The sequence below is a fragment of the Prionailurus viverrinus genome, chromosome B2, assembly GCF_022837055.1.
Source record: "Prionailurus viverrinus isolate Anna chromosome B2, UM_Priviv_1.0, whole genome shotgun sequence".
NCBI classification, from domain to species: Eukaryota; Metazoa; Chordata; class Mammalia; order Carnivora; family Felidae; genus Prionailurus; species Prionailurus viverrinus.
This window is the reverse complement of record NC_062565.1, coordinates 113,963,248-114,107,426: the sequence shown is the minus strand read 5'-3', so window position 1 is coordinate 114,107,426 and position 144,179 is coordinate 113,963,248. Positions and strand designations below refer to the sequence as shown.

General features: G+C 38.5%; 1 protein-coding gene and 1 pseudogene across 4 annotated transcripts; one reads left to right on the top strand and one right to left on the bottom strand.

Annotated features, from left to right (window-relative positions):
• Nucleotides 1-85,282: 85,282 nt before the first annotated feature.
• TRMT11 (tRNA methyltransferase 11 homolog) lies at nucleotides 85,283-143,678 on the bottom strand. 4 transcript variants are annotated; one of them, XM_047860326.1, is made up of 13 exons: nucleotides 143,555-143,678; nucleotides 136,940-137,005; nucleotides 135,329-135,402; nucleotides 133,889-133,970; nucleotides 133,707-133,799; nucleotides 133,347-133,481; nucleotides 132,488-132,644; nucleotides 123,977-124,057; nucleotides 121,021-121,185; nucleotides 120,497-120,569; nucleotides 120,244-120,375; nucleotides 105,667-105,787; nucleotides 85,283-85,855 (listed from the first exon to the last, which is right to left on the bottom strand). In XM_047860326.1, exons 1-13 carry the CDS (start codon nucleotides 143,624-143,626, stop codon nucleotides 85,724-85,726), a joined length of 1,383 nt encoding a protein of 460 aa, XP_047716282.1. In that variant the 5' UTR covers nucleotides 143,627-143,678; the 3' UTR covers nucleotides 85,283-85,723. The 4 variants fall into 4 exon arrangements, with proteins under 4 accessions (XP_047716282.1, XP_047716284.1, XP_047716281.1 ...); XM_047860328.1 differs by having other exon boundaries at nucleotides 143,601-143,662; XM_047860325.1 differs by lacking the exon at nucleotides 143,555-143,678 and adding an exon at nucleotides 143,296-143,317.
• LOC125165566 (60S ribosomal protein L17-like) lies at nucleotides 110,301-111,888 on the top strand (annotated as a pseudogene).
• Nucleotides 143,679-144,179: the final 501 nt, after the last annotated feature.

The window sequence follows — 144,179 nt, the reverse complement described above, 5'->3', positions numbered from 1 at the left end:
AGCTGACATTTGTTATATTCTTATCTTAACTGAGCCCAAGTGATTAATTTCTGGAAAAAGCAGCCAAATTTATTTCAACAATGTGTAGTAGCAGTTGTTGACCTAAAAAGAGGTCTAATTTGTAATATGAGTAAACAGAACTTATCCACATATTAATATTTCATTATTATTATAATAAAAATAAATCAATTCCTAGGTTATCTAAAATCATGCACTATATTGTGATTTTAGTTTTTAAAATGTGCTGGAATCTCCTGTCATGACAATTTCAAACACTCTAGAATCTTAGGATAAAAGGAAACCTTAAAGATCTTCTGGTCAGATCATCCCATCAATGAGTCAATCCCTTCTACAACATCCCCACCAAGTGGTCATCCACTTTATGCTTGCCGAAGTCCAGAATATTCTCCCTGAGCAGGGAGTTTCATACTGAACTATTCTTTTTTAAAAACAGCCCGACGTGTCTTTCTGGGATTGCTACCTATTGAATCAACTTCAGACCCTTGGAGTCATCTGTTCTCTCTTCCACATGACAATTTGGTGATTCTGATGATAGCTACATTCCTTGTCCTCTTTCCACAACCCCCTTCTCTTCTGTAAGTTTACTCTTCCCAGTCTTCTCAACCTCTCCTCACATAATACAGCTTTACATTCCTACAACCCACCCTGAAGTTTCTCTCCTCTAGACAGCCTCTAGTTTCTCTACATCTCCCTCATTTGGTGGGTGCACAGGTCGAAACACAATGTACAGAAGTGAACTGAACACCGCAAGGAAGAATAAGACGAGCTGTCAACCTCCTTCTTCTACCACAATGCCCCAAATCATATTTGCTTTTATTAACCTCATGTCTCTTGAAGGAATTAGGAAAAATATAAGGGCAACATATAATATGTAAAAACAAAGATTTTTTTTTTTCCCTAGGGAGGTGAGGAAAATCAATCCTCATTCATGGGCTTCCATAGGTGGAAGTCAATTGTAAAGTTCATTTCAGGTGTCTAAATCAATCTTAATATCTCAAGAGTGTTCTACTCTATATGATAATTATCACAGGACCCTAGAGTTATAGGATGTCTGAACCCCCGTTTTTGATCTTGGAAAGGGTAGGCCTTGCCAGGGCTGAGCCAGCCCAAGGCCTACAGAGATGCAGGGCAGGATAAACATTTCTGTTGAACCACCAAAGTTAATGGGAGGCAGTAAGACTGAAAGAATAAGCCAGGCTGTGGTCTTTAAGGGATGCCCACAGCCCAAACACCATGGAGAACAAATATGAAGACTGGTTTTGAAGGGAGAGCATGAGGTTTGATAAATGGAATCATGAATTCAGAACTCTGTAGAGACTAAATGAAAATGAAAACAAATCAGATACAATTTGGAGAAGGCTGAAGACCAGAGCAATTGGGTACAAGGATATGGCAAAAAGGGCTGGAAATGAGAAAGAGGAGGGATTTCACAGAATTAAATACCTAAGAAGGCCAAAAACCTGTTTAGAATCTTCAACCCAGTCATTAACAAATCCTGGCAAAACATTTGAATATTGAAGTACATGTGAAAATATGAAATACATTAAAATATACATATAAATAAATGCATTCATAGTTAAAGATTAAAATAGAAAAGGAACATTATCTGGGAAAAGAGTTAGAATGTCTCATGTCTTTGAAAGTTACAGATAAAATATTCCTTAATAATATTTTTTAAATCGGACTCCAATTTCCTAATCTCTAGAGCCAGTGGAAAACTGAAATGCACACAGGGCCAGACAAATAATGTAAATGTGTAAAACAGCCAACTCTACTACAATGGAAGTGGTGGGGACCTTGGCAAATGAGACACATCATGCTCCATCTAAAGAAGTCAGCCCCTCCTGCTTGAAGAAACTGGCAAGGAAAAGCTCCAGCAATACTACAAAAACACTGGTCTGGGCTTCAGGATACCTTTAAGGGAACCTATATTGGCAGGAAATTCTCTTTTCTGCTAATGTCTCCATCAGAGGATGGATTCTGTCTGGCGTGGTGACCAAAGCGAAGATGTAGAGGGTAACTGTCATCTAATGAGACTACCTCCACTATGTCCCAAAGTACAACTGCTTTGAGAAATGTCACAAGAACAAGTCCGTGCACATGTTCCCAGCTTCAGAGATGTCAAGATTGGCAACACTGTCACAGTGGGTGCCACCCTTGATTGAGACTATGCACTTTAACATGCTCAAGGCCACCAAGGCCATCAGCACCAAACAGCAATTCCAGAGGTTCTGAGATTGGTTATCTGCTCACACCTCCAAACAAAATAAAGTTATTTTCTCAGTCAAAAAAAAAAAAAAAAAGAGTCAGCCCCTATTGATTTCTGCTTAATGTTGCCATGCAGGAAGGTGGCCCAATGCTATAGTGCCTTCAGAGTTTTCAAAAGAAATCAGAATGTGTGTGTGCATACTTATGTATGTGTTAGAAAGAAAGAGGAGAGGGGCGACTGGGTGGCTCAGTCGGTTAAGTGTCCGACTTCGGCTCAGGTCACGATCTCACTGTCCGTGGGTTCAAGCCCCGCGTTGGGCTCTGTGCTGACTGCTCAGAGCCTGGAGCCTGTTTCAGATTCTGTGTCTCCCTCTCTCTCTGACCCTCCCCCATTCATGCTCTGTCTCTCTCTGTCTCAAAAGTAAATAAATGTTAAAAATTAAAAAAAAAAAAAGAGGAGAGTGATCTTGATTTTTAAATGTTAACGATATTTAAGTACTTCACACTACACTGAAGATCCCAAGGCTTTTGGAGGTTAAGTTATTGTCCAATATTTTAGCTGACAACCATGTGACTCTAATTTTAAACTGGATCACTGCATTATACACCCCAGTGAACAATGCAGGTAGCTCTTGGGCCTCAATAATACTTACAAGGACAACGCAGAAAGAAGTGCTTAGGGAAGACTGTTGATAGAGCTCCTTATTATAGTTTTCTTGAGGAGACAGAAAACATCTGTTTTGTTCCCCACTGTTTCACCTGTACCAGCCCGATGCCTGACCCACAGTAGACCTTTGATAAAAAGCCACTGAACGAATTAATACATGAAAGTCAACACAGAAAAGAGAAAGCATTAGTAGTCAATTATCATTATATTATTTAGTTATTCAGAGAGATATTTATAATCATGTCATTTAAAACCCTGAAGTAAATTACACCTATCAAACATTCACACACACACACACACACACACACACACACACACACACACAAAGACTTAGAATCAGGGAGAAAAATAAATAAGTAACGAGATATTTCTGACTAAACATGGAATATTGAAATATATGTTTATCCCTACTTCCTCCTAAAATCCCTGTCTATGAGAGAAAAATAATTAAATTAAAGGGCCCAAGCCCTGAAGGACTAGGTAAATCAAGTAGGATATGACAGTAGAGAGAAGTGAACAACAAACATCAGACACTGGGAAGTAGAGGGGCAGGTGACCTAGCAAATAGGAAAAGGCAAAAACCTGGTGCCTACAGAGGGAAATTAGAAAGGAAACAACTCTAATAATGACACAGAATCCTGGAAAAGCTCCGTAATTGTCACATCAGAGGTCCCCAAATGGGGGCCAGGATATGATTCAAAAGATGATTGGTTGAAGATTAGTATAAGGTTCAGTTGGTCAACCCAATCCCTCTCCTACCCCATATTACTTGGTGACTTCTTCCCAATCAGGGCAGAAGACAGGAGGCTAATTTCTGAAGAGGTTTGCAGCCCTGAGGAGGAGAGTAAAACTCTGTAGTATTAGTTATCTCTTATGGCAATAGTGCTTTGTAACAAACAACCATAAACCACAATGGTATTCAACAATAACAACGTATTGCTTATAAATAAAGAGGTAGCTGGAGATGCTCATGTGTTGGGAGACTGGTTGGCTGTTCCAGGCTCACTTTGGGAAGGTAGACTACATGACTCCATTCTGAGCCATAAAACTCTTAACTTCCAGCAGGAGAGCTCAAAATGTTCTCATGCCACTGACAGACAGACATGAGAGAACAGGCCCTAACACACAAGTCCAAGGCTTGTTGCCCAAAGTAACAAACCAGCTCAGATTTAACTCTAGAAGGAAAAGATTCTACTGTGTAGTGAGAGGAACTACAGAGTCATACAGCAAAGGGCATATAGAGAGATGTGAAATACTGGCACTGTTATTGCAATCTCTCACACCTGTCCTAAAAAAGAGGGTGAGCCATGAGACTCCCACATTCCCAGCCCACATTCAGCTCTGAGATCACTGGCATCCAACCCTATACCTCCCACATGGTCTAAAATCTTCCCCAGAGAAAGTGAGGGACCTAAGAGAGAAGAAACTAAGATTCAGATATTTGGCAGACCCCCTCCCATGAGAAATCTGACTTACTCTCTTGTTAATCTTTTGTGAAGCACAACGCCAATACATTTTTAGTGTTTCACTTATGATTATGAATAAACAACCTAGGTTCACCAGACAGTTGAGGAAATCTAACACAAAAGGAAGAAACAAACAAACAAATAGCCAAGAAAGAAGAGATAGTGCAGGGAGCAGAGGAAAACTTCAAATTCTATTAAATCATCTGTTAAATGATAAACTGTTATAGCTAAAATATTCAATCAAAGGATTAGAAGATTACATTAAAGAAACTCAAAGGACAAAAGAGACGGAACATAAGGAGAGAAAGAAGAAAAAAATCTAATAGATCATTGGACCAGAACAAATTATTTCTTAATATATTATATTAATAGTATTATTATCATACATATTATTAATATATGATATTATTTCTTAATATCAGATAATCTAATTATTAGATTATCCACTCAGGCACACCATTTCATTTCTGCTCTATTAATACCCATGTTGTGAACAGAGGTAGAAATTACATCAGAAAATAAAGACACTCCATTATCAGGAAGTTCCTGTGTTTATTTATACGGTCAGCAGCATCTGGAAAATCAGTGATGTCAAGGTTGAAGGACAAGATTTCTTAGAGCCATCACTTCCCTTGTCTATTTGCTGGGAGTGTTCAAGTCTGTCACTGCTCACAGGACGCTCCTTATCTCATTTGGCGTCTGGCAATTTTTTTCAGCACACTGTGTTCCTTGACTAGTGCTGTTAACAAATCCAAACCACTGTGAGGCACAAGTCTCCAAAGTATATGCTCCCTTCCTCCCTACAAAGATGGTACCACGATGACAATAAAAGCTTCACCCCATTACTGGAATACTTGGCTCAACATGGTCCTGGAAGAGCTCCCCCTTTTAAATCAATTTATTAGGAGTTGCTAGCTTTGTTCAACTGCTTACTATGTGCCAGGCACTGTTCTAAGTGCTTGGCAGACATAAGCTCATTTTCATAAGCTGTTCAAAGCAGCTCTATATGGCAGATATCATTATTATTATTGTTATTAGTATCATTATTATTATCACTATTCCATGTTACAGATAAGAACCTCTCTCAGAAACAGAGAGGGTAAGTATAGCAGAGGGTTTTTAACCCAAGCAGTGTAGTTCTGGAGCCCACTAACCTCTTCTGCTTTGAGAAAATATTCATAGATTATATTCTTATATCCAAATGAGCTCTTACTGAAGAAATTTATTGAATAATCCAGCTCAGTATTCCCTCAAAATTTTCAAAGGAGCCACTATTTGGGGGCTGTGTTGTACAAACAGATCAGTAATTTCAGAGAAATGGACCAGAAATTAAATAAATACTACCCTGCAAAGTCTAGGGTGCTTAGCCCTGGCTTTCTAAGAGGGCATAAATTGCCCATAACATGATGGATCCTCTGTTCTCACGAGCACAAATTTTTTTAAACAATTTTTTTAATGTTTATTTATTTTTAAGAGAGACAGAGACAGAGTGTGGGCAGGGGAGGGGCAGAGAGAGAAGGAGACACAGAATCCGAAGCAGGCTCCAGGCTCTGAGCTGGCAGCACAGAGCCCAAAGCGGGGAAAGAACTCACAAACTGGGAGATCATGACCTGAGCCAAAGTTGGACACTTAACCAACTGAGCCACCCAGGCTCCCTGAACACAAAGTCTTAAATCTGTATGCCAGACACTATATTAAGTGTTTTCACACGTCATTCCATATAACCCTTACAACAATGCTGGGAGACAGCCATTAATTAATTCCACATGTTACAAGTGAGGAAACTGAGGCATGAAGAAGATAAATCATTTATCTAAAATCCCACGGCCAATAAGTGTTGAAGTTAGGTTCAAGGTTTAGTGTCAGTTCTTTCTAATACTAAAGCCCACATTGTTCTTCCTTAATACTAAAGTTAAATAAACCATAGTAGAGAGCCCTGGTAATTTAAACCATGAGTAGTTTGTAGTTCTGTGTTCTATTTTTTCCATCTATAAATATTTCACTCTAGAAAGATAACTCACTGAGAAGTTTTAAAAAATTTATTGTTAACCTCACTTGTAGTAATCTTTCTGAGCTAAATGATGGAAATCATATCTAAATTGCATGAATAAAGGGAGGCAGACTGTGGGCCAGCAAAATGAACACCTGATTCATTAAATAGATAAGCCCAATTCTGCCTACATGAGGAAAGCATGGGAGATAAAGACTTAGCAGCCTTTGTTCTTAAGAAATTGACAATCTAGGGGCACCTGGGTGGCTCAGTCAGTTAAGCATCTGACTCTTGAGTTTGGCTCAGGTCATGATCTCATGGTTTGTCAGTTCAAGAGTCCATTTACACTCAGCTGAGCTCTGCATGATAGCTCAGAGCCTGCTTGGGATTCTCTCTCTCTCTCTCTCTCTCTCTCTCTCTCTCTCTCTCTCTCTCTGTCGGTCTGTCTCTGCCCCTCCCCTGTGCACTCTCTCTCTCTCAAAATAAATAAAGTAAAAAAAAATTTTTAAGAAATTTACAATCTAATAGAAAATAGATGTAAAAAATACCAAACGTGTACAATGGAGGTTCAAAGTTGGGGGGAGATGACACTCTCTGAGGGCAGCAATAGAGGCTTTAAGGAATAGCTTCCACTTAATATTGGCCAAAAGAACATGAGAGGAGATAGGTGTGAAATGCATTGTGGGTGGAGAAAAGACCAGGAAAATGGCACCAAGAGAGCGAGCCCAGATCCCCTCGTCAAATGTGTCAGATATGTCTGAAACATGGAAATCAAACCAGACTTAGGAAAAAGAGTTTGATGACCCAAGTCTATGTCTAGTCAGGAAATAAAACTGTTACATGTATCTTTGGGCTGAGGGGGCTTCCCCTACCTCTTGTATGTGTTTGCCATTGTCCAATTCTAAAAAAGGGCTCAGAAAACAACTCCCTATGCAAAACTCCATCCTACTTGTTTTTATCTCAAATTCAGACACAGCAAGCTACAATACTATCCAAAATCAAACATCAGGTGCCAAATTTCATCTTTTGTAGACATCTTTATGTAGAATTAAAGCCCTTGAACATAAAGGACCCATACATAAGGAAAAGTCTGACAGATCTTTAATTATCCACTGGGAAATTGCTAAACAGCAATACTCAACCTCCTCAGAGGACACCCATATTTTAGGCTTATAACCTTCACACAAACATTTACTCTTGGATGAGTTTTTAATAACATTTTTTCTGTATCTAAATGTAATAAATGACCACCGTGGAAAATATATAAAGGAATAAAGAAAAATAACCATTTATGGAAAACCACTAATTAAAATTCTATTCTTTGGGGTGTCTGGGTGGCTCAGTTGGTTAAGTGTCCAACTTCGGCTCAGGTCATGATCTCACTGTTCATGGGTTCGAGCCCCGCTTCGGGGTCTGTGTTGACAGCTCAGAGCCTGGAGCCTGCTTTGGATTCTGTGTCTCCCTCTCTCTCTGCCCCTCCCCCACTCACACTCTGTCTCTTTCTCTCAAAAATAAACCTTAAAAAATTTTTTTTAAATAATAAAATTCTGTTTTTTTATCTACACATATATATTTTATATGCTTGAGATCATATTATTGGTATATTTTATATACTGTTTTAGTCAGTTTTATGGCATAAATTCATTCCCATAGTATTAATTCTCTTATTAATAAACATTTAACTTGTTCCATTATTTTTGCAATTATATATAATGTCCCAGTGAACATCTTTAGGCTCAAATTTGCTCATTGCTGATTATTCTTTTAGGGTAGAGTCCTGCAATTGAAATTATTGGTTCTCTCTATATAAGTACTCTTTATCAACTTAATAAATATTTCCAACTTGTTTTTCCAGAAAGATATTCTCCATTTACACTCAGCTAGAGGCTCATGGGAACATTCCAAAAGTTAACACAGTGCGTAGGCACATCAAATACTTACTCATAAATGGAACCAAGCTGACTCTCACTGGCACACTGGCACTTCATCTTCCATTATGTGCTTCCTTTTTCACCCTTTACCTGCCAATTACTGAGTTTCCTCATTCTACTTTGTTTCTTTTGTCAAGGGATAAAGGATCTTACAAAGTCAAACACACCAAAGTATCAGGACCTTTCCCAGAGCTATGGCCATATTTTAAAGAGAATGGCTGGAAAGATTTAACCCATAAGAGTCATATGCTGTTAGTGAAAATATAGGGCTCAATAGGGAAAATATCTGAGACAAAAGGCTTAAGATATCTCATATCATACCACGCAGGCAGCCATGAACTTCTGAGGAGAATTGGGCCTGTTCTTATTATAAAGCACAAACCTCTAGTTTGGGAGCTTTCATTTTGCAAATGGCCCACAGTCACATGCTTATCTTGTGACTAATTGCTATGCTGAAAGTCTCATCACAAAGGATTCTCTTGGGCCAGCCTTCAGAGGGATCACACAACCAAATGTAGGAAGTGACTAACATACATTTTGACCTAGGAATTTGGATCCAGAACTCTGTGGAAGTAAAGCAAAAGTCTACTTCTATCAACTTGGCCCTTTGGGAAAGTGTATTAAAATCCCACCCACCTAAGGAAATGTTTATAAAGAGATTTGGCAGTCTAAATAGTTGTCATTCTGCTTATTAATGAATAGTGATCTATGCAATTTAGAACAGGGAAAAAGATGTCTCCACAGTGAATAGCTGTTGAAATATGATAACAAGATCTCCTCTGAGCTTTGCCTTATATACAAAGTACCTTCTATAATTTTTCATTTGGTAATTTCTTAGTAGTTGAGATTTCTATTATGGAAAGGAAAAGGAAGTTTTCAAACTCTCCTTAAAGAGTCAAAAGAAAATAAGAAATAAAGTCAGAAAATCCATTAGAGCCAAAATCAATTTTTGAGTCATATATTTGAGAGTTTGTCATTTATTTAAAAAACAGGAAGAAAAGAAGTAAATTCTTCCATCTCCCTAGGGGTCAATGTTCATTTTCTAAATGAGATTGCTTCATCAGCATTTTACCCAAACCTGCTAGACACCAACATGACTACAGCTCCATGACTAACACTCCATTCAGATGATAAGCTTCATTTTGACTGTGCATCCCTGTTTACTCCACATTGTTTTGGAGGATTTTGTTGTGGGCAGGGCGAGCTTTCTTTAAAATAAAGGATACGCATTTTTTTCTCCTACCAGGAACATTTAGAACTCTTAGTAGATAAGGTAGCATCCCCTGAACTACTACAAACTACTAAGGACTGACAGCCACTTAGAGTGTTATCATTTTCTGAGAGGGCCTGCTGCTGGATCTGTGGGCACTATCTCCACAGTAGCAGGCACTTAGTTCTTCAATGTTATTTGAAGAGGTTTAAGAGGTGCTACAGTTGCTGCATCTCAGGGTTCTATTTTTAATTAGGATGAACTTAACTGGGGTCTTAATCTCTTCAAGAGAGACACTCTCAGGAAACATTTATGGTAAATCTACTGACAGCAGCAGAATATAAAGATAACTCAATAATCAAATTCTCTAAGAATAAAGCACTTTTCCAGAAAGTCAATGAACATCAATAGAAGAGTTGGAGAATTTCCAGGCTCTAAAGAGTTCGGTCTTTGGGGTGGATAAAATGCATATAAAAGTTACACTTTGCAGTACAGAGTGGGAAACTTGGGTTCAGAGAGGCTAAGTGATATGCTCATGGTCACAGAGTTAATAACAGGCAGTGTTTTGACAAGAATCTACATTTCTTGACTACATTTTCATTCATCTTTTCCCTATTCACTGCTTTCTGGTGACATAAATTTTGAAGGGTTTTCTTGTCATTATTTGTTTTGTTTTTCCAATCAGATGGTAGGGTTACAGGTAGCCAACCACATTCCTTTTTAAGTTAATGAATGGATCTGGGTCCTACTGAATATCAGGTGGATGAAATTAAAATCATTTTTAGAGGTTCAACCTCTGTAAGTTCTTTGGGAGCAGAGATATGTATGCATAAATCATCGCTGTATCTTGTGTGCCTCCTAGATTGTCTGGCACATAGTCAATATCCAATAGGTATGTATTTTATTCATTCAGTGGGTGGATGAATGAATGAACAAATGAATGAATTCTATTTTGGCTATGAAATCAATACAGTCTCCCATGCATATACTAACTTGAGCTTACATTCTTTAGAATCCAATAGAATTCAGATCCAGATGTCTTTATGATCAGCATTTACCTCTACATTCACAATGAAGCTAAAAACTATGAGGAGTAATTGCAAGCAATTCTCCCTCCAACCACCAAGGCAGAGTGGTACAGGAGACTTAGAATAATAAAATATGAGTTTTGATCTTTTTTTTTTCAGATATTTAATCAACTCCTTGGGGAGTTATTTTAAAACTCAAATGATTAAAGAAATAATGCTTTTAGCAACTCATACTATTGTTGAACTATTTACTAAAAACCACAATGGGCTGGAGCAAAAAACTGTTAACCCTATATTTTATGTACTCTGAAAAAGTACAAGCATTACTGCTGATGAAAAAGGTGAACAAGATCAAGACTCTATTCTACCACCTCAACCACTCATGTAAAGCCAGAAATTCAAAAATTCTTGATAAATAGAAATATAATTGTCCCCAAATCAAACTAGTCTCATATATTGGTTCCTTGATTTATAAATAGGAAGACTATGCAATTTATCATCCAAACAGAAACACCATGAGTGAAAGAGAGCCCTGTTAATAAGTTGAAACTGCCTGGGCCAATAGAGATAAATTGTGACTCTAGAGGAAGTCAAAATACTACAGCTTGCATCAGGTACATATGAGGCAAAACCACACCTCAAAGCCACTTTGTTTATACTTTAGTTATAGCACTTAGCACAGAGTACGTACCATGGTTGGTTGCTTAAATGCCCAGCTTCCCAACTGGAATGTGAGCTCCTAGAGGGCAGGGAGAGGGTTTCATCTCTGTCTCCACCTACCAGCCTGCAGCCTGACCAGTTCCTCAGGTCCTAGGTTCAACAAGGGTGTATTGAATTGATTCACTGGTCTAGAAACACACAACCTACCTCAATAATATGCTATCTGGGCTATAGCAGACACAGAAAAACAGAAGACATGAAGAGACACTGATGACTCTGTTTCTTGTCCACACCATAGTTTAGTGAAAAACCATAGTAAAAGCCAGTGGCTCAAAGAAACAGTGATATAGAGGAAAGTGGGAAGCTAGAGATCTTTTGAGGATTTGTGGTAGAAATGACAGATGAGAGAATGCTAAGAAATAGTCTAGATGGAGTTGCCAGCAGCCAGACAGAAACGCAGGATAATTAATAAAGTTCAAGTTTTTATACAACCAATTATGTACCCAGTGATTGTTATTATTACTACAACAAATGATTGTTGCAGATAGCAAGGCCAGACTATCTGTAACTTATTCCGTAGCCAAAATATCCTGGAGGAACTCTTAGCTGGCATCTAGCCAAGCTGTGTCAGTTGAGGGAAGCTCCGTATCTCCACTATGTCAGAACAGAACTGGCTGTTTGAGGTGAAACAGCATTCAAGTAGAAAACCCTTAGAATAAGAAGAAAGAAGAAAGAAGAAAGAAGGAAGAAGAGGACGATATGGAGGAAACAAAGAATGTATAGATCCAGGGACCCAAGTAGTTGATGTAACCACAGGAATTATTTCACATATCTACAGGGACAAACCACTCCTGCCATTCCTAATAAATACCAATAAAGGGTTGCTGAATGACATGAATTTATCCAAATCCAGTTCAGGGATCCACCAAATAGCCCACTTCTCCAATAAGTAGGTGGTGGCACTAGGTCCTTAACCAAGGAGAAATGGGAGGATAGGTTAACCCTGAGCAAAAAGCAGCTCCAATAACTCAGCAAGTCCCCTGGCAGAATACAACTTAGTTTTAGATTTCTATTGTTTATAGCGAGGCTGGTATGAATGCCATCTCTTATGCCTTCTCATCTTAGTATATAGGAGTTTAGAAAAAACATGAAATGGAGTGGAAAGAAACTAAGAACCATCGTTCATTAGAAACTTACCCCATGCCAAGCACCATCTTGTATTACCTCACTTAAGATTCAGAACCACACTAGAAATTAGAACTCATTGCCTCTAATTTATATACAGAGAACCAAGATGCAGAGAAATTACTTGCATAAAATTTCATATTCTTAGGAAGTTGCTGTATCAGGTGTCTGAACTTGGGTCATTTTGGCCTCAAACTTCCATTCAAAGTTTCCCCAGTGGTCACATGGGTGGGTGATAGGGGAAAGCCTGACTCACTCCAGTCTATCTTTGGATGATGTGCCCTTCAACCCAGATGGCAAACTCCCTGTGTGAGATGCAGAAATACCACGTGATTACTTTGGAAACCTGCAGTTTATTATTTCTTTCTTACTCTTAAACACATGGTGGCCATGGCAGTTGGGAACAAATGGGAGGTGATCTGGTCCTGGGAAAGTGAGCAACCATGTAATTAGAAAAGTTAATATTGTGCAGTTTCCATAAATAATGCACAGCTTACTTTTGTTATTGAGACATTTAATATTGAAAAGTGTAGGGGGTATCGGAGGTAGGAAGAAAAGAGATGATCTGCGGCCCCTGTTAAGGGGGGGGGGGGAGGAACTTATTCTAAGAAATTGTATCTTTATTTTTGAATGACCTTTACATCCTTAAAAGAAAAATTCCCTCAGGGTTTCCCTCAAAGCTTGAAGGACTTGATTACTTGCTGCATTGGTTATGTGAGTGGTAAAGTAAAACTTCCACCTAAAAACTGGCCTACACTGAGGGCAGTCTGTTATTATTATCCAAGACAGGGAGCCTCCTCATCAAGATTCCTCCCCAAGGGGTCTGAGCTATGGCAGAGGAGGATTAAATGTTAGATCATGCAGCCTCTGTGGTCCCTCCCAGGGTTCTTGGAAATGGCTGTGAACTATCCCTAAGCTAGACACATAAGTCTTCTCACCGTTTCTGCATTCCTCACCACCTGGGTCAAACTCATTTTCTCCTTACCTCCCTTTTCTGGCAACGCATTAGTCAATACTTCTGTTTTAGAAGTATTATCTTTTACCATTTTGTGGCTTTGCTATCTAATTTCAAGCATAAATCCACTAAGCATAGTTAACATCTAATTCCAGGGTCTGTCCAGGGGACCAGAGACATGCAATAAATGTTAAATCATGATGACAAAACAATAGACTCAAATAGCAATACGATCACAATGAACTACTTCATTTTTCCAATTGCATGAGCTCAAAACAGCTTTATACACACACACATACACACATGCAAAAACACACACACATGTGTTTCTATGGTTTCTGTTACCATAGGAAGGGTTTCCATTCCACCCCATTGTATGTTTATATAACACCTCATTGCTATGATCTCTAGGAACATTGCTTAAATTAAACAAACATGTCTTGGGAGAAGAAAGGGATTACAACAGGAAGCTGAAAGGGAGCCGAATTACAGAGGGTAAGAATGGGTGATGATTTTTAAAGGCAATTATTTTGTAAAAAGTTTTATTCTGAAATAATTCTTTAACAATACATATTTTATTTTGCATTCTGATTGTCTCCTTCCACATCCACCCAACTCACTCACCCAATATGGAAAGGAAACCATATTTCTCAGTCTTATGTTATTTCTTGGAAGGGAAACCAGATCAAATCATGCTATGTGTTCTTTGGCCCCAGTAGTGTTACAAAAGTGATACATGATTGAAGAACAACTTTGGAAGAGAAAAATTTTCATAAAATGCCCACCTCCCCCCAAATAATAATGCAACCCTAAGGCGAGTGTGGCTTGGATGAGGTGAATATAACTACTCATGCTGATTGCATCACTGCTGATTATGAGCCTCCGATCTTTAACAGCATAAGCTGATCACACTTGATCCAGACCCTGTGCCCTGCCTCTCTCTCTCAGCTGGAATTCTTTGGTTTCTCCTTCAACCTCTAAGATCAGTCCAGATTTTATGCTAAAAATTTCACTAGTTCTCTAGTCTCACTCATAGGAGCTTCCATCAAGTCACGCTTGGTACCAGCCAAGACCTGGTTTTATACTCTAATTCTTTATCTTCTGATTTTCTCCCCTGCAGTCCATGCATCTGCTTATTGCCCAGGCCCTTAGTGACCGGGTCCTCATCTGTCTTTCCTCTTCAAAATTTCTTCTTTATCTGCATCACCCCCACTTATGCACCTCCCCAACTCTCCATGATACACATAGCACACACAAGCACACGTGCGCACGCACACACACACACACACACACACACACACACACACACACTGATGGACTGCTGGTGAATCCAACTGTCTGCTGCCTGGACATATGTCTCTGCCATCATTTAATGTAATCATCAAATATTCACAAACAACACTATTCTTCCACATGAAGAGAAGGATGCGATTTCAGATGCCTACCCTTCCAACTTGACCCAATCCTGCTGCAGGGAATTGGGCCTCCAGACCAGATATGAGGTCATCTAGCTCTTTGTCCAATAACAGCACAAAGCTAATTTGACTGTACCCTCTATTCCCACCCCAAGAGTAATTGCTCTAGAAATGGCTCTGCTCACCCATAATTTCAATCTATGATAAAAATCATATTTTGTTTTGACATAGAAATATTTTGATATTCCATTTATCTCATTAAAGGTTCACCAACTATCAAGACATTTTCCCAAGTATAAACAGAATGACTACTTGGAGATTCTGGTGATAGAGATAAGACCTAGGTTATCATCACTTTCCACAGCATGGTCCTGAGGCTTACAGATCAGGAAGCTAGCTCTTTCAGAATACTGAAAGTTGCTTGTGTAATGGGCCTGCTTTGAACCAATTTCCCAGGCATCTGGCATCTAAGTCAAATTTTAACTTTAATCCACTGAAACACTTTAACTTTATAGCAGAGAAACTTGTTAATAGTAGGAGTAATGAAATAAATTAGCATCATGTGCCTTCTGACATGATTCACTGAGAAAAACACAGCATTGCTTCAGTGTTCCTTCTACCCAAAGTGTACAACTTCAATCCAATCATGAGGAAACATCAGACAAATGCAAATTGAAAGGCAGGTTACAAAATAGCTGGCCTGTGCTCTTTAAACATGTCAAAATGATGGGTCGCCTGGATGACTCAGTCAGTTGAGTATCTGACTTCGGCTCAGGTCATGATCTCATGGTTCGTGGGTTTGAGCCCCACATCAGGCTCACTGCTGTCAGCGCAGAGCCCACTTGGGATCCTCTGTCCACCTTGCTCTCCACCCCTCCCCAGTTCTCTCTCTCTCAAAAATAAACATTTAAAAAAAACCTTTAAGTCGAAATGAAAAAAGACAAAGACACAAACTGTTACAGACTAAAAGACTAAAGAGAAATAGCAACCAAATGCAACATGTGATCCTAGATGGGTCCCTGAATATACACCTCCAAAAATATTTTCATTGGGATGATTGGTGAAATATAAATAAAATCTCTGGATTAGATATTAGTGCTGAATCAGTGTTAATTTTCTGAAGGTAATTATTATAATGTGGTTATGTAAGAGAACTTACTTATCCTTAGAAAATGAACACTAAAGGACCATTATGTCCACAATTTATTTCTGAATGGTCCATAAAATAATGAGTATCTACTGAGAGAGAAAAATGACCCTCCCCCCCAAAGTGTGGTCAAATATTAATAAGTAGGGAAGTCTGGGTGAAGATATATATGTGGGAGTTCTTTGTACTTTTCCATAACTTCTTTAAGAGTATCAATTATCTCAAAAAAAATTACCAAAAATATATCCATAATCTTCTGTAGTGAAAGATGGTCTTTTTCTAGGTCTCAGAATGCCACCCATATCATTTCCCATTAACAAGGCACCTAAGAAGCCAATTCAATTCAATTCCACAAGAGCCAATTGTGTGGCCAAGATCCTCTCTGCTCCACTATTCACAAAACTCTATGTTACTCCTCTTTCTACATTTAACCTTCTTTCTTCTCATCTTCCCATCCTCCTCCTGAGTCTCCTGTGTTACACTCATGGTATCTAAGGCATCACGTTCAATGAACTGTAAGTCAATGTTGGAGAAACAGCAGTGCAGTGGTTAAAGCAGGTTGCTGGGATGTGATTCCTAGCTCTTCTGTTCAGTTAGTGAATCCTGGGGCAACTCTTTTTTTTCGTCTCTAAAATGAAGGTGCTAATAGTACTTACCTCATGATGTTATGATGATTAAATAAAATAAAAATGTGAGGTCGGGGCGCCTGGGTGGCGCAGTCGGTTAAGCGTCCGACTTCAGCCAGGTCACGATCTCGCCGTCCGTGAGTTCGAGCCCCGTGTCGGGCTCTGGGCTGATGGCTCAGAGCCTGGAGCCTGTTTCCGATTCTGTGTCTCCCTCTCTCTCTGCCCCTCCCACGTTCATGCTCTGTCTCTCTCTGTCCCAAAAATAAATAAACGTTGAAAAAAAATTAAAAAAAAAAATAAATAAAAATAAATAAATAAAAATGTGAGGTGCTTGCCACACAGTAAGCATTCAACAAATGTCAGCTATTATTCTTATTAGGTCAAATATATTGAGAACATTAAGGAAATAAGAAAATTGAAGTCTAATAAATAAATAAGTTGGCACTATCCATGCATACATGTGTTCACATCACTAGGACACCATGAACTAGAATTCAAAGGGAAATGTGGATTCGAGCAACTGTATAGCCATGACTGAATTAAGAAATGCCACAAATTCAAAATAATAGAAGACATGAGCATAAATAAGCAACTTAATTCCATTTTAGGACTGTGACAAATCTAAAACAAAGTGGGAATTACAGGCAACAGCTTAGGGAAAAATGAAACCAAAAAACCGGCACTTTGCCTCCCAGTGGGAGGCTTTAAAAAGATAGGGAAGAATATTTGGTTATGAGACAAAAACATGTGTAACTTTCTCATTTCCTGCTCACGAGATGCTCTGGCTGCCATTATTTAAAATGCTGTGTTGAAGACATATAATAAGAGACTAAGCAGATATGAATGTTCAACAGGACGATTCTTTATGGTTCCTTGGCACCCCATGCCAAACACTAATAAGGTTTACGAGAAGCCAGTGAGCACTGTAAATTGCTCTCCTTCTAATTTGAATCATGCTGCAGACCTCGTTTGTTTCCTGCATGCTGATCTGACAATGAGAGATAAATCTGATAAAGTTCTCTAACTTGGAAAGAGATTTGTTTTCTGTCCAGGGAATCTATCTCTATGAGGAAAAGGTTATTGGGCCTGGAGCCACAGGCAATAATATGTGTACCTGAACCGCCCCTTTGATATCCGGAGTGTTGTCACACAGGATGCTTTGCTTATTCAGCCTTTTTAAAGGGTCCTGAAGGAATGTTTTTGTGCAACCCTCTCAGCCGCAAACTCGCCTGCAGTGAGGTGATTTAGGACTGAAATGTCATTAAGTGAGCCATATTTTACCAGCAAGGGCTGGGTGGCCATTCCTTTAGATCCTCTGTCACCTCAAACTTCATTACTTACTTACATTTTTAATATTTAGTGGATAAATAGTTCCAAAACATATATTCCAGTTCATCCCTTGCCAGAGTATCCTGCAAACAGCTCCGAGAAAAGGAAACTGACTTCACCTTGATTTTCAAGTATTTGAGACTGTTTTGCATTCTGACCATGGTGACAGTCTTGGTTCAATAGTAGTGTGTTACATGACAATTACATGTAGGCAAAGTCAAAACTGACAACTTCCAGGAAGGAAATTTCCCATCTCGTAAAAAGAAAGAGACACCAGACGCTTCTTACACAGCACTATCTTCTCATCCGTTCCTAAAAGCCTGGAATCGCAAAAACTATATTTCAGAGTAACGATATAGCCAAAGTGGTGAGGTTCTTTAGTAAGTATCAGTGACACACTTGTCTTTTAATGCAAGAAACTCAAAATTTACTGTGAAAATCTACAGAAATGGCTAAGTTAAAACTACAATAAATTTTACGTAGGATAATAATTACAATGCCACAACAGAATCTGAATTTTAACACAAAGTAAACACTACAGTGATTACTGATATATACACCAATATAACTAATAATAATTAAAATAAGTCATAGCTACCATTTATTGAATATTTACTATACGCCAGCACTATACTATCCACTAAGCAGTGGACATGGATGGCTTCTTTGAATCCTCACTTCTACCCTAGGAGATAAGTAAAGTATGACCCCTCATTCTATATATAAAGAGACTAGAGCTTAGGTGGAGGGGAATATTCCTCCCAAAGTGACAGTGCTTTTAAGATGTAGAGCCCAGGTCTCACTCCGGAGCTCAAGCTAATTCACTTTGCCATAACCACTGCCCCACCCCCACCATCCTCTAATTCTGGCCTGTTTCTCCAGCAGCAAACTTTATCTAAGACTGACTGCTAGGGATGCCATAAAGCTAGTTATTGTCTTAGAAAACCCATCTGGGGGCGCCTGGGTGGCTCAGTCAGTTAAGCGTCTGACTTTGGCTCCGGTCGTGATCTCGCGTTTCATGAGTTCAAGCCCCGCATCGGGCTCTGTGCTGACAGCTCAGAGCCTGGAGCCTGCTTTGGATTCTGTGTCTGCCCCTCCCCTGCTTGTGCTCTCTCTCTGTCCCTCAAAAAATGAATAAATGCTAAAAAAAAAAAAAAATTAAAAAAAATAAAAAGAAAGAAAACCCATCTGGAGTTTTAGTGAGGAAAAAAACCACTAGGATACAAAAATAAAGATGTTAACTGGGCAAGGAATGGACACAGGGAAATTCCAACCTCCCAATGATAGCATGTAAGCCATTTGTTGGAAATTCAACAAATACGTATTAAGCACCTACTGTGTGTGTGGCACTGTTCTGGGCACTTCAATTTATGGGGTAACACACCTCTGGATTGTCTGTATTCATTCAATGCTTTTATCAGAAACCCAGGTATCAGGTTATGAACTAGGAATCCAAGACTCCCAATCCAGTGCAAACCTAGCAGGCAAAACTCAGGAGTGCTTTGTTCTTTACTACCATTGTGCTTTCTCTCCTTTCCCCTAAAAATGAAAATTAGCCAGCCATATCCAAAATAGCATATTAAACCTTTGAGGTGTATCCTGTTGGTTTCCTAACTACCCTTTAAAAGAAGCAACATGCCAAGAACCATCTTTAATCCACATAATTGGAATGTGTGAGAGCTCAAAGGAACCTTCAAGATTACCCATCTGAACCTATACGTGAGGAACCTGAGGCCCGTGTCTCACAGGAAACCACTGGCAGATCCATAGCTCTAATCATGTCATCTGGACTTTCTTCTTCCCCCAGTGCATCATGCTGACCTACCTCCTGTGTAATCAACCCATGCCCCTTTGCCTGCAGAAGAAAATGAAAAGTTTTATTGTTCCTAATTTTGGATAAGTTGCAATATTGTGGATTCATATAAATTTGCTCACAAATTATACTCAGTAAACCCCAGTGAGCAATTTAAAGGCATGATACCACCACCACCACCACCCCCTTGCTGGGAGGGCAAGGTGATGATGGAGCGGGAGGGAGGAGAATGGGAAAGCTCATAAATTATGAGAAGCAAAGGAGTGATTTCATCAAAGTGCCAAGCTCAGTCCATGGAATGTTTCAATTGTATAAAATTTATAGTTTTCTGAGGGGGATGATTTACGGGCCCTAATTTTCCACAATAAAAAGCTCAGTGGGGATTCTGTGAATGAAATATATTTTTAAAAATAAATAAAAAATGTAATTCGAAATGAGGGTCAATGGTGCCACGTCTGGAGAATAACTCCTTCTCGGATCAGCTCCAAAAATGAGTCATGGGAGACAGACCCCATAAAACATGTGTTATTTTAAAAGGCATAGGAAGTTGTACAATAAATAAGCAATACACAGAAAAGCATATTTGATCCAATTTGGTCAATTGGTAGAATTACATCTTTATCATTAGGTTTCAATGAGAAAAGAATAATTGGAAAGAAATCTAAGGATTCTAATGAAAGCTAAAGTATTTTAAAAATAGCAAAAGAAGAGAAAAGATAGAAAAAGAGAAATCTTACTACAAATAACGAAAGAAATGTGCCTTTCATTCAGGAAAGAACAAAATGAAAATATGCATTACTTCTCATAAAGTTGATCAATATGGAATTAGAGCCTAGATTTCTTGAGATAATTCTCCATCCCTTTCCTCAGTGAAGCCTTTCACAAGGAGAACATTACGCCTTTCCTCGGCCCACAGATATAGACAAATGCCAGTGCAGTGAATGAGGGATAGGCGTACTGAGTCTCAATCTGATTTCAACCCCACCTGCACGCTGGTCCATTCTTCATCACTGTGGCTCCATCTCAGCTTCCTGCTAGCAGCCAAATCACCCACTAAGCTCTATCCCTGCCCTTCCAGGCTGGGGTCCTGACAAACTACCCGGACCTCTCCAACTTCTATCTCTGAGGGACTGAAACCTAATACAGTCAGATTTTGCCACCCACTCTTGGCTAGATGGCCTTGCATCTAAGGTCAAGCAAGAGAAGTCTGAAGTGACCACACCACTTTGGACAGTGACTACCCATAGCAAGTTATCTCCCTCAACACACACCTGAGTTGCTACATCCCAGGCTCAATCCCCACCAGCAAGAACTTGCTGTGTAGCCAAGGTCATCTCACTGTTGATGGTGATGATTTAGTAGTTAGGACAAAAAGATCAGAATCAGGTTTCTGAATTCTATTTCAAGTACTATTATTGATTTTCTAAATGAATTTAATAAAGTATCAAATATTTGTGCATTTCCTGCTCCTCTTTTGTGATGGATACACTCTAAGGTGGTCCCCTCGTGATCCTGACTCTTGTTGTTCAAGCCCTTTTATAATTCTATCCCCTTGAAAGTAGGCAGGGTATGTGACTTGTTTTTAACTAATAGACTATAGCAAAGGTGATAAGATGTCACTGTCACGATTATGTTATATTATGTAGGATTCCACGTTACTAATAGACTCATTCTAGAGACCCTTTGCTGTTGACTTTAAGGAAGGAAGCTGCAATTTTGGAAGAAGGTCTATGACACAAAACTATGTAGCATGGAACTAGGGCAGCCTCTAGGAGCTGAGGGAAGCCTCCATTTGATAGCCCACAAGAAGCTGGAGCCCTCACTTTTACACTTGGAAGGAAATGACTTCTGCCAACAACCTGAGTGAGCATGAAAGCAGATCCATCACCACTCAAGCCTCCAGATGAGAACTGAGCCCCAGCTGACACCTCAATTGCAACTTTGCAGATGACCCAGTTAAGACCTGCCCAACTCCTGCCCCACAGAAATGATAAGATAATAAGGGTGTTGTTTTAAGCAGCAATAGTTACGACTTTAATTCAAATAAACACACAAAAAAAATGATCATAATGTGCATATCCATGTATGCTATAGAAGACTTTTTTACTTTTTAAATGTTTATTTTTAAGAGAGACAGAGACAGAGACAGAGTGCAAGTGGGGAAGAGGCAGACACACACACACACACACACACACACACACACACACACACTCCAAAACAGACTCCAGGCTCTGGGCTGTCAGCACAGAGCCCGACACAGGGCTCAAACTCACAAACCCTGAGATCATGACCTGAGCTGAAGTCGGACACTTAACCGACTGAGCCACCCAGGTGTCCCTAGAAGACTTATTTTTAATCTCTAAGATAAATCCATCAACATGAATGATTTTACATTATGTAGAGAAGGATTAACATAAAGTTAAACACTACTGCATGATAAGTGAGAGTTAGCTAGGGCAGTTCATGTTTATCTGCCAAGTAAATGAGGTACATATAAGTGCTCTAGGTGCACTGTGAGAAGAAAGGTCACAGTGTCCCAGGAAGTGTTTAAGATGGAAATAGAGCCAGTCTCACAGTTCCTGCAGGATGGATAGGGCTTGCTTTGGCAGAGATAAGGAAAACACACTGTGATACAAGCACACCTCCACTAGAGAACAGTTCACATGTTCTAATCTTTGTAAATGAAACTGCCATTCTCTGAGGGATCAATAATTTTATGAACTTACAGTTATATGACCTAGGCAAGTTATTTTATCTTTTAAACCTCAGTTCTCTCTATTGTAATACAGGAATAAAAAATGGTATCTTTCCTCAATAAGTTGTTTTAAAAGTCAAATGAGGGGCTCTTGGGTGGCTCAGTTGGTCGAGTGGCTGACTTTGTCTCAGATTATGATCTCACAGCTCTTGGATTCAAGCCCTGCATCAGGCTCTGTGCTGACAGCTTGGAGCCTGGAGCCTACTTTGGATTCTGTGTCTCTGGCTCTCTCTGCCCCTCCCCTATTCATTAATTCATTTTCTCTCTTTTTTCTCTTTCAGAAATAAACACTAAAAACAATTAAAAGTCAAATGAGAAAAAGAAGTAAAGCACTTGGCACATGTAAGCACCAGATAAATGTCTGCTCTTATTATCACCAATGCCACTGTTAGTACTTGCTAGAGGAAGAAAGTGTAGTTCCATAGAGAGTGCCCTGTTTGCCAGATCCCTTGGCCAGCTCAGAGGTAAGCTAAGAGTCTTAGCCTCTCTCCCAACACTGGGCCATTCCAAAGAAATGGTGCTTTCCATTCCTGCTTCCTGGCTTTCTTTCTTAGGCACTTTGATGACCATGGAGATTCCCTATTCTAAACCATGAGTGATCTGAGGACAAAGGCCTGTCTATTTCATTCATCTTCTTAACTCTCACCAGGTCAAAAACCAAGCTTGGCAGGTATTAAGTCCTCCTGAAGTAGTTTTGGCTTGTGTTTTTGCTTTTTTTTTTTTTTTTTTTTTTTTAACGAGGACCTCAGGAGGCTAGAGGAAAGAGAGAGGGAGTATGTGGAGATATTTCTCAAAATTCTAGCCTCCTGGGGTGCCTAAGTGGCTCAGTCAGTTAAGCACCCAACTCTTGATTTTGTCTTAAATCGTGATCTCCCAGTAGAGCCCCATGTTGGGCCCCTTGCTGGGTGTGGAGGCTGCTTAAGATTTCCTTTCTCCTTCTATTTCTGCCCTTCCCCCAGTGGTGCACTCCTTCTCTCAAAGGAATTTTCCTGGGCCAATTAATATAGGTGGTTCAACTTTTTTTTTTTTTTTAACATATCTGTTACCTACCATTTACACATTCTTTTCTTCTTTTCTTTCAGGATCCATCTTGAGAAATGGTCCTTGCTTGAAAGATTCTCCACAGTAACCAACTGTTGTGAACAATAATCACAGCAATAACCTGAGGAGATTCCATCAGGTTGTATTTTTGTAATCTGCCACTGTCTCCGTGGGGAGAGCATACAATATCTCTATCATACTAAAAAGTCAAATTCAGAATACATCTATTGCATATTTATAAATATAAGGCATATGTGAGTTAGCTGATGGAATTTATAGTCTTCCTGCTGTTCTGCACTGACACTGGAACATAAGTCCCCAGGAGTTTACTGGAATAGTCACATGTGGTCAAATATTACACATACATCTGGCATCTTAGTATATTTGAGAAGCAATGTGTCTATACACAGACAATTGGCATCTGGCTTGAATGTTGAAAAGTATGGAGGGAAGCAGAGATGCCAATATGAAATCAAAGGAAAAGAGGAGCATGGAGAATGGCTTTTCTCCCAACCAAAAGAGAAATGGAAACATTTCATCTCCATCAGATGATTGGCTGTCCAAGTCTGAAAATTTCGTGTGCCTTCAGGCTGCTTTTACTTAAAATTAATCCAGAATGTTGTTTCCTTTGAATAAATTTAAAAGACCTGAAAAACAGACTTGATTTGTTTTAAAAATTGAAGTCCCTAGGAGAAAGATATGGTAGAAAAGGCTTGAGTTCCATCTCTATAACTTACTAGCTGTGTGTCCTTGGGCAAACTGTGTAGCCTCTCTGTACATCAGTTTCCTCATCTATAACGTGGCAAAAGGCATACATGCTGCTTGACTGCAAATAGTTGTGATGTAAAATATGATACTGTAACATATATACTCTTAGAAAATATTTGTATCATTAGCTTCATTGAACCATTTTGCAAGTAAATGTAGTACAAATCGTAATTAATTTCCAAATCATTATTAATTGCAGTAAACATTGTTTTTGTCTGCCAAGAGCATATCTTCTGGGAACTGTCACCTCGGTTCCCCTCACCTTCTCCCCCAGCCCAGACTTCACCGGTAGTGTGGGAGCCACCATGTTAGCATAGTACTGGTTTAGCCTGGTCACAGATTATTGGGACACTGTTCCTGAGGGTTAGCCACATCTTCTCTAAGAATATGTGAAGTACGCCCCCCAATATGGCACCACCCCCATAGAGCAAATTCCATTAGCAAAAAAAAAATTTTTTTTTTGCTCAAGTTTATTCAAATTGGGGTTTTGTCAACTGCCAGAAAGAAAACTTTCTAAAACCAAATGGGAGACAATAATGAGTTAGGGTACAAAAAAATGGGAGAAGAATATTATCAAAAAGAAGGAAAAGTAATGGATAAGAAAGGAGACTGTCTGTGATACCCAATTATAGCTATGGAAATCACAGCATTGTGACTTACTAGTCATGTGGCATTGAGCAAATCACAATCTTAACCCTAATATCCATAAAATGGAATAGGTTTGAAATGCTCATACTACTTGGTACAAATGTGATCCTCTTATTTCACCAAAAATTAATTACAATTAACTCAAGAATCTTATACTGGCTTGGTCTTCCACTTTTCTTTCCCCTGTATCATCTGAGAACACCCAAGAGACTTAAATAAACCAAAGAGGATGGTCACCTAACTTGAATCCAACAAATGTAAAAAGTGCCGTAGGTTGGCTTGGCCCCTGAAAAGCGGGGACAACTGCCAGCAGCACTATTCCCTTAGCACTCCCCTCCACCCAGACTGCCCAGACTTGCCAGGCACATATTCAGGCAGCCTTTTCCAATCCCTAGTGCCCCACAGGCTCCATGCCCAGACTGGCACAGATGCCCAGCCCTTCCAGGCCCCACAACCACATCTCTCTTTCCAATCCCGAAGATCAGAAGTCTGATTGCTTTCCTTGTTCAATCTCTGGGATTAAAAAAAAAAAAAAAGTGCTATTCCACTTTTTCCTTCATTTTGGAGCTGCTGATACACTACCTTCCCTCACCCTACCTCTTTCCCAGAGTAGCTACCTGGTCTGTCTTCCCTCTTCCCTCCTTGAATGTCTCTACTCTAAGCCTTATGCCTAATTATCCTCCCTCCCCTCTTCCTGGAGAGCAGGAATTGGAAACTGCCCTCATAGCTCAGATCTTGAGACCTGTTTCCCTTTTAGAAAGCTCCTTGAAAATTGGAAGAATATTTTTATTTTTTATGTGTCAAACCACACCTACCACCATCACCATCTAACACCTAGTAAAGTGTCAGGCACATACTTAGTGTTTCAAAGTGTTGAATTTGAACCCGCAAAATCTTTACCAGAGAAGAAAGCCCATTTGGATCTGACGTTTCTCTAGCTACCTCCTAGGTCCTGCCACAGTGGGGTCACTCTTCATGGGCAGGGGTCAGGCCTCTTGTTGACCTTGAAGGGGTAAATTATGCTACATCTCCTTGCATTTTTGTTTCTGGCATCATGTGACAACAAAGAAGCATGAAACAGAAGGTGATTCACATGAAGAGCAATGTCTATTCATATCAGGATTTTCAAGTAGAAATAAAAAGGACAACTTCTACCTCCTTTTTGACAACATATTTTGCATTCAGGCTTGATGTTCCATGTACCTATTTCATCCGCTACTCTTACCCAAGAAACTTCACTATCTTATCTTTGGCCTTTGTGTCTTCACTGTGAGCAAAGACTTAAGATAAAATATTGCATCACATAGATATTATAGGATCCTTTGGACCTGATATAATTATTCCACATTATTTTATACCTGTAGATCACTATGCTTATGCTTCAGAAGTGAAAAATTCTGGAAACCTTAATGTACACATAAATATAAATAATGCTTCATTTTTCCTCTAAAACCTCTTCAAAATTAAAAGAATCTTCAAAATTAAAGAATCACTGTATACTGAAGATTTCACAAAGCGTCTTCTAGTACAGGGCACTTTCTCAATTGTTTTACTTTGGACAACAAAGAAATATTGACTGAAATTGTATCAGATGATGTATTCACCTGAAAGAACTGATTTAAAAAAAAATGAGATAGGAAACAAAGGAAGTTAATACAGATTTAGCATTATAAGCAGGCCTTTTGAAAATAAGTTTAGTGTAAGTGGTTATAATACAAAAATTACTAATAAAATAAAGTTCCAGTGTCAGCATCATATACAAAATCAAACAATGTTATAACTCAAGTAGTTAGGCAGAGGTAAAGATGCTATTGTTTAAGAAAATTTGATAGGTGATTACAAAGCTCTTCTAGTGATAAAAAGCCACTAAGGTTGAAGATCTATGTGACGCCTTTAAGTGCAATTGTTTCATGAAATGTAGGGGTGGAAAAAAAGTACTTCTAAATCAATATACCATTTTATATATTACTTTCTATAAATATATTGATTCTAAAATCAATATATTATTTTATTTCAAATATGTATAGACAACCAATGAATCACATTATGTTATAGGTACAAATTATCTATTTTATCTATCCCTAAAAGGGTTTATATATCCAAATGGGCCACAAAACTGTTTTTATTATCTTCTCATTGGAGAAATGGAAAATGGCCTCATGGGGGGGTTGCTTCACATTCAGACAAACACAATATATCAAAATGAAGAAAGATTTGATAATATCTACTGTAGTTTTACTGAGGCCTTATCTCTGCTCCTGTCCTTTTTACACTCAGTGTTGCAAAGACGTGGAGAGGATTTCACGATCCTCATTTTCTTTTCTCTTCTCAAAATATGTCCTCCCCCCAAGTCTCTTATTATACCCATATTATGTCTCAGATGCCAAAGAAGAATCTGATTTTTCTAACATTCCCAAATATATCTTCTAAGTTTGACTTATCATTATTATTTAATCTAAGTTTCCTCAACTGCAAAATATGAAAAATAAATGGAGACATCCTCATAGGGTTGGCATAGGATTAAATGAGATGCTTCATATAAAACCTGCCCAGTTGACTTCAATAAATTCTAACCACTATTCTTGTCAGGAAAGTACAGGGATCCAACCTGCCATCCATGAAATTAATCAGAATTATCTGGAAGATCTCAGCATTACGTCAGTACACAGAAAAGTCTATTATCTGTCTCAATTAGCTCTTATATCAATACATAAGCATGTAGACAAATTTTGAGTAATGCATAAAATTTATTTTCATCTTAACAGGGGACATGCAGAGCAGGACATCGAGACAGAGTTTTGCTGAACAGGTGATGTGATCGGATATAGAAAATGTGCAAGTATAAGCTGAGAAATATAGTGTTAACACTGCACTAAAGAGTATGGCTTTATAGAAATCTGGGGAGCTTTTCCCTCCTGAATTTAAAACACAACACATTTGAAGCAGTATACACAAAACCAATATATTCCTGGAGGGCAAGCAAGTGGTAGACGATAAATATAACAAGTTAAGGATGCCACCAAGTTTCTAGCAATGAGAGGTAACTCCCAAATGAGGGAAGTTGGAAAGCAACTCCTCAGTAGATTTAATCCTATGTGAACAGCTGCCTAACTTATTTATATACCAACTGTGTCTGGCACATAGCTGGTACATAATACATGTTTGAGCAGTTAATGAATGTTGGATGTCTACATTTTCTAAGTCAACTGGTAGTTTAAATCCCTGATTTCTTATCCATTCTTTAAAAAAAAAATCTACTTTTTGAAACATCTTAAACTACTGACACATCAAAGAGCAAAATGCTATAGGTTTCTGTTTATGTAGGCTCGTGAGACAAATAGGGAAACTGATCCTCAAGTGATGGCTAGAGTGAAGGACTGACAGATAGATATTCATATTCTTTAGCAGGCTTCTATTAACCACACCATTTTCCAACCTGTCATGCCCTAACCCTTCTCTTCCAACCTTGTATTGAAGATTTCTAGTAAGAACAAAGAAAGGAAGTCACTGTGAGCATGTCCAGGAGAAAAGACATAGAATTGCTACTGGGGAGAGAAATAGGTTGGGGCAGGATGTAAAAGGTTGTACAGTACCTGTGGCCTATATAGAGTGATACAAGGCACATTTTTAAGAAGCTCAGACCTTTATAGAACCCAAGGTAACCACCACTCATTTCTTTGCATCATGATCATGCATCTGAAGCATATACTTAATTTAAAGGTATATATATCTAAGAGAAATATACATGATCCACATTGAATAATTCAGAATTTAAGTAGCACCTGAGACAAGGAGACAAATTGCAATGAGGGTAGGGAAGTTTGGCATGGGTGGGATTAGCAGGAGGCTTTGTAGGGAGAGCTTGCCACAAGTATTCCTTATAAAGGAATACTTGTCCAAGGGCTGTGCTGCACCTGACTGAGGAAATAAAGCAGCAGCAAAGACATGGAGGGGAACAGAGATGGAGAGAAATTGGAAACCAAATAATTCAAAAAACAATTGCCTTAAATTATAGGTTAGAGGACAGGGAAGGCAGTGGGAAGAAAAGAGAGATTTATCTGGCTCCTCAATGAGAGGAAAGAAGGGCATCTCCTCTGGGTGGCCAGCTGAGTCTAGAGGCATGACCCATCGAGAAAAGCAATGAGGAAACTCCAGACAGACCACATGCCCTTCCATTTAGTGTTCTGGAAGAAATTTTGAATAATTCCTCAGGTCATTAAAATCCAGGGAAAATTTCAGGGAAATTATCCTACCCAGCACTTTGTAAAACCACTTACCATAAGAATAAACACAGAGTTTGGAGATGTTTCTTTAAGAGGGTAAGAGGCATTTTTAAGTGCTTTTCTCCACTTCCTCTTCTTACCGCCCACACCCCCCAGCCTTTGCCCCAAGAACACACACATACTAAAATGCAAAGGAAAGGAAGAGTCAGAAATAAGGAGCTTAAACAAATTTTAGTCTTCATAAACCAACTAAATCTCTAGAGGGAAAAGAAATGAAGATGAAATGAAGAAATCATTGTCCAAGTTCAGATTTTTATTTAATCTCAATTGATTAAAAAGTTTGAGAATACCCAGGATATTGGAAGGAAGGGAAGAAGGGAAGAAAGAATGAAGGAAAGAAGGAAGGAAGGAAGGAAGGAAGGAAGGAAGGAAAGCAGGATGGAAGGAAGGAAGGAAGGAAGGAAGGAAGGAAGGAAGGATAGAAGGAAGGAACAAATGAATGAAGATTCCTGAATCATGCTTCAGAAACCATTAAAAATCAAGTTTCACACTCAATATGCATGCAATAAAATAAAGATTATGTCCTATTTTTCAGACAAACACCATAATAAACTATTGCCCTAAGGTAACAAAAGCTAAAATGATATAACTTGCCTCTTTTATTCATCAGCTTGACACATTGAAAACATATTCTCTGGGGGTTTGCTTTCCCTGGAGTATTACTTAAAATAATTAGCTTTTATACTATATGGCCTTCGTGATATACAATGTATGTCCTGTGATGTAAGCATTATGTACTGCTGCTTTTTAGTAGGGATACCAATAGTGTTAACAAAGACAGAGGCTGAGGCAGGGAGTTTACCTTCCCAAGAAGGAAAGTCATTTTCCAACCCAGGTATTCTATTAGAACCCGAAGTTAATAATTTTTCCTCTACCAATGCCATCAGAACATTCCCTTATTTCATAGTCATCACCATCAAATCACACATTTTGGGGAAAACATAAACACATTCATTTCTATATCTAGTCATCTTTAGTTTTGATACATTACCATCAAAGTTTTATATTGAGAGGGGAAAACAGTCTACAAGTTGGAAAAGTCTGATGAAACTAGTAACATTCTCTGTAATTACAAATGATTCCAGCCATTGACTGTGGTTGTAAACCCCAAACTTATATCTGCAACAGTGACTCACTGCTTTGAATCCTGTTCTCCAAATTTTAGCCTTTCATAGTTCTGATATAACAAGCCTCTTCTTAAGGAAATTCTCCAAGAAAGTTGGATTAACTTAAATCAATTTTATATTAATGGCTAATGCAAAATAACAGGAGACAGATTCCAGATACAACACAAGAATTATTTATAGGATAAATATGATTGTGAAGTTATTGAGCAGTAAAAAGGTACTAAGCTCTTACCATATGCATAAGACCATTCTATGCGTGATGGGGTAATACAAAGACGAAGAAAACCCTTTCCAATTTACAGAGGTTTAAAGACAAAGCCACAAACAGAAACAATGCCCTAATGCCTATTATCACCATGCTACCTAAAGTATTTGGTTCTCATGAGAAAGAAATTAAAATCTAGTTTATCTAGGCTTTTTAAATCAGGGAGAGCAGGATCCAATGGTATAAGCAACTGGCTGGGACTGAGAGGATCAGAGTCCAACCTCAATCTGCTGCCAGCTGAGAGGTGGAGAGAAGCTGATTACAGATGTAGGTAACATCATAAAGGGATCCACAGGATGATATTCCATTGTGTAGATCCAGAAAATACAGTTTTCTGGAATTACACAGAATAGTTCAGGCCCCAGAGAAGACTGAAACGAATAAGACTTAAGATAGACTGAATGGCAAACTATAATGCCATTTACCAATTTGCATTTGTGAATCAGATTAGTTACCAATGAACCTAGAATTCTATAGGTCTACTGGCCTCTAAGAAAGATGACACCAAAAATCAAAATACTCTACTCTCCCATCAAGAGTTAACTTCTAAGAGAACCAGAATTCTTTTACTGGTTAGACAGAGCAGACCTCTCTCTCTCTCTGCTGGCTCATCATTTTGTGCAGAAAAACCTTGGCCTGATAATCAAAGTAACTCAATGTCTTCTGTCAGCTTGACTCCAGTTTTATCTCTTTTTTCTCACATGTTTGCCCATTACCCAACCACCCCCCACCAAAAAAAACAATCTCCAGTCACACAAAATCTGTGATTCTTTCCTCAACAAGCCATGCTTTCTCATGACTTCATGCCTTAATAAATGGCTGATTCCAGTTAGATAGTTCTCCCCTTATCTCCTCATACTGTAAGAGTTGGATTAAGTATTTTCTTCCATGTGAAAAATGTTCTGATTCCTTCCTCTTGCCCACTTAAACCTGCGCCCAGAAGTCTTAGTTGTTCCCATTACAATATGTTCATATCTCTGTTATAGCAGGTATCCCACTCAAATTATTTTTGATGTTCAGTTTCTCTCCCCTTCCTCAACCCCTAGTAGACCATGGACCCCATAAGGACAAGAATAGAGACCACAATTCTCAACTCTGAATGTACAGACCTAGCACTTGCTATCTTTAACAAATGTTTGCTGACGGAATAAAGTGAGTCTACATTGAAAGCCAAGTTGGTATCAGAAGGTTACAAGGCAAACAAAGGTAAAAATGCAAGGGAATCAAATATTCCTAATGAACAAAGTCATCCAGCAATTCTAGTATTGTGCAGTCAATTCCACTCTAGGACAATATTTCCCACAAGGACTAGGGTGGCCAGAGCTTCCTCTCCCTTAGACTATGTTTGCAACCTTGACAAGTTCCTGCAAATAATTCAACTCTTCATCAATATTCAGTAGACAATATAATGAAGAGATTAGTTTCCAGGTCTATACTCCTCAGCAAAGACTTGATGCTTAAATGGTCACATAGGAGGGCCAGTCTATTCCAACACATGTCGATTATTAATAGTATCCATTTCCAAATATTACTAGTATGTGACATTCTAAGCACATTGTCCCTAAATTCTAGAGGTGAATGCTAGCTTAGAGGCAGCCCTAACACCTGGGAAAAGTGTGATCTTGAAGAAATGGCTTAACCTTTTTGTGTTTGATGAGTTTACATAGAGTGGAAATAATGTTTTACAATCATCTTATTTTAAACATGAGAAAAATGGGGCCATAAAAGTAGTTACTAGTATCTATATCTGATTCTTAATCCAGGCTTCTTCACTATATCAAAAAGCAGAAATCACTGAGGATAAAATAAGGCAGAATGTATTGGCAGAGTAAATACACGTGAGAGTTCTTTGAAAAGCTTCTATATAATATACTTGTTATTAAGTAGAAAATAGACCACAGTTAATGTGACCTGCAGTGTTCACCCCAAGAATGTTCTTGAACATTCAACTCACACCTACTAATTAAAAACTACAAAAAGGGACCATTGTCTCATTTCCTTCTACATTCAAACCCAGGCCAGGCCTAGATGAGATCCTTGGCATTCTCCATGCCCACCAACCAGGGAATAACCTTTCGTCTGACATGCCTATTATTTCCCCAAGTTTGGGCAGAAAGGCTTTGATTTTCTTTGGTTTTCCAGAGGTTTTCTTTTTCACAGTGGCCAAATTACAAGTATCAAATCTAGGTGACCAAAACAGTAGTTTTAAAGCTCCTTGACTATGTGCCAACACCAACATGTAAGTTTGCCATATATAAAACAGTCCCAGATAACAATGCAATAATTTTAAACAAGAAACTTTCCCCCATAAAGGAACATTCCTTAGGGCGCCTGGGTGACTCAGTCGGTTTAGCGTCCAACTCTTGATTTCGGCTCAGGTCATGATCTCATGAGTTTCACACTAACAGCTCAGAGCCTGCTTGGGATTCTCTCTCCTTCTTCCTCTCTCGGCCCTTCTCCTGCTCTCTCTCTTTCTCAAAATAAACTATAAAAAAAATTAATAAAAAAAAATAAAGGAACATGCCTCTCCATCCTACCGGACTTATGTTCTTCTTTGACAAAATTTCTATGTCCACACAGGATTTAAGGACACCAGCATGTTCAAAATGACACTTGAGACTTTATTACTCTGAGAAGCACAAATAAAATTAAATGACTATGAATATAAGAATACTTACCCTAGGCATATTTCAGCAAAAAAAAAGTAGTCAGGGCCAAGTTCAATAACACAGCACTACTATTTTGTTTGCTGATGTCCCAGGTATAACAATCACTTTTTCCATTCCACTACTTGGCTTAGATAACCATGAATCAAGAGCTAACTACTCAAGAGCATAACACCAAAGTCAGCTCAAGAATTGAGTTTCAGAAGCATTGAGTCCTCCTGCTGTTCACACAATACTTTGGAAAAACTCTAAAGCTGAGTGAAGCAACCTGGATAGTCTACTGATTCAGAAAATTGTCAGTTATTCAGTGCTAGTGTTTAGAAATGTAATTTATTTTTATATATTGACTTTATGTCCTACAAACCTGCTAAATTAACTTATCAGTTTTAGGAGATATATATGTCATATAGGCTTCAAGCTATTAAAGTGCCTGATTGAGTGAATTCTCCCATTAACATGCATTAATTCTATAATTTAAGTCTCTAAGAGAGTTAATCTTATTTTGTTTCTAAGTTCTTTTTTTTTTTTAAGTTTATTTATTTTGAGAGAGAGCATGTGCATGAATGGGGTAGGGGCATAGAGAGACAGGGAGAGAGAGAATCCCAAGCAGGCTTCATGCTGTCAGTGCACAGCCCAACGCAGAGCTCCATCCCACAAATCATGAGATCATGACCTGAGCCGAAATCAGGAGTTGGACACTCAGCTGATGAGCCACCCAGGAGACCCTGTTTCTAAGTTCTCAAGTAAGTTCCAGCACCCAACTGATCAGCCAGTACTAGGGCAAAAATATGTCCTATTACCCATATTAGGGTACGAAATGAAACAATCATGGCCAGTGTACTGAAGCAGCAGCACCCGTAGTTTGTTTGGAACCCTAATACAGAAAGAAGCAATTATAAGTCCCTTCTAAAGGTCTGCAGACTTCACATCCTACATATTTATGTTGGAATTAGCTATCGTTATACTCAATTTATCTTAACACTCCAAATACATAGCATGCAGAGAGTATGCAGTGAGGTATGAAATCTTCTGGTGTAGAAATCAAGAAAAGTCAAGTGTATTCTTCTGCCTTTCATGTGTCTCAAGTTCAAACTAAGCAATGTGATGGAGTCAACATGTTAGGAGAAATTACTAATTTGCTGTGTTTTCACCACATACCTCAGATTTACAAGTGAAGAAATGTGAAGATAACTTATTAAACTCTCAAAATTATACTTGGACTTATAAGGAAATAATTTAATACCTTCCTAGGAAAGTACCTCCCTCTTTCTGCCTCTATTAAATAAGCAATGTGGAAAATATTTCTTAAGAAACAATTCACAGGGCGGGGTTAAAATATAAAATTCCTTTTCACATCAACTCTAACATGTAAGAGATTTGAGTGAAGGGTCCAGAGTACATTGACATAAACTTAGAAATTCTGCATGGTTTCTAGAACTGTGTCATTTGGCTCCAACAAGATTGGCAGAGCTCATATACTTTCTTTGTCACCATTTAAGAGTGTGTCATTTTTACTTATTTGTGAGAATTCCTGTATACAGTTGATCAGCTAGCAAATAAATCTTTGGAAGTAAGACCACTGGATTGGTCAATGATTTAGAAATTTCTAGAAATCACCAAGACAAATGCAAGAGTTCACAGTTGCCATGACTCCAAATATCATAACCAAAATAAAGACATAAACAGACATATGGACCAACCACTGAGAAGAGTAAAAACTCCAGAGTGTTTTCACCGTGCTCTCTGGATCCCCCTTCTAACACATTTAGAAAACCAGGTGTGGTACTTGAGTTAAAATTCAAACTAAAAGGGGAGGAGCCAAGATGGCAGAACAGCATGGAAGCTTTTTGTGTGTCTTGCACCCATGAAATACACCCAGACCAACACTAAACCATCCTACACACCTAGAAAGAAAACTGATTGGAGGATTAACACAACAATCTGCACAACCTGAACCACAGAATTCAGCAGGTATGCGACACAAAGAGCTGAACTTGGGGAGCAAGAAGCCATGAAAGGTCGGGAACCCCTTTTGTGGGCGAAGAGAGGACAGAGACTGGGGAGAGGGGAGAATACGGGAAAAACACCCCTCCCCAAAAGCAGCTGGAGAGAAAGTGGAAAATTGGAAACAGCCACCAGGACTAAACTAAAAAGGGAGAAAGGAGAAAGGAGAGGGTTTAAATTCCATTAAGACTGTAAACAAGGGGAGTGCAAAGGCTGCAACCCCGCAGCTCCATACCTGGCGGCACTCTGGTGGGAAGGGCGAATCCCCAGGAACAGAGTGGAGTCCGGGAGGTTCTCGGGCCACACGGGGAAAAGCAGTTCCACTGCTGGAAGGACATTTGGTAGAGACTGTTGAAGCCACCTGGTCCCAGCAGACCCCGGAAGGCAGCCACATTCGCTGGTGATGGAGCAATGTCGTTAAGGGTGAAGCCTGGTGCCAGATGTGTGTTGTGATTTTCCATAATCCCTGAGATGCTGCTGCTACACTGTCTCGCAAACATTTTCTGGGATGGACTGGCACCTGGCCGTAGTCTCAGGGCACTGGCAACAACAGAGTCCAGCAGGTGTACCTGGGTACAGCCAATATTTGGCCACTGCGCAGGCAGACCTGTGCAGAGGGGCGGAGCGGGTCAAAGCCGCAGTCCTTCGGAAGTAAGGGGCCAGGGAAAACAGCCGCATCTCAGACAAAACTTGGGAGAGAGGTCTGCCTCGGGCCTGGTCACAGAGAGTGAAGAAGTGGGGAGTGGATGAGCGCTGAAGTCGGAGGATGGGCGCACGATTGCTGATCCGGTAGAACAGATTGAGTGGCTGGGTGGAGCCATTTTTACCGCACCCGTGCATGCGCATACGCACCTACGATCCCCGCTACAATCCACCTCAGTAGGCTAGCAGCGCCATCTAGTGGAGAGAGAGCTGTTACACTGAGGCCCGCCCAACTGGGCCAACTTCGCTCTTCAGGAACACATGTCTCACCGCAGGCTTGGTTTACGGACTATAGAGAGCTACACAGACTGACTTCTAGGGGAAAACTAAATAATTTCAGTCCTACTTCAATCTGTTGGCAGGTTCATCTGTTCAATTTTTTCTTTTTCCTTTTGCTCTTTTACAATTCTTTTCTTTTTCTTGATACAGAAAGATAAAAAATTCATTTTCATTTTCAATTTTTATTAAAAATATCTTTCTTTAATTTTTATTACTATATTTTTTACTTTTCTGTAAATTTTTTCAAACACTACTTTATTGACATCCTTTTATTTTAGTCTACTTCAGTGTACTCACCTTTTCAAATTTTCAAAAAATTTCTTTTTTTCTTTTTTTCTCTTTTTCATTTATTTTCTTTTTCTTGAATGCAGAAAGAGAAAAACTTCATTTTTACTTTCAATTTCTATTAAAAATATTTTTATTTAATTTTTATTACTATTTTTTTGCTGCTATGTAATTTTTTTCAAATTCTATTCTACTTCCATCATTTTATTTTAGTCTACCACAGTGTATTCACTTTTTCAAATTTTCAAATGATTTTTTTCTTTTTTTCTTTTCTTTTTATATCTTTTTTTCCTCTTTTTCATTTTTTCTTTTTTCTTAAATACAGAAAATGAAAAAATGAAAAAAATCATTTATTTTTAATTTCTATTAAAAATATTTTTCTTTAATTTTTTCTACTATATTCTTTACTTTCGTGTCTATTTTTTCAAATTCTATTTTACCCCCATCATCTCATTTTAGTCTATTTCAGTGTATCCATTTTTTCAAATTCTCAAACGATTTATTTTTTTTCTATCCCCCCTTTTTTTCTCTAGTCTGTCAAACTACTTTCAACACCCAGACCAAAACACACCTATAATCTAGCATCATTTATTTGATGTGTGTGTGTGTGTGTGTGTGTGTGTGTGTGTGGGTGTGTTTAATTTTCAATTTTAATATTTTTTTAATTTCAATTTCTTTTAATTTCGATTTTTCTACCTCATTAATTCCTTTTCTCCCTTCAAAATGACAAAATGAAGGAATTCACGCCAAAAGAAAGAGCATAAAGAAATGACAGCCAGGGATTTAACCAACACAGATACAAGCAAGATGTCTGAACCAGACTTTAGAATCACGATAATAAGAATACTAGCTGGAGTCAAAAACAGATTAGAATCCCTTTCTGCAGAGATTAAAGAAGTAAAAAATAGCCAGAATGAAATTAAAAATGCTACAACTGAGCTGCAATCACAGATGGATGCAGTGGTGGCAAGGATGGACGAGGCAGAACAGAGAATAAGCGATATGAAACACAAACTTACAGAGAATAACGAAGCAGAAAAAAAGAGGGAGATTAAGGCAAAAGAGCACAATTTCAGAATTAGAGAAATCAGTGACTCATTAAAAAGGAACAACATCAGAATCATAGGGGTCCCAGAAGAGGAAGAGAGAGAAATAGGGGTAGAAGGGTTATGTGAGCAAATCATAGCAGAAAACTTCCCTACCTGGGGAAAGACACACACATCAAAATCCAGGAAGCACAGAGGACGCCCCATTAGATTTAACAAAAGCCGACCATCAACAAGGCATATCATAGTCAACTTCACAAAATACTCAGGCAAGGAGAGAATCATAGAAGCAGCAAGGGGAAAAAAGTCCCTAACACACAAGGGAAGACAGATCAGGTTTGCAGTAGACCTATCAACAGAAACTTGGGAGGTCAGAAGGGAGTGGTGGGATATATTCAGTGTGCTGAATCAGAAAAATATGCAGCCAAGAATTCTTTATCCAGCAAGGCTATCATTCAAAATAGAAGGAGAGATAAAAAGTTTCCCAGACAAACAAAAATTAAAGGAATTTGTGACCATTAAACCAGCCCTGCAAGAAATATTAAGGGGGACTTTCTGAGGGGAGAAAAGATAAATAAATAAATATATATATATATATATATATATATATATATATATATATATATGTAAATAAATAAATACCAAAAGCAACAAAAGATTAGAAAGGACCAGAGAATATCACCAGAAACTCCAACTCTACAAGCATCAAAATGTCAATAAATTCATATCTTTCAATACTCAATCTAAATGTCAATGGACTCAATGCTCCAATCAAAAGACATAGGGTAACAGAATGGATAAGAAAACAAGATCCATCTATACGCTGTTTACAAGAGACCCACTTTAGACCTAAAGACAACTTCAGATTGAAAGTAAGGGGATGGATAACCATCTATCATGCCAATGGTCAAAAAAAGAAAGCCAGAGTAGCCATACTTATATCAGACAATCTAGACTTTAAAATAAAGACTGTATCAAGGGATGCAGAAAGGCATTATATCATAATCAAGGGGTCTATAGACCAAGAAGACCTAACAATTGTAAACATTTATGCACCAAATGTGAGAACACCCAAATATATAAATTAATTAATCACAAAGATAAAGAAACTCATCGATAGTAATGCCTTAATAGTAGGAGACTTCAACACCCCACTCACAGCAATGGACAGATCATCTAATCAAAAAATCAACACGGAAACAATGGCTTTGAATGACACACTGGCCCAGATGGACTTAGCAGATATATTCAGAACATTTCATCCTAAAGCAGCAGAATATACATTCTTCTCCAGTACACATGGAATGTTCTCCAGAATAGACCATATACTGGGACACAAGTCAGCCCTAAGTAAGTACAAAAAGATCGAGATCATACCATGCATATTTTCAGACCACAACACTATGAAACTTGAAATCAACCACAAGAAAAAATTTGGAAAAGTAACAAATACTTGGAGACAGAATAACGTCCTACTAAGGAATTAATGGGCCAACCAAGCAGTTAAAGAGGAAATTAAAATGTATATAGAAGTCAATGAAAATGATAACACCACAACCCAAAACCTCTAGGATGCAGCAAAGGCAGTCATAAGAGGAAAGTATATAGCAATCCAGGCCTTCCTAAAGAAGGAAGAAAGATCTCAGATACATAACCTAAACTGACACCTTAAGGAGCTGGAAAAAGAGCAAATAAAACCCAAAACCAGCATAAGACAGGAAATAATAAAGATTAGAGCAGAAATTAATGCTATCGAAACCAAAAAAAAAAAAAAACAGTAGAACAGACCAATGAAACCAGAAGCTGGTTCTTTGAAAGAATTAACAAAATTGATAAACCACTAGCCAGTTTGATCAAGAAGAAAAAGAAAAGGACCCAAATAAATAAAATCAAGAATGAAAGAGGAGAGATCACAACCAACACAGCAGAAATAAAAACAATAATAAGAGAATATTATGAGCAATTATATGCCAATAAAATGGGCAATCTGGAAGAAATGGAAAAATTCCTAGAAACGTATACACTACCAAAACTGAAACAGGAAGATATAGAAAATTTGAACAGACCTATAACCAGTAAGGAAATCGAATTAGTAATCAAAAATCTGCCAAAAAACAAGAGTTCAGGGCCAGATGGCTTTCCAGGGGAATCCTAACAAACATTTAAGGAAGAGTTAACACCTATTCTCTTCAAGGTGTTCCAAAAAATAAAAACGGAAGGAAAACTTCCAAACTCTTTCTATGAAGCCAGCATTACCTTGATTCCAAAATGAGACATAGATCCCACTAAAAAGGAGAACTATAGACCAATTTCTCTGATGAACATGGATGCAAAAATCTTCAACAACATATTAACCAACAGGATCCAACAATACATTTAAAAAATTATTCACCACGACCAAGGGGGATTTATACCTGGGATGCAGGGCTGTTCAATATCCACAAAATAATTAATATGATTCATCACATCAATAAAAGAAAGGACAAGAACCATATGATCCTCTCAATAGATGCAGAGAAACATTTGACAAAATACAGCATCCTTTCTTGATAAAAACCCTCAAGAAAGTAGGGATATAAGGAGCATACCTCAAGAGCATAAAAGCCATATATGAACAACCCAATGCTAGTATCATCCTCAATGGGGAAAAACCAAGGGCTTTCCCCCTAAGGTCAGGAACAAGACAGGGATGTCCACTCTCGCCACGGTTATTCAATATAGTATTGGAAGTCTTAGCCTCTGCCATCAGACAACACAAAGAAATAAAAGGCATCCAAATCAGCCAGGAGGAGGTCAAACTTTCACTCATCGCAGATGACAGGATACTCTATATGGAAAACCCAAAAGATTCCACCAAAAAACTACTAGAATTGATTCATGAATTCAGCAAAGTTGCAGGGTATAAAATGAATGCACAGAAGTCGGTTGCATTCCTATACACCAACAATGAAGTGACAGAAAGAGAAATCAAGGAATCTATCCCATTTACAGTTGCACATAAAATACCTAGGAATAAATCTAATCAAAAAGGTAAAAAATCTATACACTGAAAACTATAGAAAGCTTATGAAAGAAATTGAAGAAGACACCAAAAAATGGAAGAAGATTGAATGCTCCTGGATAGGTAGAACAAATACTGTTAAAATGTCAATACTACCCAAAGCAATCTACATATTCAATGCAATCCCTATCACAATAACACCAGCATTCTTCACAGAGCTAGAACAAATAATCCTAAAATTTGTATGGAACCAGAAAAGACCCCGAATAGCCAAAGCAATCTTGAAAAAGGAAACCAAAGCAGGAGGCATCATAATCCCAGACTTCAAGCTATACTGCAAAGCTGTAATCATCAAGACAGTATGGTACTGGCACAAGAACAGACACATAAATCAACAGAACAGAATAGAGAACCCAGAAATGGACCCACAAATGTATGGCCAACTAATCCTTGACAAAGCAGAGAAGAATATCCAATGGAATAAAGACCATCTCTTCAGCAAGTGGTGCTGGGAAAACTGGACAGCGACATGCAGAAGAATGAACCTGGATCACTTTCTTACACCATACACAAAAATAAACTCAAAATGGATGAAAGACCTCAATGTAAGACAGGAAGCCATCAAAATCCTCAAGGAAGAAACAGGCAAAAATCTCTTTGATCGTACCCGCAGCATCTTCTTACTCAACACATCTCTGGAGGCAAGGGAAACAAAAGCAAAAATGAACTGCTGGGACCTCATCAAAATAAAAAGCTTCTGCACAGCAAAGGAAACAATCAGCAAAACTAAAAGGCAACCAACAGAATGGGAGAAGATTGCAAACGACATATCAGATAAAGGGTTAGTATCCAAAATCTATAAAGAACTTATCAAACTCAACACCAAAAAAAACCCCAAATAATCCAGTGAAGAAATGGGCAAAAGACATGAATAGACACTTCTTCAAGGAAGACATCCAGATGGCCAAATGACACATGAAAGAATGCTCAACATCACTCATCATCAGGAAAATACAAATCAAAACCAACATGAGATACCACCTCACACTTGTCAGAATGGCTAACAGTAACAACTCAGGCAACAACAGATGTTGACGAGGATGCGGAGAAAGAGGATCTCTTTTGCATTGTTGGTGGCAATGCAAGCTGGTACAGCCACTCTGGAAAACAGGATGGAGGTTCCTCAAAAAACTAAAAATAGAACTACCCTACGACCCAGCAATTGCACTACTAGGCATTTATCCGCGGGATACAGGTGTGCTGTTTCAAAGGGACACATGCACCCCCATGTTTATAGCAGCACTATCAACAATAGCCAAAGTATGGAAAGAGCCCAAATGTCCATCCCTGGATGAATGGATAAAGAAGAAGTGGTATGTATACACACACACACACACACACACACACACACACACACACACACACTGGAGTATTACTTGGCAATCAAAAAGAATGAAATCTTGCCATTTGCAACTACATGGATAGAACTGGAGGGTATTATGCTAAGTGCAATTAGTCAGTCAGACAAAGACAAATATCATATGACTTCACTCATATGAGGACTTTAAGAGACAAAACAGATGCACATAAGGAAAGGGAAACAAAAATAATATAAAAACAGGGAGGGAGACAATACAGAAGAGACTCATAAATATGGAGAACAAACTGAGGGTTACTGGAAGGGTTGTGGGGGGGGGATGGGCTAAATGGGTAAGGGGCATTAAGGAATCTACTCCTCAAATCATTGTTTCACTAAATTTAAAAAAAAAGTAATTTAACCACTACCACCAAAAAAAAATTCAAACTAAAACTAAATCTACACAGAGAATTAAACCACTATAAGCAAGTAATTAGGATTCATCATATCAAATAAAGTTTTCACCAGACTAAACCTGAATCACCTGAATAACCACTTTTACTGGCTATTTCCTATTTCTTGCACAGCTTCTTAAATTTTGAAATCCTATGGTTGCATGTGACTTAAATGTTTTTAAGACTCATGAATGTAGGTGATGACTTATTTTTAACTCCTCTATTCTGGGTAATTGAAACACATGGGAAATGTGTTAACTAAGAAGTCAGAATTTGAGCAAACTGAAAAGATCTCAAGAAATTGCATGAATTTCCATCTGATCATTTTAAGGCCAGAAAACACTGAAGGAAAGCAATCTGTGTGTCATCAAGATGCACGGCATTCTTTACACTGAGAGATAACGGTTTGAGTTTTACTATTTCAACACAAAAAAAGGTAACTAGTGTTCCTCAGGCTTTTGTGCAAACCACCAAGTTGCCACTCTAGGTCACCATGCTCTTCAGCATGAGAGAAGAAATCTGTTTCCAAGAAAAGCTTTAAGACAGGAGGCTGGATTCAGTTGCCATTTCCCATATTAACCAACCAACACCTATACCCCACATGTATGGATTAATTCTTTCCCAAAGTGGGTCTTTTAGTCACAGACATCCCACAGATGAATGTCAGGATGAACCAATCTTATATACTAAACAGTGATATAAGGATTTCTTGGTATATCAAATTTTAATATTACATAGAACATCAACATTTTGAAAGAGGTAAACTGTCTACATGAGACTAACATCCATACATAAACATTGATACCAATGGCACTGTAGATCAACTAACTACTTTCACAGAAGACTTTCTCTTTGTTCAACAGTAAATGTGCTTATCTGCATATTTATACTTTCCTTAAAATTTTTTGGGGAGTGACAGGTTTTCTTTTTTTTTTTTTTTAATGTTTATTTTTGAGAGAGGAAGCACACATGAGAGAGCAGGGTAGGGGCAGAGAGGTGGGGAGACAGAGGATCCAAAGTGAGCTCTCTGCTGTCACTGCACCAGGCTTGAACTCGAAGCATGAGCTAATGATCTGAGCTGAAGTCAGATGCTTAACTGATTGAGCTACCTAGGCACTCCAGGGGCTGGGGAGCCGGGCGGGGTGGGGGGGGCGGCAAGGGGGGAGGGGGGTGACAGGTTTTCAAATGGAATAGAGACCTAATCAGATCAGGATGAAAGTTTTGCTCAACTTTCACAGCATGGGCTCTCAGGTAAATTCCAGTTTGTTTAATGATTCATTCAAAAATGCAATCAGCCATCTATTGAGCACATGCTATGTGGTAGGCACTGGGGATATAGGTTCAAGAAAGAGTCCTCCCCAAAGAAGCTTCTCCCCACACAGGAGGGACAAGTGAGACAGGATTGTCACAAAAACTGTAGAAGCTAGAACAGAGAAAGTCATAAGGTACAGCCTAAAGTAGGGAGACATAGGGAAAAAGTTATTTAGGGCCCAGGGTGGGAGGGAGATAGGGGTCATGAAAACTGTTCAACAAGAGGAAAAATGCTTGAGCATCTTGAAGGATTGGCTGGAATTTGACAAGGAGACATGACCAAAAGGAGATGGAGGGGCATGTGGGTAGAGCAGACAGCATGTGCATATTCACAGAGGCAAAAACAGCACAGCATGTTCAACCAACAGTTGAGCTGTCACTAGATTTAAACATAGAACAGTTGTGTCTAATTTCCTGACAATAAATAAATGATACATTGAAGCCACATTGCTGCTTCTTTCCCAGCCTCTAATATGAAAAAAAGAAAAAAGATCCCATGAATTTTCTTTGAATTTCACAGGATCATCCAAAACACATTCTAGTGTAAAGTTACAAACACAATTACAGTAGAGAGTAGACGTAATTCATAAATGACTTACAGTTGAACTTAAGTGAAGAGGAACCCCCTCCCTGCAATTTATATCTTTTCCGTCACTCTTGGATTTCAGGTTAAGCATTTCACTTAGTGTTTTACTCAGCAGCAGCAGCAGGTGGTAGAAGCCATTCCTGGAGCACAGTGTGGAGGTTAAAACCTTTGAATCCTGCCTTTGTTTCTCAGTAGCTATGTGACTCTTGGTAAGTTACTTACCTTCTTGAGTCTGAATTTCTTTGTGTATAAGACAGGTGTCATACAAGCACATGTCTCAATCGGATAATCGGATAATTGAGATTATATGTAAAGAGCTTTGCAGAGAGTATGGCATGTAGTAGGAGCTCAATAAATAATTTAAAAGTCAGAACAAAAAAATACAACGTTGGTCTATAAGTGCAAGCAAAACTAGGAGTTTATGAAATTGTCCAAATAATCGATCATGCTAATTCTTGAGAAATAACTAGCTATTTTAGATATGAAATAATAATGTGGGTTTCAGATGCAGATAGTTTGAGGTTTGGTTTTTCTGGCAAAGTAAGCCATTTCTCATCCCATAAGTGTATAGAAGCAACCTAAACTTCTGTTCTCACTAAGCTCCCTAAACTTCTTGGGCTTGGGTTATTGGGTTTCAGTCTATAGTTACAAGTTGCTTATATTATTTACTATAAATAAACGAGCGAACTAAAAGCACCTATACACCACAGAAGGGGATACTGGATATCTGAGAAGCTGAAAAGCTCATAAAGAGCATGGTATACTTACTACTTAGAAGCCCACATAAGCAGTTTTCACGGATATCTTGATTGATTAGCATTGTGGATTGGCAGACTCAACAGCTGCTAGGAAAGCACAGTGTTTTTCAACCCTGGCTGCATATTAAAATCACCTGGGGATGCTTTTACACTCCCTTGTGTTTTCTGGTTAAATGGGTCTTAGTAGCAGCCTTGGCATCTGTATTTTAAAAATTCCTCACGTGATTCAAATGTGCATACAGGATTGAAAACCACTAGTGTGGCATAATGCCCACTTATAATTTGGAAAACGAGAGAGAGAGAAGAAAATACTGGTTATATGTAGGACACTTGAGATGGTCACATTCTGATTTTTGTTTCTGTTAATAATTTTGCAAGGGGAAAACTATCTCTCTGTCATTAAGTGTCTTTTGTTTAATTCAAAGTAACTATAATGTTGACCGAGTGCTTGCTATGTATAGTGCACATTGTGCTAATAACTGTCAGGAATATTTTTTAAAAGTCAGTGACAGTTGTTGGCAGAGGGAATAATCTGATTAGGGAGACAGTATTTACACACAAAACCATAATTAGTGATAACTACAATACAATAATATCAACAACAAAATGGGCAGGAAAAAATGGGCACAGTGGTCGAATCCTGGGGATTCACAGAGAAGCGAATGTTCCCAGAGAAACTGGGAACAACTGAGACAGGTCTTAAAGTGGTAAAATTTGTAAAAGCAGGAAAGGAAAAGGAATTTCAGCATTTCTTTTCGGGGATGTGTGCTGGGAAGAATCCAGTTTTCAACTCATCTTTCTAGCTGGGCCTATTTATCATCACCTAGTTTAAAAGCATGCCCAGCCTGTCCCTGACTTCCTAGGAGACTCTCCTTTCTTCATAATTTGGTGCTTGTATAGGATATGAACACACACCATGATAAAATGATAGCCGTAGCCTCTTTCTACAAAGGAAAGTCTCTGAGATCAACTTACAGGGAAAAACAAAACCAAAAACAATGAAGCAATCCTGTAAAAATGAGACATTTTTAAACTCCTAAATTTATTTCATTTTCAATCATTGCCCAAATGGGTTTCCTGATATTTTCTTTTCTTAGCTAATGTTCTTTCGTTTATCATTTGTCTTCATTCTACACTCTTGGTCCCTGGATTTGGTTGTGCCCTCTCTTTAACATGCTGTCAGTATGTACTTTAAAGTAGATTTTAATATTGGTTGAAGATTTTTCTTGTTTAATTTGTGGTCAGGAAATGATCTGCTCTTTGTTTCAGGTTGTTTAATGTTTTCCAATATAATATTCCTTCTTGTATCCCAGTGGGTTCATTTACAAAACATTTAATGTCATTTGTGTCTTTGAAGAACAGTGTATTCAGTTAGAACAAAAGTGAGTTCCTGCATAGAACTTGTGACAGTTTATAATTGGTAAACTACTAACTTGACTAGGTTTGTGAACTAATAAACAGTAGGAAACTTTTGGATGTTTACTCTTTTCCTTTTATTCATTAATTTATTCCTTCAGCAAATGTTTATGGAAACATGCTCTCTGTGTCAGGCACCAGGCTAGGCACAAATAAGTCTCAACTCCTGTCTCCAAGTAATTTATAACTCTTTGGGGAGTGTAGAGGAGACAGAAAAATAAAGAGAGCTAAAATACAATGTGAATAATGTCATGACAAAGGTAAGCACAGGGAGCTATGGCAAGCCCAGAGGGAGAGTAGTCCCAATCCCAAGTGGTGCCTCTACTATGGTAAAATCAAAGGGTTTAACTGCACAAATAAGAGAGAAAAGGTCTCTGAAGGCAGAAGAATAAGTTTATACAAAGGCCTAAAGCCAAGAGATTTCATGAAGATAGTGTATGGAAGAAGTAACTTAAGATAGGACCAAAGAGATGAACAAGAATTAAGTCTGGAAGATCTAGAATGTGGTCCCCAATAGTATGAACTTACCCATATACACAACATGGAATCACTGAAGCACTTTAAGTAAGAGATGCAGGATCTGGCTTAACATGGCTGTGATTTGGAAAACAGCGAGGACAGGGAGAACAGATGAAGTAGACTCAGTAATCTGAGTAAGAAACAGTGAGACTATAGCTCATAGTCATAGAGATTCGTATGTTAACAAAGGGATGAACTTGAGAGTCAGTTGGAGGTAGAACTGACAGACACATGGAATGCTTTGATGAGGATGGAGAAAAGGCAGTGAAGGATGGCATCCAGGTTTCCAGCTTTAGCAACTACGTGGATGTGATGCCACTAACCAAACATTCCTCTCCTACACTCATTTGTGGCTCAGGTCGTTTTTGCCCAGAACTAAGTTAAATAAATATGCTTAAGTAATAATGGGAAATTTAACTAATCCATTCACAATTCAAGAATAAAGTGGCAAAATTTCATTTGTGGTTATATTTGTATGATGTCTGAATTGAGCACTTAATTTAAATCTGTCACTTTTAAGTCAGCACAGAAATTAGAGACTAGAAAATGTACCCTTTTACGATGGGCACTAAGGAGGACCCTTGTTATGATGAGCACCGGGCGTTGTATGTAAGTGATGAATCACTGAATTCTACTCCTGAAACCAACATTGCACTGTATGTTAACTAACTAGAATTTAAATAAAATTTTGAAAGAAGAGGAAAATGTACCATTTTGAAGTGAGTAATCTAAGGATATTTTCCTACAATTATAGACCTCTGATATCACTTCTCATCCATTTGTTCAACCTCTGAGTCAACAGGCAGACAACAGGCAGACATCACCTTGAACACAGCCATGATGTAAACTGACTGAAGAATTCCACTGTATCAAGGATTGGCCTATTGTAACATACTGATGCCATAGGCCTTCATGAGTACATGATACACTGAGGCATATTGAAAGTCACAGGGAACAGCTTTTCTCATATTAAATATGTTATGCTACTTCACATATCAAACATTTTTCTAATGTTTGATATGTTTAGAAGGTAAAGGAATTTGAAATGGCAAGAGACCAAAGAAAAATGGTAAAGGTCCTAGCCTTCTTATGAAATAAGAATGGGTAACTATCCATTTCATGAATAACTAAGAAGTCTAGAGCATTTCCTGACCATATGTTAACTGGTGTTCTATATCAGGAATGTGTAAGCTAGTGAAAAACACATTTAACCAATGATGAAAGGCTGCTGAAAATTCAGAAGAGGCAGGTACAGAGTACTATGGAAGTAAACAGCAGAGGACTTCACTTAAGGGATCAAATCTAGTGCAAAGGGTCATAGAAATATCCCAGAGCAAAAGATGTTTATACTTAGACCTAGGTCAACTGGGGTCAGGGAAAAGGGAGAGTGCTCCAGGAAGAAGGAAGGGTTAGAAACTACTGTTGATAAACTCAGTAATGGTGCCTTGGATTGCCTAATCAAGAGTAATGATGAATGGGATATCAGTTTGTCAAGGCCTGAAAGCACATCAGAAAAGCAAAGCTCCGAAAGAAGCTGAGGCTTCCAAAAGGAATTCTTAGCAAAAATCATGGTTAAAAACAAGAAGTGGTTAGGGGCACCTGGGTGGCTCAGTCGGTTAAACATCCAACTCTTGATATCAGTTCAGGTCATGATCTCATGGTTAGTAAGATTGAGCCACTGTCAGGCTCTGAGCTGACAGTGCAGAGCGTACCTGGGATTCTCTCTCTCCCTCTCTCTTTGCCTCTCTCCCACTCGTCATGCATGTGTGCACACTCTCTCTCTCTTAAAATAAATAAACTTTAAAAATGAAACAAGAAGTCATTAAAGGAAAGTGATATCAAAGGATTAGGGTTAATCCTTGCACCTGCTTCTGCATTATCTGTTGAAAGCAGTGATCTTAACATTGAAAACTGGAAAATAATTTAAATAAGAGTATATGAAATTCTAAAATGTGAAAACTAAAATGAAATAAGCATCTCATGGTGCCTTTCTAGAACAATGAGAAACCTGTTATAAAGTAGATCAAAAATGACAACAGTTCAAGAATTTTGGAGAATAGACAACACGTTTAAAGACTTATTTTCCAAATGAATGACAAATTATAAAACGTGAACATGATAATGATTTAAAGCAAGATTCTACAGGGTGGCAACCAAGTCTTCAAATAAAAGAACACATAAGGAATGGTTAATTGATATTACATTATCACATGTATATTACATACACAATTGATATTAAATTACAATATATAATTGAAATTGCCATAAAATACACAACATATTGATTATATATTATAATACATTACACCACAATAACATTGTCTGTATTAACCAGGGTTCAGAGGAACGGAAGCAGTAGGATATATATATCCAGAATCACCTCTAAGTAGGGCTGTGGAGACGCAGCTGTCTATTTTCCGTGGTGTCAGCATCACATGCAGAACCTTCTGTAAAATAGGCTCAAGATTTTTCTTCCTTGTCCATTTGGTTGTAAGGAACTCCACTGGAGGTCATAGGACTGAATCAAGAGTGAGGAGGCAATGCAACAGGAGTCAACTGTGGAAGAGTCTGAACCACCTGCTAGAGCAACTTACAGATACCTTCTCGACCTGCCCAAATGTCTTCTTATATATCATCTCCACTTGATGATAGATCATGCTGTACGCACCCAACCTTGTGGCTAAGTGGGTCAAACAACATCCGATTCACGAGAGGAAGCTCAAGTCACACAGTCACTAGTAGACTGCCCATCTTTCATCCCTAGGGACACCATCCATGATCAAAAGCCACCACCAGAGATCTCCATAGTTACTTGGTGTCCCATGGCACTCCATCTCTACATGGTGCAGTAGTAAGCCAGAAGCTGTTTTCAGAAGAATAATTACTTGCAGAGGAAGGTATAGATTTGCAACCTAGAGATCTACTTGCCAGAAGCTCCATGCAGCATCCCTATTTGCTATGCACACAGTGTCACTGAATCTGCTGGAGCATAAGGGCAAGGTAGTAGAGCAGCAGGCACTACAGCTGGGATTGCTAGGCTCTTCTCTTCCTCTGGTTAACATTCAAAACTGGCTGCATTATGGGGTTAATTCTGCATGTAGCTAGAAGCAACATATTCAAATGTGATACACATGAAATTGAAAAAAGTTTTTAAGCCTTCACACCAATCACTGTACCTCTTTTTCCATGGGAGATGACGCAAGGTGCAGGAACTTGTCTTTCACCTTACTCCGGACCATTGAACTCCTTGAAACTGCACTGATGTGGTGGGACTGAATTTCTGTGCACTGAATTTCTGTGGGACTTATGTCCTGCTCTCTTGTTTACATATTTCTTAGTAAGGCATATGATTTGCTACCTCCTGCTTATCAGATCCAATCAAGATAATATTATGGAGAGGACCGGTGTGATGTTTTGGACAATGTCACAACAATCAATTTCTCTTCAAACTACATTAGAGAAGAGAACAGAATTGGTGTGAAGGTCTTGTTGTCTATGTGTGAATAACTGTTGGCTTTGCCAGACAAAAGCAAACTGCTTCTGACGGTCTTTGCATATTGGTCTGGAGTAAAAGGGATTATTCAGGTCAGTAGCTGGATTTCAAGTTCCAGGGCCTTTGTTGATTTGGTCCAGGAAAAATACCACATTTGCGAGAGCAGCTGCAATTGCAGTTACCACCTGTTTAATTCAGTCATTCTCCAAGATCCAGTCAATGTCTTCACAGAATGATCATGTCAGTTCAATGGGCACGTGATAGGTATCATTCTGCACCATTCGAGTCTTTGACAATGGCACTAACCTCTGCAATTTCTATCAGGGATGTGATATTGCTTTTGGTTTACCACATGTGTAGGGATGGGAAGCTCCAGGAGTTTCAGTTTTGTTCCTTCTCCCATAATGGCCCTTACTCCATGGGTCAGAAAGCCAATGTGCAGTTCCTGACTACTGGCTACTATAGATTCAGGAACTAGGAAAATAACCACAGCATAGTTCAATTGACCAAATGGGCTCACCGTAAACTAAACTTGGGCTCAGACTTCATCTGTCTCCTGGCCACTAAAAATTCCCATTTTAACTGGTGGGCTACAGTGAATAGTTTAGGTCACCAGAATTAACATAATTCAAACCCAGTGTCTAGTAATTCCAAAATGATCTAGGTATTTCCTTTTCCACAGTGCACATTCTATCAAATGGCTTCCAGTTCCTTTTAGAAAAGACTAGCAGGAAGATTTATGGTATTTACTTGAGGCAATAGTGGTTTTTTTCCTAAAGGGGATCCGGCCTTTCCTTCAGTCCACAGGCTCTCCCTCTGTGAATTGGCTTGGGTCAGGAGAATCGGTAAATGTACCTTACCCTCCATTGTGGCAATTCAAGTCATGTTTTTGGCCACCAGAACTAGAGTTTTTCTATGTTATATATCAAACAATGCTCTAGTAGACTTCCCATCTATTTCATCCCTAGGGACACCATCCATAATCAATAGCCACCACCAGAGATCTCTGCAGCCCAATGCACTCTGATGATTACTATGCCCCTGTTGCTCTCTACAGAAACTTAGAACCTCAGTAAAAAGCAAAAAAATAGCAGACACACACACACACACACACAATAATATCATGGCGGGGGGGGGGGGGGATGGAATTTACCTATCTTGTCTCGGGATTTTCACGGTAAAAATGATTCTCTCTGGAGAAATTATAGCATAAGCCTACCTCATTCAGGTTTGAGGTTCTGATTTATTCTACCTTTATGGTCCAGGGACTCCCCCCGTTGAGAAATTAACAAGCAACTACACCTTTCTAAGGTCCTAGTTTGCTCACCTGAAGATACACATAATAATATTCACCTCTCTCAAAAGGTTATTTGACAACACATAAAAGGACATTGCATAACACAGAGCACATATCAGCTGTCACTAGTATTTTAGGACAGAAGACTGTTACACACCACTTCTGCAGGCTAACGTGCACCTCAGCCACCACACACTGTCCAGAGAAGCAGGTCAAGAGCACACGAACTTCAAAACGTCCCAAGGTCAGTTTCTGCCACTTGACTTCTCTGAAGCAGCTGTTCTCCCTCAAGTTGACTGAAGTCATGTACCTTTGGCTCCTCCACTAGGGCTACGTGCACACCCTTGATGCTGGCTGAGCTTGTCTTCAAAGCAGCTTGACTCTCTAACCTTAAGTCAACTTAGCGATCCAGGGCCTATGACAAATGCACGGTATGGACAATGTTACGGCAGAGGAGCCGCTTGATTTATTGTGCCTGATGAAATCGAAACCTCCTCACATCATGGGAATTAGTGATGGAATTTTGAAAAGAATAACAAAATGAAATCAGGAACAGAAGAAAAAAATGCCCCGGTCCAACTCAAAAAAAAAAAAAACAACAAAAAACTTTCTAATAAAAAATGCAAACCAGATGCAGTTAGAGATGACTGATAATTAAGGATGATAAATGACTAATGTTTTCTATTGAATTATCCATTGCACACTATTGTTTCTACATGAGGGAACAATTTACATATGGCTGCTGGGCTATCTTTTTACCTAAATTTGATTTCACAGGCAATTCTCACAATCCCAAAGTGCTCTCTTCATCACTGAGTCCTGTACTTCCCTCAGGAAAGTGACTATCTTACCTTTTGGAGATCTCTTTTGTAAGAATAAGAAAGGATGGGATACATTATGGATAGACATTCTTTCCAATGAGCATAATACTTATGCAATAAAACCACAAAGTAGAACACAAACATTGTTTCCTCAGTGGGAACAACACATTAGCACGGAGCTACCCATATTCCCACACTAGTCTATCTTGGGACTAAGGGTGTGTGTTTTTAAAGCACATGTAAGGGGTGAGGGGCACAATCAGTGATTAAACTTTCTTAAATCCCAGAACAATCCCTCACTCTCGCCATCATTTATCATGACTGCAGCCTGTTTTCTGAGCTCCTAGAGAGTTTTAGTCTATACAACATTAACATACTATTAATGGGATACTGCTTTTTACTAGCAACCATTGTTTCATCTGTGCTAGTATCATCTTACCAACTACAGTGTGAACAAGGTAGGGACATGATCTGTTGCTGCCATTCTCTTAATACCATGTGAGCACGAAGAGTATCCTCAACAGATACTCAGTAATTACTTGACAAAGGATATTTACTCCTTTATTAGGATTACACTGATATTCTTTTTTTTTTTTTTAACTTTTATTTATTTTGAAAGAGAGAAAGAGCATGAGCAGAGGAGGGGCAGAGAGAGAGGAAGAGAGAGAGAGAGAATCCCAAGCAGGCTCCACACTGTCAGCACAGAGCCTGATGCAGGGCTCAAACTCACAAACCATGATATCATGACATGAGCCAAAATCAGTCACTTAACTGACTGAGCCACCCAAGGTGCCCCAGGATTACACTGGTATTCAACTGAAACAACTAGCTTCAGCCCAGACTTGGTTTATGTCAACATCAGGATTTTTTAGACATGAGGTGATTGCGTTAATCACAGAAGAAGGGTCTTAATGAAGGACAGGCTAATAGTCAAATGATCAACCTCCTTCCAATCCTAGAGAATCCTACTTAAAGCTTAACATTAGCTTTTCCCAGCCAAAGTTGCTATATATCAATTACTGTCATTTGCAGTTGTCAACTGTGTTGTTATATCTTTGGTCTAATGCAGGGAAGAAAATAATGTTTTTATAGGTTGAAGGAAAATGAGCCCCAATCCGGGAAAAAAGTAAATATCTTCTAAGAGGAAACTTGATTGCTCCCACCCACCTCTCCAGGACCAGTAACATTTTCTATCTAGTCAGTAAGAGGATCGGGGTTTAATATACCTTATTACCTGAGGATATTCTATGGGGAGGGATTTAGGGGATTTTTCATGTGGATTCTGATTCAGTTCACTTAATTATCATGGACAATAAAACGTTCTTTACATTTGCTGCCTTGTTTATAAAAGAGGAGGAACTCTGCTTTCCAGATAGATGTTTCTAGCAAATTTTGACAGAATCAGATGAAAGGAAAGTGATTTGTTGGGAGTCCCTTATCTCATTTTGGATGTCCACATGTCCCATTTGATTTCCTAATCACACTCTTCAAAGCCCAGATGTTGCACATCTGGAACAGAGCAGGGTGGACACTGTGTTGGTGATAGTGTTAAAGAAGACACCCTTCAGTTCCACGTCAGACAGCTAAATGCTCTGTTAGTTTTAAATTTTAAAAATTGGCCCCATATGCTCAATTTCTTTTGGCTCCTGATATAGAGCACTAAATAAAGGCAAATAATTAATCAGCCTATGGGGAAGAAAGTAAGCAAATATGTGATTTAGATACTGAAGTTACAATAGTTTGGATCACCAGAAAGTTGCTGTGTATCTTTTTTTTCAGAAGTGTTGGGTTAAATAGGACAATTAGGCCAAAGCCCTCCACAAACTCTGCAAAGGGATCTATACCCTTGAAGTGCCATGGCCACTGAAAACATTGCTCAGATTTATTTCAGATATTTGCAAAACCTTCTAGTGACAAATAATCTGAGTTTTGTTGAGATGATAAGGAATGAAGATGTGTTTCTCCTTTACTATTCTTGAAGCAGATTTAAATATTTGACTTGTTACGAGTGGAAATGATTAACTGACAAAATTAAATCCATTGTTACTCAGATAGTAATCAGCCAACTGGTAATTATAAAAACTACTAATGGTTGAACTAGGATTAGAAGAAATGCATATAGGACAATTAGTCACTTCTTACTTATATGGTATCTATTTTTAAAAAAGTAACAATTCTTCAATGTTAATGTGAAGGTTACAATTATTAGTACTTTCTTAGGTAACTTCTAGTTATTTGGGTTAAAAGGTAACAGCTAGTTATTTGGGTGTAAGGATGCTGTTTTGAAGTTTTGCCATTATTTGGGTTTAAAGACAAAGGGGTATAAAGATGCAGGCTCTTCTCTCTTAGCTGCAAGTTACAGAAGCACAACTCATCCTAGCTCAGACTAAGGGAATACATGGCTTACATGACTAGGAAAGTCAAGGCACGAACTGGCACCGTTTGTTCCAGGCGTTCAATCAAGGGCATCCAAATTCTGTTTTCTGTTGGCTTTAAAGTATCTTTTTTTTTTTTTTTGGCTTCATTTTCAAGCAGACACATCCACTGGTGTTACTATACTGGCACAGCTATTGACATTATAGGCATACATAGCCCTTAAAGCTAGGGAAATCTGAAGGAAGGGTTCTCCTGTGTCACGGCCATCTCTGTTTTGCCAGGCTTGGGCGCATGCCCAACTCTGGAAGAAAAGGAAAGGTCAAGCCAAAACTGTATGAATCAAAATTGGGAGACAGATGGCTCTCATGAGCAAATGTGGTTCTGCTACCAGAGGAAATAGTACATATCCACTACGTATGTCCTCTTGTCCTCAGTTTCTCCCCACCCTATCAACTTTGGCAGCACACTAAGCAGGCAGAAAAAGGGGGTGGATGAGATGTCATCTCCCAGGAGACTGTGGCAGAAGCAGTTAATGCTTGCCAGCCATCCACATGTTCATATACATGCCTCAGCCTCTCCTCTTGGGCCCTGTGATTAGATTTGGCCAACAGACTGAGCCACAGTGACATGTGTCACTTCTAGACCAAGACAATTAAGGGCCATGTGCTTTCTCCATTTTCCTCCTCCTTTGCAACAGTGACCTTGGCGACTCTGTGGTTCAAGTGGGATGACTGGCTACTAGATGGAAGAGGACTCTCCAGCCCAAACTGGATTCCATGCAAGCAAGAAACCAACTCTATTACATTAAGTCACTGAGACTTGGGGAGTTACCTGTTGGAACTGCTAGAGGTAATTACCCTACAAATACATTACTATTTCTCAGCGTCTCTGTGGAGATAAGTAGTGGTTAAATAAAGTCTTATGGATCTCACATAGTCATTTACTCTCTGACTTCTTTAACATGGAAATTTGAAAGTTTCTTTTAAATAGAGACTGAGAAGCAGCGTTTCAAGGTTGTCCTGCCTTGTGTCTCCATGATTAATTTGTTGACAGTAAGTGCTTTCTTTATACAGAGAACATAATTGGCATTTCAGACTTCCTTTAAGAAGCTTGATTCCCTAAATAGGATATTCTGTTTGCATTAAAATGATTTTTTGAAAAAGTTTTTGAATTTTTTGAATTTTTCTAAAGTGTACTATTCGGGGCATCTGGGTGGCTCAGTCAGTTAAGCGTCCGACTTCAGCTCAGGTCATGATCTCGCGGTCCGTGGGTTTGAGCCCCACATCGGGCTCTGTGCTGACAGGTCAGAGCCTGGAGCCTGTTTCAGATTCTGTGTCTCGCTCTTTCTCTGACCCTCCCCTGTTCATGCTTTCTCTCTGTCTCAAAAATAAATAAATGTTAAAAAAAATTTTTTTAAAGTGTACTATTCCTTTATCAGCCATTACTTTTTTTTCTAGTTAAGAATTTTTTTTTAATTTTTAAAGAATATTTATTTATTTTTGAGAGATAGAGTGAGACAGAGCATGAGCAGGGGAGGGGCAGAGAGAGAAGGAGACACAGAATCTGAAGCAGGCTCCGGGCTCCAAGCTGTCAGCACAGAGCCGGACGCGGGGCTCGAACCCACGAACCGTGAGATCATAACCTGAGCCAAAGTCGGACACTTAACAGACTGAGCCACCCAGCGCCCCTCTAGTTAAGAAATTTTTGATGATGGAACATTCCCATGAAGATCAATTATTTTTATATACTTAAATAAATGAAGAAATGGATTGAATGAATACCAATCTATGGATTTTTTCTGGCAGGCAGTCTTGAAAATAATTCTTTAAATATTTGTTCTTTGCTTTTGCTTCTTTCTCTAAAGTCTGGCTCAGGTGAGATCCGGTTAATTAAAGATTATACCTAATAAAGTTCCTACTTATCTATGTTTCATTGTAATATGAAATTGAGAAGTTGTCATTTTGGATGAATCTTCTCTCTGATTGAGGAAAGAATATGTAAAAAATTAATTCTTAAAAAAAAATCAATGAAAGACATTTTACACTGTAAAAAAAAAAAAAAAAAACAAAAACAAAAACAGACATTGTCCCAGGGGCCTGACAGCAAAAAAATTAAGTGATAACTCCTGGACCCTAGTGTCTTTTTTCTCCACTTCTGCAAATTTCTTTTAGCTATAGGTAGTATTCAAAATACTTTAGCTTATATATTCCCATCCCCATCCCCAACCCAGAAGTCTACTTTGATGAGGAAAATCTAGATACCACTTATCCATTCAATAAATAGTATATTCCTATAATATAGAATGAAACTCATACCCTGTGTTTAAGGAGCATGTGGTCCAATGGAGCATATGCTAATGGACATTTATGATGTAATAAGGACTAAGTGCAATGTAAGCCGTAAGCACAGGAGCACCCACAGCAAGAGCCTAGAGAAGGAGGAGAAGACGGCTCAGTTTCACGAAATGAGTACCAGGCAAGTTACATTTCCAAAGTGGTTTATGTTGTGACTTTATGATTCATATACCCATTTGAAATGGATAACAAGAGTGGGTGACTAATAATGTCTTATTAGAGGATTGCATTTATTAACTAAAGAGATAAACTAATTTGCCCTGACATTTAAAAATAAAAAAGTGAAATTATCAGGGGGCACCTAGGTGGCTCAGTCAGTTGGGCATCTGACTTCGGCTCAGGCCATGATCTCACAGTTTGTGAGTTTGAGCCCCGCATTGGGCTCTTCACTTACAACACAGCGCCTACTTGGGATTCTCTCTTTCCCTCTTTCTCTGCCCCTCCCCTACGTGCACTCTTGCTCTCAAAATAAATAAACTTTTTTTAAAAAGAGAAATTAACAGTATGCATTTGGTGTGTTAGTGATTCAGATTGCATTTTAAGAAAGAATAGCTTCAATCTCTCATTGGAGTCTTCATCAGGAGAATGGAACAGAGTGCTCTGGGAGAGCACTGTTCGCCTGTGCTCGGAGTAGGCAAAGCTCTCTCTGAGTTACTAATCAACTGGGGTCACAATGTCTCTGCTATGATACAAAACTGCTTTTTCAACTATATTCAGACCCAGTCATCAATGGCTACTGGGAAAATCCTTCCAAAATGACTTGGGGACAGAAGTTACTCCTAAAAATCCTATCAAAGGAATACTAATACTCTTCATGTAGGATCTCCCATGATCTGAGCACCAAATGCTCTATCAGTACATTCAACATTTATAAAGATTGAGAAGGACAAATAATTTGTCCTCCAATTCTGTGTAAATCCTAAAGCACATATAAAATGTATAAAATTGTGATTACTTATATTTATTCAAAAGACACTATTTAATTTATGACTTCTTGGCACCAACTGTAAATTTAAAATTAAATGTTTCAGGGGCGCCTGGGTGACTCAGTCAGTTAAGTGTCCGACTTGAGCTCAGGTCACGATCTCATGGCTCGTGGGTTCTAGACCCACATCCAGCTCTGTGCTGACAGCTCAGAGCCTGGAGCCTGCTTTGGATTCTGTGTCTCCCTCTCTCTCTGCCCCTCCTCCTCTCGTGCTCTGTGTCTCTCTCTCTCAAAAATAAATAAACATTAAAAAAATCTTCTCAATTAAATGTTTCATATTTTGACTTGCTATTCGATTTCTTGATTTCTTATTTTGGCCATTGTGCAGTAGTGTGTTGTTTAATATTTACATATTAAATATTTAATATTTTTAAAAAGTATTAAATGTTTAATAATATTATTAATATACTAATAAAATAATAAATTTTTCAACTCAGCAAGCATTTTTTGAACATGTACTAAGTTCAAGACATTCTATTAGGCACTGTGGAATATACAGGCAAGAACACAAGTATGTGACTATCAGAAATAAGAGTGTTTTCTTTTCAGAATAAGTGCTGAATATAACTACTGGGCTTCCCTGTCCTATGTTATAGCTTCTACATCTGTATGAGGATCAGACTCAGAGGGATGCTTTGCATTCTGAAGAACAGCATTAGTTCTTCTTCAGAGCTCCCCAGAAACAGAAAATCCCCACCAATGCTTCAGGCAAAGCAGATCCCACTCAAACTGGAAGGGACAAAGAAATAAATATTTTTCTTAGCTGAGATCCCAGCAGACACTATTAGATATAACACAGTGGTTCCTAAACCTTCACTGAACTAGGTACAGGAGATTCATGGAAAAAAGACACTAAATAGTGCTCACGTCACATAGCTGGCTAGCACTGAGCTGGGGCTGCAAGTCAGACTCGAATTTTGGTACATGTCCCAGCAGCAACAGCAGCATCACCTGAGAACTTGTCGGCAGTGCAAATCTCAGCCCCATCAAGACCTACTAAGTCAGAAAGTCTGGCCCAGGGCCCCACAATCTGAGCTGATACATGCTGAGGTTTGAGGAGCACTGATATGCCATGACATGGAGAACTTTAGCTAAGACGGGATTTTCCCAGCTGCAGCCATTATGTACTGAACCTGCCCCGATGCTATGGCTTAATACTGAAAGCCAATTATAGTGTGACTTCTAAGCCTATATATTTTCCCCTGACTCTTAGAAAAGCTCACTTTAGTTTCTGAGAAAAAAAAAAAAAATTCTCCTTCACTGATCAGTATGCCAGCTTTTATTCTTAGAACCAGGCCTGCATTGAATTATTTGCAAAGATCTCAAAGATCTTTAATATCCTACCAACACATGGGAAAAGAAACCACTGACAATGTGTCAATGCTTTTTTTTTTTTTTTTTTTTTTTTTTGCTTTGCTTTTCTGTGATTGAGTAACTGAAAACAATTCATAGCTTTTGCAATCCTGAGCTCTGTAGACTCACAGGACATCTACTAAAAATGTCATAAACTCAAAGCAATTTGGTACAGGAAAATAAAAATTCAAGCTATCACACGAATACCAATGGCCCATTCGGTTTATGATTAAAACATGACGTGTACTTTCATTATTTTTACAGCTAATTAGAAAGATTTATCAGCAACCAAAAGAAGCCAGAGGAAACAGCACTGCACACTGTGATTAATGATAACCAGTCCCTACTTAGAGTGGAAAACTACTACACTCCAAACACTCATGTCTGGCAATGAGAATGACTGTAGCGGCTGAAAGCAAAGAACTGATCAGAGCTGAGGACATATTAAGGCCATAAATGATACTCATTTACCCATTTCTTCCATATATCCTTCACCAGTTCAAGTCCTGTCAACCCCACAAAGCTTTCTTCGCTGGCATTTTATTTCCTTCTCTTACAACCCAAATTACTGTGGCCTGTGCGGTACCGGTAGGGCTGAATTATCAAAGTGGTGGAAGCCGGGCCAGCTTGGCCTTTCCACTTAGATGGGTGGCATTGGGCAAGATCTTAGTCTAAGCCTCGGCTTCCCTATCTGAAAAATGTGGTGAATAATACTACTAAGATCACAGAACTGTTTTAAGGATTAAATGTGACAAAAATTATAAAATGCTCAGCATGTTGTTTAAGTGAATGCTGAATGAGTGGTGGTGTTATCTTGCATTATTGTTCAAATTTGGTTTATGTGTGATGACATCACCAACTGAAAGGGTGGGCCTACACCAGCCGACTCCATCTTGTTCTGTGTCCTTCACCTTGACCACACCCCCTCCCCTCGACTCCATCTTGTTCTGTGTCCTTCACCTTGACCACACCCCCTCCCCTCGACTCCATCTTGTTCTGTGTCCTTCACCTTGACCACACCTCCTCCCCTGGACTCCATCTTGTTCTGTGTCCTTCACCTTGACCACACCTCCTCCCCTTGAGTAAACCCTCCCTCACCTGCCGGACCCTTCCCCAGGACCCCTCCCCAGCCAATCGGCTGAGGCCACAGCCATTACCTCACCAACTGCCCCCAGGCCCCAATAAAACCTTTGTCCTTTTGAAACTCGTGCTCTTTCCCTGGTATCTCACTGCTGCGTCGGTGCAGGTAGGGGATTGAGCTCGAGCTAGCTCGAATAAAGGCTCTTTGCTTTTGCATCGGACTCAGCTCCCTGGTGGTTTTTGGGGATCACGAATTCTGGGCATAACACAACCAGAATATAAATTCCTGGAAGACAAGTACTAAGTCTATCACCTCTAGCAAAGAAGGTGGGAAGGAGAAAAGGGAAGAAGAGAAAACCATTCAAACGCTCCCACCAATTGGCCAGTTCCTAGAATTCTACCTTTAGAGCTTCATTCCTTTATTTTAGGTTTCTGACCTCATGAATCCATCTGATTTTGCAAATGTCTCTCCTTTAGGACAAATGCAAGATCTGAAAGTCATTTTTTATTCAAATTTTGGACAAAGAGAACATGTGAGAGTTCCAGGTATATAAAAGGGGACAAAAAAATTAAAAGAGAGTAGGTGTCTGTGCCAAAAGGACAAGCCTCACATGCTTCCAACGTTCTCTAGACCCCAACCACTAGCAGCAAACTGGAAACCAACTTTCTCTAATTCTGAGATGGGAATCCTAGACAGAAAGCAAAGAAGTGAAAGTCCCTTCATTCTCTGATGGGAAGCACATCTCCGTCACTGTCTCCAGAGATCAGTCTCTCTTTCCTGATTAAGTTTCTTTCCAGAGAATTCAGAAAAGGAAAGGGAGTCCATGGCCACTTAATATGTCATCTGTGTGTTTGGTTTTATTTTGATTCATATGGTTCTGCTTTGTAGGACCCTCTAATTGTCCCAAATCCCCCCAAAGAGACCAATTGGGAAGTAGCTATATCTTAACTCCTCTATTTGATTCTTTAAAAATGAAGGTAATTCAGGGTGCCTGGGTGGCTCGGTCAGGTAAGTGTCTGGCTTTGGCCCAGGTCACAATTTCAAGGTTCGTGAGTTCTAGCCCCACGGTGGGCTCCGTTCTGACAGCTCAGAGCCTGGAGCCTGTTTTCAGATTCTCTGTCCCTTCTCTCTCTGCCCCTACCCTGCTCATGCACTCTCTTTCAAAAATAAATAATTTTTTTTTAATTTAAAAAAAACTTAAGATAGTTCTAATAGGCATTTTGACAGACCTTTTTGCTTCAATGAAACCAGAAAGAAACCTCCTTCATCTACAGAAACCAAAGGTATCACTATTATCAATCTCTCCCCTCATGTACACAATGATAGCCTTGATAAAACAAAAGAAAAACTGTTCTTTAGAAGTCTCCAATAACCAGAGAAGATGATGCATCTGAATGCCAGCAGGTCCTGGATGACAGGTTCTGAAACAAAGACACCCTGCTGGCAACAGCAGATGGATAGTTCCCATGATGAAACTGTTAAAAAAGGGGAGTCTGGGTAACACACAGCTTTGCAGCTTGATAGCTGTCTCCGATTGCAGGTCTTGGACAAAGGTCCAAAGCAACTAACCCATCAAGAATACCTAGGAAAAATTCAATATTGGAGTTTTGTTGTATTATTTCAGAAGTTTGTTTCATTTAGGAAAATAAATAGAAACCAGAGAAACCCAAGTGATTATAGCTTTGGGGATATTTTCAGAATTCTCTCAGAAATAGTAAAGCTAAAACAAGGCACAGTCACACTTGGCATTTTAATGGCTACTAACGGCTTTATCTCTATGGCGTCACAGACATGTCTGCTCAAAAGAAATTCCCTCTCTCTGATCACAAACTACCAAGCCATTGGTCTACTGCTGCTTTAGCACACTGCCTAATGTCACAATCTAGTCCCGCTGTGTGTTCACCTTACAGGTGGTTAGGGCAAAGCAAGGGAAGGAGAAATGTAACTCATGTGCATTTTCTGTGACTTGGCATTGTTTGGGGTAATAGAAACCCTTCACTTTTTCAGTCACCATGGAACCAGAATGACTGGATTTCTCCAGCTTCCAGGTATACACCTTGAAACCTTAAATTGCAATGACTCCAGTTTCTCCCTCCCCAAATCAGCAGACTCTTGTCTTTTCCAAAAATCCCCAGATATCCCCCAAGTGGTCCTGGAGCTCCCTTAGGTTAGGAACTCTGATGGCTCTCGAGCCTTGACAACTCTACAACTGCTGTTGCAGAGACTGGTTCCTACAGAAGCCAGTACCAGACTGCTGCCGCGGCCATCAAAGCTGCAGTGCACTTGAACTGGGTAGACCTAGAGTACTGTCTCTCACAAAGTGAGAAGAAATCATTCTTCTGGGATTCACTTCATAAAAATGGGGGGGGGGGGGGGGAGGGAAGGGAGAATGAAAAACATCTTCTGGCCAAAATTCTAGCAGACCTTTTTGTGGAACCTGACAAGGTGATTTAAAAACTTATAGGGAGGGGTGTCTGGGTGCCCCAGTTGGTTAAGCGTCCAACTTTTGAGTTTGGCTCAGGTCACGATCTCTCAGAGCAGGGAGCTCCATGCTGGGTGTGGAGTCTGTTTAAGATTCTCCCTCTCCCTCTTCCTGCCCCACTCCAAAAAAAAAAAAAAATATATATATATATATATACGTATGTATATATATATATATATATATATATGTATATATATACATATATATATATATACATACGTATATATATATATGTATATATATAGGGAAATGCAAAGAGTTAAGAATAGCCAAGATGCGAGGCGCCTGGGTGGCTCAGTCAGTTAAGCGGCCAACTTCGGCTCAGGTCATGATCTCGCAGTCCGTGAGTTCTAGCCCCGCGTCCGGCTCTGTGCTGACAGCTCGGAGCCTGGAGCCTGCTTCAGATTCTGTGTCTCCCTCTCTCTGACCCTCCCCTGTTCATGCTGTGTCTCTCTCTGTCTCAAAAATAAATAAACGTTAAAAAAAATTAAAAAAAAAAGAATAGCCAAGATGCTTTTGAACAAAATGAAAAAGAAAAATAGGACGACTTTATTTTCTAGACATAAAATATCAAATCACGAAGTGCCTGGGTGGCTCAGTCGGCTGAGCGTCTGACTTCAGCTCAGATCATGATCTCACGATCTGTGAGTTCAAGCCCCTGTGTCAGGCTCTGTGCTGACAACTCGGAGCCTGGAGCCTACTTTGGATTCTTTGTCCCCCTCTCTCTCTGCCCCTCCCTAGCTCACGCTCTCTCTCTCTCTCTCTCTCTCTCTCTCTCTCTCTCAAAAATAAATTTAAAAAAAATTAATTAATTAATTGATTAATTAAAAATCAAATCACATTCTAAAAGTTAGTGATTAAGACAGTGTGGTATTGGCACAAACATATACGATTATATGAACAGAATAGAATAGAAAAGAAAGCCCTAAAACAGACCCATACATAAATTGTTACTTGATTTGTGGCAACAGTGGCACTGCAGAGCAGTGGGGAGTCGATGATGTTTTTGATAAACAGTGCTAGGAAAACTGGATGTCCTCATGGAATAAACATTAAATTTGACCTCCCTAACTCACACCATACATTAAAATCACTTCTAAGTGGATCAGAGATCTAAATGTCAAAGGCAAGATAACAGAGTTTCTAGAAAATAATATAGGAGAGTAATTTCATGACCTGAGGCAGGAAAACATGACATTCTTTTAACCGGACACATAAAGTTCTCACCATAAGGAAAAAAAAATTGTTTAATTTACAACAAAAATGAAAACTTCTATTTATCAGACAGTAATATTAAACAAGTCAAGAGCCACCAATTGAAGAAAGACTCAAATTCAGAATATTTTTAAGGACTCCTATGAAGCAATAAAAAATAAAACAAAACAAAAAAGATGGACAACCCAATAGAAAAATAAAGCAGAGACTTAAAAAGACACGTCACAAAGGAAGACAAATGATCCGAAAACATGGGAAGGAGTGGTCACCTATCAGAATCAGGAAAATAAAAATTATAAACAGTATGTGATGGATACACAAGTCTGGATACACTAAAAGCCACTGAATTATACATTCTAAAGGAGTGACTTACCTCGTATGTGAATTATATATCAATACAACTGTTACTAAAAATTTTTTAACGCAACAAAATCAGTACACACCTACCAAAATGACTAAATATTAAAGATTCTGTATTGGTGAGAATATGGAGCGATTAAAATTCTTAATCATGCCTGGCGGGGAACATAAATTAGTACCACCACTTTGGAAAGTAATCTGGCATAATCTATTACAGTTAAAAATATTCATGCCTATAATCTAGCAGGTCAACTCCAAGGTATAAACCTAACCAAATGCATGTAAATGATCACCAGGAGACTTGTAAAAGAATGTTCACAGAGGCAGTATTCACAAACGCCAAAAACTGTAAATATTGCAAATGTCCATCCTCAGTAGGCTTGATAAACACTGTAAACTATGGTATTATGCATACTTCCAAGCACATGAACAAACTTTAGCTACATGCAACAATATAGATGAATCTTACCAAAACAAAGGAAGCTACTAAACTATCATGTTTAAAGATGCACTCTTAGGCAGTAACACTATAAGGTAAGAATGAAGTGGTTCCTGGAAGTCAGGATGTTGATTACACATGGCAGGCACCGTGGCAACAGTGTTGAGAAGGTGGTACATGGAGAGCTTCCTACTTGTGCAGGTTTCTCTTTCTTGTTTCAAGTGGCGGTTACATGTTTACTTTGTGACACTTTATTGAGCAATATATTTATGTTTTATGCATTTTGCTATCTATATTTTACAAAACAATATTTTCTTTAATTGAAAAAGTGAAGTTGTGAAGGGAGTTGCCCAGGCACCCCAGCATTCCCACCATTAGGCAGTGCACTCTCGTTTTTGCCGTGCTGGTGTAGCCGACGTCCTGGCTGTCCAGGAAGAAGGCACCTGGAGCAAGCCTTACCCTGCTGCACCTTGCCCTCTGCCTGCCCTCGGGGCATGCCTGGCAATTCATCTAGGGCTTCCAGCATCTCTAGGCCAGAGAACTGAGTGTCCAGACAGCAGGATTATACTCCATCCACAAAGGCTCAAGCCTGGACCTATGATTCCCTCATAGGGTGAGGCTGGGGAGGGTGAGTTCTGGCCCCAGAGCACCCCTTCCTCACTCCAGCCTGGGACAGAGGCCAGCCTTGATCCTGGCCTGCCAAGTGCACTTCTTCCAGAGGTCCTGCTGTCGCAATCTGGCTCCCTGGAGCCATCAAACAAGGAAGGGGTTCAAATCTGAGCCCACTTCCCTCAGAGGTTCCCATTCCCATGTAAATGTCAACAGCTGTACAGGCACAGGGATCTATCTCCCCAACTCTGCCCAGCAGCCGGTAAGCTCCAGCCATCCACAATCCGAGCACCTATCTTGGCGTCTATCCCTTTATACCCGTGAGAAGCTCATGAAATAGGGACTATTATCCTCATTGTAAATAAAAGGAACAATTTCAGAGAAACAATGCAATTTGCTCATACTGTGTGGCTGAAGCAGAAGAGGAATTTCTATTATTATCTGTTGAATACGTACAGTGTGCCAGGCACCATTCTAAGCACTTTATTGATTTTATAATGCTCACAATAACTCTATGAGACAGGTACTTTGATTATTTCTATTTCACAGTTAAGAACACTGAGACACAGAGAGGACCAAGTAATTTTCTCAAGGTGTGAATGGAGGCGTCACATTAAAACAAATTTGCCCCAGCCTCAGTTTAGCCGGCAGGTGCCCAGAATTCAAGGGTGAGCTAACCAGTGTTCACTTTTGGAATCTTCAAATGTATCAGGAGAAGGGTGCTACCAGTGAATGAAGAAACACTAACAGGAAATGCTTTACACCACCTGATGGCTGGGCTCCATGTGGGCACCTCAGGCCAGTGGGACTCAGCTCTGCTCCCACCCTGCCTCCACGTTGGAACAGCCATGTAGCTTCCCCAGGTCCTTCACACTAGTCTAGCTAACAGATTCCCATTATAATAGGTCATCTTGAGCTATTTATTAAACAATTAAAAAAAGAAGCTCCTGATTCAATTACTCAGTTTTTTAGAGCTCTTTTCATGGGCACATTGTTCATGTTTTTATGCATGGGATGTTGTGGGTGGTTTCTGTCTTTGCAAAGCACCCTCCCTAACCTTTTGCTTTCTCCTTCGGTATCTTCTTCCTCCTCTAATCTAAGCGATGACTCTGCACACCTCTGCTGGTGAGAATCTCAGCATGAATCTAGATGCTCCTGGACTCAAAGCTGGGGCCCCATGGCTGCCTGGGGGGATCAGCCTCCACTTCTAAAGTAAAAAGCAAGTTCTGTTCTAGTATCAAGTAATTACAGTGAATTATCCTTTTTAGCTACCCCTGCTCTGCACCAAAAGTACTAAACAAACATAAAACTAGGCTGTTAAACAAATAATTAAGAGACAGAACCTAAACCACCAGACCTCCTAACTTACATGATTTTTTTGGCCTGCAGAAACCATGTTTCTGACCTTGTGTTTGCTCTCAAAATAGATTTGCACTTCATGGTTTATTGAGTATTATTATCTTGTCAGAAACTGTCACAGCTTATTAAATACACAGTTTTAAAGGATTGCTTCTAATCATTAACTGCAACTTTTATTGTATATGGAGGCAAGTTAATTCTTTCTTATGAGACTGCCTTTCCACCTGCAGAAAGCAAGTCAATTGGGAAACGAGATCTAACAGGTTCTGCCTCAGTTTCCCCCACACAAGATCAATCCAGAAGCCCACGGCTTTGAGCTACTAGAGCAGCAGTGTACTGAAGGTATTCTCATTTCCATTTTGAGAAGAGGAAGAACTAATCCTCCTGGAACTGTTCACATGTTCTGAAAAGGGGTCCAGAGAGCTCTGGTTTAATCCAGGTATCAGCTGGCACACAAGCGGATTTTCAGGTACACCAGAGCCAAGGATCCCAGATTGTTGCATGGGCCCTTTCTCTCTCCACCGCTTGCCCACTTTTGCTCAGGGGCTAACACCAGCACTCAGACCTCACCCCGCCTTCTCCTTCCCCTCATGCTCACAGACCACAACTTCTTCCAAAGTGTCCTCCCCAGAGGCTGCCAACATTTCTCTCTTTATAATCCATTGGCTAAAGGAGACCAGCAGTAGCATCTTCAGGAAGATTATAGCAAATAATACAGTAAACAACAGTCAGGTCATGGGATGAACTCCCTCCTCCCGGGGTTCCCCCTCAGCCCACCTCCATATGCTCTGACCTGACATTCCAGCCCACTCCTACTCCTACATCTCTAACCTCTGTCCTATTCTCATGCAACATTCAAGTCCCAGACCCAGAAGGCTCCAATCCTCCCAACTTTCTGCCCTGGGCTGTAAAAGCTTTTGCTCAGCAATTAGCTACTTTTTCCTTGACTCAGAGTGATTTCTGATGTCATTAAGAATGGCAACTTCTGTGTAGAGACCTTTGCCCCTCAGGGCATGGCCCATGGACCAGCAGCATCCAGCTCCACCTGGAAACATGACAGAAATACAGAATCTCAGGCCTCATCCCAGACCCATCTGCATTTTCACAAGATCCCCAGGAGACTCCTCGGCATGTTAAAATTTGAAAAGCTCTGGTCTAGAAAACAGAAAAGTCTGTTACAAGTTCAATTTATTCTTTTTTTTAAATCCCCAACTACAGAACGTTTTTACAAAATTAAACAGAATTGTTACAGAAATCTTTTCTTAATTTAAGTTCCATTGAGTTGGGTTAATAAAAAATAAAAGCTAATAAGACTTTTCCTGCATTCTCAGGGAAATATAGTATTTCTGCATAGTATAACAAGGTTGAGTCTAGATATCTAATCTTTGACATATATTCCGATATTAATTTACACACAAAGTCCACAGAGTCTCTAATATATTTTTAACTAAAAATAACCTTTTCCATTTTTCATGTTATAAAAGCAAAACATATTTTAATAGAAAAATTAAAAAAAAAACATATAGCTAGAATGAAAATAAAACAAATCAATAAAATAATGGGGCACCTGGATGGCTCAGCCAGTTGAGCATCCAACTCTTGATTTTAGCTCAGGTCATGATCCCAGGGTCGTGGGATTGAGCCCTGCACTAGGCTCCACACTGAGTGTGGAGACTGCTTGGGATTCTCTCTCTCTCTCTCTCTCTCTCTCTCTCTCTCTCTCTTTCTCTCTCTCTGTCTCTCCTTCTGCCTTCCTCTCTCTCTCTCCCAAAAATAAATAAATAAATAAATAAATAAATAAATAAATAAATAATCAATAAATAAAAAATACAACCACGCAGAGATGACCACTATAAGACATTAGAATACTTGCATGTGTAAGTAATATTACTATAAATAACATAAAATGTAATCACATGGTACATACCCTTTGTTTCTCTATCGTGAATACATGCGCATTAAATATCAAGCTATAATATTTTTTTAATGGCTGAAAGGTACTGTTTACTTATTTAAGACATTAAATCAACCAGTGTTGTGTCAGAATCCATTTCTACTTTTTTTTCCAATGTCACTTTAAAAATAGAGCTATATTGTTAATTATGTCCTGGGCTTGATTTAATCAATTTTTTATAAGGCAGTATTATTTACTATTTGATCAGTCTCTATCGCCTTCAATCCTTTGTGTTCACTGATAAAATTAAGAGATTCATTTGTGGGAAAGATATGTGAATTTTTATACAGTTCTCTAATTAGATAAAACTAATCTGATAGATTGCTAAGTTATACATATGTTCTTTCTTGTCCTGGGGCTAATTTTCAACTTTCTTAGGCTGTACTAAGAGTACCTGAAGTCCTAAGTCCTAAGTTTAAAAACTAATAATACACTGAGGTTAAGGTCGAAGTTGCCACGGAAGTGGCAAAAGACTACCTGTATTCTGATAATGACTGATCACAGATACACACATATATAAGAAGTAAAACAAGGCAAGGAAGAAAAATTATAAATAACATTTGAAAACCTTAAAATGTTTCATACCTGGCTACAGACACAATCCAGCCAATAAAACAGAGTGGAAGGTTGTGGTGATTCATAAGTGCCTTCTCTCCTCATTAAGAACAAAATTAGTTTTCCACAACATGAACCATATTTGGATTCCTTTGCTCAGCTGGGAGCTTGGGTTTGAATCAACAGAAAGGAACTCTGGCTACCTTGGGCAAATAAAAATAGACTCTATTATAAGAAGATGGAAGAGCGACAGAAGAAAAAGCTAAAAGCCAGGCCTTAGGCAGGACAGCAATCCAGAAGCTCTGGGATCTAGGTAGCAATGGTCCTTGCAGCTAGTATGATAGAGTAAATGAGTTCCAGCCTCACAGTCTGAGAGCATCCCATTGCTGTGGTCACATACCGACCCCTGGTCATTGGAGGAGAGAGCACCTTGAATGACAGTCCCACTAACCTGCAAACCTCTGACAAGGAAGTTATGAAGTGAGGAGGAAGTAGGTGTCTGGGCAGGTAAAACCAACAGCTGCCCACAACAGCCACTGCCTTCCAACACTGGTACAAAGAAGGACACTAACACACTTGAGTGTCAGACTGAACTGGTAACAGGCATCCGTGGCTGAAAAAACTGACTGACCTTTAGTTCATTCTGAGAACTATGAAGCAGAAGAATAAAAAAGTCTGTGATTTACTGATGCACCATAAATGGATTCAAAGAAAGCAGACCATTTTAGTTTATATAAACAAATGATTAACCTTGATAACAAAAGTTTAGAACCACGTTAATGACTTTGGTCATCTTTCTTCGCTGCCAGCCAACAATAGTTGTAACATGTGTGATATTAATGGAAGTGTGTTTTGAGTTTGAAGCTGTGCTTATCAAATTTTAATGACCATATTAATCACTTGGAGACCTTGTAAAGATGCAGATTCTGATTCTGCAGGCCTGGTGCGGGGCCTGAGACTAGGCATTTCTAACAGGTGCTGGGGTAATTCTGATGAACAGCAAACTAGCAAAAGCTTGGGGCTCCCTGCCCCCTTGTGGATCACCCGTGGCCAAGATCTCCTCTCTTCTCACTCAATCCCTCATTCGGCCATCCCGCTTCTCCCTAGCAACAAGTAACTCTAGTTTCTCTACTCAAATACTCTAGTTTCTCTCTAGTAACAAGAGGCCACTCTTTAGGCAAATTTAGAAAGATTTAGTGAGAAAGAAGATTAAAACTGCCCACTAAAATGAGCCTTGTAGATTTCATTTATACACGTGCAGTGGACTGAATGTTTGTGTCCCCCTAGAATTCCTATGTTGAAATCCTAACCCCCAGTGTTTATTAGGAGGTGGAGCCTTTGGGAGGTAATTAGGTTATGAGGGTGGAGACTCACTTATGGGACTATCGCCCTTGTAAAAAGAGTCCCAGAGAGTTCCTTTGCCCCTTCTGCCATGTGAGACAACCATCTACGAATCAGGACCAGGCTCTCACCAGACACCAAGTCAGCCAGCATCTTGATCTTGAACTTCTCAGCCTCCAGAACTATAAATAATAATAATAATAATAATAATAATAATAATAATAATAATGTCTGCTGTTTATAAGCTACCCAGTGTATGGTATTCTATTATAGGAGCCTAAACAGACTAAAACACCAAGTTATCCCATTTCCCTGAGCACAGAAACTACACAAATAATGCATCAGTCTTCTGATCTGAATGAAAGTAGACAAGTGGTCTGTGTTGCATTCTCAAAATGCTGCTATACTCAGAAATCTAATACACTAACTTAGCCTCAGCCCTTAAAGTGGGTCATTGTCTGTCATCAGAGTTGGGGGATCTATTTCCAGTCAAAAAAAAAAAGGAAAACTTTGAAACGAATCTATTGTATGCCTTTTGGACAGAGCCCAGGCCTTCTCCTCGCCCCCAGCAGTGACTGGCCACATCCTGTAAGCAGGGCCAACCCAAAACCTCTGGATGCCCTGAGGTGCTGCTATCTGCACCTTGTCACAGATGCCCTGAGTGATGGAGCAAGAAATGAATAGCCAACCTGTTCTCCTATCTCCCTTGGCCTTTCTTGCCTAAAAGGAGAGGTGGGGTCACCGCATACACCCCCTCTGGCATTTCACTTCCCTTGGTGGACGGCTTGAGCTGGAGAGCCAGCGATAAGATAAAAGTAAAACAGAAACAGCAGATGTCGGGTCCTGGGGCAGAGCCTTATTTTTAGAGCCTGTAGGTAATAGCGTAGCTAACCTTTAGGGGGAAATAATTCCTCAAATTTTTAAATTTGAGTTCTTGACCCAAGAAATTGAATAAAAATCCTGCAATCAGGTCTAGGTTGGGTCTACAGCATTCAGAAAGGAAGAAGAAAACAAAACCTGTTCAGAAGAGTAAGAGTTACAGTGCATTTGAAATAAATCCATAGGGTTTACATAATCTTTCTCTGGTTTTTGATGGTCATTTTACGATCATTTTTACTAGAATGCTCATGAGTGGAGGACTCATGAAAAGGCTACTGTCAGCACAAACCATTCCCACATACATTTCCATTGGCCATGATTTCTTTTTCCTTCCTTTCCTCCAGATAAATTTTCTGAACACTTTTAAGAGCTGTCTTTGGACATGACAATGTACAATTCCATGTCAATGGAGGCCTTTGTAGTTTTGTGAGAGGAGGATTTAATGCCACACAACCAGACACTATGATTAGGCACTGAGAACACCAAGAGGAAAGGGCCAGAGGTCTTATTCTGGAGACACCTACAAGAGGCAAGAGCTACTGGCTACTGACAGTAGAGTAATGGTCAGAAATGCAGATCTCATCAGTCAGATGTGGATTCAAATACTACCTCTAACATTACTCACCACTAAACTGCTCAACTTGCTTATCTCTATGAATTTCCATTTCCTTATCTGTAAAGTGACTATAATTCCTAGGGCACAGAATGGTTATATAGATTAGGTAATATGTAAAAAGCATTTATCACAATGTCAGCCTATTAAATATTTAGTATATACTGTAATTATCATCATCAATAGTATAGTTCATCGAATCCCCTTATTCCCAGCCTCTGACTTCTATTCCCTAACTGCTTTTCCTACTATTTACAAGAGCTGTCATGGCCACATAATGCCTGGTCCAAAATATATTGAGAGGATATAGATAAGCACCTTGAACAATATGATATACTCTAGGCTTACACCACCTCGGCGATCTTTCAGGATCCAGTCTTAGAAGTGAACAGGAACTTAGAAATCTAGTGACTAGGGGCACCTGGGTGACTCAGTCAGTTAAGCATCTGACTTTGGTTCAGGTAATGATCTCACGGTTCATGAGTTCGGCCCCATTTTGACTCTGTGTTGACAGCTCAGAGCTTGGAGCCTGCTTCAGATTCTGTGTCTCCCTCTCTGCTCCTCTCCTGCTCATGCTCTGTCTCTCTCTCTCTCCCAAAAACAAACATCAAAAACAAAAAATGAAATAAATCTAGTAACTAACCCAATTGGGAGTAGAGCTATTAACTGTCCCATCTTTGGACATCGACAGGGAGACAGACTAGTACGAATAGAGAGCAGAGGTGCAGGTGCAAAGAACTGACACATCCAGGAAAGTATACAAGACACAAGGCAGGCTCCTAGAGTCACAAATTCCAGCCAGCTCAGTCCTCTGCATTAGGTCTATCTTTTTGAAATATCACTGGGGTGATGGAACTGCCCAGCTAAGCCACTCAATTCTTGCCCACCCTGTAGCAAAGATGCTCTTGTAGAAACACTTTTGAAGACAACCAAGGCAATAATAAGGAGGTAATCTCTTAGGCCACTAGGTCTTGACCTAGGTTCCCTGAGTTCCACTGTTGTCAAAAACCTAAAACCATCTCACATACAGATGGTGGGTTTGACTGACTGAAGGAAATGGTGTAAATGACATATTTGCTGTGTTTTTCCTGGAGACTAACTGCTACCTGGACAGAAGGATTTTAACTATTTTAATAATTACCAAACCTATTACAAAGCTCCTGGTGTCTGTGCATTTTAAGCAACTTGTTTAACCATGCTTGTTTTGTTCATCAGTCACTGTGATTCCTCTTAGAAACCGACAAAAAAGCCACCCATCCCTTCCTGTCAGTGGAGTACTACAAATTTCTCCTCTGATAGAGAAACTAATAGAATCAGTGTCTCTACCCAGACATCCCAATATAATTCACTAAAACACACTCTTAAAAGTACCTGATTTTTCCCTGATACACGGAAGATAAGTAACTTCAAACACAACCTAAGACATAAGACTTCAATTCCCAGCATCCAAAAGTCAAGATGACCATAGACACCATTATTAGATAGTTACCTGTGGAGTAACCTTTATTTCTTGCCCCAGAAGAATGAAGAAGAGTGAAAAGAGAGAGAGGAGGCAGGAAAAGCTTGCCAATTTGGATACTCCACCTGGTTTCTTGGGGCTTTGCTTAAGCTACTTTATAAAGGAAAAACAATGCTCACAAGTTTATCATTTACTGAGTCTCTGCAAATTAATAATTGTCTCTTTAAAAAGGAAGGGCCTACAAATGGCATAAGCTTAGGATTCCTTTGCTAAATTGCACCAGAGTTCACTGACTAGAGGACATTGGTCTCTTCCACATTACTACAGGGCTCTCTATCTGGCACCACACAAGACTCAGTGGGCCAACCCAAAATTCCTGTCTGCACTAGACACAGCCTTTCCGGGGCTAGGTGTGGGCACACCCAAGTGAAAGCCTGCTTTATCTCTACTTCTTGCTTCCTATCTTCTCTGGATAAACAAGGGCTCCAGCCCCAGGCTATCAGGCCAGTTCCCCTTCACACTTGCACATTTAACTGCACATGAAGTCTGCATTCCTTCCCAAAGTACAACTTCCTCTGAGGTAAATGGCAAACTCTGCCTCCAGGACGATGTGGACATTAATCTTGAAGTAACAATCCTACAGCAGTCTTGTATGTTCTCCCAACTCACACATTTTTCAAAGTAGCCTTGACCATATCTTTCCTTGATTGGAAACCACTCTAAGAACCAGAAAGGAATCAAGCAGCCCAAAAAATAAGCCTCAGATGACCCCAAAGGTGGCAGATCAGCAGCTACAAAAAGAGCCACATTCTTTGCTTAGTTATGCATCTAGGAGAGGCCATCCCTTCAGGGAGGTGATGGGAGAACTCAACAGAGGATTTGAAAACTGACAAGAAATAAATCCACCTTTTATCCTCCCCTATTGGGCCCAGTACCCTGTTCACATACATCTCTTCATTGGAAGCTTTGAAATCAAATGAAAGAGTTTCTCAGGCAACATCCTGCATGATTCAAGTCCTTCCCCTGACAAACATGCCTGATGGGTTTAGCTTTAGGTTTTGGGCTTTCCCTCCCCTTTGGGCACAATTTTTCCAAATGCATTATACACATCATCGCAATGGATTCTCATTCTAAGGGAGATAGCTAAGGAAACATTACTATTATTATTTTTACGTTAACAGTGAGAAATAGACACAAATGAATTAAGAGCTGTCCTGATAGGGCTGGGATAGTCCCTCTGACTCCTGGTCCTTTGTTCTTGTCATTACTCCACATGGGTGTTGCAATTATGGCTTCACATTTGGACCATCCTATGTTATCTGACATTGAGCTAAGTCATCTGTGGCAATGGTTGTCTTTGGGGCAGGGAGCTGGGCAGCTGAGGGACCCACTGAGAGGGAAAGCGGGGAGAGACGGAAACTTTTCACTGGATATACCCTTTTGAACTGCTTTGAATCTTAAACCATGTAAATTTATTGCCTATTCACAAAATTTAAATTAAAATTTTTAAAAAGGGCTGCAGAAATTTATAGAGGAAGCATGAAAAAGATGGCTGTAGAACTTTATAGGCAGAAACACGAACATTTAAAGAAAATGGCTAAGACATGAAAAGAAATAACATGCACTAAAGGAGAAAATTTTTCAATTCCTTTAAGATTGATTACATCCCCTCACCCTGCCTCCCCACCATTCCCAACCTTGTTAGTATGTCACCCAGAGAACAGTATATTGAAAGTGTACAGTCTTGTGGGTTTTTTTTTTTAAGGTATCAGAGATGGGGACTCAGAATAAGTATGATTGTTTTTCATAATTTAACAAAAATTCCTTTAGCCAAAGACTATGTGTAGCTTTTCAGCCTAAGAAACACACCTGTATCATCTTTGTATCCAAGGTAGTGGGTATACATCAGGTATGCAGTAAACGTTGAAGGAGAGGAAAGCAAAGGGAGAGGGTCAGAGAGGAAAGAATGACAAACAAGGGCTACAGGCATCCCATCCTTCTTTCCCTCTCGTCCTCATTATTGGTGAATTCTTTTTAAGGTCATCAGAAGATGGTGACTTAAAAAAAATGCTGGATGCTCTTAAAACTTCAAGGGCATGTTGAAAGGGAAGTGCAGGGGTTCTGAGCCACTTCCCTTCAGGGAACACTCTGTGTCTCAGAAGACAGAACAATGGACCTCACTGAGAAATTCTGAAATAAGCAACAGTGTTCAAATCATGAATCATTTTTTTTTTAATTTATGACATTTTTTAATTCTTTGAGGTTTATCAGTAAAATATTCTTTATGTATATTGCTAGGGATTTCAAAATCATGACACTTCAACAGCTCATTTGTCTTGTAGTAGAGAAGCAGCTCCTGGAGACGGCGCTTGTGTTTGTCCTTGGAAATAAGGACAAACATGAGTTGGCAGCCCACCATCCTTATTTTCGTCAGCTTGCTCTTCTGCAGGCCTATACCGTCAGCACTATGTGAGGAATGAAATCAATAAAAATCGTCTCCTTCATTGCAGGAGGCCAACTGGAGACTGTTTCTTGGCTCTGGAGCAAGTATCTGTCAGTCAGGGTCAGGAAGGTTTCTGCTGCATTTATCCAGGAAATCTCTTACACAGTGTAACTGGGAACCTAAGGCGGCTTTGAGATGAGGAAACTAAGGCTCCGGGGTAGTAATACTCAGGCAGCATAAAGCATATGGCTCATCCAACTCAGTCAATAACTGAGACCCAGAACCAAGAGAAAAAACAGACCCTAGAACAGTGGCAAAGCTTTAAATCCCAGGACCCTATTCTCAAGGAAGTCAAGCACCTCAGCCACAGGGCACCATTTTGGAAGAAGCTAAAACTTCCTGAACGGTCCTCGATGTCATCATCATAAGAGATCAAACATCATGGGGAGGGAGATCCTCCTATGATCAAGTCCAGACTCTGTAGCAAGGCACAGAAGTCTTATATGATCTGGCCCTCATTTTCTCTCCAGCTTCATTTCTTCTCTTCATCCAACACATTTAGCTGCAGGCATATGAGTTACTTGAATTGTATCTAAATTGTGCTTTTTCAGATGCTAACCCCTCTGCCCCGAACCCCTCCCTCCCTCACCACTGGACTTCATCTGGCAACTTCTACTCCTTCCTCAGGAGTCTACTTAGATGTCATCCTCTCTCAGAAGTCTTCCTTGACCCAATCCTCTCCCAACTATATGTTTTAAATGTAGCTTTTATAATTATTCAGGTATGGAAAGACCAACATAACAGCAGACAATTGCCACTAAAAAGACAGTTTGCTCCTTGAAGTTCACAAAAGTAGAGGGCATGCCTTGCGATGCACGACCACAAAGGGTTAGCTGGGAGACAGAGTGGGGCAAAGAGAAAATGTGGGCAAGAGCCTTTACTGGAGTTCCCATGGGAAAGGAGGGGCAAGGCCGGGGAAGTAGGTTTGGGATTGACTAGTTTGAATCATTACAGTGGGCTCTGGGGTGTAGGGTCTGTCCCTAGTTGCCTGGTACCTGTGCCTGGAGTTATTAGGACAGAGGAACAGTGGCCCAGAGTAGAATAGAAAGGAGGTGGTAGCTTTTGGACTGCTTAATTTGCATAGGAAAGGCACTCTTGCAGGCGTCCCTTTCTACCTCTAGGAATTGGCTGGTCCTAGGGGAGCAGCCTCTCCCGGGTCATCAAGGTCCCCCAAATCAAAATATCAGAAACACACGGCTAATACATACTACCACTGTTAGAAGTGGTTAAGTTCCTCTTATACTCATCCTAGGCTTACCCTCTGAAAAGACCGACCACTATTTTAACTAACTACTTACTACCTCTTTGATAATCACCACCCCTGGCCCCTGGACTATAAGGTCACTGAGGACAGAGGCAGTGTCCTTGTCATTGTTGAGAAAGGCAATGAAGTACACAGAGATCAGTTTTACAGTATTCAAGGTCTGGCCCTTGGCTCTGACACAGTAGGTGAGATCACCTACTGCAGGGATGAGTCTCCTGGGCCACTTACCGCTGGTGGAAATGTCAGGTCGTCCCCCCAGAAGCCTTATTCATGACACATTACTTGCCCTTCATCTTTCATTAGGAACCCACTTAGTGTCATGAAAGGTCTTCTCTTTGGGTTCAAAAAAGCCAGACTGAAGGCAAAATAAGTTCTGTTGTTTTCAGGTTCTTAATCTGTTTCTCCAAAACTACGTGAAAACAAGTTACCGAAGATAAAATAAAAAAATAAATTTTTATTCATTTTAATTTATTTTGCTCCAAAAGATAAGACTGCTTGTAGAATTAAATGCTAAGGGACTTTATGACATTTCCTGGCAGAATTTCTGCGTGAGGCTTTCAACCAGTTTATTCCAAATTAGTAGGAGCTTCAGAAAAGGCTTTTGGTGGGTCCACAGCTGGAAAGAGGTTTTGTCATGAACTCTGCCAAATGTATAAGGATATATAAAAAGGGGCAGGGGGAAATTAGGATTTTTGGCTCAACATTTTTTAATAAATGAAAAAACAAACAAAACTCCCGATTTAATTAAGATTTTCCCCATATTCTGGCCTACCCTGTAATTTTTATGTCACTGCCCAAAAGCTATTATGTAGTTACTTAAATAAGAGAAAGGAAGGGGAAGTATTTTTAATTTTAAGGGATAAGGAGAAGAGAGAAAAAACTCTGAGTTTTTCTTTTTCCACATCCTGAGTCCAAACAGTAGTTAGCCTGGGTATTTCTTTAGCAGGTTTTCATAGAGGCAACTAACAACAGCTTGTCAGCTTCTTTAAGGCCTAAATTTACCACATAATACGCTAACTTCTACAACAAATGGAGTACATCTACCCATCCAATTCGGGCAGAAGCACATCACCCAAAGCCAGTACTGTTCTCTAGAGCTTCAAGTAACGCAACAGAGTAACTTCATCTCATTAGTATTTTGAGTAGAAATTTTTTTGTAATAAACTTGGAATTGCCTGATTAAGTCTCATGAACATTGGATTGTGCCAATTCTTTTTGCTAAACACATATATCATGCAGAGGGAAGAAATACGACAGAATGAACTTCAGAGCTGTGCGGTGTATCTTAAGTGGTTATTTGTCCCATATAGGAGTCTTCTGCTCCTCACATATGCCATCACTGTCCAACTTTCGTTGTTCATATTTCACAGCCTGCTGTGCACTTCTCCAGGTCTGTTCAATCAGCTCCTCATATTCAGTATGTCTAAACCTAAAAGTATCCTATTTATGCCATTTTCTATTCCAGTGTGTATCATGCCATCCACTGAGTCCCCCCACTGGAACTCTGGACATCATCTGTTATTCCTCATCCCTGTACTCCAATCAATCACCAGGACCTGCTCATTTCACCTTCTAAATATTCTCCAATCAACCCTTCTACTGGTACTCAGTGATCTTTACATCTCTAACCTGGATGACTGCATCAACCTCCTGACTAGCACTGCAACTTCTAAGATTCTCTCTCTCCATTCCAAACCACTACCACTGAAGTGACAGTCAGACCAAGCCTGATAATACCACCTTCTCACTGAAAATCCTGAGGTAATTCCCCGTCTTTCCTCAGTGTGGCGCAGGGGCAGGGAGAATACTGAAATCCTCCTGCCACACTTTCCAGCCTTACTTTGTTAGTTCACACTTCACACTTCAGTGGCTCTGAATTATATGTAGCTCCCCCACATACCACACTCTTCCTATGCCTTGGCATCAGCCAATCACCAGCAGGCAAGCCTTACAACATATATAGCAGGAAAAGTAGAGTAACACATGCAATTTGTACAGGGAACAGCAGTTACCACTAAAATAAAATAGAAATTTTGTTTTCTTTTTTAAACATTTTCTGATATCTAGAAGAAAATGTAAAGAAAATTAAAGGTAATAAGAGTTGGAATTTTTATTTTCTTGCTTTAACCATAAAGAGGAATCCTTTTGGACTAGATTGTCACAGCTCCCTCTTTGGTACTGGTTGTGAAAAACTTTCCCTGCCTGAAACTCAAGTTAGTAATTACCAGAGACAACTGGTTAAGACTTTGGTGTCTGACATAGGACAAAACACTGTACTATTCAGAGCTAACTTTGGAGCAATGTACTGAGCCTTTCTGAGAAGGCTTGGTCAAGGACTGCCAGAGAAAACATGGAACAGATGTAGAGAAAATTTCCAAAGCTCAAAAATTCCAGATGTCTCTGGATGGCAGGGAGCATGGTAAGTCTATCAAATACCTTGACTATCAGCCCATGGTTGAGTGGCTTTTGCAATAAAAGGTATACCACCATTGTCATACCAGATGGTCCAAAAAGCCAAACACTTGATACAGATTACTTTGAAGGGCTAAAGTGGTATGGCTGGAGTCAACTGATTGGACTGGAACAGCAACACCGTAACCTGAGAAAGTGTCAACAGCAGTGACGCACAACCAATAGCTTTCTCAGAGTGGGGCAAAGATCCGAAGTAATCAATCTGCCAGGAACATGCTGGACAATACCCCATGCAATGTGGTCTCCTAAACCGCAAGGCAACCAGGTCACTTTTGGCCAGGAGTCACAAGTCTGGCACCAAATGGTAGCTCTGCATCAGAAATACAGTCCTTCATTTTATGTCCCATCTATAATGGTGGATGTGTTTGAGACAATGACAGATCCAGACAACAGTGATAGCCATTTGGTTGGTGCCAGCTCAACCAATAGTTTTATTCTAGTTGGGTCTCATCAGAAAATGACCCATATAGTTCTGTCAGCAGCCACAATCTGTTTCCACTATTTGTAGCTCCTAAGAAAGGTATCTTTAATCTACCAATCTCTAGTTTTCCAACTGACAGACCAAACCAAAGGTCATTAGCAGTAGCCTAAGAGTCAATAAAAATATAACAAGGCTCAGCAAGGAGGGTAGTAACCGGAACTATGAGAACAGCTTTGTGTTCTGCCCACTGACCTGGCCAACCACCTCCATTTCCATTTCTGCACATCTAGCACTGAGATTAAGCGGCCTTGGCAGCCCACTGAAGACCACTGGGCTACAGCTGAGCCAATCCAATAGTGAAAGGGGTAGCAGGTGTTGGAAGGAATCTCCTAAATGCAACCTAAATTATGAATCAAAGATGACACTGGGCCAGCACCTTTGTCTCAGGCAGTGGTAGGAGAGAGAAAGTTTTCCCCAAATGTATAGCTGCCACTTTTTCACATAAATCCAAGATGCCACTGGGGCTAAGCCAGTTGCACTTCTGAAAATACCAATTATCTGATGAGCTAGGCTTGTTGGGCCCTTCTCACCTTGGTGAGAGTCTCTTTCATCTGCTCCACAATGGAAACAGGAGGTTGATGGCTAAGGTGTTTAGTTTAGACAAAAGTACAGTAGTTTGCTAATAGTTTTTACAGAAGGGGGAGGGGCACAGGAAGTGGAGATACTATCTCTGTTTTTCAATCGTGCTCCCACATCCCCAGAGACAGTCAGTACCTCCTTAGATATATAGAGATGCAAGATACCTATGGAGAATTATCTCCCCATAAGTAGAAGATGTAGAAAAATGAAACGCAAAAAAAAAAAAAAAAAAGAGAGAGAGAGAGAGAGAGAGAGAGAGAGAGAGAGAGAGAGAGAGAAAGTTCTGATGTTTGTGCTGGCAAAACTCAGACTTGTGTGAGATCCTCCAGTCTGTGATTTATAAATAAATACATATTTAAGGAGCTTTCAGATTTCTAAAGCTCACCAATACTGGTTTTGACCATCTTGATCCACTTCACAAACTTATAACACATTAAATATTTGTACAGTCCATCAAAACCCAACTCAAGTACCATTTACAGTCTTCAATTCTTCACAAAATTTTCTTCACAACATTTTTTTTTTAATTTGAACAACTTCGTACGTAAGCTCAGTTAATCTTCACTGCTCAATATTAGACAAAATAGAGTTCTTCCAGGAAGGCTTGATTAAAGGAGAGATTTCAAAGTAATAGAGATCAAAGCAGATTCCTTTTTTAGGCAATTCAGTTTGACATCACTGCAATATTATCTTAGTAGGAACATTCAAATTCTAGGAGAAAAATATACTGAATACGTCCTAATATCGCAAGAAATAAGGCTAGCAGTTACGGAAAGTGAAGCTGGCTTATCTTAACATTCATCTGTTAAGCTCCATTTTGTTTCATGACCCAGGCTTCTTAAGAAACTGCCATGACAATTTAGCCTCCATTCCCCTAAGAGCCTGTCTTCAATGGCTCAGAAGAAAGGGATAAGAGCCAAATTCCAGGTTGGTCTCAGTTATGTCTAAATGTCAATTTGCTTATCCCACACAGTGAAACATATGAACATCCTGAGGCAGACCTCTGTTAAGGGAATAGGGTCAGGTTCCCTGGTAAGCTTTTTCACCCCAAAGGACAGACAGGAATGTGCTGTCTCTATGATTCTATGGCTAGATAGAATCACAGATATGTTTATCATTCCATTACAATTCTTTACACTCTAGACCTTATGTTCTCAAACCACTCTGTTTTAGAGAAGATCTCAATGTTTTAGTAAAGTACAAACATCATCAGTCTAGTGTTATTGTGTCCATGTGTATGTTCTGGATTAAGGCACTTTTTTTTGTTTGGATTACAAACCACATTACTTGATAAATATCTGAGAAAAATGGGAGTGGGTGAGTTGGAAATGAAAGTAAGACTTCACTTATTTTATGAATACAATCCTTCTAAGAAAAAAGATTCTTACAAGTGTTTAGTTTTCTAAATAACTTTATAATGGAGCAAAACCATGCTTTTGTAAAAGGAGCCAAGGTCCTTATTCTGGTATAATTTATTCCCTTTTGGTCAAACAGGAAAATCAACAATGAGGTCACCAATTTTCTCAGCAACACTCACCTCCATTTCTACCCCTATAGTCCATTAATGAATTTATTTATTTATGCCTTGCTTCATCAACAAAGAATTTTTTCTTTTCCTAGAAGAACCATTAACATCAGCTTAGTTCCATTGTGCTTTTTTAGGGAGACTAAAATGGTGTAGAAAGATCATTTCCCCCAAAAAGTGCCACATCCAATTTTCAACACATAAACATCATGTTTAATTCCATATTTCTTTGGATTAGCAATACCTGATAACACTTCCCGCATAGGATGTCAGTTCTTCTAACTCAGAGCAACTGAGGTCTTTGATTCAAGAGCCAGATTTGCTTCTATTGGCATCTAGATAATACAACCTCAATATCTAATTTCCTGATGTTAAAAAAAAAAAAACCCTGCCCTGCTTCTTTAATTGAATTATAATAAGAGTATCTCAAAAGTTGTTTGTAAGTCTCAAACTTTTAAAGCAAATTTTTCATCCAGTAATACAAACATATTCACTATGATGCATCTGGTAATGTTAAGTCATACTCGACTTTCCCTACCATACTTGAAATAAGGTTCTTTTTAGTTATAATCACTGTTTTTAAATATGAAGGGAATCTCAAATTTTAAGACAGTTTTCTCCATAAGAAAACAGTGGTAACACTGACTTACCTCCCAGAATTTCATAGAGTCTGAAATATTTTATTGCTCAATCTTTGTATTTAAAGAATTAGTCATATGGACATTAGAGGCAAGCTGGCCAAAACCAGGGTCACAATGGGCAGGAAGTGGCTAAGAAATTTGTAGCAAAATTTTTTTTTTTTTTTTAATATGCTGGCCACTCTGGGTAGACAAAGACCATCTGCTCCACTATTTCCTCCCAGCTATCACAGGAAAAAAAAAAAAAAAATCCCCACCAGAATGGAGAGGGAAGAGGTTACTTCTGATGAAACACCACCAAGGTACCCATCTGGATTTTATGGATATTTAATATATACCAGAAAAAAGTTACAGATTGTGCCATATTATAAACATTAAATAGACCAGCCGAGAGACCACCTAGGGTTCATACACAGATCACACTGCAAATTCATACTACAGGACTATCCAAAATGCAGGCACTTTTCTAGGTGACATTTATGCCGGTAAGTGCATAAGGAACACACATAAAGCAAAGCACTCCTGGAGACAATCTGATAGAACTTATGCAGAAAGGAACAAGATCCTGACGCCAGAAAATGAAGTCTCTTTTTTTGGCAGAATAAGAGGAGTTGGGACCTCTGCTCTAAAATCAAAATTGGTTGAAATTTCTACTTCTGGGCACCAACTTTAAAATAACTATACACATTTAACACTCTGAGCCGACTGACATTTCAAGAATAGGACACTGAACATGATGATAAATATGATGAAGAATTAAAGATTAGAAGACCTCCGTTAGTAGTAATAAGAAATAATTTGAAGTTTCTTTTTTTTTTTTAATGTTGGATAATTTTTAAGGACAAAGTGACTAAAATTCATGTTGTAATTTGCCAGAACTATTTGGGCTAATTTTTGTGATAAGCAAAAAAACGGGGCAAGGCTACAATCTCATGTTCCAAATTTAGTCAGCTACCAAGTTGCAAACTCACCCTCCATATAACCTCAAAAAATTTTAAATAAGATGGTTTATAACAGAAATACTGAAAATAAATTATCCTTGAATACTTTTAGATTTTCCCCAGTGTACCACAAATCACATCCAGAAACCCAAACAAAACAATCGCTGAAATGTTTGAGATCTGCTGCTGAGATTCAGGGTAGCGGGACAAGAAAAGGAGAGAGAACTACAAGAAAAGGAGAGAGAACTAAGTGGATGCCCCCACCACCCCCCACCCCTCTGCTTGGGCAGCACTGGTCTTTTGGAGGTCCTAAGCCATGCAAATTCAAATGGGGAGTCCATAAAAGCCTGCACTAATACTAAAGTAATAATAATAATAATAATAACAATAACAGCATAAATAAAAATAGGCTATGGTTAGAGGAGAGGATCAGTTTACTGCCACCCTGCTGAGGTACATTTGACCACCAAAAGCAGGAAAGCTATTAGCATCCTGAATTAATGGGTAGAGTGGTTTTCAAACAAGATATTTTCATGATGGACACACTGTAGACTCAGCAAAGTTTCTCCTTCAAGAAAAATATAGCTTCTATTTCAAAGAGCTCTGATTAGGCCTAATACCATTAGGGAACCATCAAGGATTTGTGTTGTTGTTACTGCTTTTAACTATTGGTTACTTTCTAAACCAAAAATTGTGGGTAGTTAACTTGACCAACAGTCAAGTTCTAGGAATGCAGGAGCAAGTCCAAGGTACAGATGAGCTTCAGATGTGGACAGGCCTCAAGGAGTTGGGGAGCTTTTCAGGTTGCCAGGTCTTAGCCTTTCCTCTCATCACCATTATGCTATCATTACATACTAGTCTGGAACTTATAAATAAAAATTCATTTCCTTCATCACATCCCCCTTCCCCAAAAGCACCAAATACACCACCATTTTAGGGATCCTCAGTAAACTTTATTAGTGGCACTGTAAATCAATTACAATCAGAAACCAAATTAAACAAACCTACTAAACGAATAAATTCTCAACCATGGTTAACTGCTTGTAACATATCTGGCAAGTATCTGTTTAAAAAGTCAACAGTATCAGTTCCCCTTGCAAATTAATTACCAAAAATATAACTGTTTTCAATTTCCATAATACTTGAAAGTACAAATATAAATTAAATATGGTTCCAAAGACTACATACAACAAAACAGTCTATAAAACAAAGCTAATTGTAAAAGAATTGTTCAATTTACTTTGTAGCATTTATTTCGTTATATAAAAGTATTTAAAACAGTATATGTTTTCTATATCATACATGGAAGTTCACATCCAGATGTCTTTTCTGTTAAATCCTTACTCTTTTTCCATTGTCAGAATCTTCATTTTCACTCTTGGCTACATTTCTCTTCCTTGGCAATTCTTTTTGTTACGCCACTGAAATATTTCTCACGGAAGGAATTATGACCTTGGTATGGGAGAAAGTGATCACTTAACAGATGTGAATACTGGTCCCGGTTCTGGTTGGAAAATATAAAAAACAAAGATGTCTGAGTTATTTCTTTAGTTAGCTTGAAACCAAAGCAGCCATTTACTTTAAGCAAAATCCCGCTCTCTGGTGCATGTTTGTTTTTCTTTATTATCTGAATTAGAAATACACCACCATTCTATATCTGTATCCTGCTTGGGTATCCAACAGTGTTCTCAACTGCTTCACTTCGTGTGATCTGTACAACAATCCTCTGCACAAAGAGAGCAAATACTTTCACTGGGAAAACAGAGATCCAGGGAGGGCACAGAGAACAGCCCCAGGCAACACAAGTTCAGACAACCACATACATCTTCAGATCCACAGTTCAGCCGAAATTGAAATCACCCATGACAGTAAGAATCCTCACACATGGAAGCTTCCACTCCAGAGATATTTAACAGCAGTGATTTATGTAATGTCCTACAGATAGAGAAATCTATTTGGAGGCAAAACCATATTCAGTTCATGAAGTAAACTACTTCTGGCAACTTTACCACAGTAGATTAAGATAAAAGTTAAACAACGATTTCCACACTCAGACTTCAGAGGCAGGTAAGGACTAGCGCTCAGACTGATGTTTGGACACTGGAAATAGAAATCTGGGTCGGAAGGTTATATTTCAGCTTAGAAAATTGAGGGCTAATTAATCTTCCCCATTTCACTAGTCATCTCAAACTGTGAAAAAAAATCTAATTAGAAATAAAATCTCTCTTCCTATGTACTGTAAAATCAGATTCCATTGCATGTAAATTGATGTGATTTTGACAACAGATATAAAGACATAATTAGAAAATATGAAGCCTAATTTTTTATCCTGGTTTCAGTATCAGAATGATATCTACAAATATATCTGGAATATAACAATCTTCACATATTTTTATATTTTTCCTTATTCCTGTATGAAATGAGTATCTTCATCCTTTTCTTCATACCTAATATTTAATAAAGCCTAGGTGTAGCCAAAATAAAATTATGTTGGCTGATTTGTTTATTCAGAAACTATTTTGTCACAGAATTTCTTTTTAAATCACACAAAATCCAAACCATTAAACATGTCCAGATTTCCTGATTCATTAAAAAAAAGGAAAGAAAAAAGGCCTTCATTGTGGTCCCCTTCTGCGATTCTGTGCTGCAGCCTGCAGGGTTCCATTTCACGTATCCATTGGATTCTGTATGCACTCTGTTCCTAGGAATTTTGTTGGTTCATTTCTCTTGCTCTCTTTGCTGTGAGGGCTTCATTCTCTTGTGAGTGTCTTTATTATCTTTTTCATGGTCTCAGAAAGAAGGTGGGACAACCTGTATTGTCAGCCCATCGCCTTGGACTGGAACCCCTTTCCCACACTCCTGCTGTGCACACTAGCTCCCCATTTGCTGAGTACTTCAGCAAGCTCTGAAGGGGATTATTGTACAGAAAATACTACCCTATAAGATTGTAAAAAGTTACAACTTGTGCTTCTCGGCACAAGCAGAAAAACTACCATGCCTGAGGCACTTTAACTGTGTAACCCAATAAGAAGAGGTATAGGGCTACTTATGTGCAGGCACTGTTCCAAGTACTTTATATACACTGACTTATTCAATCCTTACAATAACTGTGTAAGAACAGTAGTGTAATTGTCTCCATTTTACAGATAAGGAAACTGAGGCACAGAAAGGTTAACTAACCTGCCCAAGGTCACACGACTCGAGTAAAAATAAACGAGATTCAAATTTTGAGCCCTTAACCTTTATGCCTTCTTGCTTATCAAAAAAACATAAACCATAAGAATAAAGGTGGAGTACCAAATTTAGAAAATAGTAGCTACTTAAATTTTATGACACTAAGTACATTACATACTTCTGCAAGTGCATGAAAACATGCCAGTGGTTACTAACTCCAGGCTATGTAATTTGCAAAAGATGAAAGATAAAGTTTATCAGATCAACCTGTAGGTACATAATTAACGAACACCTAATGAAACGTGGCATTTACTAGATATTTATTATGGGCCCCAAACTACACAAATGTTTTATATGAACTACCTAATATAAACTCATCTTCTCTAAGAGATAAGTACACTATTAACATCCCTTACAGCTGAGGAATTATAGAGTACAGGCCCAAGATAACAGAGCTGGTAAGTGGCAGAGTTAGGATTTAAACACAGGTCCATTTGACCCCTGATACCATACTCTTAACTATAACATAATGAGGTTTTCTCCAAGAGTTAACTTTTTCCTCAACTCGAGAAGGAGTATCTCTGGCAATAAATAGGCGATAAACTAAGGCTTTGATAGCTAAGCGGCCTACCCACAAAGCAACAGAACTAGATCAGAAGTACTATTAACTTCGTTCTGGCCACTAAGAGGATTATTTCAATGACACAAAATCTTTGTAGCAGGAGGACAAATAAGGAGCCACGAGGATGCCTGAGGGATACCATACCCCCAGGGGCACGGTGGACTTCAGAGGAGGACTCTGGTCTGGTCCACATCTCAGGACTGTACGCGGGGCAGCAGCAATACAGAACAACGTTCCAGCATTTAACCTTGGCTTGTGCATTTCAACTTTCATCAAAAGTCTGACTGAAGGGTCATCTGAAAGGAAGGGACATGCCATTCAACTACCCTCCAACTTCTGTCCTTCTATCAAGAAAGATCGCTAGAAAACCTGTCCACTTCCTGAGCCACACTAGCTCACTCCTGGCAGAAATGTTGCTTGGCTATTTAAAACTCTGTCCAGATGTCGACATCTCCTGCTGCTTTACTCCTCCCCACAGCTCCCTGCATCACTCTCTACCTAGACATGGAAATCAGAAGCCTGGGTCAAATGGCTCTCCCTTTTCCTGTCACATTCAGTCAGTCCGAAAATCTTTGATTCTCCACCCTAAATGTCTCAAATCCACTTCTCTTCACGACAACTCCAGTACTGGCATCTAAACTTCCTCATCTCTCCTTTTTTTCCCCTCAATGGCCAGTTGCCCTCTCTCCAGTGGCTCCCTCTCCAGTCTATTTTCCATACTGAGACTAAACTCAACTTGTTAAAATGCAAATCTAATGTGCCAGCATTCCTGGTTAAAATCCACATGGGTTCGAACATTCCCCAATTCTGAGGCTTTCCCCTTAATGTCTGGGAGTTGGACTCAACTGCACATCAGTTTGCTGAACGTCCTCTCAGTTTCCTCTCCCACACAGGAGGAATCACAACACCAGCTGGCAGTGAGGTCCTTCCCAGCTCTGCCTTCTGTCTTCTCTTATCCCTGTGACGCCTCCAGGCCATGCACGACCACCTCTATGTTGAAATGCACGGCAGACTACTTTGGGGAATGTTCTGGAGCATGCAGTGGTGAGGAGGACAAGATAGATTCCAGCATGCGGGCTCAGTAGGCAGCTGAGGACAGGCTGGAGACTGACGCAGGCTCAACTGGTAATGGGCCTAGACAACCATGCTGCCAAGGACGCAGTGCACCTGAGGAAGCAGGGCGTACAGAACACAAAAGCTGAAACACAGTGGGAAATAGGCTTCCTCACAGACCAACGAGACAGCTTAACAAAACAGCTGGCCTTTGACCTAAAGGATATAAAAAAGACAAACTGGTGATAAAGAGCAGAGAATATGATGATCAGAGTAAGGGACTGGAAATGAACAGCAGGAGCCTGGAAGATCCCATAGCAGTAATTACAACCTATACTAATTAATGGCTATCAAGAAAACATATACTACCTATGACATACTTATCTGGGTAGTTTAGATCACAAGATTTCCTCAGAATAGAGTAAAAGTAAAATAAGCTCCTAACAGACCTTGTGTTCAGTGGTACAGAGACCCAGTGGCAGAGAAATATGTGCGACTGGAAAAGTTAGGAACGTCTATAACCTTAGAAATGCAACCTCTGGGGGCGCCTGGGTGGCGCAGTCGGTTAAGCGTCCGACTTCAGCCAGGTCACGATCTCGCGGTCCGTGAGTTCGAGCCCCGCGTCGGGCTCTGGGCTGATGGCTCAGGGCCTGGAGCCCGTTTCCGATTCTGTGTCTCCCTCTCTCTCTGCCCCTCCCCCGTTCATGCTCTGTCTCTCTCTGTCCCAAAAATAAATAAAAACGTTGAAAAAAGAAATGCAACCTCTGGAGGGGGGAAAAATCCCTATTCATCTTTATCTCTCAGGGAGTAGGGAATAATTGGTATAAGGAATGCGTATGGGTCCTGTGCTGGAATGCCTCCTTCTACAAGGCTGATTGTGAAATAAAACATTTGTAACAAAAACTCCTGGAGAACCCAAAAATTCCAAATCCCTTGTGCAGTCAGAGATCTGGGAAGAGCCGTTCCAGTAGCGAGCAGCCTAAGTCCCGCTTCAGGGTAAGCGAGACACTCCAGGGACTTGGGCTACCGTTTTCACCTAAGCGGAAAAGTCATGGTTCATAAATGTTCCATATGAAACATTTAGTATATCTGTAGTCTACCACATATTATATCAGACATGTAAGTATCATATACCTATGAATAATACACACTTAAAATATACCCTTTCCATAAAAAATATACTATTTGCAACTGCTCAGAATTTAAGTTACCTTGACGCTGAAGAAAATGGCAAACTCGGTAGGTTTTTTTTCTTTTTTCTCTTTCATCCTATCTTTAGTTTATCAGGGCTCACACTTGAGATGATGATATTCAACTCTACATATTTTTCATCACCTTTTCATGCTCTTCTCCATTCACATTCCCTGCCCATCTCAACCAAGAATATCTGCAGATTTTTTTTCAACTCCGTATCTCGAAGGTCCAAAGTGTTTACTTAAAAGGAGAAGAGTATCCTCAAGCAACACAACCATTGATGTCCCTCATAACTCAAGCTTGCGACAGTGTCCGACTTCTGGTTTCTCTAACACTTTCAAACCTGCCTATCGCTATCAGTCATCATATCACCTAAGTAGCATAAAGTCTGAGTCCTGCCAATTTTTAGTAAGCAAGAAATGCTTCATGGAAAATTAAAACACACAAAGAATTAGGAAATGCCCAGAGAGAAAACTATGGCAGTGAATGATTACAGATTACCTTTCCCAAATTTAACTAGTAGTTAGTAGTAACCTACTAGTAGGTTAGTAGTTACAGGAGATATGAATAAATTATTAAGATTATTGATTACACTATGTTTTAGACACTCACCATTTTTAAAATTTCATTATTGAAGCACAGTGTATACACAGTATCAGGTGTTTCAGGTTTCAGGTGCATGAGTTTCAGGTGTACAACACACTGATTCAGCAATTCCATATATTACTCAATGCTCATCACAATAAGTGTAGTCACCATCAGTCACCACAAAACATTAACAATATTATTGAGTATACTCCCCACACTGTACACATCCTCACTGCCATCTCTTACTTATATCTAGAAGTTTGTACTTCTTAATCCCCTTCACCTATTTTGCTCATCCCCCCACCCACTTCCCCTCTGGTAACCACCACTTTGTATATTTGTTTTTTGGATTCAACGTATAAATGAAATCATATAGCGTTTGTCTCTGACCTATTTCACTTAGCATGATACCCTCTAGGTCCATCCATGTTGTTCACAAATGGCAAGATCTCATCCTTTCTTATGGCTATCCATTGTACATATATATCTTCTTTATTCGTTCATCTATTGATGGACTCTTAGATTGCTTGGTTATTGTAAATAATGCTACAATAAACACAGGGGTTGCATATACTTTTCAAATTTGTTTTTGTTTTCTTCAGGTAAATACCCAGTGGTGGGATTATTGGATCATACGGTATTCCTATTTTTAATTTTGTGAGGAACCTCCATATTGTTTTCCACAGTGGTTGCACCAATTTACATCCCTACCAACAGAGCACGAGGGGTCCCGTTTCTCCACATCCTCGCCAACACTTGTTATTTCTTGTCTTTTTGATACTAGCCATTCTGACTCGTGTGAGGTGATATCTCATTGTGGTTTTGATTTGCATTTCCCTGAAAATTAGTGATGTTGAACATCTTTTCATGTGTCTGGTGGCCATCTGTATGTCTTCTCTGGAAAATGTGTATTCAGGTCCTCTGCCCATTTTTAATCAGATTGCTTGCGTTTTGTTTTTTTCATTTTGTTTTGTTTTGTTTTTTTGTTTTTTGGTGTTGAGCTATAGAAGTTCTTTATATACTTTGTATATTAACCCCTTATTGAACATACCATTTTTTATAACAGAGTTTCTACAGGAAAATGTGTACTAGTCTCAGATGGCTACATAATGGAAATATACTGCTTTCAGACCTATCACTTAACCCTGTAAGACAAACAGCATAAATATGACAATACACAAATTCTGATTCAAGAAAGAACTTATATTTACAACTATGTGTTTTACAAAAGTGAATTATTTTTTGCATCTTTTCCTAGAAGATTGTTATCTAAATTTTGCAGATAAGGAAATGGAGGCTGAAAGAGTTTAAATAATCTGCCACCGATAAACCAGTAAGGAGCATTTGTAGAACTGTAGCCTAGACCACACTTCAAAGCCCATGCTTTTTCCATTACACTTCTTTTCTTAGTGGAAATTATATCAAAACAATGGCTAAAGAGTTAACTTCCCACATGGTAGATCAGTGGGTCATTCAAAATGGAATTTGACATTTAGAAGACATTCCTCACAGAACAGCAACATTATGGTAGCACATATTTCTGATCTAAACTTTTAGACAGAACCCCTTTAACCACTGTCCCACCCAGCCAATTTCCTGTCCTATCAGTACTGCTAATTCTAAACATAAACCACTTGAAGAATTTTAACACACTTGCCAAAGAAACCAAAGGAAGACTTACAATCGGTAGTATACTTTTATGTGTACACTGCCCTCTGCTGGCTGAAGTAGGTAAATACTTCTCTAGAGTACTTCCTAATGCGGGTAATGGCAGCTTAAAGCCCAGCTGACAGTCAGTCCCTCACTATTTGTGAGTTCTGCTTGCTGTAAACACCTACAGTCACAGAGCACCAACATGATCGGGATGGCCATTTTACTTCAGGAAACATCAGCATTTATCCACACCGTTTCGTTTTTTAAAGAATGATGTGGAAATATAGAAATACATATCCTCTTTGGTGATTCTAAAATGTATCACTGTCATCTATGCCCGACCTAGAACTGCAAATTATTCTCTAATAAAAGAAAAAGTACATAAACTAGACATTGTTCAAGTTAATCCTTATTCAAGTTAATTATTTTTTACAACTCTACATCAAAAGGAGTAAAATAACAAAAAAGACATTGAAAGTACTTCAGCCACTTACAATTTATTTTAATCTAAATGGGAACAAATTCTCAAGAAAACAAAATTGTATGTTTTGCAGTAACTTTTGAAATGGACACTTTAAATGGAACTAATGACACCCTGAATTATACTGAGAATACACACATGTAAGAGTATTTCTCAAACGGAGCCTCACAAACTGCTCAGACTTTAAAGGAACTAAAGTTTCTTCACTGAGAAGTCCACATAGGTAACACTACCCTTCTAGTTACTGCTTTCTCCCCGAAACTTGCCATTCTTTATTATCATCTCCTCCGCAAACACCAGGAAGGTGTAAGGATTTTCCACAATATGGTGATTCGGCTGCTTGTTTGGTTTGTTTCTCGTGAGAAATGAAGCCTAGGTACCAGGGGACTGAAATGTTTTTGTAACACTGATTTTTGAAGAGTGATGTCAGGGTAATGACAAAACCCCATGTACTTTCAAAGAGAAAACTTTTAGTTAGCCATAACTGTTCTTTCTCTTCCTTCAAATGGATGATTTAAATATTGCTGAATTGGATTGTTTTTATTCTAGAAGGGCCCCAAATAATCCCTGAACAATTACTATTCATTAAGTATTTGTTGAGTTGAGCAAAACAGGCAAGATCTGTGAATTCACAGGGCTTATATGCTAGTAGAAGACAGACATTAAAGACTGTCTACCCAAACATATACTTACAAACCGTGATTAAACACTGGGAAGAGTTACCATAATATGAGACACCCAGCTAGATGGGGTGAAGAGTATGGACAATAAAAGCTTCCCTAAGGAAGGAGCATTTATCTGAGACCTAAGAGTCTCAGGTGAGAGGGGATAAGAGAGGAAACACAATGTGAGAAGACTCTGAAACTAAAAAGAGATAAATACATTCTGGGAACTGAAAACAGGCCAGTGTGGCTAACGCCTGGTACACAAAAGTGAAGGTGACACACAATGAAATGGCTGAGACAAGCCAGAAATAGATCAGGCTGGCCTTAAGGTTATGTGAAAGATTCTGAATTTTATTTTAAATTCCACAGAAAGTCATTGATGACTTTTAAGCATGGGAGCTCCACTATCTATTTACATCCTGGAGTCAGACACACTACCAATGCGTCATGAGATCACAGGTAAGAGCTTACCTATTTACATTCTTAAAGATCCTCTGGCTACTGCATAGGAAATATAACAGCAGGAGAAATCACAGAAGCAGGGAAACCAGTTGGGAGACTATTTTCAATAGCCCAATATTTTGTTTTCAAAAGCACTGTCTTCATGTGAAAGGGGGAAAAAAATTCAAGAAAACTATCATCCACTCATCTCAAGCCAGATTTCTGGATGCTACCTTAACTCCTGTTGCCCTCAGCCCAATTATACAATCAGTAATCAAATTCTGTCATGTCTACCTCCCTCCAAACTCTTAATTCTATTAACTCCTCTACAATCTCCGCTTCTACCCTTCTTAGTTTACAGCTTCATCATCTTTGCACCACCATGTCAGAAGCCTCTACATTGCTACCACAGGTATCTTTCCACAACTCAAACTTACCTGCATATTAAAGCCCAGGTGACTTTCATAAAACACGAACTTCTGCCACTCTCCTAACATCCCTCATGGGCTTGCCATCACCAAAAAGGATCAACTCGAAGTTCTTTAGTATGTAAAGACCTTCAACACTAAGCATTCTTTGGTTTTCAACTTCCGCTCCAACCATTCCTCCCCCAAATACTTAGTATTTCAGTCGTGCTAAAATACTTCAGGGCTCCCTGAATGGTCCACAACCCCTCTCATGCCTCTGTACCTTTGCTTGAGAGAGAGAGAGAATGAGCAGGGGAGGGCAGAGAGAGAGGGAAACAGGATCTGAAGCGGGTTCCACACTGTCAGCACAGAGCCCGACGTGGGGCTTGAACTTGCAAACCTTGAGATCATGACCTGAGCCAAAGTCGGAGCCTCCCAGGCACCCCAACTGGCTTCCTCTCTTGACAAGCACCATTTCCTCAGGTAGATGCTCTCCGGTGTTCACATAGCACCTCGCACAGGTCACTACAGAACCGAACATATGAGATTGGGATGGGTTGGGTGCCCACTTCTCTCACTGTGCAAGTACTCTAAGGATAAGGACTATGACTTAGTCTCTTTAGCCTCATCACCTTACACAAATGGTCCCATAAACACAGGCCGAGTGATGAAAGCCAGGGCTTTCCCCTTAGGGAACACGTAATCAAGTCCAGAAAAGAAAACATACAAAAATATGAGAAGTACATGAACATAAAAATCATTAAAAGGCACAGTTTTCTTACTAATTTCTGACAGCACCTTTTCCAAAATTTCACCTGTCCTCAAGACCTTAGATTACTATGTTTATTCACTCCCAGCAAAAACTTAAAACCTCCTTTACAGAGAAACAATGAGTCATCAGGTATGAGTTTCTTCAACTTCCTTGCCCCACCATCCTCTACTATAAACAATCCCCTAAGTTTACCTCTCACACCATCCCCATCCACATTCTGAGTAAAGCCAAAGTTCTCTCTCACTGTGTCCTTTTACTGCCAAAAGAGTTACTTTTATAGAAACCCCCAAACTTTGATGAAAATATCTGAGAGGTAATCATCAATGTATAAAATTACTATTTAAAAATAAGGGATTTCCCCTAGAAAAGTGTGAGTTTGGAGCTGAAATTGCAGAAGTTCTACAGCCATTCAGAAGAAATCCAAATGGCTTCTATTATAATTACAGGTTAGGTTCAAGTTGTCCTTTTACTTACTGACAGTTCCTGATAATGAGATAATGATTTCTTCTACCTCACTAGTATTAACCTTAAGCCATTTATATTCTCAGAGTGACAGTAGTTTATACAAAACAGCAGTTTCATTGCAAACAACAGAGTACAAATGGCTTATGAAACTTATTCTATGATAAGTGAAAACCAACAATGCTGTCATCATAGTGAAAGCCACCAAACTAACAATGCTCATCTGATTTTGTCAAGAAAGACTCACTCCTGTATTCCTGAAACAGATTAAAGCTATGATACACATTCTTACATAAGGTGAGAGGAAGAAGGCAAAGAGATGGAAGAGAAAAACATTGGGTAGATTTCCTTTCTTTTAATCAGTAGAGTGAAATGAAAGGTAAATGACAGTGTTGAATCTAACAGGCCTCAGTTCAGCTTCGGGGTAATTACCCATGTCCGGCTTTTGTTTAAAAATCCTGCTCCCCTTATCAAAGCTTCCCACTGCTCTACATCTGGTACTGGACAGTAGCTATAGAAACCACTTGTGCTAAAGTTATACAACTATAAACAGCACTAGGCCATTTCCAAACCAAGGACAAGCAGGTCAAAAGTCTGGCATCCAATACTATTAAGAGAAACCTCTAACATTATTCTTAATGGGAGCAAGGTAAGGTTGGAAATCTTCATCCCTAAATTAGGTATTCATATATAATCTGTACTTGTAAAAAATTTCATTACTTTGCAAGATATTAAGTTACCTAAAGTCTATTAAAATACTTTAATGCATATTAAAATATTCACTGAGTTCTGAAAATGAGTAACATTTAATGATTCAACTTTGATATCCGGCACTCAACACATAACTTCTTTCTAACTGTAAAAAGACCATCATGGATATTTAAGCTATTAGGATGATACAGCCCTATAAGTACTTTTTTTATTTAAAAAAACTGTTTAATGTTTGTTTATTTCTGAGACAAAGAGAGAGAGACAGAGTATGAGCAGGGGAGGGGCAGAGAGAGAGGGAGACACAGAATCCAAAGCAGGCTCCAGGCTCTGAGCTGTCAGCACAGAGCCTGACATGGGGCTCAAACTCGTGAACTGCAAGATCATGACCTGAGCCAAAGTTGGACACCTAACCAACTGAGCCACCTAGGAGTCTCTAAGTAGTTTCTACATGCCTACCACTAAAAATACATTAACTTTATAAAATTCAAAACTTAACTTCGAATGTTAAAATAATACAGGGCCAACACACCAGGTAAAAATGTTATGACAACTTACTAGTTACTATATCTAAAATACTTAATAAAAACTAAGTAAGTCAGTAGCAAAGGATGAAAAATAGAGCAAAATATGCATTGGCATACACACACATACTCTTCCACTTTAAACTGGAGACTATTCTTCTCCTAGTTGATTTTTTTAAATTGTCACAACCCATTATGAGAAAAATTAACAAAAATACACATGCATTTATGTAAAGATCAAAAAAAAAGCAAAATTACTTGGCTTATGGATCATTTCAATACTAGTGATAGTATGATGGAAAGCAAGAAAGTGATTACCATATTAGTCAGATTAGTGGTTATACCTGCAAGCGAGGTGTTTAGGATCAGAAATAGAGGTGCTGACTGCTGTTTAACCCTAACCTTGGTGGTGGTTACACAGATGTTCACTTTATAATTATTCATTAAACTGCACACTAAGGTTTTAGGCAAAAAAATATGTTGAAAATCTCACAGTTGTATTCCTCATGGGTCATGGGGAGGGAAGAAGATGTATGTTCATGTTTGAATTTGAAAACCACTAGGAAGGGGCGCCTGGGTGGCTCAGTCAGTTAAGCGTCCGACTTCGGCTCAGGTCACGATCTCGCGGTCGGTGAGTTCAAGCCCCGCATCAGGCTCTGGGCTGATGGCTCAGAGCCTGGAGCCTGTTTCTGATTCTGTGTCTCCCTCTCTCTCTGCCCCTTCCCCGTTCATGCTCTGTCTCTCTCTGTCTCAAAAATAAAAAAAAATTAAAAAAAAATAAAACCACTAGGAAGATAATTCTAAGTTACGCATATAATAGAGGATAAAATACACACACACACACACACACACACACACACACACACACGCAAAATACCAACTAGAATTGCCATTCACCAATTTTAAAGGAAGCCAGAGGATCATGCAGATTCCACACATAAATTTCCCATTTCCCTAAACCATTCATACCTTAGGACTCCCAGATTGTATTTTGCAACTGATCGCTAAGATTCTATAATATAATATCAGTATGTTAAAAACTGTTTTACTGTCATAGCTTGAAAATATGATCATTACAGTCAGAGCATAATGGCAGATGCTCTCTCTACCTTTACAGAACTGCTTTTTCCTGCAAATAAAAGAGACATATCCTAGAATCCAGATATCTTAAATGATTACCTTCCTGGAGCAGGTAGGGGATAAACTTTTGCTTTTTCTTGGTTTACCAGAAACAATTTAAAACCATTATGAGAGTATTAACAAAATATCCAGTTTGTTTGGCAAAATCACTTAGTTGCAGAAGTAGAGAAGAAAAAAATCAAATGATGACCTTTAACATTTAAATTCAAGGAAAAGTACCATTAGCAACTAACGTAAGTCATTCAGAACAAGATAACATGAGACACGTAGATGACCATCGTCCTTAAAACTTAATTCAACATGACATGCAGCATCACCAGGCTTTTATCTACTTTTACAAGCCTTTTTCAAACATCAAGTCTAAACATAATTTATAGATAACCCAAATAGTTTCCTTCTGACTTACTACAAAAAATAATTTTTAAAAAGACTCTTCTTTCTTGGTCTTTCTCCGCCCCCCCTTACATATGCATTTGATGGCAATGAACACTGTATCTTATTAATACAGACTTAAAGTTCATGTCTAACTGCCAGATTCTTACCAGATTCTAATTACCAGTGTCACCTGGTCTTATTTTTCCCACTGATAAATGAAGTAGTGTCTCCTTTCTACCAAGCATTATATGATTGAAATACTTCACACCTAATCTCTAATTTTTCGTAGCTCTAATCAAAAGGAAAATATCCACTTTCCTGGCATGAGATAGGCAAAAAAACAAACAAACAAACAAACAAAAAAACTAAAATATTTCAGAAAGACAGGCCAGCCCGGAGAAGCCATCTTTAATTCAAAGAGCTGCCAAAACAACTAACAGCACTAATCCTGAGAACAGATAAAGCATAACAAAATATGCACAAGCATTATGTCAGCAAAACACCAGTTTATGATTAGCAACACTATTAATCATTCTAATATGTAGACTACTTATGACAAAGACTAATTTCTTCTACTTCAAGCCATCCCTAAGTCATTTTCTCAAAGAAGTGGCCTTGGTGTCTCTTCCCTTCCTTCCTCATTTAAAACATGTTATATTAATGGTTCTCTCTCCATAGCTTCAAAATTTCTTGGTACTTAAGTCCCTCAGTTTTGGCCACCCTCCATTCTGATTAATGAAGCATTCATCAGCTTCCTGTTAGTGGACTCTTCATTCAATCCAAAATTTAAAAAATGAACATTAACCCTCAGCACCTGTCACTATGACCTCCCAACATTCCCTATTTTAAATCATCTGAATTACACTGGCTAACTGTAAAATTACAGCTGATATACATAACTTTAGTCTAAATTAGTGTCCATATATCTATACTTCAGTACTTCCCAAATCACTATAAGGTATCAATCATGTCAGGTAAAGAAGTCACAAAACATACAGGGCACCTGATGGCCCATTTAGTGCAGTGGCAACTTAAGATACTCTTTTCTTTTTTACACTTAAACATACTATAGAATAGACTTTAAAACCTGCATGTTTAAAAAAAGATTTCAAGGAAGTCTCAAAATGGGCTACTTGGGTACTCTTTCATCTGTCCAAGTATACTGGTAGAAAAGGCGGACAGTGTGCTGTTACAGGTGACTTTCACTGAAGATATAACTATGACACTGCTATTACACTGGTCCGCTCTGGACACGTCTGAAAATCAGCATTCTTTTCCTAATGAGTTTTGTACGAGAAAAATGTTTTATAGAAGTAGCCACTGTGACCACAACTATATATTGCAGCATTGACTACATGCTGTATCAACAGGAAAAATGAGTTCTAGTAAAACAAATCACATTCTACCATGGCCCCATGAACAGTGAGGAAAAATGATCTTTAAAAGAAACTAGAAATGTGCCACTCAATAGTATTTGCCTTTTAACCTTAGCATATTCCAAAGGTAGAAACATGTTTTGGTAAAGAGGCAACATGATGCATAACAAAGGACAAAGAATTTCAAGTACAAAGAGGAGTTTTGGTCTCAACTGGGCCACTTCCCAGTCTCTAAAATTAGCAAAATAATGTGCTTAAATGGATCTGAAAGTTTGGTAAACAATAAGCAGCATAAAAGTGTTGTATATACGTATGTGTTTATAGATACATGTAAGTATGTATATGTATATATATGTATATATACATACATAAGTGTATATATACACATATATATAAACACACATATATACACACACCCTTTCAGAATATACCAACTGGGAATAATGGCTTCTCTTATCAGACATCTTCATTAATATGGGCAGCGAAAATTTTCTTCTTTGTTACTAATGCCCAATAAGCAAGTCTAAAAACTATAGTCAATAATGAAAAGACACAAAGTTTTATAAAATACCCACATTCCTTAGACAGTTTTTGCATTTATAACTTGTTTACATTCTAAAAGGGGAGGGGGAGAACACTTTATAACAAAATGTATTAAGTAGGCCAAAAGTTAAACTGAGGTTAAACCTAACAAGTGACAAACCAAAAACACAGAGAGACAGTACACAAGAGTGTAAAAATCTACAATTAAGTCTTTCATTGCCAAAATCAACAACGCTGAACAAGACTGAGAATAATTTGTTAGATGCATATGAGAACAGTTTGACAATTTTATATCATCACTTGCATTATAAAGGACTAGGATCTTGCTGCAATTATACACAGTCCTCTTCGTACAAACAGAACGTAGAAATGAAGTGATTAATTAAAAACCAAATGATTAATTTAACATGACAAAGTATTTTCAGTTATAGTACACTGCATACGAGTTAAAACTCACTGATCAAATTTGATCTTATAAAGTGAAGACTGCTTCAAGGCACCTGAGTGGCTCAGCTAGTTAGGCATCTGACTCTTGATTTCGGCTCAGTCACAAGTTCGAGCCCTGTGTCAGGGTCTGTGCTGACAGTGTGAGCATGCTTGGGATTCTCTTTCTCCACTCCCACACTCACATGTACACATGCTCTCTCTCAAAATAAGTAAACATTTTAAAAAATAAATAAAATGAAGACTTTCAAAAAATTACTTGAGCATTAGGCTTTTCCCTTATTTTTTTAAATAAATTTGGAAAGGACAAGAGTACAATAATAAAAACAACCAAACAAAAATTAACACTGCCTTTATAGGTTTAAAAATATCTAAGGTGAGTGCCTTTATTTATCATTTTTATGTAGAAGATTGTCAGAAACATCCTTAGATCATTCTTTATTTCTTCTTCCAAGCATCAAATAAACTGCTTAGAGAAATATTATAAATCTGATAAAAAAATACTGGAAAAAAGATGTTCTTAAATAAATTAAACTTACAGGAAAGCAAATGTGACATTGTTGACAACAGGTCTCAATTTTGCCATTAAGATAGAAATGACTGGTGGGGCACCTGGGTGGTTCAGTCGGTTAAATGGTTTCAGCTCAGGTCATGATCTCACAGTTTGTGGGTTCAAGCCCTGCATCGGGCTCTGCACTATCACCTTAGGATTCTCTCTCTCTGCCCCTCCTCTGCTTGCTCTCTCTTTCTTTCTGTCTCAAAAATAAGTAAATAAATTTAAATAAAAGAAAAAAAAGAAAAAGAACATTTAAAAAAAAGATAGGAATGCAAGCTGGTGCAGCCACTCTGGAAAACAGTATGGAGCTTCCTCAAAAAACTAAAAATAGAACTACCTACGACCCAGCAATTGCACTACTAGGCATTTATCCACGGGATACAGGTGTGCTGTTTCGAAGGGACACATGCAACCCCATGTTTATAGCAGCACTATCGACAATAGCCAAATTATGGAAAGAGCCCACATGTCCATCGATGGATGAATGGATAAAGAAGGTGTGGTATATATATACAATGGAGTATTACTCGGCAATCACAAAGAATGAAATCTTGCCATTTGCAACTACGGGGATGGAACTGGAGGGTATTATGCTAAGTGAAATTAGTCAGAGAAAGACAAAAATCACATGACTTCACTCATATGAGGACTTTAAGAGACGAAACAGATGAACATAAGGGAAGGGAAACAAAATAATATAAAAACAGGGAGGGGGACAAAACAGAAGAGATTCATAAATATGGAGAACAAACAGGGTTACGGGAGGGATTGTGGAAGAGGGGATGGGCTAAATGAGTAGGGGGCACTAAGGAATCTACCCCTGAAATCATTGTTGCACTAATTTGCATTGCTAACTAATTCGAATGTAAATTTAAAAAAACAAAACAAGTCAAAAGAAAAAGAAAAAAAAAAGACAGAAATGACTGGGTTATTATGTGACCCCATTAATGATTAAAGAATCCTTTCTCTATATTTTCCTCTGAACAATGTTTCAGGCCATCATAACCATTATATGGTCCAAGTACTAATTATGAAGGCCAAAAAGAATGCTGATGTCATTCATTTTACTTTCTAACATCAAGACTTACAACTATAAAATCCACAGATAATATTTCTATTTTTTACATGTATTACTCATGTGCCTGGCACATAAATGTTAGTTACTATTACTATAATTAGTAACTCAAATAATTACATTAAGTGCTGTGATTTCTAAGAGCTGCAGTGTTACGAATTTATCAAATGCCTTACTTCCCTCAAAATACTAAAAGACAAACATATACATGAGAACTGACTGAGACAGCATGAAAAAAGCAGACTCTAACATGCAACAGGCATTTTATTCACTGTGATAGATACTAGTAACTGTTATGGATGGAATTGTGTCCCCCCAAACTCATATACTAAAGCCCTTACTCCCAGAATAACTGTAGTTGGAGACTGGGCCTTAAAGGAGATGATTAAAGTTAAAGGACATGGGAAGGGTAGGGTCCTAACCCAACAGGGCCGATGTCCCTGTAAGTAGAGACAGACACCAAGAATATACATACACAGTGGATACAGCAAGAAGGAGGCTGTCTGCAGCCCAGCAAGACAGGCATCATCAGAAACCAAACCCGCTGGCACCTTGACCTCAGACTTCCAGCCTCCAGAACCGAGAAAATAAACTTCAGTTATTTAAGCCACTCAGTCTGTGGTATTCTGCTATATCAGCCCAAGCAGACTAACACATAGTTCACTGAAAAAGTTGGTAAAAGCAGGAAAAAAATAAAAATGCTCTGTAAAAATACTGAATATCTTAACTTGAAAAACTGTATATTCATTTATCAATCTTTTGATATAGAATCAAAGATTTCCTACAAAGATTTCTAGTTTTGGCTTCTGTAAAATGATGCAAGAACTTAAAGACTCTTACAAAGCAATCTGGGTACAGAAACCTAGATTAGGATAGCTTTTTTCTAACCTTTTATACTCATCTCACCCATTCCCAGTCCAAGAGTTTTATTTAGCAACTCACTTTATCCCATCTTTCTAAAGTATTCCACTTAGCTTTTATAGAAACGACAACTTTATTCTCACACTCACACTTCACTGGAATTTACTAGCATTTAATTACATCACATAATTACCATAACAAATATAACCAGCATAAACAACTCACAAAACAAACACAACTGGCTCATGGAATATAGACAACTCAGCTGGTAGGTACAGAAGCATAGAGATATAGTAGAGATCAAGCAACTCACCAGCTGGAAGTATGCAACATGTTACAGGCATAGGTGCTGGTGTTTTAGGACAAAAATGGCCAGTATTAGACAATCAACAGAGTTTGCCACGGAGGTTGGTTAAGAGGATTTCTATTGTACATCCAAATACATTTTACCCATCAAAAACTGTCACTTCGGAATGTTGCCACTGTGCCAAACAATATGGAAACCCCTCTTTTAGAATTTCTGAATCTGCCTAATGTTTTAAATATTCAATAGATCATCAATCTTGGAACAGGATTTGATTTCCAAAAAACAACAATTAGGTGATGGGTCTGCTATAAAATGTGAGCACCAAAGTCCAGTAATAAAATGCAAAGAAAAGCAAAGTGTCACTAGATAGCAAAATAACTGTTTAATATTATTTCTTTAAATGTAAATCTAAAAATTTCAAGAATATGCTGAATAAGTACAACATAAATATAACAAGTACAAGATGCCACCCCAAGAATATCTATCATTTCAATATAAAATTCTGTTGTTTTAAAAATGACAACCACTTAGGGGCGCCTGGGTGGCTCAGTCGGTTAAGCGTCCGACTTCAGCTCAGGTCACGATCTCACGGTATGTGAGTTCGAGCCCCGCGTCAGGCTCTGTGCTGACAGCTCGGAGCCTGGAGCCTGTTTCAGATTCTGTGTCTCCCTCTCTCTCTGACCCTCCCCCATTCATGCTCTGTCTCTCTCTGTCTCAAAAATAAATAAACATTAAAAAAAAAAAAAAGACAACCACTTATATTATATCGCATTTACCTATACATATATATGTATGTAAACACACACATATAACCCCGTTCCTGAGTGAACACAAATCAACTATTTATATACATAAATAACTTCACTTTCTGAAATGCCCTGATACTGAAGCCTGATTAATGAAGAAACTTTATGTCACACTGAATCTTATTTAGTAATTAAAATAAATCACTAAAGTTTGTGCATAAAGAAGTAACATAATGGATGCAGTGTTTTAGAAAGTCATTTAACAGTTAAGAACTAGAGGTGTGAAAAATGGAAAAGATAATTTAGGAAACCACCAGAACAAACGAGGTATATGATAGTAAGAGTCTAAATTAGAGATAGATAGCAAATGGAAATTAAAAGGACAAAGGACAAAAACAAGAAGTCTATAATAATATATTCAAAAAGCACTTTACAAATATTAGTTTTCATTACTGCGAAAGAATCCATAAGCTGTAAATCAGATGAAAAAAATCAAATGCAGAGTAGAGGTGAGTATGACAAAATCTTCAGGCAGTAACACTGTTCTTTCTTGCTTATTGTACAGATCAAAAACAAAGATGGGACACACTCAAGGTTAGTGAATTTGGGAAAGCTGTGGTTGTCAATCCAGATAAGTATAGCTGAAGGAGCATGTTGTAGATTTAATTAAGCTTCATTATGAGGCATTATTCATATCAATTCTGATCTGGATATGAAATAACAGATGTTTTGTTCTTCTCAAGAATTGTGTGTGTGTGTGTCAGAAAGAGCACATGCATTGAGTCCTAACAAATGAGAGAAAATGACTTTGTCCATTATATAAAGTGACTTTTTCTTTGCAGAATAGTCTTCAATCAAGTAGGTTCTGCTTTGGAGGAAAAACGGTAACTAGTAGATTGCTAGTTAGACAATAGTTGTTTAATTAAGTGTGCTGTTTTTCTTTGTTTAACTGAATTCGTGACAAAGATGAGAAGTTAAAGTCAACTTCTATTTCTACTCTGCTATTTAACTTCTATATCCAATTCCTACCCTGTAAATCTCACCAAATGTCACAAAACTCTTGAACTTCAAACTCAATTACAGGAAAACTAGAAAATTCTCTTTTGGATTCTTCCAGAATTTACCCAAAAAATACTAGGATAATTTACCTCAAATGTCTTCACCTTTTCCATGGTTATCAAGCGCCTTGATGTGTGACTGGAAAGCTTCTGCTCACAGTTGCTAATGAGTTGCAGGCAAGGGTGCCAGGGTACCATCTCCTCAGTGTATCTGAAGAAAGCACAGCTGACTTTTAGGAACACTCATATGTGCACCCCACACAGGATCGTCACGGGGTTATCCAGTGTGGTATAGATGTCCTCCCACTCCACGCTCTACATATTTTATTTTACATATACTGACTATATAATCCATAAACAAACATTTTACAAAGTACCTTAATATTACTTCTGAAAAAAGCAGTTTAATTTTTTTTTTACCTGTGGCCTGAGACTAAGAGACAGTGAAAGAATGTTTTACAGAAGAACACAAAGCATTTAACGATTTGACGTTAACAAGACAAGGATTCCACCCTAAAGGGTCCCACAAGAGCACATAAGACAGAAATATATTCTGTAACAAACAATCCCTTGATATGCATGAGGGACTGACTCATCTGGAGATTTTTATGAATTCCCAAAGAATGAAGTCTACTCGGCATATATTTTCCCTATAAAATGAAGTGCTCCTGCAAAATTTTAATGGCATCTTGAGATCTCTATTACCTTTGTAAATACAGGAAAAGTTATTTGTAAGATTATTCAAATAAACTAGCAATAAAATAAGCACCACATGGTCACCTTAACCATGGAAGAAATCAAAGCCACAATAATGAGCAGTGGTGATTGCTGCTATGCAGCCCAGGTACCACGTGTATGGAGGTGATGACACCTAGAAAGCAGGATAGTCAGGCAGCAGTAGTTCTGAACCATCTGACAGGTTGTTGGCATCACTCTTGGCAGAAGAAACAGGTGACAGATGAAGGGGAAACAGCTATGGAAGAATGCTGAAGAACAGCAGGGGAGGCACTCATTAGGTATGGGTACCATTAAGAACACTGTGATGCCTAGTTTTTATTTTTCCTTTGCAAATCTTTTGCCTTTCTAGGTAACCTCTGCAAACATTTATTATATGGGAAATTTTCAAGTTCTGGTCCAAAGTGGGAAAGGTGCCAATTAGCACTTCCCATAAAGGACACCATCTCAGCTAGCCCATTCCAGTGCATCAACATGGTCTTCACTACCACTCTTTTACTGACTTCGCTAGTCCCTCTGACCTTCAATGAGCTCTCCCTCATTACCTCAACCACATGCTCAAAACCTTCATCACCCACTTACAAAGCAACATTCATAATGCACTTCACTGTATTATCAGTGGAAGGAATTCCCTTGAAGTCATTCTCTGCATCCTTCCTTAGAGCTCTCCAGTAGGTAATGACCATTTCACATTTTGCCTGATCTAACAATTCTCTAAAGTTCACTATCTAGTCAGAAATGTTGTCTTTCTCCTAAGATTAGTTAATATCAAATTTGGGAGTCTTCATACAAAGCATTTATCATATGGAGACATACATTCTACACCATGGTTAACAGAAAAAAAATATATAGCCTTGACCTTAAGCTTGAAAAAGCAGAGTTTATAGATGTCTAAAATAGTATTTGTCAAACTTAGTTATGTACCTTTTTTTAAAGGAAAAAAATCTTATTTCCTGGCAGAGTTAACTTAAAGTATTCTTATTAAAATGTAACTTAAAGATATATAAGCATAAGTTAGATATAAAGTCCATATGCTTACATTCTTTAAATACCTATAAAACCAAAACAAATTTATAAATCAAAAGTACAAAACCAATACAATTTTAATACTGATGACACGAATGATGCTAAGGTTGTGAAACTAAGTCACCAGGCCTTTGGCTTAAGAGCAGAAAAACATAGTTATGTGTTTTATATTACCTTTTTGACTTGATCTGTAAGTTTAAGCATGAAAGAACGTCATTTGGGTTATCATTATCATTAACAAGCTCGTTTTTTTTTTTTTTAATGTTTATTTATTTTTGAGACAATTTGTGAGAGACAGAGTACAATCAGCAGAGGGGCAGACAGAGGGAGACACAGAATCCAAAGTGGGCTCCAAGCTCTGAGTTGTCAGCCCAGAGCCCAACGCAGGGCTTGAACCCACAAACCGTGAGATCATGATCTGAGCTGAAGTCGGACTCTTAACCGACTGAGCCACTCAGGCGCCCCGCCCCATTAAGAAGCTCGCCTTGAATCACTACCCTATTATACTAGGACCAATTTAGCTGTATACTCCCAAAATACCATGCTAAGAATTTTAAAATATCAACAAAAAAAAGTTTTTTTAATGTTTATTTACTTATTTTGAAAGAGTGCATGTGAGCAGGGGAGGGGCAAAGAGGGACAGAGAGAACCCCAAGCAGGCTCCGCGCTGTCAGCACAGAGACTGACACAGGGCTCCACCTTATGAACCATGAGATTACAACCTGAGACAAAATCAAGAGACACTTAAACTGACTGAGCCACACAGGTACCCGCTAAAATTCTTTACTATAGATTTACTAATATATTTTATACCAACATACTTCAATGAACTGTTTGCAAAGTGTTAAATAGAAGCCATAAATCTGTACTATGCCTGGGTTATTATGATAGTATGGTATGCTATCTTCGTTTCATTTCTATTACTATACCCCTACAATCCAAACATCTATTTAAAACCTAAATCAGCCACAATAGACAAGTCCACAGAGGTAGATAAGTGGTTGCCAGGGGCAGAAATAGTGGTGACTGCTTATGTATATGGGGTTTCTTTAGGGGTGATACAAATGTTCTGGGATTAGAAAGTGGTGATGGTTGCACAACTTTGTGGATGTACTAAAAACCATGGAGTTGTAAACTGTAAAAAGGTGACTTTCATGATATACAAATTATAACACATTATTTTTTTAAAAGCAAAACCAACTGTGCATAGGCCCCTAGCTTTTCCATAAATCATGACACTCATTTTCCTATGAATCTTCATGCCGTAAGCTATTTCCAAATGTCACTACAATTTCACCTCCCATTTGAGAAACAGATTTTGCACTGATTAGAGCACTCACTGAAAATAGCTCAAGGTATCACTTTTTCTTGTTTCCTAGTTAAGAGATGAAAAACATGTTTTCTTTGCTGCTCTGAGCCACTCCAAAACTCATTTTACTAGAGTTACTGTTTATTCCCAATATAAAGCAAGCCATCATGCTATATGCCTTAAACTTATACAGTGACATATATCAATTATTTCTTCAGTAAAACTGGGAAGAAAAATGTATCCCCAAATCCTACATTGGGGCATACTTTATAAAGCTTCTTTACTTTATCAACATTTTTATCACAAGCATTAGCAGCGGGATTTCTATTAAAGGGCATCTTTTACAAAGAAATGCAGTTTGTGATCACCTCAAGAAAGTTATCTGTGTGTAATGCCAGTAAGAAAACAACACAATATGGAGACATAAAGCCTGAGCAAACAGCTGAACTCTGTAGCTTAGCAATTCCTATAATATCAAACACACATGAGTTGAAGTTATGTCATCCAAACGATATTAATGACATAGATCTTCGGGGTCACTTGCAAGTAGCTGCAACTCTGAATAATAAACCCATAAATACCAACAGTTTACAGTAATTTTATGTGGTCAGTCTCTAAGAGTGATAAGAATAAACTACTGAGAGCACAGATAAAAGATTAATTCTACTAAGAAGGGTTGGAAAAGTATCACAGAGATGGTGACAGTTAAGTCAGACCTTGAAAGATTACTAGAATTTTATCAGCAGAGGAAAGAAGAAATGGTTTATCAAGCAATGGGCACAGAATAAACAAAGGTGAAAAGATACGAAGTGTACAGAGCATCTTGATGCTGGCAAAAAATCCAACATGCTAGAGTGGGGGAAAAACTATACCCAAGGAAATACAGCCAGTCTGTTGAGTAGCAATTTTTTCACTGCAAATGGAAAATCCTTTTTCAATCATCAGCTCTGACAATTCCTTGCAAATAACTAAACTTTCAAAGGTAGTACTTTATTTTTATCATGTCTTATACTTTTAAAATGCCCTGGATTTAAAGAGTAATGCCTGAACTTGATTATAATATGTAATTCTTATTTTTAAACTTGAATCGTGTAACAGAATTTGATTGAGTAAATGAATTCAGTAGAACTAAAAGCCTATATTCAATAGACCAAAAATACAAACATTTTAAAATTAAGCTGTGCTCGGGGCGCCTGGGTGGCTCAGTTGGTTGAGTGTCCGGCTTCAGCTCAGGTCATGATCTCACAGTTTGTGAGTTCGAGCCCCACATCGGGCTCTATGCTGACAGCTCAGAGCCTGGAGCCTGCTTCGAATTCTGTGTCTCCCTCTCTCTCTGCTCCTCCCCGACTCATGCTCTGTCTCTCTCTTTCAAAAATAAATAAAAACATTAAAAAAAAATTTTTTTAATAAAAATAAAAAAAATAAAATTAAGCTGTGCTAATGTATTTTAAAATGAAATCTTTATTCTTAAAAAGCTATATTTTCAATACAATATAACCAAACAAATTCTAAATTAATTCAGAACCAAGAACATTATTTCAAACATTTCTAGATGATTTTAGTCTTAAATTCATCATAATATTGTGCTATTTTAAAAAGAACAAAGATTTTGGATGACATATAGTACAGAAGTAAAAATTATTTATTTCCTAACACAAGACAAACTAAGTTCATTAATAAGTTAACAGTAATAATAATTAATATTTCATTAGTAAGGTCACTTTAGGCTAAAGAGAAGGAGATCTTCCTCTTCCCAGATGCAGCCTGAGGTGACCTCTGAGAATGGTTTTCTATTCACTTGACCCAAAAAACCCCTACAAAACCATGCAAATCAAGAGGTTCAAATCATCATGTTCACTTCAAGAACACATGTGAAACTTCCCAGGCCATCAAGGGTTTGCATATCTGAAAAGCCACCGAGTATTTGAAGGATGTCACTTTGCAGAAGCAATGTGTGCCATTCCATTGCTACAATGCCAGAGTGGTAGGTGTGCCCAGGCCAGAGAGTGGGGCTGCACACAGGGTCAGTGGCCTAAAAAGAGAGCCGAATTTTTATTGCACATGCTTAAAAATGCAGAGAGTAATGCTGAGTTTAAGGGTTTAGATGCAGATTTTCTGGTCATTGAGCACATCTAGCTGAACAAAGACCCCAAGATGTGGCATGGAACTTACAGGGCTCACAGTCAGATTAACCCATACATGAGCTCTCCCTGCCACACTTTCAGTGAGATGATCTCTTTTCAGTGAGATAATCCTTACTGAAAAAGAGCAGACTGTTCCCAAACCAGAAGAGGAGGTTGCACAGAACAAAAATATATCCCAGAAGAAACTGAAGAAGGGGCACCTGGGTGGCTCAGTCAGTTAGGCAACCAACTTCGGCTCAGGTCATGATCTCATGGTTCATGAGTTCAAGCCCTGCATCGGGCTCTGTGCAGACAGCTCAGAGCCTGCAGCCTGCTTCAGATTCTGTGTCTCCCTCTTTCTCTATGCCCCATCCCCACTTGCATTCTATGTCTCTCAAAAATGAATAAACATTTAAAAAAAATTTTTTTAAGAAGAAACAAAAAATTATGTCCCAGGAGTAAATTCTGCATAAAATAAATGCAAATAAAAGTAAAAATAGAAAGGAAAAAAAAGTACAGGGAGGGTAAAACAACAGAAGCCTAATTATGAACATTAGAGAACATGGACATAAATTTCTTGAGAGATAAAGTCAGGGAAGTAAATACCATAGTAGTCTTCCCATGTGTGCATCAGACACATACCTAGATGAGAGCTTTCCCTTGATAAACATCTAGGGTAAAAAAAAAAAAAAAAAAAAAGTGATAAAAGCATATATCCCTTTTCTACTTCTAAAATATCCCTTTGGTTATATGCATTTGGAAATTTCTCATTGTTGAAAGTTATTAAAATTGAGAAGTCACTGAAAAAAATATCCAATGTCCATTTGTAAGGTCTTTAGAAATATTAAAAATACTTAAAAGTACCTCCAATTTAATTTTGTATAAAGAGAAAGGAATAAATAAAAGAACTACAAAAGATATTCTTAAGCACATTCAACTTGAATTATAATTAAATACAGAACAACAAAATAGTGGGCAGTCAGAAATGCCAAAAAATAATAAGTACACAAAAACTAATGGGAATATTTCAAAAGGACAGAGGAACCACCTCAAAGTAACTCCCATGGATCAAATCTGAGACAATTTGAGCAACAAAATAGTGACAATAATAAATTATAGCCCAGTGAATAATACAAGCATCCATAAAAGTATAAATTAAGCACTCCATAAAAATATAAATTAATAAATTAGTAAACAAATAGGGGAAGAAGGGAAAACTCTTCCTTACTGTAGAATGCCAACTTAGAAGTGTAGAAGGAATGATGGAACAGAAAAGTCATCATTGTGGTGGTTGTAAACAATGGAGTTGACAATGTGAATAGTGACTGGATGAACAAGATAGTGATGTAATACTGGGATATCTCCCCTGATGAAATACTAGTCAAAGGAGAAAATGATGGCTCACAGTGGAGAAACCTGACAGAGAACAACAGGACTAGATGATCAAATTTAAGATCTCTAGTAGCAGTTAACTCTGTGTGCCCCACGATGCAGTGCATGAAAAACACAGTATAATTTTTGTAGTATTCCTACCAAGATCATTACCTGAATCTGGTCCTAAAAGAAACATCAGATGGAGGGAGACATCAACAGGAAGATAGCAGGATAGGAGGACGCTGGGCTCACCTCATCCTGCTGATCCCTTAGATTCCACCCACATCTGCCTAAATAACCCAGAAAACCGCCGGAAGACTAGCAGAACGGACTCTCCGGAGCCAAGCGTAGACAAGAGGCCCATGAAAGAGGGTAGGAAGGGCGGAGAGGCAGTGCATGCTACACGGACTGATGGGAAGGAGCCGGGGCAGTGGAGAGGCAGCCCACTGGGCAAGGCAGAGCCCCCAAAGTCTGGCTTGCAAAAGCGGAGGGGCCAGAGTCTGTGAGTTCTGACAGCTAGCGGGACTTAACATCTGGAATGTTAAAAGTCAACAGCTCTGCTCGGAGAGCAGGAGGGCTAGAGGACACCGGAGGGAGAGTTGTCAACCCCGGGAGACAGAGCTCAGCTTGGCAGAGGAACAAAGGTGCTGGCAAGCGCCATTTCCCTCTCCCATCCTCCAGCTGAAATTCCAAAAGGAACCAGTTCCTGTCACCAAACTTGCTTGCGCCGTGCAAATGCACAATGCTGTGCTTCTGTGGATCCATCCCTCTGATGGGCCTGCCTCCCTCCTGGTGCTGCACGGGACCACCATCAGCAAAGCCAGCTAAACCTGCCCCTCCCGCCCCTGCACACCTTGCGGATCCACCCCAACTAATATGCCAGATCACATGGAAGCAGCACCACAAGCCTGGCAGTCTGCAAGTAGCCCAGACAGAGGCCACACCACTCCACAGTGAGTCCTGACCCTGGAAGAGGGGAAGATAAAGTACACACCAGTCTGACTGTGGCCCCAACGGTGGGCTGGGGGCAGACATCGTGTCTGACTGTGGACCCGCCCACCAGCACAAGTTTCTCTGGACAGCACAGGGGAAGTGCCCTGCAGTTTGGAGCTACCACAGAAACTACCAAAAATGCTGAAACGTAAGAATTCTCCTCAAAAGAAACTCCAGGAAGTAGCGACAGCTAACGAATTGATCAAAAACGATTTAAGCAACATAATGGAACAAGAATTTAGAATAATAGTCATAAAATTAATCGCTGGGCTTGAAAAAAGCAGAGAGGACAGCAGAGAATCTATTGCTATAGAGATCAAGAGACTAAAACCTAGTCATGGGTAACTAAAAAATGCTATAAATGAGGTACAAAATAAAATGGAGGCAGCCATAGCACAGACTGAAGAGGCAGAGGAAAGAATAGGTGAATTAGAAGATGAAATTATGTGGGGCGCTTGGGTGGCTCAGTCAGTTAAGTGTCCGACTACAGCTCAGGTCATGATCTCACAGTCCGTGAGTTCGAGCCCCGTGTTGGGCTCTGTGCTGACAGCTCAGAGCTTGGAGCCTGCTTCAGATTCTGTGTCTCCCTCTCTCTCTGCCCCTCCCTTGCTCATGCTGTCTCTGTCTCAAAAATAAATAAAAACATTTTTAAAAATTTTAAAAAAAGAAGATAAAATTATGGGAAAAGAGGAAGCTGAGAAAATGAGAGATAAAAAAATCCAGGAGTATGAGGGGAGAATTTGAGAACTAAGTGATGCAATCAAATGGAACAATATCCGTATCATAGGAATTCCAGAAGAAGAAGAGAGAAAGGTGCTGAAGCTGTACTTGAACAAATCATAGCTGAGAACTTCCCTGATCTGGGGAAGGAAAAAGGCATTGAAATCCAAGAGGCACAGAGAACTCCCTTCAGATGTAATTTGAATCGATCTTCTGCAGGACATATCATAGTGGAACTGGCAAAATACAAGGATAAGGAGAGAATTCTGAAAGCAGGTAGGGATAAACAGGCCCTAACTTACAAAGGTAGACACATAAAGGGCAGTAGCAGACCTATCTACTGAAACTTGGCAGGCCAGAAAGGAATGGCAGGAAATCTTCAATGTGATGAACAGAAAAAATATGCAGCTGAGAATCCTTTATCCAGCAAGTCTGTCATTCAGAATAGAAGGAAAGATAAAGGTCTTCCCAAACAAACAAAAACTGAAGGAATTCATCACCACTAAACCAGCCCTACAAGAGATCCTAAGAGGGATTCTGTGAGTGAAATGTTGCAAGGACCACAAAGTACCAGAGACATCAGTACAAGCATGAAAGCTACAGACATCACAATGACTCTAAACCCCTATCTTTCAATAATAACACTGAATGTAAATGGACTAAATGCTCCAACCAAAAGACATAGGGTATCCGAATGGATAAAAAAAAACAAGACCCATCTATTTGCTGTCTACAAGAGACTCATTTTAAACCTGAGGACACCTTCAGATTGAAAGTGAGGGGATGGAGAACTATCTATCATGCTACTGCAAGTCAAAAGAAAGCTGGAATAGCCATACTTATATCAGACAAACTAGACTTTAAATTAAAGGCTGTAACAAGAAATGAAAAGGGCATTATATAATAATTACAGGGTCTATCTATCAGAAAGAGCTAACAATTATAAATGTCTATGCGCCGAATATGGGAGCCCCCAAATATATAAAACAATTAATCACAAACATAAGCAACCTTATTGATAAGAATACGGTAATTGCAGGGGACTTTAATACCCCACTTACAACAATGGATAGATCATGTAGACACAGGATCAATAAAGAAACAAGGGCCCTGAATGATACATTGGATCAGATGGACTTGACAAATATATTTGGAACTCTGCATCCCAAAGCAACAGAATATACTTTCTTCTCAAGTGCACATGGAACATTCTCCAAGATAGGTCACAAACTGGGTCACAAAACAGCCCTTCATAAGTATAAAAGAATTGAGATCATACCATGCACACTTTGAGACCACAATGCTATGAAACTTGAAATCAACCACAGGAAAAAGTCTGGAAAACCAAGAGCATGGAGATTAAAGAACACCCTACTAAAGAATGAATAGGTCAACCAGGCAATTAGAGAAGAAATTAAAAATATATGGAAATAAATGAAAATGAAAATACAACAATCCAAACGCTTTGGGATGCAGCAAAGGCAATCCTGAGAGGAAAATACATTGCAATTCAGGCCTATCTCAAGAAACAAGAAAAATCCCCAATACAAAATCGAACAGCACACCTAAAGGAAATAGAGGCAGAAGAGCAAAGACACCCCAAACCCAACAGAAGAAGAGAAAGAATACACAATACAGAATCTAAAAAAATCTGTAGAGCAGATCAATTAAACCAAGAGTTGGTTTTTTGAAAAAATAAACAAAATTGATAAACCTCTAGCCAGGCTTCTCAAAAAGAAAAGGGAGATGACCCAAATAGATAAAATCATGAATGAAAATGGAATTATTACAACCAATCCCTCAGAAATACAAGCAATTATCAGGGAATACTATGAAAAATTATATGCCAACAAACTGGACAACCTGGAAGAAATGGACAAATTCCTAAGCATCCACACACTTCCAAAACTCAAACAGGAAGAAATAGAAAACTTGAACAGACCCATAACCAGCAAAGAAATTGAATCAAGTCAATTCAAGAAATTGAATGAAGTCAAGCTTTCACTTTTTGCAGATGACATGATATTATACATGGAAAACCCGATAGACTCCACCATAAGTCTGCTAGAACGGATACATGAATTCAGCAAAGTCACAGGATACAAAATTAATGTACAAAAATCAGGTGCATTCTTATACACTAATAATGAAGCAACAGAAAGACAAAGAAACTGATCCCATTCACAACTGCACCAAGAATCATAAAATACCTAGGAATAAACCTAACCATGCTGAAAACTATAGAAAGCTTATGAAGGAAATTGAATAAGATACGAAGAAATGGAAAAACATTCCATGCTCATAGTAGAATATTGTTAAAATGTCAATACTACCCAAAGCAATCTATACATTCAATGCAATCCCAATCAAAACTTCACCAGCATTCTTCTCGAAGCTAGAACAAGCAATCCTAAAATTTGTATGGAACCACAAAAGACCCCGAATAGCCAAAGTAATATTGAAGAAGAAGTCCAAAGCGGGATGCATCACAATCCCAGACTTTAGCCTCTACTACAAAGCTGTAATCATCAAGATAGCATGGTATTGGCACAAAAACAGACACACAGACCAATGGAATAGAATAGAGACTCCAGAATTGGACCCACAAAAGTATGGCCAACTAATCTTTGACAAGGCAGGAAAGAATTTCCAATGGAAAAAAAGTCTCTTTAACAAATGGTGCTGGGAGAACTGCACAGCAACATGCAGAAGAATGAAACTAGACCACTTTCTTATACCACTCACAAAAATAAACTCAAAACGGATAAAGGACCTGAATGTGAGACAGGAAACCATCAAAACCATCAAAACAGGAATGTGAGAGCAGGAAAAACCTCTCTGACCTCAGCGGCAGCAATTTCTTACTTGACACATCTCCAAAGACAAGGGAATTAAAAGCAAAAATGACCTATTGGGACCTCATCAAGATAAAACCTTCTGCACTGCAAAGGAAACAATCAACAAAACTAAAAGGCAACCGACAGAATGGGAAAAGATATTTGCAAATGACATATCAGACAAAGAGCTAGTATCCAAAATCTATAAAGAACTCACCAAACTCCATGCCCAAAAAACAAATAATCCAGTGAAGAAATGGGCAGAACACTTCTCTAAAGAAGACACTTCTCTAAAGACTTCCAGATGGCCAACAGGCACATGAAAAGATGCTCAACGTCGCTCCTCATCAGGGAAATACAAATCGAAACCACACTCAGATACCACCTCATGCCAGTCAGAGTGGCTAAAATGAACAAACCAGAAGACTACAGATGCTGGAGAGGATGTGGAGAAACGGGAACCCTCTTGCACTGTTGGTGGGAATGCAAACTGGTGCAGCCACTCTGGAAAACAGTGTGGACGTTCCTCAAAAAATTAAAAATATATCTACCCTATGACCCAGCAATAGCACTGCTAGGAATTTACCCAAGGGATACAGGAGTGCTGATGCATAGGGGCACTTGTACCTCAATGTTTATAGCAGCGCTTTCAACAACAGCCAAATTATGGAAAGAGCCTAAATGTCCATCAACTGATGAATGGATAAAGAAATTGTGGTTTATATACACAATGGAATACTACCTGGCAATGAGAACAAATGAAATCTGGCCTTTTGTAGCAATGTGGATGGAACTGGAGAGTGTTATGCTAAGTGAAATAAGTCATACAGAGAAAGCCAGATACTGTATGTTTTCACTCTTATGTGGATCCTGAGAAACTTACAGGAGACCATGGGGGAGGGGAAGGAAAAAAAAAAAAAAAGGGTTAGAGAGGGAGGGAGCCAAAACATAAGAGACTCTTAAATACTGAGAATAAACTGAGGGTTGACAGGGGGTGGGAGGGAGGGGAAAGTGGGTGATGGGCACTGAGGACACCTGTTGGGATGAGCACTGGGTGTTGTATGGAAACCAATTTGACAATAAATTTCATATTAAAAATAAATAAATAAATAAATAAGAAACATCAGATGGACCCTGGTTGAGGGTCAACCTTTAGAATATACGCTGTATACTCTGCAAAACTATCAGAGACACAAAAGAAAAGAATGGGGACATATCCCAGACTGGAGGAGAATGACAAGATGGGTTAATAGAGCACATTTTCTCAGATGGACTGTAACTGATGAAATGTGAATAAGGTCCATGTACTGAACAGCAGTGTTATCAATACTGATTTCCAAACTTGGAGGGTTGACTGTGGTTTGACAAGAATGTTCTGGTTTCTGAGAAGTACAAGTGATGGGGCATTACTATCTGCAAGTTCTTAATTAGTTTCAAAAAGGATGAATGACAATGGGTATGTGATTACGTAATGAATGAGAAAGGAGGATACAGTAGATGACATTAATGGTTGGAAACTCTGGATGAGGGGAATTTTTTGTGCTACATTTGAAACTTCTATGTAAGTCTGAAACTATCTCAAAATAAGTTTTCTAAAAATTTACTGCTGGAATTCAGCTTATCTAAGGCAGGAACCACTTTTGTATAGAAAGAAATAAATGTGTTCTTCTCTGAAAATATTAATAAAGATCTGGTACCTGAGATCTGGTAAACTGTTAAATTAAGTGAACACAGCCCTGAGAATAAGGAAACTAATTAGCTAGCTAGCTAGCTAGCTATTAACTTTAGACAAGTCACTTCACTCCTTGGAAGTAATTTTCCTTATTTCTAAAATGAAAAGATTAAATGAGACTATCACAGGTCAGTGTTAAGAAGTCTGGGCAGGAATGTATACAGTCTTATCAGCTGATAAACAAATGCATGACTTAAGTTAAGCCATGGTAACTTCCAACACATTTATAAAACAAAAACCAGCACGGCTTCCAACAGCTGAAGGACCATCCACCATTTTGAAAAGACAGAAAGTTAACACTGTTCTAAAATGCTTTCTATATAATTATGTATAGCAGATACAGGAACTACATAATTTTTTAAAAATATTTCTATGGAAGATTGAAGAAACAGCCAAATTTTGAACCTAATTCTAAACTATCTTTGAAATCTAAAGATGCTGTCTTATTCAAGATATCTTCTGTTTCATTGTTGTTATATACAGCTCTGTTTATAATTAATAATTACTGAATAATAAAACCCAAACCAACAATATTGAACATAATCAGTGCTTTAAATATATGCACAACTTTTATTTTGTATTAGCTTTTAACAAAGATGTTGTGCCTGGGTGGCTCACTCAGTTGAGCATCCAACTTCAGCTCAGGTCATGATGCCACAGTTTGTGAGTCCAAGCCCCACACTGGGCTCACTGCTGTCAGCACAGAGCCTGCTTTGGGTCCTCTGTCCCCCTCTCTCTCTTCCCCTCCCGGCTCACGCATAAAAAAATACAATACAATACAATACAATACAATACAATACAATACAATACAATACAATAAAAAAGATTTATTGCAGGGAGCCTGGGTAGCTCAGTCGGTTGAGCATCTGACTCTTGATTTCAGCTCAGGTCATGATCCCAGGGTTGTGGGACTGAGCCCTGCACGGGGCTCCTCACTGAGCATGGAGCCTGCTTAAGATTCTCTCAGGGCACTTGGGTGGCTCAGTCTGTTAGGCATCTGACTCATGATTCAGCTCAAGTCATGATCTCACGGTTTGTGGGATTGAGCCCAGTATTAGCCTCTGCTCTGACAGCATGGAGCCTGATTGGGATTCTCTGTTTCCCTCTCTGCCCCTCTCTCTCTGCCTTTCTCTCTCTCTCTCTCTCTCTCTCTCTCTCTCTCAAAAAAAAAAAAAAATATAAGATTCTCTCTCTCTCTGCCTCTCTCCCATGCACACATGCTCTAATTAAAAAAAAAAATTTACTGCATTTAAGGTGATCATAATAGCCAATAGATATTTAAAGCTAGCTAGTAGTAGATGAATCACTCCACTAAGCTGTTAAAAATTACCTATGTTTGTGGCCTGGAAAAACAGTTACTGAAGAGCTATGATTTATCAGACACTGAGTTAAAAATGGTATAAAACGGTGGTTGGCAAACCTTTCCTCTAAAAGGCCAGACAGTAAGTACTTTAGCCTTTGTGGACCACATATGTTTCTGTAACATGTCTTTCTTTGTTGTTGTTTTTTTATTTTTTAACAACTCTTTAAAAATGTAAGAACACAGCTCAAGTGCCTTACAAAAATAGGCTGAGGACCACATCTGGCCCACAGGCTATAGTTTGCCAACTTCTGATATAAAATAAAAAGGTTAAAGCAATTCAATAAGAGAAAAGGGCTGGTTTTATACACATATGTAGGTAAACAAAGGCTGTTATAAACATTAAACATAAATATATTTACCCTGAATACAACTGGAAATAGGGGGAAAATACACTAGATATACAAATACCATAACGAAAGTGAAATGAAAAAATAAAATTATTTAATATTACATACTCTGGTGTGTATACTGGTAACCAATAGACTAGTCTTCCACCTAATACAAGGGTCTCCGCTGCAAAGTTTAACAGGTCAAAAAACATGTCACTCAGATGATAACTCAGGGAAACAGGAACATGGCTTTCTGGACTAGAAAAAGAAAACAAAATTTCAAAATCAATGAAAAATCTTAAGGCTTAAACTATGCTAATTAAAAAGAACAACATGCTCTTTTCAAAATAGTAACCTATTGCATTTAACTGTCACTTACCATTTTTCGATCCCCTTTGGTATTTCCTTCTGAGAACCTGTTCTTCTTGTAGATTCTCTGATACCATATGGGGCTAGGCAAAAAACAAATAATGCGGTCAGAAGTCACCTAATCACCAATGAGGCGCAGATGGACATCATGGGTCTCTAGAGTGACACTCAAGGAACGCATTGCTGCCCATAAAATATTCCAGCCAAGAATACACAACACAAGGAAGATTCTACTTAAAACCGTGGGAGGGCCAGCAAACCAATGTGTTCTTCAAAAATGTCAGTGTCATAAAAAAGAAAGGCTGTGAAAGTGTGACAAACTAAAAGAGGCCTAAAAGAGATTACCAAATGTAATACCTGATACTAGACTGGATATTATTGTCCCAGAGGGAAAAATAAAGAAATATGAAGACAGTAGAGGTAGGGAGAAGACAAGGCTGACATTTTTGTGTGTGTTGATAAGTTTTGTATTTTAAGTGTAAGTGACTTTAGGGAACTAATTCTACTCCTACTTTTGTATAAAAATAAACTTACGATCAGTGATGATTGCATCAAAATATGTGCCCTTCCTCCAGGAAGGTTTAGATGCATCTGAAACCAGGACATCAAGGTAATACTTCTCTAAACCATACTGCCGAAGATTTGCCCTAATGTTTTCATCTGGTCCTCTCCATTTCTGGTTTTTCCTACTAGCCTTTCCTGAAGGGAAAGAAAAAGGAATACAGAAACTACTAAATCAAATAGAACATTCTTACTTCTTGTCATTTAGCTAGAAGTAATTTTTAACTCCTTTACACCTATATTTACAATAAAACTTTTCAAGTTATTAATTTTATTTACATAAACTTATTTTTATTTCCATTTACTACAAAAAATATTTTGAACAGTAAAACATACTTTCTACCTGATCTTGTTCTGTCACCTTTCAAATGAAACTGCCTTAAAACACTCATTCAATACTTACCAAACTCAAAGCATATACAAGTAAGATACAGAGCTGAAAAGAACATGGTCCTTTTCCTGCAGGAGCAATCAGCCCCATATAGAAATAGTGATGAATCAGATAAATGATAAATGAAGAGAGCTAACTTGGGAAATATGGAGCTCTAGGACCATGGAGAGAGGAAGCAAAATGGAGACATTACAGAAGAAAAGTTAAAATGAGGATTGAAGGAAGAAGTTCAAAGTTCTGGTTTAGGCATCACAAGTGGATGATGACGCTGTTGATTAAGATCAGAAAAACCAAGAGGAAAACAAGCTTAAGGGAAAAAATGAGATTTACTTGAGATGTATCAACCTTGCTTATCAGCTACCTATAGATCATTCAGAAAGAGCTATTTAGTGGGTACAGGCCAGAATATATGCACTTAAAGTTAATCCTGTAAGAACGAATGACATTTTTATTGACCTAGGTGGCAGTTATGTGTTTGTTCTATAGTTATTCCATTTTTATACACTCTTCTGCATCTTCTTCTACTTCACAATAAAAACAAAATTTAAAAATCAAAAGAAGAAGAATGACATGACTCTGAATAATATGCACTGTGACAGGAGAAGTGGTCAAAGAGAGATGCCTGGAGAAAACAACATGTTAATACAGGTCAAAGAAAACTGCAAGGCCTTAAGGAGCCAGAGACAGAACAGTTAAGCAAGTACCACCTGATGATATCACTGTCTAGGAAACCAAGGGAGGTTTACAAAGGTCAACACTGCCAAATGCTGTAGATCTGTGGTCCTACTAAGAGATTTCAGCAGGCACAGAAGTTAAAAAATACTGGGCAGAAGACAGTGAAAGATGAAGAAAAAGAGACAGCAAGTAAATACCAGCTTTCAAGATACACTTTGGCAAAAGGAAAAGGAAAATAGTGGCAGCTAGAGGGCTCCTACGGGAATAGAAAAGGTTTTGTATTTTTAAAATAGCAGAAATTTGAGAATATTTCAGAGTATAAAAAGAGATTATAAGCATAAGAAACAAAGGGCCTATTTAACAGCATCTGGGATAAGCTCTGAAAAAATTCAACCTCAATCAGAATTCTATACAAGCAAACTGAAAGGTTATAAATAACTTTAAACATAATTTTCATAAATAAGAATTCTATTAAATTATACAGGACAATCCCCTTAAAGCAAACATATTGCTTCTACTAAAAGCTAACTGGAATAATTCTTAGCACTCTGTCTGCTCTAACATATTGCCAAGAATATCTTTTTCTGGATAGCCCATTTAGGTGAACTTAATATAACCAATTTTCCTTATGATAAATATACTAAATTCCTTATAGTCAAGTTAGGAAAAAAGACTGTTCATCAAGCACAATAAGTCAAATTTTTTAGGGGGGAAAAAGTATGGAAAATTCTTACCAATACAATAACTTGAGAATAACTGGGTGACAAACAGAAAAAGGGTGTTCAAAAGGCTGATTCTAGATACAATAATTGAATACCAACATGAACAGAATTTCAAAATCATCAGTGAAACTTGACATTTTTAGTACTATTCAGGTAATATGGAAATATTATGGAATATGGAAATATAGAAATTTTTCCAGTTTGATTCAATTCCATCCAATCACATACATACATTAGCAAAGTGTCTAGATTTCAAAATAATTTCCAAAATTGCCTCAAAAGCAAGCAAATATTTGTCTCAAGTTAACCTCAGTCTAACACAGAATCTTCTAAGTTACTATCACCTTAACTGTTTCAAAGATATTTTGGTTGGTTATGAAATTAAAATCGATATAGTATTCGAGGACTAGAAATTAATCTAGTATTCACACAATATATGATTACTGAATAAAAAAATGGTGACAATCTTTAAAAAGAAACTCTATGTTTTATTAATATGGACATGCTGATTAGAAAATGGCTTGTTTTGGGCGCTCGGGTGGGCTCAGTTAGTCAAGCATCTGACTTCGGCCCAGATCATGATCTCATGGCTCATCAGTTCAAGTCCCACATCAGATGAGCTTGAACCCTGCTTCAGGTGAGCACAAGCCCCGCTTAGGGTGAGCCCTGCTTCTCTCTAGCTCTTCCCTCTCTCTTTCTCTCTCTCTCTCTGTTCCTTGCTCACTTGTGCCCTCTCTCTCTAAAAAATAAATAAAATGGCTAGTCCCTCTCCAACTTCTTTCCCAACTCTAAAGTTCACAGCCTTGTAGTTTGCCAACTTTTTAGAAATCTCTTACTATAAAACAAAGGGGGAAAAAATCTCTCTTACTAAAACCATAAATACCTCTGAGGGGAGAGCTCTTCCTTAGCCATCTTTGTGTTACCCAAGAGATCACTTTGTACATACTGGATCACTTCATAAAAAGCAGATAACCAATGAAATCTTACTGTTTGGAAAAATAAGTAAAACTACATTATATCACAACTCTGTATCTTAACACTAAAGATAGATGTATAATACCATATAAACCTGTTTAATTATTATAAAGGCACATTTGGTACAAGAACAAAGACTGTAACACTGTCTAGAACCTCTACTCACCTAGGCCATGAACTGTATTGTAGTCTATGTCTGTCCCACATACATATGCACCAAAATGAGCAGATGCTATCAGAAGGCCACCTGAAAAAATCACACAATTATGGTCTTTTAACCAGAAAGTCCCAGACTGTTGTTTCTTCCCCTATTTAATTTGATCCAGAGTCTTACTGACTAGCTGTAGGCAGAGTACCATAGAGTAACACTGGTCCTGACTATATTTAGCAGGCCTCAGAACTAAAGAAACAAACCCCAAAGCTGTGCTCATTACAATGGTCACAACATAGGGAATTAATGCATGTCCTGGGATCATTACTCTAAATGCACTACTTAGGGAAAATTACTTTTTGATCAAAATAATGGATGTTTAGACATCTTCATCTGACTTTGAGACGTCTATACAAAGCATCTTGATCCTTGCTTACAAATGAGCACAAAAGGCTGCTACATAAAGAGTTGGCAATAAATATATTCTGACATTTGGGCTCAATTCCCACTGAAATCAGGGTTTCAAATAACTAAATAGGGCATAATTAATATGTAAGACATTAATCCCTACAAAAATTAAAATGTTAGGACAAGAAATAGTTATTCCTGTAACCAGTGAAGCGATAATCTCTTTTTTTAAACTGTAAAAATGAATTTCTGAATAACTATTATCAAGCATACACAAAAATAATACAACTTTTCTGTTTACTTTGTGCTGTGATCAAAGTTAGAACAAATATCCCAATGCAATTTGCCCGGACTAAAAAACTTGTTAGCTGTGACCAGCTCACATACGAAGAAAATCCTAAGATTTAAAAATTAATGGAAGTCTTTAAAAAGTAATAACATTTTTAAATTGTTTAAGAAAAAAGTCACAAAGTTAAATATTTTAGTAACTGTACTTCTCATTGAACTTTACTTTTTAATCATCCAACGTAAAATGCTCTTTGTCCTAATAGCTATACTGTAGAAAGGCTTGTCAGTAAAACGGACATCAGAAATATATTCTTAAACTATGCACCAACTCAGATAAGGGAAAATAACTACGTATTTTCCCTTATATCCTTTACAAAGGTCATCTCTAACACGAGGATGGGTAGTGCCTCCAGAGGGTCAAGATCTATAATTGAATGGTGTTCCTTCCATAGCCATTTAAAACACAGTCTGGGAACATGTACTTAAATATACTTTGCTTGTGAAAAATACTGTAACTGACTGCTATTATTGAAGTCCATGAAGAAGAGAAATGAAGGACTAAAAGTACAGCAGAAACCAAAACCTAGGTTCCCTCATACTAACTACCAGAAGCATTTGTGTGAGAGGTAAGCTATGACCTTACTACTCTTGCTCTATAAATGGAACCGTCCATATTTAGGAAAGATACTGTATTGTGTGGCTTGGAATTCTCACAAAATCACTTCACCCAAATTATGAGGAATTACTACAATTCTGCCAATTAAGGCAGATACTCACCTAGAAGAACTAGTTGCCAAGGGGAACAGAAAAGCTTTCCTGTGCTTCCTTAAACAGAACCTTATCCATTTGGTTAGAGTGTGTTTTGAGAAGAGCCAATTTAGAGCACACTGCTGGAAGGAGATGGATAATCCGTTAGACGGCATCTGTTAACTTCGTGCCCTTTAAGCTTTCAAATTTTAAATAAAATCATTATAAATTAGTTTCTCTGAGCTGGTCACTGGGTAATCACTGTTAATCATCTAGTTGTTTTCTCAATTAAATTGAAGCTTTTTTTTTTTCATTTAGTTCTAGTCCAGTTGGAGTTTCCTTGATGCTTTCTGGTGGAAGGGGTGATAAAGGAGGGGTGAAGTGGTGAGGGAGCAGGTAATATGACTCACCCAATTTCTTACTATGCTATCAAGTGTACAAATACCACAAACTCAGTGTTTTAATATTTGCTTTCTTAAACTGTAACCACTTTAAGGTTAGGACAATATCTTATAGGCAAAAGGACACAATAAGTGGAACTTCTTTATAATACAGAAACTAATGTATGACTTTCATCATTAGAGATTTAAGTGAAAAGCCTCATAAAAGTGTAGAAATGAGAAATTGGGATTTGGTTTTGCTGAAAGAAAAGGAGAGAAGGAGGAAACATGAAGTGCAATTATATCTACTTTATCCTTTTTAAAATAGAACTCAAGTCACACCAGCTGCCTGAGCAAAAGGATATCGCTAGAAAATAAAAATTTTACTAGGTAAGCTATTCAGTCTACAAAGAAAAGGAAAAGGAGACTACAAAGTGTTGTGGACAAAAATGAGAAGGAAGCAGAGACTCTTCCATAGGTTTATAGGGATCAATTATCTCTTCCCTCCTTGTCTCTTCCCATGACCAGGACAGTCAGTTTCCCAACACCTGGGACCTGTGTCTATCATTCTGCAACGATGAAATTCCAAAAGGAGCTACACCCCTTTCCCTATACTATGGGTTATCTGAAGGTAGAAGCAGCCAAGGAATACTTAATAGTCTCTTGGCTATATTCTCAATTACCATAACAGCTGACTTACTTGAGATGGAGGAGACAAGGAATCAAAAGTGTATCTATGAAGCTCCATCCTAAAATCACACCACAGCTACCTAGAACAACTGGCAGACACTTGTACCAATTATTTTCATTACAAAGAATTAGATGTTCGTGATTTTAACTCACTTTCCTTGCCTGCTGTCACAATTGTCAACAGTTGCAAATTATGAGTATCTTGGAAATTAGCCAAAGAAGGGAATAGAAAATGAGCTCATGGCCAAATTGTTTATCATCACCATTCAATACTGGCTATATCTAACATCTTTCACCAAACAGGCATCCATGCTTCTAACAAAATAATAATTTAAAAATAGTGATAACCATTACAGTTCACTGAGTGTCTACATACATCAGGCAACTTCCTAAGAATTCCATATACATGTATTATCTCACTTAACCTCACAATGTATTACTATTACCATTTTATCAATGATGGAACTGAGGCTCAGACAAGTAAAGAATGCTGCCCAAAGTGACATAATAACTGATAGAGTAAAGATTTAAACTCATCCTATTTGTTTTCTCTATGCCATTTAATTTCCTTTGGGGTCAGCACCAATTGAAATGACATATACACTTAGCTTACCAATTAGATAAACAAAATTAAATTTGTTATCAAACTAAATAAGTAAAGGGGCACACTCCGTTAATATGACTTGTATACCATTCACAACTCTTATATATCACAGGCAGGCTGGTACCATTATATTACTCAACATATCCATGCTCATCCATCCTGTAGCTGTGCTCATATTAGAACAACAGGACTTCCTAACTTCCTAAATACTAAGAGGATTGAGCTGGCCAATGATACATACCTTCTCTCTTGGGAAAAAAAATGGAGATACACAACTTTTAAAAAATCTTATTAAGGGGCATCTGCGTGGCTCAGTCAGTTAGGCGTCCGACTTTGGCTCAGGTCATGACCTCAGAGTTTTATGAGTTTGAGCCCTACAGTGGGCTCTGTGCTGACAGTTCACAGCCTGGAGCCTGCTTTGGACTCTGTCTCCCTCTCCCTGCCCCTCCCCCCACTCAAGCTGTCTCTCTCTCAAAAATAAATAAACAAAAAAAAATTTTAATCTTATTAAAGTTAAACTCAACATATTCACTAAAATGAAAAAATAGTGTGTTTCTGCAGTTCATACTGTCATCCTAGACAACAATAGCAGACTGTCTCAAAGAAAAAGGAAAGGCATTTAGGCAGGAAAAGATTATGCTCTCCTTTCAGTTTCCCAGAAACCTTCTACTCTGTAACTTTGAGAAAATCACAGGTCATGAGAAGTCAGTGGATAAAGCATTCGGGAATGCAATACATTTTAATTTTGTGCTTTTAAAATGAGAAAAGATTGAATGCACTTGACTTTGTTTTTAAATACTAGAAAAGGAAACATAAGGATAAAAATATCATCAAATACTTTGTGAAAAACTATGGCCATGGAAGAGGGCACTAGGCTATTTCTGCAATCCTTCAGAAGGTACTACCCATCAGTGAGACAAAGGCCCAAGAAAGAGGACAAATGATACTTAGAACTGTGTCTATTCACAGTTATGGACTATCACCAAGTTAAAACTAAAGCACCAAAAACTAAAGCTCGAAATCTATGCTTAGATTACAAACACAAATTACAAAAATATATTTTAGCAGCATTTTTTGCAAAGATCTTCCTCTTTGCAAATTTCCATTAATTGTCCTATGTAAACAGTCACATGACCAAGATATCCTAACCACTCTAAGGAGCTGCTCTAAAGCAGCTTAAATTAGAGGCAGGTCTCCTTGCCTCTTAACAACACTGAAGGTAATCAATATTTTGATTGCTGTGGCAGTTAGCATTTCATTATACACCCAACCTCATATACATCAAGGGAAAGGAAAGAAATTTTATGTACATTAGGAACTCTGTAACCTTTATGGTGTTGTCTACATATTGTATACATATTATGTACATGTATGTATCTCAAAGACTTCTCAGTTCACAGGAAAAGTTGTTAAAGTTCAAGAACAAATTAAGGATTAATAAAGGGTTTAACATTTGGAAAAAGAAATTGGATCCATTCCTCATAGTATACAAGAAAAATTCCAAATAAACCAGAGATTTAGAAGAAAAAAATTAAAACTATAGAAGCACGAAAAGAAAAACATAGCTAGATTCCTCTATATAACTTAGATGCAGGGAAAACTTCTGAATGGCAAAAAAGCAATTACTTGCAAAGTTAAATGGCAAATGGAAAGAATATATTTAATTTTGTATGTGTGTACATATATATGTATATATTTAATAATTTATACATTTTCTATACATATGGAAAACAGGGGTAAATAAGGAGGATGCCTAAGTGGCTCAGTCAGTTGAGAGACTCTTGATTTTGACTCAGGTCATGAGCTCATGGTGGTGAGATGGTGACCCCCTTGCCTTGGGCTCTGCGCTGGGTGTGGAGCCTGCTTGGGATTCCCTCTCTCCCTCTTCCTCTGCCCCTCCCCCACTTGTGCCTGCACACCCTCTCTCAAAAAGAAAAAAGAGAAAAAAATAAACAAACAAAAGCAAAACAAAAACAAAAAACAAAACAACAGGAAAGGAGAGGGAGGGCTAATGTCCCTAACATACAAAATACTTTCAAAAATAAAGAACAAAATGTCTACATAAAAATGGACAAAAGAGAGGAAAGATAATTCAAAAAAAGTTAAAAAAGTGCCCCCTAAAAAATCAAAGATTATTAAACTTCACTCATAAAAGAAATACAAAATAACACTACATCGAGATAACATTTTCATCCAACTGACTGGCAACACCTGAAAACCTGGACAATGAACCGTGCTGGTGAGGCTGTGGGAGAACAGGGACTCTCATATGCTGTTGGCAAGAATATAAAATGGCACAATGGAGAGGAATTTGGCAGCATTTAACAAAACTACACATGCATACATTCGTCAACCCAGCAATCCTACTTTTAAGAATTTACCTTAGAGCCACATCTTCAACATTATGCGAGTATATATTCAAAAGATTATTCATTGCAGGCATGATTTATAACTGTAAAACACTGGACACTCCCCATGTCCAAGTATAGGAGACCATTTGAATAAATTATAGTACATACACCCATGGAGTACAACTATAAAAAAGAATGAAGACAATCTCTGTGAATTAACAGAAAGTGATTTCCAGGAAATACTATTAAGTGAAAAAAAGCAAAGTTGTGTAAGAAAAAAGAAATAAAATGTACATGTATCTGCTTATCCTTAAAAAAAAAATGGAGAATCAACTAAAAAAGAAGTTGGTTATCTACAAGGGATTAGGCGGGGAGGAGGGTGGAAGAGATAAGGAGAGGAGTGACATCTGTCTGAGTACACCTCCTGAATAGTTGACTTTTGGAAGCAAATTGAGCGTCTACATATTTAAAAATAAATCAACAAGAATGGAAGGAGGTAAAAATCTAAAACTGAGGGCAAACATAAAAAATGAACTCCGAACTGATTTGTAAATGAAGGGGAAAAAGAAGCACAATATTTGACTTTACTGACAGGTGAGGTAGAGAACTGAATACATACCCCAAAAACGTATCATTTTGATAGGGTTTTGTATTGTTTTGCTTTGCTTTTAGAGGTATGGACAAAGCAATTTTGAAACTATTTTAGATGCATGATAGGAATGAGCAAAAGAATAAACCTGTGCATGGTGAGCAGAAACAGTATTCTCACTGAAGAAGAAGGCACATGTAAAAATGGAATAGGGATAGGCAAGAAAGAAATCTGTCAGCATAGACCAGAATTTGCAGTGTACATGAACATGTAGGAACATGTATCTGCATACATATTTATACACATAATGTGCTCATACACACACAAGTGTCCTAGCTTCCCTGCTGAAAGAGTTGAGAAACAAAGATGTCTAGCACCCAGACCTTGGCGGTCTCTAATCCCATTTTCACTAAAAGAAACAATGGTTTCTTAGAGAAATGACTGATTCCAGGATTTGGGCAGGTAAAAAGATAAGCCAGAAAGTAAGAAAGTGCTCAAAAATAAGATAGAAACGTGTCACAAAGATCCAGTGCAAAAGGGCTCTCACTTGGCAAATGTGGGACAATTTGAGCAACAAAATAAGTAATGGATTATAGACCACTAAGGAGAAATAAGGGAATCTACAAGTTTATATTAATAATAAATACATAGAAGAGAAGAAAGGGCTCTTGCTTATAATAAAATGAGTGTCAAAGGGTTATTGTGGGGGGAATGCTGTTATTGGAAATCATCCCTTTGTAACCATCAAAGTTAAGACTGCTTCAGGCAAGAATCATCAATGAGTGCTAAACCTGACAACCTGACAGGGGTGAGGGTAATTTAGATGTGGAATAGAATATTTATGTGGTTTTAACGTGTCTCCCTGAAAAAACATAAAAAGAAAACAAATAATAAAGCAAAATGAGGCCAAGCGTTAATAATAGTTTAATCTGCGTCAAGTATATGCCAGTGTTCTCTGTTATATTTTTATTCTTAGATCTTTACTATAAGTTTGGTATTATTTCCAACAAGAGTTTAACAAAAAAGTGGAGAGAGGGAGCGCCTGGGTGGCTCAGTCAGACTCATGATTTCAGCTCAGGTCATGATCTCACAGTCATGGGTTCAAGCCCCACATGGGGCTCTGCGCTGACAACATGGAGCCTGGAACCTGGTTGGAATTCTACCCCCCCACCCCCATCTCTCTTCCTCCCTCCCTCCCCTCCCTCCCATGTGCTTGCTCTCTCTTTCTCTCTCAAAATAAAATAAACTTAAAACAAAAAGTGGGGGGAGGCACTTAGGATAATGAAGAAAGAAACAAACAGATAATTATATGTTCGATGTGGGATATATGGAGACACTGGTGGAGTGGGGAAGAGAGACTCACTAGCAGATTAATTCAACAACAAACACAGAAAATCATTCCAAGTTGGAAATCTTTTGACTTTGATACTATTTCTTCCTAATCACATGTGGAGACATTCTTCAAGTTAGTTTATGGTATAATAGTTGGCCAACAGATCCTAATACAGATAGGAGAGCAGTCAAGGGCATGAACTTTGGAGTTAGACTGCTTAAGTTTGATTCTCATGAAATTTATACACTGTATAACCTTAGCTAAGTCACATAACCCCTCCCTGTGCCATAATCTCCTCAGGAAGATTTTTTCTTTCTAATTCAACAATGTTAGCTATTCCATCAACACTGCTTCCCAAGTTTCTGATGAGGAAAGACAGCTACAGGGAGAAACTCCAACCACAAATATAATTTGTTCCTACATAATCTGAATTACAATGAATTTAGCCAGACAAACCTAAATGCTAGTATCCCCTAGGCATGAATAAGACCCAGCAAAACATGGGGTGAAGCAGGAAAATGTCTTCACAGAGCCATATGAGGTAAATTTGGAATTTTAAGTCTTCTACACACAATTATACAGACGGACATCTAATCAAGTGTGTACAAAAAACCCAGATTGCAGCCTCAGCAGCCAGGCTCTAGCCCATTGGTAATTAGTCACTTTTCTTATTTTCACACTTACTTATAGACCTCTACAAACCAAACCAAAGATAAGACACATTACCCATTTTTTTCCATGTAAATATATGGTTATCAATTTTAAATGATGAACACATTTTTTTGTCTTGTCACTCAAGTCTTTTTTCCACCCAAGAGTTCTCCTACTTAAATAAACTATATATAGCTGCAAAACACTTCCACAGTGCATGGTATTGCAGTGGACAATATGCTTCTCCACCTAGTGGCTTACATGGGGAAAAAGTTCACAAAATTGTATCAGCATTATCTTTGAAGTGGTGAAAGTGTTACATACAGGGCTATTACACAAATATGTGGTTGTCTCTTAGCCACTGTCTTATGATAATTATGATTATTGTCCAAATGTACTAATCTTTTAGCAAAAATATTACTATGACCTTGACTAATATAGACAAGTAACATCTATGCACTATTTTAACAGTGAAATAAAAATACCTGTTCCAACAAACGGATCAAAGACAATATCATTTTCTTTCACTTTTCCATGGTTGGCCATGATAAATGATAAACCAGCATCCATGCTTGTATTTCCAATAAAGTGTCTCTTTTTAACACTGTATGACTCAATAAGCTCTCTCTGTCCATCTGCAATCTAGATCAGAGATTCTTCAAATTAGTGTAACTGCATAACAGTTAAGATCATTATTCACAATAAAACCACAGGATCTGAATGATAAGAACTTCTTTCCACTTACCATTGCTCTAAACTTGTTCCTTTAAAAACTGTGACTGAAGTGATTATGGACAATTACCTTGTATTTTTTAATGGTTGCAAAGGACTTTGACTTTTCAAACTAAATTTGCATTGAATTTGAATGCAATAATTCCAGGGGTTGGTGGTGAATAAACTTTAGCCACCTCTTTTTTTTCTGCTAAATAACAATATTCTGTAACATAAGGCTCAGCTTCCATTACCCACTTACAGCCTTAGGGGAAGTGGGCAGAACTGCTCTGCTGTAATCTCATTTCTTTTCAGTAGGCAAGCTCAAATTCGAGAGCTCCACAAAGGAGATCCCTCAGCTATCACAGCACTCTGCCTTCTCTCTGCTTAAAAAGCAATTCAGACTTTCAGACAAGTCTTACATTATTTTTTCCCCCATATACCACCTCCTACCTAGACCCTGTATCTAACAAGCCTCTTGCACTTCACAGGAATCTCTGAAAAAACAAACAGAACACATAACCACATATTTCACACCAATTTTAATTCACACAGTAGTTCTGAGCCTTCGAAGGTCTAACATTAAGCTTTTAAAGAAACGATCTGAAATAGGTAACAAGAACACCTGCTTACCCATCTACCAAAATAAATATTATGTGGATTCTCAGGGATGCAGTTTGGGTCCAAGCCATAATCCTCCAATATAGAGAATATATGCTGTGGCTTCTTTAAATTCACTTTTCCTTCAAATGGCAGAAATTCAAGTGCCTAAAAAATAAAAGTAATTCTCATGTCTCATTAGAATAGTAAAGGAAAAATAGTGCTTACAGAATAATACCTATCTTGTAAGTTTGGTATCAGCATTAAGACAAAACATGAAAATGACCTAGCACACAGTGTACTATAAAACAAGCACTTAGCAGACCTGAGTACTATCACCTATCAACAGCAGCCAGACTACATTTGATTTTGATTTTAGCTAAATTCACTTACATCTATTCGTTTGACTTTTTCTTCTTGTGACAATGTTTTATTAAATGTGTGAATCTTTATTTTATATGTAGAATCTGAATGTAGGAATGGAACCTAAAATAAAAGCAGATAAATTCTTTTAAGTTTAGTAGTTCTACAGTATATGTAAATATACCTATATAAAACCGCATTTCACTACGTACCATCTTCTCCACAGGGTAGTTTTTAAGAGAACTATACAGCTCCTCCGGAGATTTTCCATGACCCCATAGTTCAAATATGGACCTAGGAAATAAATGATTAGTACTAAATTCAGTAAAGAAATCAGCTCGTGCAGTAATATATAACAATTACTTCCCTAGTTCGTTATGCTTGCTCCACTAATACAATACAGTAATACTATCACCTTTATTTTCTAAGCTAGAAATAATGTGTCCTAAAAATCAACATAGCTTTAGTTCAAATTACACAGAGAAGTTTCACTTTACACAGAAGGAGGGAAATTTAACATGAGTCAAGATTTTTCCAGGTTTTCATCATTGTATTCTTATACTAGAATACAAATCATGCAGTAACATCATTTATTTTAGTGAAAAAAGGTGCAGTAAATCCAATTTTCCCAAAGTCTTCTCCATAAGACAAAAAGAAAAAAGACCAGCTAAAATGTTACTATTAATAATACTTAGGTAATACTAACATTTAGTAACTAGTAGTTACTCTCCTAATGATTACAAAAAGCAAATTACTATAAAAAAAAAAAAAAAATCCAGGGCACCTCGGTGGCTGTCTGACTTCATCTCAGGTCATGATCTCACGGTTTGTGGGTTCAAGCCCTGCATCAAGCTCTGTGCTGACAGCTCAGAGACTGGAGCCTACTTTGGATTCTGTGTCTCCCTCTCTCTGTGCCCCTCCCCCTCTTGCGCTCTGTGTCTGTCTATCAAAAATTAATACATGTTCAAAAAAAATTTTTTTTAATCCTAAAGCTTCCACCAATTTCCAGGAACATTTAGACAATTACAAGCAAATTTCATACAAACATTCTTGCAAGCAAGAATTCATTGTAATGGAACTGCATTCTACATGGTAGCACAGTTTTGTGCATCTAAATTCAAACTACTTTGTAACTGTAATTAATGCTGCCATTAGGATTGAGAATATTATCCTTTGAAAATGAACTCTTCCTTTCCTTTCCACACAAGAGATGATAGTCAGGATTCTGCTAACAAATAAAATATCAAAACATATTTTATGGCAGTCCTCACTTTTTGTCACTTCAACTTGAATCAGCTCACCCAACTAAAAGCCATCTAGATTTTGTATACTTTGGTTATAATTAAATGTGGCATTTATCCTCTAAAATAACAGCATTTACATCTTATACCATATTCCTGTTTATACAGAAGTTTAAAAACATTATCCCAAAACAATTATTTATGCATTCCACCACTAAGATTCCCCCACCCTGCTTCAGCAGAGAACTCCCTGTTCTACCACCACCATCCAGTGGCAAATTCATGTAACTGCAAGCTACAGTGAGCTCCCCACAACTAACCCCTTCTATTCTCTGCCACTAGAGCAAAAAAGGACAGAGTAGTATAAGTATGGTGTACAACCTGCAGGAAAACATTATAAGTTTCTCTTACTTGGCACACACTGTCCGTTTCATTAAGTTTCTGGCAATATCCTCAGAGGGAATGCTAAGAATCCAAAAAGGAGACTGAAAAAAAATAACAATATATACAACTTACTTGTAACTGGTTTTATGGCCTCATATGCTTCTATTCAAGAAGTCAATAAGGATAGATTCCTATCTGCAACGTCTATGTAAGAATACCTGATCTGACTCTAACCAAAATAAAAATTGCTCCAATAGTAAAAAAGTGAATTATTTTAACAGGTTATTTATTAGGATACTAAACTACAGCATCAGAACATTTTTATAAATGACTATAAATGCAAAGATCAGCAAATACACAGTTAAGATTAATTCTGTATGTGTTCTCTTATGTATTTTGACCAAAATAATTAATGCAAAGGATGCATATTTTACCCCAAAGTATAATCTCGGAATTTTTTTATTATCATTCCTTATAATGCAGCTCTTTTATTTTTAACTTCTAAGTAATGTATTTCTTGAATGATCCCTCTCTTTTAGGTAGTTGTGGCCATCTGAGTGGGTAGATGAGGAACTCTGAAATAACTATGATGGAAAATCATAGGGTATGTTATTAAATTATCATTATTTATTATTTTACCTAAGGAAAACAGTTCCAGGTGCCCCAGGAGGGTTTACCAATCCCCTGTCTCAACCCTCAAGATTAAGGCACTTTTTATCTCCACCCAAATAACACCTTACCAGAACACATAAACAGAAAGCAGCCTCCTGACCTCAGTTCAACACTTTCACCCAATTATATCCACAATCTCCCTCTTTTCCGCCTCCCTCAATACACGAAAGTCAATCAGGAGTAAAGTCCAACCGTAGCCGACTTTCAACTAAGTTCTCTCATTTTTTGGAAGAAATCCTCCCTTCCATACCCTGTCTTTCTTCTTCCAATATTTATACTAGTCTACAGAAAAATTTCAATGGAAATATTATATAACCCTGTTAGTGATGAAGGCTACGTAGCAATACGTGCCTATTAATAATATTAATCATATGTTAATAATTAATATTAATAATATCAAGTGAAAAAGAGACTGCAGAAGTTCATAGTATTGGAACTGAAGGGGAAAAAGCATATGAAAAGAGACTGGAAGGCCCTCAAATTATAAGTCATGTGAAAGAATTGTCAATGACTTTTTTCTATTTTCCAAACTTCTCTAATACACTGATACACTATCAAATACAAAATACAAATCTCATCAATTCACATTCTCATAAATGCACAATTTTAAATTTTTAAATAATTCTCAATATGAGTCTGAAATTCCACTAAATTCTAAATTCTAATCATACCTCATCAACGGAAAACAGCCCTTTTTTTCATTTAAGGGTCAAATACCCATTATGGTACAGATGCTGAGCTAAAAAAACTAGTAAACTAAATGAATATTGAAAATAAACTTGAATGACTTTGCAAAACCACAACTTTTTTCCCCAAAAATATACTTTTTATTCAATTTCCCCTAGAAACAGATACAAGCAACTATACAAATATAAATTTAAGATTTGCAGTTTTTCTCTTCAAATACAAGGTTCTACTTATAAATATGTTGCACATGGTCTAATGAAAAATATAAATTCAACTTACCTTTCCATAAGTTTCCTGATTACTGGTGAACTGACCTCCAAAAAGTGAAAGCAAAGACTTTATTTCCTACATTGAAAATATTATAGAAAGAACACATTTTAACACAGGGAACTCAAAGCCTATTAACAGATATAGGTATAATTAGATCTTTTTAAAGAGTGGGTTGGTGATCTACCCGAAGCATTTAAGTTTCAACACCAGACAAATTACAACTCTAAGCTCTGAAAAAATTTTACAGCCACACCATGGTAAATAATTTCTGAGAAATTTTAGACAAGAGGATTGCTAAAAGACTTGGTCAGAAAATGCCCTGATTTTAGAAAATATTAGATGACAAAAACTATAGATTAGCAAATCTGACAACTGATCAATAAAATGAATTAGTAAACAAATGAGTTGAGGATTTTCAGACAAGAAGTAAGTGATTAACCAAGAAGCATCACTGTGGATTCATTAAACAGAAGTTAATAGCAAGTGAACTTCCTCTTCTCTCTGGATAAAGTTATAGAACTAGAAAGAGAACACAGTAGCTACTTTAAAAACATCGGGAATGCAAAGCTGAAATCTGTTCAGATAGTATGTATATTCCATGAAGCAATCACTTTGTGTTGTTAAATACAAGAGGACTATACACATTTTACAATTTGTACTGCTAACAAATTTACTCTCCTCAAATAACATAAAGCAGGTAGAATCCCATTGGTCTCTGTAGGTCTTATGGAGGTAACCTAATTAGAGATGTGTCCCCTCTGCTGGGTGCCTACAGTCCCCTTTCATCCCAACTACAAGGAGCCTTGATCACCAAGCTCATCATGAGCCACAGCCACCATGAGACAGTATACCTAGACCACCTACATCCTCTACTTCAAGACCAAAAAGCATGGAAGGTTTGAGCAACTCATGCCTTTTCTGTTTTTCCTTTTGTCTATGAAATAAATCTTTTTTTTTTTTAATTCCTGGTAGTAGAAGGAGCTAAATTCAATTGATTTATATGGAGAGACTAAGAACTAGCATAGTCTATCAGTAAATCACTGAAAGTAACCCAAAAGTCATTTTGCAACATGGGTGATACACATTTAAATAGGAGGTATCACTGGACTTGGGAGTCAGATGGGACCACAATTTTATTTTCACCTCTTCCAAATAGGGACCATGTGGTTTTATACAAGACACTTCAGTCCTCCAACTCTTAGTTTTCTCACCTGTAAAATGGGAATCATAGCTACCTCACAAAATAAGGAGGTCTGGGCAACAGGCGCACAGAAATGAGGGTGTTAGTAAAGGAATCAAGATGATGATGACCACAACACTGAAGTCCAGTACCTCAAGAAATCAAGCAAGACTGACAGTTATAATTCTTAAAAGAAAAAAAAATGAAGTTCTAGATTGAGTTACTTTGGTCTAGAATGATTACTGTTCATTCTATATTAAATCATATTGTGAGGTCAGCTTTACATTTTTTTTAACGTTTATTTTTGAGAGAGCGAGCGAGAAAGAGGGAGACACACAATCCGAAGCAGGCTCTAGCCTCAGAGCTGTCAGCACAGAGCCCGACGTGGGGCTCAAACTCAGACTGCAAAATCATGACCTAAGCTGAAATCAGACGCTCAACTGACTGAGCCACCCAAGCACCCCAAGATCAGCTTTACATTTAAAACATCAGAATTTGCTGCTCCTGAGATATCTTGTTAAAAATTAGTAACAGGCTGGGGTGCCTGGGTGGCTCAGTCAGTTAAGTGTTGTGAGATCATGCCCTGACTGGGGACTCTCTGTGCAGAGCCTGTTTAAGATTCTTTCCCTCTTTTTTCCTCTGCCCTCCCCTGCTTGTGTGTGCACTCTCTCAAAAAAGAAAAATAAATAAAAATTAAAATTAAAAAAATTAAAAATAAATAAAAATAAAATAATAAAATAAAATATAAAAGTAACAGGCCAAAAACCCACAAAGGTTTTAAAAAACACTTAAAATTCCTACTTTGGAAAAAAAAAGTGAAGGATTATTGAAGTTTAGGGCATAGCATTAGCTCTACTACCTAAAACTTAAGCAATGACTTAAAAACGAGATATGATGACCCAAGTTTCAAATTTATGAGCAAAACCTGTATTAAACTACTCAATCCACTTGGAAAAAGCAAAACACAAAATCTTTACTCTTCTTATGGCAAATTGACTTTTCTAGTTGGGAATTTTTCCCCATTAGGAACAAAAGAATTTATATCGGATATAAAAATACAGCCTGATCTGGGGCATGCCTGATGCATTAATTCATACGAGATTTTCAGTTCTTTTAGCCACTCACTTTTTCATACACTTAGTTTGTTTCAGAGCCAGCAGTAAAACCCAGATGTCTACTTTTAGTACAATAAGGCAGGCGCCAACTAAAATTGGCCCTGATTAACTCTACAAAGGTAAAACCGGACCACACGTACATTCCTAATCTCTCATTTTAAATCATAAAGGCAGCTACTCATTGCAGCTTTCCTTCTTAGCAGTTCTCATACAGAAGACTGACTCAAAAGTGTTGACAGCCCTTCTGATTCCCTTCCCCAAAAGGATCCTTTCACTCAATTCAATACTTACTGAAAAACTAACATGTGCAAGGCACTAAGCTATGTAAAGATAAACACACATTTTATCCTCAGAGAGCTTACAGTCTAGTAGAACAAAACATTCAACCTAGTAACTGAAATGTGAGGTGTAAAACAGTGAGTGCTTAAAAAGGTATTATATCAGAGTTCAAGAGAGAAAAGATTACTTCAGTTTTATAAGTTTTCACGGAAACTGACTTAAGCCCGTAATACAGGGAGAATCGGTATAAATGAAAGAGGACTTCCACTTCCACTGATGGCAAACTAGGTAATTCAGATTAAGCCTTCTGAGAAGAACTAGAGAAACCTGGCATCTGAAGGCATAGAGACGTTATAAGAATTACCAAACCAAACTTCAGGAGAAGCCAAAAATCCCAAGGTGCAGCCACTTGCTTCCTGGGGCATTTATCAATTCCAAAAGCAGCTGTGGGGGTGGAAAGTGTTTTTGACAGCTTAATGGAGCTAGAGAAACAGAAGAATATTGGGCCATCCATGGAGAAGGAAGATGGCTTGATAAACCCCTCAGTCTGGATTGAGATTCCCCAAAAGCTACATACCAGAGGAGCATGTGTGAATCAGAACAGAAACAAAACTTAACACCAGAAAATGAGTTCAAGTCACTCTAGATCATTAATGTTGCTATCTTTAAGAGGATTTACATCATCCCAGTCTTCATGTTATTTCTTCAAATAACTTTACAAAGACATCTAGCATATATTTAAAAATAAGCCAGCACCCATATGAAAAAGAACCAAGAGAAACAATACACAAAGGTAGCATACCCACAGGACTCCTTTTATCATATTTAACTATGCTTTCTATATTGAAGGGGATAAAAGACATAATTAAGAATTTTATTAAAGGATAAAAACCCATTAAGGAAATTGCAAATTTAAAAAGAAACAAGTAAAAAAATAAACCTAAAATAGACTAAATACGTGGGTCAATCTCAATGAATACTGACTATGTAAAATCAATAATAGATCGAACATTGAAATAGGAAAGGGCCACCAGACAAAAGGCAGCACAGACCAAAGCACAAAACTGAGGGCACCATTCAGGGAATGATAGGGATTCACTTCAGGTCTCACTGTGGTGGGGAGCAGGAGAAGTGGGAAGGAGGGGACATGGGGAGGTGGGGGGAGACAGAGAAAAGAACCACGCAATGGTAGGCTAATGCCAGACTAAGAAGTTTCAGCCTTGGGACAATGAAAATGTAAAACAGAACTGAGCTTTTTGGGAGATTAAATTGGCATTAGGGTAAGACAATGACTAAGAATAATTTAAGAGAAAGAAAAGAGGTAAAATGTGCAAGTACTGGGGATGCTGTTAAGACTGCAGCCTAGCCACCCATTCTCACTGCACTGCCTGCCTATGGAGCACGTACCCTCCTTGGCCTCTATTCCCACTTCAGTATCCTCTAAGTGATATCCTCTCTCTGATACTCCAGAATTCTCTAAAACACCAATGATTACTGGTCACTTACTGGTTTTAAAAAGAAAAAAAAAATTTTTCATTTCCTGCCTTAAAAAAGAATCAATGGCTCCCCATTATATCTAAAATAAGATCCAAATCCCTTGTAATAGTTTCAAAACACTCCAAAACTGGATCCTACCCATCTCTCCAGCCTCACTGCCCATTACTTCATCCCCACTCCCACACACCCCACACCACCAGCATAATCAACTCCTTCCATGCCTTTACACCTGCTTTTGTGTCTTACTGAAGTGGGCTTTCTAGTCCTCTTTACCAACAAAACAACACTTTATCAATTAATATCTATTAAAATATTACTTCCTCCATGAAGCTCTACGCCCTGCACCCCTATCTTGCCAATGCACAAGCCCAGCAAAACATCAATCCTGAATCAATGCCACAGTCTCCTTCATAATTCCTAAGGCCAGTGAATTGAGCACAACTGAAGAAAATCAGAGACTCTCAGGCACAATTATAAACACATGATCTTCACCCTCAGCTGGATTTTCAGCATTTGCTCTAACAACTGTGTTCACAATTTTTTAACCGATCAGCTCCCTATTTTGCTCTCCATGACTATTTTAAATGAAACTATTTTTCTCAACTTCTCCACTCAACTGCTTGGTCCCTAATCTCTCAAGAAATAACCCTGACTCATTCATTACCTAGAAAGCAGACCTTCTGGCAGCCACCCCACATCCAAACTAACTCTCCTTTGTAAGCTGTCTCCTTCTAGTGAAAGGCCAACACCCCCCACTGTGTCCTTATAGCCATTCTCCCCTTCTCTTCAGCCTACAAACTTTGCTTGACCCTAGGCCTCCCTCAACCTGTTAACCAATCTCTTTCCCTTCTTACGCTCTAGACTGCTCTGGAGCAGTCTATCTCTCCTTTTTTCTCAGCGACCATTAAACCAAGCAATCTAGCTTACCCTCCTAAAATTCTACACAACAGCTTTAGCAAAATTCCTAAAAATTTACCCTCCTGATTTCTGTGCCCTCACAGTCTTCCTATTCTGATACTTGCCTATCCTCTTCATGACCTCCTTTTCTCACTTCCCCTCCATATCAGTGCTTCCAAGCACCTCCATTTGGCCCATCACTCTTTCAACACTGTGCTTTCTCTAAATAATTTCACTTTCCCTCCTAGTATCCATTTACTACCAGTATTCATATGCAGAAGCCTCCCAAACATTTATTACCAGTATACTGTACTCTGTGCCTACTCATATATTCACTGCCCAGTCATCTCCACTTATTACACAAACACACCAAATTTGGCATAACCAATATTTAAATCTTTTATCTGCCTGTGCTCTACATTTTAAATGGAGAAGCTCTTATAGGCACCCCAGAAGCCATTCTTAATTGGCCCCTGTTCCCCCCTCTCCCCATATTCAATCATCAAGTCCTGATGATTTCATCACCTAAATATTTTCTCGGTCTATCCCATCCTCTTACCCCCTGCCAGTTCAGGCCTCCTTGATCTATTAATAAAAATATGCCAACAGACTCATAACTGGTCTCTGATTCTAGACTCAAATTCCTCTTAAATCTGTCCTCATTATTGCCGCCAAAGTGATTTTTAAGGAAAAATCTATTGTCACTTCCTAGCTTAAAATTTTTCAGTAAATTTCCCTTACAAGCTAAATACATTTTCTCTTCCGTTCCAGGGTTTTCAAGGCTTTGCATTTTCTGGCCCCTATTTGCCTCTCCTGCTCTCTTCTTGCCACTCTCAGCTACATATTTCATAATCCAGTAATAATAAATTGTAATCCTAATTTACTTACTTCTCTGCTGGGCCTGACTAACTCATTCATACTTTAGTTACTTTCAAGTGTCAAATGGAAGCGATCTTAAAGACCAACATCTTCCACTCCACAGGTGGATTAGATTCCCCTTCTATGCTCTCATACTTCCCTAAGCATCTATCAGTGCACTTACAAATGCTATTTAATAATATGTTTTCACATCTGTTCAGCCCTTAGCCTAAACAGTAAGCTCCTTGAAGACAGAAATAGTCTTTTTCATCTTTATATCCCCAGCGTCCAGCACGTGCAATTACAAGTACTCGGAAAATGTTTCTTGAATGAATAAAACATTTTTTCCAACTTCTCCATTATCTAACTCCTACCACCTACTACCACCATCAGCAATTCCACCCTGCCACACGGGCTCTGACCTACATATTTGCCACTTAAAACACCGCCCTGAGCATTTCTATCGGCTGTCTCTATTCTCTGCTAGACGAAGAGCTCCCGAAGCAAGAGGACCGGTCATATTCACCTAACTCCAATACCTGGCGCATGGGTAGAAGAATGAATGAAAATATTTGGCAAGGCTGAGAGAGTGCGTCTTGGACTTCTTTCTCACACATCCTCCTCCAAGCTCAGATTCTTCCTAGGGACCGAGGGACTAGGGACCCGTGATATCCTCGACAAGCACACACCCCCAGGTCCCTGCTTGCTCAGGCTGGGACGATCGCCGCCGCCCGCACACCAACCCCCACCGTGCCGTCCTCTCCCGTCCTTAAGTTGTGGAGGTCGCTGCGGGCTCACCGGCAGGCGGAACTCCAGGTGCTCTTGAGCCATGAGCAGCAGATACCTATTCAGGGAGCACGACAGCGCCATTGCAGCCGTCCAAGGTGCGCCTGCGCGGCTCGCGCAGTTTCCCACCTTTACTCCTCCCCCTTCTCATAAAGCCTTTTCCGCTGAGGCGGAGCCTGAAGGACCGGAAGCGGAAGCTGGGAGAGGTGGGCGCTGTCCCGGGGTTCCCGCACTGGTACTTTGAGCTTGGCAGCTGCTGGAGGAGCAATGTCCGCTTGCGAGGTGCTTTCTGGTTGAGTGCCGGAGTACGAGTAGCTGGTGTGATGGGCCGTGTTGTGTTCAGGAGCAGGTTGTGATAACACAAGTAGTTTCCATTGATCCTCCCACCAGGAGCGAACTTTCAACCTTCTCTACAATTCCAATCCTCGTTCTTCGAAACTGGACTGGAATTTCACCTTATTACTTCAGACTTCTCTAACCACTCCAAGATTGGACGACCTGGACCACTCATCTAACGTGCAGTATACTTTTTGTATTTTTTCAATAACTTCTAAAGGATACATAGCATCTGCGCCAACTACAATAAGCTCTTTTTTTTTTTAACATTTTTTTAATGTTTTTATTTATTTTTGAGACA

Coding starts and splice junctions, on each gene's coding strand:
- TRMT11 (XM_047860326.1), bottom strand. CDS start 143,626: ATGGCGCTGTCGTGCTCCCTGAATAGGTATCTGCTGCTCATGGCTCAA. Junction 120,570..121,020: donor TGATGCAATCATCACTGATC/GTAAGTTTATTT, acceptor TTTTTTGCCTAG/CCCCATATGGTATCAGAGAA. Junction 105,788..120,243: donor TTACCAGTATACACACCAGA/GTATGTAATATT, acceptor TGCTTTCTTCAG/ATACACTGAGGAGATGGTAC.